General features: G+C 41.5%; 2 protein-coding genes across 5 annotated transcripts; both read left to right on the top strand.

The window, feature by feature from the left end:
- Nucleotides 1–14,076: 14,076 nt before the first annotated feature.
- Nucleotides 14,077–87,328, top strand: pcdh17 (protocadherin 17). 4 transcript variants are annotated; one of them, XM_033624915.2, is made up of 5 exons: nt 14,077–14,291; nt 15,082–17,883; nt 44,085–44,143; nt 44,613–44,785; nt 85,466–87,328. In XM_033624915.2, the coding sequence occupies exons 2-5, from the start codon at nt 15,388–15,390 to the stop codon at nt 86,161–86,163; spliced, it is 3,426 nt and encodes a 1,141-aa protein (XP_033480806.1). In that variant the 5' UTR covers nt 14,077–14,291; nt 15,082–15,387; the 3' UTR covers nt 86,164–87,328. The 4 variants fall into 4 exon arrangements, with proteins under 4 accessions (XP_033480806.1, XP_033480813.1, XP_033480822.1 ...); XM_033624922.2 differs by having other exon boundaries at nt 44,616–44,785; nt 85,466–86,398; XM_033624931.2 differs by having other exon boundaries at nt 15,082–17,673; nt 85,466–86,398.
- Nucleotides 87,329–112,795: 25,467 nt separating this feature from the next.
- Nucleotides 112,796–114,655, top strand: LOC144458918 (general transcription factor II-I repeat domain-containing protein 2-like). The gene has a single exon (XM_078162750.1). The coding sequence runs from the start codon at nt 112,796–112,798 to the stop codon at nt 114,653–114,655; it is 1,860 nt and encodes a 619-aa protein (XP_078018876.1).
- The last annotated feature ends 29,524 nt before the right edge of the window (nt 114,656–144,179 follow it).

Raw genomic sequence — 144,179 nt, forward strand, 5'->3', positions numbered from 1 at the left:
AGAGAGCAGGAGATAGCAGCCGAGGAGGGTGGGAGAGAGAGATAAAGACGAAGAGACAGGGGCGCTCAGATACAGAGGGTGAGACTGTGACCATCCCTAAAGTCAAAATCGCCTTAGACAAGACAAACTGAGCTGGCCTAGTTGAGTCCAAGTCAAACCAAACACCAAAGAGGAAATCTCAAATCCTGTTTTCAGATCGCTGATCTCTTGAAATCAAAATGACAAAGCCACTCAGAAGTACTATTGAGTGAAACTGCACAATTAAGAGTTCATTTTGGGATTGTTCTAAGATCAGCTGTGTGATGATTAAGAATAATTACACCCAATTCTCCAAAAAACAAGACCTCGAGATATGATGTTAACATATCAGACAAGTGAATGCTTCTCAGAATGCTAATTTATTTCCTAGCCTTTACAGACATGGGCAGCCAACATAGACAGGCAGCCATGTGCAGAGAGATAGAGAGACTGAAGATGATAAAGTCCAGATAAAGTGAGATGAGATGTGGAAAAAGAAGGAGAGGGAGACAAATCCGCTCCCTCCACATACAGTAAGCCCAATGCAAGACAAATATAGACGCTCTACTAGGTCACCTATATAAAATTGGTTGGTAATTTTCAACAATCCTGCAACACTTGTTCTTTCTGAATTTCCAGAAATAATGCAGTGACCCATATGATTCTATCTCCTCTGTAGAAAATCACTTTGACCTATTTTGATGTAAAGTAGTCCATGTTCTTATTTCTGCCTTTTATCATGTAAACTAATGTGTTAGATGGAGCAAAAAAATGCATTTTGACCTATGCTTGAACAGTATAGACATTATTTGGTGCGATTTAAATACAACTTCCTGTAAGAGTCTGATGAACATAATATCCTCGTGCATTATCATTTTTTAGTTAAAGACAACTTCCTTATATTTTCACACTGCCCTCTTCTTCAAAATAGCAGGTTTATCTTACTATACAATGACGAAAACTCTGTCTGTCTGCATGTGTCTCTGATCTACGTTTTTCTCCTCACTGACTTGGTCAATCCATGTGAAATTTGGCACAGTGGTAGAGGGTCATGGGAGGATGTGAATGAAGCAATATTACATCAATTGGCCAAAGGGGGGCGCTATAGCAACCAATTGAAATTGCAAACTTTGAATGGGCATATCTCATGCCCTGTATGTCATAGAGACATGAAACTTTGCACAGAGATGCCTCTCCTCATGAGGAACAAATTTGCCTCAAGAACCCATAACTTCCAGTTATATAGATTTACCACAATTTTGAATTTTTTGAAAAACAAATTGATCTCTTCCTAGGAAGTTTGACCGATCTGCATGAAACTCGGTGAACATAATCTAGGGACCAATATCTAAAGTTCCCTCTTGGCAAAAGTTGGAAAACTTACTAAAACTGAGCTTCTATAAGGCAATGAATATTGCGGAGGGCGTGGCTCATCACATAAAGGTGTATTACTGTATATATGACTGAAAGGATCTTGTCTGCACTCTTCTCTTTTAAAGTTCATTTTATAATGATTATTTATGTTTTTATTTTGTATTGTAATTTTAATGCATTTTCTTGTTCTGTAAAGCACTTTGAATTACTTGTGTACAAATTGTGCTCTACAAATAAACTTGCCTTGCCTTGCCTTGCCTATAACATCTCAAGGGTTTCATGGATCACCACGCAACTTTGTAGGCATATGACCACACATAATCTGAGGGGACCCCTCCATTATTGACCCCATCAAACAAAATGGGGGCGCTAGAGAGCTAATTTCTTATCTAGGCCTAACCGCCATATGGATTTTTACTAAACTTGGTAGATATGTAGAACAGGATGCCTCAAGGTGACTGGAGAAATTTAACTCTAATTGGCAACTGGGTGGCGCTATAACAACTGAAAAATGCTTAAAAATGGCTAAAATGCGACGATCGCTGTGGCTCCCCCTGTGGCCCAATGTTTGTTTGTTTTTTCTAATTTTTGGTATGACTAAGTCATGGTATGGTATGCTGCTGCAACAAGGGCTAGCTGCATCTTTCCCATGTGAACTACCAGTGTGCCCCACTTATAAGTCAATACAACATATAAACACTTTAACTATCTGCCTTTCAACGTTCTACCTCAACTACTAATGTACAGTTTTAGCCCACTAACTATCCCACTATTGGCAATGGTACTACTGTACTTTCAATAAAGGAATCGTACTATCAAATTCACAAAAACTCTGTCTGAATACATTGCTCTTCTTAATGGGTTCAGTTGACTATTTAATCTGCAGTTTCCTATGACCTGTATCCCAAACACACACCATGTGAAACTGTATGTGGGCAACTGTGCACTCAATGCGTATGGACTAGTTACTGTTTAATGATGCATTTCAATGTATTCTTTTGGTACAATTCATCTATTGAGTTACACAAATAACAGAGCGCAAGCATGTCACAGTTGTGTTTGTACCTGTGTCCTAACAGGGGACTCACAAGTGGTTGGAGAAAGGGTGAAATTGTTCTTCTGTAAATGTCACTTTACTAATGTAGCTCATGTGAGCAGGGGTGCATGCAGATAGCTAAATTCTGATGTTCAAAATACCAATCTTAAATGTACTATTTTCTTTTTTTATTTAGTATTCTTGGAACACATTGCATTTGTTGAGCTCCCCTCCCCCTGTGCTTACCTGAGCAGATGGTACGTTCCCAGATTGAGAAGATAATGCCAGTCATTGTCTGTAGTGAGGGATAAGGTGGCAGTTCACTGTGAGGCTGTGGGTTTCATTATTGGATTTTTATTTCAGCTCCAAGTTTTCTTTGTTGAACTTCTCATCATTTTTGTTAATAAAACAGCACCTTTTTTTTTTTTTTTTGGCTTGGACTGCTGCCCACACATGTTGCATTGCTCATCATCCCATTTAGAGGTTTTCAGTGTCAAACAATATCTTTTTCTCTCTTTTTCAGTCAGCACATCGTGAAACCTTAAATTGATATTGATATTTTTAAGCAAGATGAACTTTGGAAAGTGGGAGAACACTCAAAATAACATGAAAATCTAAAGAGAAAATGTAGGCCTGGTGTTTGATTTTTTTCGGCTGATATTTACAGAAACATAAGAGGAGTCAAGAGAGTAGAGCTTGAGCAAATTTGAAATCAGATCTTTTTTGTACTCAAAACTGATTTGGGTTTTTTGGGCATTAAAATATAGCAGCAAGGCACTATTAGCTATGTTAAGATATAGTGGAGTAATGACGTCCAAAGCAGAGAATGAAATCATGCTACTTCTGTGTGTGTGGTAATCTGAGTTGTTATGTTATAATCTCATTAGATTTTTTTTTTTTGTGGTTAGCCGGTTTGGCCATGTGTGCATGTAAATCCATCACTTTCGTTAGTACACTTCTATGTAGTATTCTATGTGCACTGTGTACTCATTGGCGTAGTGTGCAAATTTCGACAGGGTAGTGTTGTCTCAAACCAAACATGTGCATGGCCGTTGTGCAGTCACCGGAAATGAAGGTCGCAAATTAGCTAGTTAGCAAACTAGCATTAGCATTCGTGTTATCGTTCGCGGTAAATCATTACAGCCTGCTAAATTTACCCAATAAACACACTGCTGGCTTATACCCAACAACAATATAGTGATGCTTAGTGTAAAAAACACATGTATTTGTACAATGCAGCGACGTTCACGGTCGCACAGTCCTCTGCCATCATTTCCAGATTGAAAAGTGGTCCCTCCCCTTCCGCTATGTAGCCATGACGACCACTGAGGGCGAGAAGTGTCCATAGTTCCACACTCAACTTCTTGACCATTTTGAGTGGGAGCGGGTTCTCATAGTGCACTGCATTTTTCCATACTTCTCAGTGTGAACGCACTTATGTTGTCAAAATATTAAGTGTAAGTATGGAAGTACGCGATTTGAGACACAGCACGTCTTGCTAGCTCATCGCTGCATCCTCGCACTGCGCTCACATGGCAGTTTCTTCTAAAATCAGCGGGAGCGTATCTGTGTTCCCCAGGTTCTGTGTTCCCCGGGTTCTATGTTCCCCATTTAAACCTGCAAAAAAGGTTCTATGTTCCTCGCTTACACAAAAAAGATTCTGTTTCCCGGGTTCTATGTTTCCCTCTTACTAAGAAAAGGTTCTATGTTCCCCGCTTATCCAAAAAAGGCAGGAAACATAGCAGTTGCATTAATATGTTGTTTTAACATCTCTAAACACACACAACGGAACATAATGGGGAGAAATTACAATCAGAAACTTACCCTTTGGGCGATCTATGGTGGGCAATCTGGGCAATTATATCCTTTACAGAAGGTTTTTTAATCCAGCCGTTAAATGCAGTGTTTCAGTCAGTGCAGATTTCTTCGAGCAGCCAAACACCAACTGGTAAGAAAAGAATAATTATCATGGCCAAAATAAAGATAAATAAGCTGTTAAGTGCAGCGTTTTTTCGGGAACTCTGTTCAGTAAATCCACCATGATTATTTATTCGTTTTGTGATAAAAATAAATGCATCTATGTTGTTGATCACGGATGTTGATATCAACTGTTCAGTTTCATGTTTCATACATGTTTCCCTGTACCCATAAGCAAACGGGGAAATGCATTAACTGTACGTAATTATTTATCTTTATTTCGGCCATGATCAATATTCTTTTGTTTACGAACACTGGTAGATAACTATCTTGCCACAGGTGGTCTTTGGCTGCTCCTGACTCTACCATCATAAAAACAAGAGAGGAAGAAATCTGAGTATCTGATTGGTCGAAGGACCAAACTGACCAGTTGATATCAACAGCTGTGATCAACAACATAGACGCATTTATTTTTATCACAAAACTAATAAATAATCATGGTGGATTTACTGTACAGAGTTCCCGAAAAAAACGCTGCACTTAACAGTTTATTGTAATTTCTCCCCATTATGTTCCGTTGTGTGTGGTTAGAGGTGTTAAAACAACATATTAATACAACTGCTATGTTTCCTGCCTTTTTTGGATAAGCGGGGAACATAGAACCTTTTTTTAGTAAGAGGGAAACACAGAACCCGGGGAACATAGAATCTTTTTTGTGTAAGCGGGGAACATAGAACCTTTTTTGCAGGGTTAAATGGGGAACATAGAACCTGGGGAACATAGAACCTGGGGAACATAGGGATGACCCCAAATCAGCATGGCGGCATCTCCGGTTCCCCCTGGTTAACACCATTAGCTCCATCAGCACCATTGCTGTTGTTTAGCACTGTTCAGTGGAGTTAGCACTGTTAGCTGCTATCCGCCAGCTCAGCCACCTCCATGTTAAGAGCCGTGTGCAGACAGCACATGCACTAAACTGTTCATAGAGCCCCTTTAAACACAAATACAAAATAATTTATCAGGTGTTTTCTCCCTACGGACATGAGTGCAAAGACTTGAATCAAGCACATTAATATCACCATCATCCTGAGTGTCATTCTCATGTAATTGTATAAAGCAATACCTTCATTTGCATAACTCAGATTGCTAAATGAACACGGAAAAAAGGAACCTTTATTAAACTGTGTATTCTTACATTGCCAGGCCTGGGAAAAAAAGGAGTCATATCCTGCTAATAAGTGTTGATGAAAAGCTATTGTCTGCTTATTTTTTCTCAGGGGGCCTCCTCTGTCACTTTGGTAAGCCCTTTATGCTGTAAATAAACACCCCTGTTTGTTGCTTTAATTAATCTCTCTAATATTAATAAGCAAAACAAAAGCGTTGCAGGGAAAGATGGAAGCGGTCGGTGCTGATGCCAGTGACTGCCCAGCTTGATTTCTGCTACAGGTTTTGAAACTGTTGTTTGAAAAGTAAAGTTCTGTGGTGCTTTCTTCATCATCTGATCATCTGAAGTAAAAAATGATGCTGAAAAACCCACGTGGCACTTTTAAAGTGTCTGAATGTTTCTGACTGAAGAAAACAGAGTTGATGGACGTTTTTAATGCAGCTGTCAGTGATCAGAAATGTTGTGTTGCTGCATCGTTAGATGGTAGGCTAACATTTAAACACCCACCTATGCAAAAAGACACTGTTGGTGTCATCTTCTTGTCTCAGCGTGATACCTGGAGCTGCAAGTGAAAGCAGAGGTAATTATTTGCACCAACGGGTGAATAAGAGACACACTGTTGGCTTAACCATGAGCACGACTCTCATTACTGCATCTACTTCCCGTGTCCAGTCTCAGCTGGCCAAATGTGATTTGGCTCTTTAGGAGCATTAGGTGATGCTAAGAAGCTATAGAAGATGATTACAATTCATCTCTCACTCATGTTCTTTCCAAGGAGAGGAGTGTTATTCCACTAAGAGCAGGCTGAGAGCATTAATGTATGCATCTGACTCAACGTCTTCATTTAGAACCTCAGTGTGGAAGCGCAGGTTGTCCAGCAATTTGCCTGTGAGAAAAAAAGCACTCCAGATGAAAATGAATCTTGGTTTCACTGTTGCGTATAAAGCAGATCAACTTATAAGAATCTCGCTTAAGATTTCAAAAAAAAACAAAAGCCTTTTCACCTCAGCCCTTCTCCTGCAGAAGCCCATCACAGCTCACGATCTGACAGCGAGGACTGCGATGAGGCAGCATTAGTTACACAGCTATTGATCAGGAAATATGTCTTGGAACGTGCAAACTGTGAACATTTGGTTGACGAACAGAAACAGGCACGCTAACAGATGCAGGTTGTGTTTGACCATTAAACACATTCATCCTGTCCAATATGCTCTGCAAGGGAAGCATTTGTTATCGCAGCCCATGTAAAGATAAATTAGAAATCAACATATAGACACCTTTAGAGGATACAAAGTGTACAGACACACAAAAACACACAATGCACAGTACATGTGGGGTGTTTTTGTCTATCAACCCCTTTGACTAAACCGTTGTTTTTCTTGAGGCTTGATGACACAGCTAAGCCGGGTCAGGGATTTAAGCTGCTTCTGTTGCAAAGACGGCAACAGAGCTGGAAGAAAGGAGAGGAAGAGAGGCTGCATAATGAACATATAGATAAATTCCCATGGCTTAAACCATAAACCGTGACCGTACTCATTAGTACTTACCTTTATAATACCTCTTAGAGACTAACACAGAAAAGCAGCCTCGTGGTCTATCTGAACGGATCAGTGCATTTACATCTAACTTTGCTTTCCAATCATCCTCATGACCAAGACCAGAGTGTACTGAGGCCAAGACAAGACCCAAGACTTTTAGAGGTTGGGACCCAGGCGAGACCCATACTGCATGAGACACTTACGGCACTCATTAAACTGTAAAGATTCGTTCCCATAAAAACACCCACAGGAAACAAGTGAGCATTCTCATTCACCTCTTTTATTGCTGTAGTGTACATAGAGCGCGGAACCTAGAACATTTAGTCCCATAGGCACTGACTGTGATGATCACTTACTGATGAACACACTAAGGTCATTGCCAGGACTAGAGGTTGTACCCCTACTACAGACTGACTGACAGCACAAGATCTTTAAATACTTTCCCCCTCATTTTAGAATTTTTTTTGAAGGTCAATTGTATTTATTTATTTATTTGGATGCAATTTTGGCGCCCCCCTGTGGTTGACACCCCAGACGGCCATCTATGTCGCCTACGGGAAAATCCGTCACTGTAGTATGTGTGTATGCGTAAGTGTTCCATGAGAAATACCCTGATGAAATATCAGAAGTCGTTACTAAGGTGAATAATATGTTTGAGAATTTTCCTTTGTTTTCTATGATATCAAGGAGCCAAAATCAACGTAACCATCTTTTCAACCGTTTTTACACACAGGCAATTTAGTGATATTTCCCAGCGGTGGTCTTGATGTCCTTTTTGTCTGAGGCCGAGACAAGACCGAGTAAAACTGCAGCCGAGACGAGACTGAGACCTTTAAAAGTGGTCTTGAGGCCGAGACCAGTCTCGAGTGCTACGACACTTGTACAATGAAGCGCAACACCATGAATGCCTCAGAGGAGAGTATGTCTGCGGTTGAACACCGTTACCCACATGTCTCAATTCATGGTGTCCTTTTCTGTAATGGCAGATTATTTCCCCTTTTTTCAGTGTGGCCTTTTGAAACAGAAATACCACTTTTGCCTTTTGATGCATGTAGACCATACTTTATGCATACGAGCTTATTTTAGGCGTACTGAAACTTTATTTAAAAGCAGAGAAGTGTACAAACAAATGGCATTAAGATAGAAATATAACAAAGACACAAAGAGGAGACTTAGTTCTATGGTTTAGCATTAAATTGGATGAAACTACAGCTCCAACAGTGTCTTTTAGATGCTCTGGGACTATCCTATAATAATATACAGTCTGCGGGGTCAAACGCGGGTTGAACTAACTTTGAGCAAAGCGTGTCATTTGCAGGTCACCTGTAGGAATAAGTATTAATATTAATAGCTTAGTGCAGTCAGACTGCATTATACATGGGTGCTGCAACTAATGTACAGTACGGAGGGCTTGTGTCTTTGAAGAATGAAAGAGACACATCTACTTAAAAATATCATCAGTGCTGCTGTCTCAGCTTTCATACTATCATAGGCAAAGACAAAGAGTAACTCAAACGGTGAGGTAGGAACCAGCTTCTCCCTTCTGCCGAACCAGAGCAAAGTGAAGTAAACAATGAGGTGCTACTACTCCCCTCCCTCCCCTCAGTGTTAAGAAGAAGAGAGGCACAGATTCAGACGGCAACATGGAAAAATTTATGTGGGAGACAAACAACAGGCAGGTAAAAAGTAGCAGTGAAGGAGGTGACAGTTTGCTGCTGGAAAAACTCTCCATGTGAAAAAAGTCAGCTCTGATTCCCTTTTTTTTTCGTCTTCCCTGACAGAGGGAGTAGAGAAAAAAGCTCAGACTCCAACGCAGTCCGTCTTCATGGCTCAAATTTCTTCTAACAGTGTAACACATTTTTATTGCTCGAGGGAGGAAGAAGTGAAATCAGAGAGTGTAGGAAAAGGGAGAAAAAGCGAATTCAAAAATGGGTTAAAGAGGCCTTCTCTCTCTTATTACCACCTGAAGAAAGGCCATTGCCATTAGATTGAAATTTAATTTACGAAATAGTGTTTTAATGCAGCTGTTCACCAGCAGCCCATTCCAAATACGCTTTCTGTCAGTGCATTTCCTGAGGGCCATTTAATTGGGCTAATGAAGAAAGCTGCTAATGGCCGGGTTTATCTCTGGCAGCACTGGTGACATTTCATCAAGGCAGGTGGTTTTCGAGGCATTGTTTTAGCTCAGTGTGTAGCATTGCGCAGTTGGCGAGGCAAAAAGCAAACATGTTATTTGGGCAAATTATTTAAATAAAAAAACAAAACAAAACATGTGGTGGGAACAATGTTGTCTTGAGGGAAAAAAATGGATAATTCAACTTCATTCAGGGGCAGATTGAATTATTTTCTCATTATTTTCCACACATGCTGCTTATCATATATATTTTTTTAAACATCTGGCTCATTCCTACTCAGCATTTTGTCTCTTCAAGTCTGGGAACGCCCACACGACCTGAAGACTTAAGAGGAAGGTACACTTAGTGAGCAAAATATGCATCACATTTGAATAAACACACACACAGACAGCAGATACACACACACACACTGTATGCAGATAGAGACAGTGATGTGACATTTACCTTCATCACTTATCAACATCTTGACATTAGTACATCAAACCTGCTGTTTAATAATGAGCTTTGGTCGCCTCCCGTCTAACGAATGGTTCTGACACTCATGTCATTCCCTCCTGTCAGAAAGAAAGGTCAGTGGGAAAGTCATAGAGGTTGAGACCCATGTTTATACATGGATCGAATACAAGATTATACTGAACAAAGCTGACATGTTGAAATAGCAATACCAAATGAAGGGCATGGTTAAACTCTGACAAATCTGCAGCTCTATGACAACAGTGATGTCAAAATACCACTAAAAGTCCCCAGAGCTGTGATCTTCTGACATTCCATGGCTATATCACAAGTTACGATGTATTTTAAATGCTAAATAACACAAAGATGGGTGGCAGGGTGCCTCAGTGATTAGCAATATTGTTACACAGCAAGTTTTTAAGAAAGTATTGATTAACGTTTGCACCCAGACACACTGGCATCTGCAAAGTGTCACTCAAATTAACACGTACTGACTAGGAAGAGACTCAAAATCACCATAAAGAGACACAAAAAGACCGCAAAAAATGGGTAAAACAACCACACAGAGTCACAAGACAACCACAAGGAGGCACAAAATGACTACAAAGACACACAAAGGACCAAAAAAAAAAAACCCAAAATTACCAAGGAGACAAAATGACTATGGAGAGACACAAAAAGACTAGAAAAAATACTAAGGATCAGTAAAGAGACACAAAAATAACTACAGAAATGGGCAAGACAACCACAAAGAGACACAAGACAACCACAAGGAGGCACAAAATGACTACAGAGACACCCAAAAGGGCAAAAAAAAAAAAAAAACAGCAACTCAAAATTACCAAGGAGACAAAATGACTATAAAGAGACACAAAAAGACCACAAAAAATGGAAAGGAACAGCAACAAGACACAAAAATAACTACAAAAAAGAGACACAAGACAACCTCATGGAGGCACAAAATGACATCAAAGATATACAAAGGGACCAAAGAAAGACCAAAAAATTACCAAGGAGACAAAATGATCACAAAGAGACACAAAAGGACCACAAAACTGTGAAGGAACAGCAACAAGACACAAAAATGGGCAAAACAACCACAAAGGGACACAAGACAACCACAAGGAGGCACAAAATGACATTGAAGACACACAAAGGACCAAAAAAAAGACACGAAATTACCAAGAAGACACAAAACGACCATAGAGAGACACAAATAGACCACAAAAATGCAAAAGGACAGCAAAGAGAGGCATAATATGACTACAAAGATACACAAAAAATCCCCCCCCCCCCCCCCCGGACAATTACCAAGGAGACAAAATGACAATAGAGAGACACACAAAGACCACAAAAAATGCAAAGGAGCAGCCACAATACACAAAAATAACTACGGAAATGGAAAAAACTACCACAAAGAGACACAAGACAACCACAAGGAGGCACACAATAACTACAAAGACACACAAAGGACCAAAAAAAAGACACAAAATTACCAAGGAGACACAGAACGAACACAAGAAGACACAAAAAAGTTACACAATGACTTCAAAGAGACCCATAACCAACACAAAGTCTGTTTGTCTTGCTCCTATCTACGAGAGGTTGTGGGTTCTTGTGCATATCTGTGCCCAGGGGCCCATTGTCTCATAATCTGCCCATGCTTATGCAGGTAAAGATTATTTTTTACTATTGAATAATCTGCTGAACCATTCCAGTTCCCTTAAATCCAAGGTGACATCTTCTAATGCCTTGTTTTTTTGAGAAACAGTTCACAACACAAAGTAAGTCAATTTACCATCACATAAGACGATGCAAAGCTTCAAGTCCTCTACACAGACAAGCCAGACATGAGTAATGTTGGCTGTTTTGCTTAAAAAAAAAAAAAAAAACTACAATCGATTACCAAAATTGTTGGCAAGTAATTTTCTGTCAATCAACTAATAATTTCAGCTCCTCTTCCAGCACTGGGGAAGAAACTTTTTAATGGACAGTCTGTTGTTTCTTCTCTTTAGAGCGGGAACTGATCGACAGAAAGAGGCGAGATAAAGTGAAGTTCTCAAGCTGTAATTGTGAAAGTATAACACTGTAGAAGACTGCGTGATATTGTTGTCACTTCAAAAACCTGCTGAAATCATCAAATCCAAGTCTCTCATTATTTTTCATCACAATTTCCCCGGCATTTAACACTTTTAATTACCTACAAAGATGTTTAATGACTGCTGCTGATTCTCAGAGGACCTAACAGACCAGGATAGTTTCATAAGTACTGTATCCTGGTACGGGATTTATTTTTACTATAGCATTCATTTTATAGTTTAAACACAAGTCTCTTAAGTAGATGACTGAAATATGTCTAACACTCTTAATGAAGAATGACACTGGAAACAGGAGTGTGGCTCATATAACACAATCAGTCATAATTTAAAGTTAACATCCTTTAGTAAGGGTAGTATCCAGGAAGTCCCATTGAGATTGAAAATCTCTTTTACGACTCCAAAGACAGATTGCATAAGATTTTCCCTGATGGCAGACGGGCCATTAACACATTCTCTTTGGACTTGTAGGAAATTGCTCAGTTATTGGAAGAGTATATTTGAAGGTTTCTCTAATGCCTTTGAGAAGAACTGGGAACCCACTAGTTGCTGTCCTACATGTAGGTGCCACGAGTGTGTTGCCTTTGGCAGACAAGTATGAAACTTATTCTGCTTATGTGGAAGTCAGACTGTGCACCAACATGTGATATGGGGATAAGAGCGCTGACGAAAGTAAGGTATATAGAAAAGTTAAAGTTTTCTAACAAGAATAAGATTTAAATATTTGTCCAAATTTGGAGCCATGTACTTGAGTCAAGGGTAGTGAATTGTAACGGTCTAACTGAATGGCACTATAATCTCTATGGCTGCATATATGTATTTTATTTTACTAGTGATGTTTAAGTTCTATTTTTTTCTACCTGTGAAGATATTTGTGACTGAGTTGTTTAAGTGATGTACTGAGCATTTGTTTTATGTTAAAAATAAAGGGTAAAAAATAAAACAGAAAATCTATTTTACAATAGAGACCTGGCCAAAATAGGTAGCAGTCAAAAAAAAAAATAATTAAAAAATAAGTATATAAAAAATAAAATAAAAATATACAAAAATTAAATAATAATGAAATAACAAAATATGAGAAATGTCCCACAAATTGCAACAAAAAAACAATTTGAAAATATTTTTAAAAAAAAAAATTGACAAAGACAAAAGGTAGGAAAAACTACTGTATATTTTCCAGGTTATTTCCTTGTTTGTTTGTTTTTAACTTTCTGTCTTACTTTCTTTCTTTTTGTACTAATGTTCTTGTTTTAAATTTTCTCTTTTACTAGTTTCTTGCTATTTTTGGGGGTCATTTCTTCTTCCGTTGCTCATTGCCATCTTCCTGTGGTTTTAAAAGAAATCAAGCCAATGTGCTCAGGTTTCAAAGTTAGATTCATCATGATATAATATATTTAAATGCCAAAAAAATAAATAAAATAAAAAATAACCCCCCCTCCCACCCCCTTTTTTTTACGCTACACTTTACATTGTGTCTGTGGTCTGACTATATTTCAATAAACTCCAGAATAAACAGGACAAATCCATCTTCTTGTCTGTGTCTGATAAACGACCTAACTGAATTTTCCAGCCCTCTCCAGCCTGGCCCTTATAAGTCTCTCCGCAAAGCTGTCCAACGCACGGTTTCCTTTATTGTAAACAACAATGAAGTGTGATATTTGAAAAAACACAGATGCACCACCGGTGAACTACGAGCCACCAATCATTTGTAGTCTGTACCCAAAGCGGCTTTTGAATCCCTCCTTCTCTTCCCACCTCTTCAAATTCATTGGCTGCCAGAAGAGTAGCGACAATGTTTAATGCACCATGCGGTGTCCGGACTTCAGTCAGTGAGAGGAAGCCTTCTGTGTGCTTAGGGCTGTGTTACGTGCAGAAAATACCAAGTAACGCCTGTGCGTATATATTGAAGGAAATTCACCTTCTCTTTTGACAGCTACAGAGAGACTTGTAGCAGAATGCGGGGTTGTTGCTGACCACCTCCTCAGCAGCTGCCTCTCTGTCTCTGTGTGTGCATGTGTGTGTGTGTGTGTGTGTGTGTGGACTTTGATGGGGACGGCGGACAAGGACAAAATGCCACTACGGGAATCAGTCACTCGGCGCTGTTTCGAACTGGGGGAAAACAACTGATCGCCTTTTAAATATCCACTTTGGGATCTACCATACTGCACATCTGGATTTTTTTTTCTCTCTTCTCCTCTCCCCCACACCTTATAGAGTATTTCTCCCGAACAGTTTTCCTTTCATGAAGCACGGTGACTCACTGCAGGCAGAAGGCGAGTCGCTGCATCCTAATCAGACAGCGGAGAGGACTTCAGCTCATTGACATTACAGTCATACTTTTCTGGAGCACTTTTTTTTTTTTTATTTCCACTGCGCTGCACTGTAGCCTACGTGTGCAGCGGAGGCTTGTGGCTTTTCTTCCTGCACAGAGAGAGGAAAGAAAGGGGAAACGGGTGGTATAACTGGTTACAGGGAATGAAACTCTCCCTGAACCCTGCTGGAACTGACTGTTTTGCTTTTTACGCACGCATTATTTGGACTATTTCAGCAGTTTGTTTGGTAAGTTTACCTTTTGTCTTTTATCTTCTTTAGGTCTCTTCTTAAAGCCCCACGTCTGTTGCTCATTTCCAAGCTGTAGTTATTTCCCAGCCTATGTCTATGCATGCGGATGCAACAGCTTCTTCCTCTTCCTAAGGACCGTTGAATCTTGCAGAGAGAGATGGAGATGGAGAGGGAGAGGGAGAGACACACAGAGGGCATCGGTGGAGAGAATTACACGGCTGTGCTGAGATGTTGGCAGCTCATTTCCGAATTTTTATAAGGCTCATTGTAAATATCCGGATTATGCGGATTTGTTAATGCGTGTAAGAGGCTCATTTTATACACACTTATTCAAATAGCCGCCACAATAGGCCACATTCAGTTGTACGCCTGCAGTGTTACCATATTATTAAAGTTGCCCTATTGCAGTTTCAGTCAGCATAATGTGTGGATGTGCCACCATCACGCTGGGGTCAGCTCTTGCATTGCACATTAGAGATGGATTAAAAACTGCATTCTGAGTTGTATGCTTTTAATGATACATGGAGTAAATAAGCTACAAGGGGGGAATCATAATTTCCCTGTGTATCTGGGCTGCGCTGAGTGTCTTCCCAAGGTTAACTAATTGACAAGCTTCCCCCATAATTGTGGAGATGAATTACACATGAGCCCTGTTTCATTTTTGGCTCAGCGGTGGATCTGATTTCTTACTGGCAGAATGTCTTGTGTAGTCTGTTTTTATTTGGGTGTGTAATTGACACGTATACATTGTAACGTTTTTTTTGTTTGTTTCTGTTTTCCTTTTTAGGTGGTATGAGTGAACACTTACAATGACTATTCTGTTTGGAGACCGGATCGCGATTATTGCTCAGATGAGTCTGGGCGCTCAGCTGAATATAAATTAGGTGTTCAGCACCACAGATTGCTGGAAGAGGCAGAGGAAGAGAGAAACAGAGCAAAGACAATCCCCAAAGACAAATGCCAAGGCCTCACATGATGAACAGAACTCTTTATTTGATCCCGAATAATAGAAACACCAAATTTGAACAAACTATCAACAGGTCAAAGGAAGCGTAAACGCAAGACAGATTACAGCAGCTTTTACGGAGTGGGGATGTATCTTTCTATTTTCTTTTTCCTCCTCTTATGGGCTCAAGCCCTGACATTGAAAAACTTGAATTACTCTGTCCCAGAGGAGCAGGGTCCAGGGACAGTTATTGGGAACATTGCCAAAGATGCCAGACTCGGACTCGAACAGGTTGGGCAGGGAGGACAGGGTAAAAAAGCCAACTTCAGGGTGCTGGAGAACTCAGCTCCGCATCTCATCGACGTGGACCCCCAAAGCGGACTGCTGTACACAAAGCAGCGCATCGACAGGGAAACCTTGTGTAAGAGAAACCCCAAGTGCCAGCTCTCCATGGAGGTGTTTGCCAATGACAAGGAGATCTGCATGATCAAAATAGATATTCAGGATATTAACGACAACTCACCCACTTTCCCCTCGAATGAGATTGATATTGACATTTCTGAAAACGCAGTACCAGGGACACGCTTTCCCCTGACCAGCGCTCATGACCCAGATGCAGGGGAGAACGGCCTGAAAACCTATCAAATAACACGCGATGACTACAATCTCTTTTCGTTGGAAGTAAAATCCCGTGGGGACGGGACTAAATTCCCAGAATTAGTTATTCAACGACCACTGGACCGAGAAGAACGAAGCCATCACACTCTTATTTTGTCAGCCACGGATGGGGGGGAATATCCCAGGTCAGGTACCATGCAGATAAATGTTAAAGTTATTGATTCCAATGATAACAGCCCTGTGTTTGATCAGCCCTCCTATGTTGTGGAAATTCCTGAAAATTCACCTCCTGGTAAAGTGCTGATCGATTTAAACGCCACTGATCCTGATGAGGGCAACAATGGACAAGTAGTCTATTCTTTCAGTGGCTATGCCCCAGAGAGAATCCGGGAGCTCTTTTCCATAGATTCCAGAACAGGGGTCATAAAGATTCAGGGTGAAATTGACTACGAAGAGAGTCCTGTTATTGAGATTGACGTCCAGGCAAAAGATCTAGGTCCCAATCCAATCCCAGGCCATTGTAAAGTCACTGTTAAAGTGCTTGACAGGAATGATAACTGGCCGTCTATAGGCTTTGTGTCTGTGAGACAGGGAGCCATCAGCGAGGCAGCACCTCCAGGCACTGTCATTGCTCTGGTCCGTGTCACAGACAAGGACTCAGGCAGGAATGGGCAGCTTCAGTGCAGAGTGCTAGGTAATGTCCCTTTTAAACTTGAGGAGAACTATGATAACTTCTATACCGTAGTGACAGACAGGCCCTTGGACAGAGAGGTGCAGGATGAATACAATGTCACCATTGTGGCCAAAGACAATGGCATTCCGCCTCTGAACTCCACAAAGTCCTTCACCGTAAAGATTCTGGATGAGAATGACAATGTCCCTCGCTTTACCAAGTCAGTTTACCTTCTTCAAATACCAGAGAATAACATCCCTGGGGAGTACCTGGGTTCAGTTCTGGCACATGACCCAGACCTTGGCCAGAACGGCACAGTGTATTACAGCATAATCAACTCCAACGTGAGTGGGGGTGATGTCAACACCTATGTTAATGTGAATGCAGCTAATGGAGCCATCTATGCTGTGAGATCTTTTAACTATGAGCAAATAAAGTATTTTGACTTTAAGGTTCTTGCCAGAGATGCAGGATCTCCACACCTGGAGAGCAACGCTACAGTGCGCATCAGTGTTCTAGATGTCAATGACAACATCCCCGTCATAGTTCTGCCCCTACTCCTAAACGACACAGCTGAAATCCATGTGCCGCGTAATGTTGGTGTTGGCTACATTGTCACCACAGTGAGGGCAGTGGATAATGACTATGGCGAGAGTGGGAGGCTCACATATGAGATCTCAGATGGCAATGAGGAGCACCTCTTTGAGATTGATCCGGTGACTGGGGAGGTGCGAACAGCCCATCCATTCTGGGACGACGTGAACCCCATTGTGGAATTGATCATCCGAGTATCGGACCACGGCAAGCCAAGTCTTACTGCGGCTGCCAGGCTCATTATCAAGGCCTCCAACGGACGTCCTCCTGATGGACTGCCACACACGAAGGACAATCAGAACTGGGACATGTCTCTGCCTCTTATTGTGACTCTAAGCATCATATCCATCATGCTTCTGGCTGCCATGGTGACCATAGCGATCAAGTGCAAGCGGGAAAACAAGGAGATCCGTACCTATAATTGTCGCATTGCAGAATACTCGCACCCTCAGCTGGGGAAAGGCAAGAAGAAGAAGATTAACAAGAACGACATCATGCTGGTGCAGAGCGAGGTGGAGGAGCGGGATGCCATGAATGTGATGAATGTGGTAAGCAGCCCTTCCTTGGCCACCTCTCCCATGTACTTTGACTACCAGACACGCCTGCCACTCAGCTCACCAAGGTCAGAGGTCATGTACCTCAAGCCCACTGCCAATAACCTCAGCGCTCCCCAAGGCCACGTGGGATGCCACACCAGCTTCACAGGCCCAGTCACCAGCACAACAGACACACCTACTAACCGCATGTCCATCATACAGGTAAGAGAAATAGCACTCCTCTCCTTCACTGTTATGCCACCATTTTCACGTCACAACCCTCAGAAAGCTCCCATTTCCTATATCAACATTTCCCCCTTGTTTTGTAAAATGGAAAAAAAAAGAAGATAAGGACAGGCAGAGGCAGCGAGGCCCAGGAGCACAGAGAGAAAAGAGGAGAGGGAGGGGTGAGCATTAGAAGGATTAAACAGTCATTCTGGTGCTCTCATAGAACAGAGCCAGTGACATCGACACAAATCAGTTGTGCTTGAAATATGTCACGGCAGGCTTTTGAAATCAGTTTTCATGTAGAAATTTTTCATTAATCACTCAATCACTGTCGTTTCATTCCTGTGGAATAAAGACATTCATTCCTGTGGAATAAAGACTTCTAATTCTAGTTCTAATCAGGTATGTGGGTTTTTTTAGGATCACTTTAAGCAATATATCCCTACGAAATCTGCATGTCTAAATCTGATAAAAAAATATATAGAATTGCATATTAATGTACTTTTTTTTTCCAATAATGGTGAAATCTATAATGAGATATCATGAGAGTCAAGTTGCTCCGAACAGTGACGGATGTATGTCGACTGTTTCAAGCCACCGTTCAACATCATATCAGTCATCAAGTTCTATAGCGCCTTGTGGTTAACTCTAGCGCTTTTAATTCCTAGAGATTAGCAGATTGTACTTATTTTCACGGCTACTTTATACGTCTTTGTGTGGAGTACTTGGATGTATAAGCCTCTAACGTGATAACTTCTCTGTGTCTTTGGCCTTAAGCCCATTAAAAGTCTGTCGTGTCAGACGAGGATTAAGGCCTGCTTAAGACAGTGGTATGTAACACTGAGGATAATGGGCAGTTCTAACAAACCCTTTTTCTGATGTTTACCCTTTGTCGACCAATAAAAGGTGATGTTCCTAATAGAATTTGATAGAAATAATAAACAGTGCTCATTGAGTTTTATTATATTTACGTTCTCCCCGTGGCCTTACACTGTTTGGCCCAATTGGGGAATTACATTACTTCCAGTTACATCCCAAAGGACTGTAACTATTAGTCTCTCCATTAGGCTCTCTGCTGTCTTTTCTATCCCACTATTTGCGCTGGATGTGGATGTGACGATGACTGTGATCAAATGTGACGTGTTCCCACCAGGGAGGAAGGCCACTGTCTGTTGCTCCCACTCTCAGTCTCAGCCCTTCCTCTATTATGAGCCAGCTGCATAGGGCAAGGGTCAGCACAAAGACCATTAAGGCTTCCTAATCAGAGGGACAGAATAATTGCTGGTCCATTCTGCAGGCGGTTTCTCTGCTAATGTAGGGAATCGTGATGATGAATTTGACTGTGCGAGGCTGTTGCACATCCATTTTGTGCACTTACTTTTCTCTCCCCCTTCAGACTGTCAAAGGGAAAACAAGCAAGAGCTGCAACAACACATTCCTTAGTGTCTTGTTTACAGAGGGTCCCCTCGACGCATCAGGCGTGCAGGGTGCTCTATTGTATTATTCAACAGAAACCTGTGTAGAGGGAGATGGCCTGAGGCATTAAGTTTCTTCAGAATCTGTACAGAAGCGTATCACTTTTCTCCCTCCCCCCCCTGCTTCTGCCTCCTCTCTCCGTTCGTGTGGACAGTAAGTAACCTGAGTCAGAGGAGAGTGGCTATGGGAAAAATGTCAGGAAACAAAGACAGAATTCCCCTTCCATCGATCCCAAGGCCTCTCAGCCCATCTGTCACTACAGTTGCCATGGGAGGAGAGGCTAAATAGGAAAAATAAATAAAGAGATGGATAAAGCGGGAGAGCATATCGCCTGCCCAGTCAGTTTCACAAGGGCACCTTAGTGCTGCTGTCTTCATTCGCACCTAGTGGGGCTACTGTAGCTGCCTGCAACTCCCAGTCTCTCTCCACATTGCTGCTGGCCTCTAATGATGTTTTATAGTGGTGCACTGGCAGACAGGCTGGGCTTGGTCTCTAGCTGGGAGAGGGGAATAATATGAACATATCAGCAGAGCTCTGCTGGCCTTATCATTGTCACCACCGTGCCAGCACCCGGCCCAGTGGAGAGCTTCATTTCATTTCTAAAGAGAATTCCTGGGATAAGGAGATGGATGATACGTAATGATGCCTAATTCCGCTTAAGGCGTTGAAGGGAATTACTTAGTGTGGAATCAAGGTTAAAACCAATCTGCTGCAAAATTCCTCAGTGCTCAGGAAGAAGGGATTTCAGTAAATTGCTCCAAAGAGCGAGCCCGCGCCCACTCCGTCTTGAATACGTTTTAGGATTTTGTCCCACATTATGTTTGGCTCCAGCAGCTGTGCCAGACTGTGGCCCACTGACTGCCTCACAAGTTTCTCCGCTGCTTTCCTCCTACCTTTTTTTTTTTTTTTTTTCCCGAGAAGCTGCCCTCTCTGTTACCAAACATTACAAGACTCCTGTGTCATTACTTTTAAATGGCCCATAATTTATCATATTGATTTGTTTTGATAAGTTTTGAGTGTAGTAATTTGATTCACCATGAAACTCTAATTAAACCGAATCCTGTCTCGGTGGGAGACCATCCATGTTAATAAGGTGCAGGTGGTACAGAGGCAAAGGGGGAGTCTGAAAGGCTATAAAAGTCGCCTTTAGGTGGCGGCATTCTGCCTTGTGTAGGGTGGCATTGAGATGAGGGTGTCAAGGAAAAAAGGGGCTCCAGTCTCTGCTGACTTGACATTGTCACTTGTCACTCGGTGGGGAGGCTCCTGCTACGCTAATGAAAAATGTCAGACATGAATACGTTACAAACACGTGGAATATAGAATAATTTTCTGGAATCGCCTGCATGACACTGTTTTATTACAAGTGTCTGAAATGAGTCACTGATTCCACCAAGCAGACACTGAAACCATGTAAATTCGCACATAGTTTTGCTGCATGTAAATTAGAAAATGCAAGGCGCTCTTTTAACAATTGGTAATAATCCAACCTCTTTGAATGGATTCTTAAAATGACTGGCAGCCATAAACCTTTTGAGCAAATTAAAGGATGCTTTAAAAAAAGCAGTTAAGAGGTGTGACTGTGATCATTTAAGTGGCGCCTATACAATATAGGAGATAAAATGTTCACTGCTTTGATCTGTTTAGGTTGAGCTTGTGCATGCCAACAGTGTAGCTGCAGCAGATGTTGAAAATGGGTGCTTCCAGGAATGGTCTTACTCTGCATAATTTAGGGAGATTGTGTGTGTGTGAGTGGGTGTAACGTCATTGTGCATTCCAGGCATGTGATTTAAGCCTTTAGCTGGCAGGCTCCGTGACAGAGCCCCTCTCTTTTATGAGCGGGACAATCTTGCATTTGTCCGAACCTTGAAACACCCTTCCTCCTAGAAACACACACACAGACACACATGGACACACACACACGCTCGTGCACACAAACACACAGATGCACATGTAACTGGGCTTGGGCTGTTTTTAAGGATTCTACCGAAAAGTCTTATCAAAGCCTCTGCTGTATATTGTATTGAAATTGCTCCCACACTTCAGTGGCCACTGAGGCAATGAATAGAAAAGCGCTCTTTATTTCATTTTTCTCCCTCTCCCTTCATCTTTAGATAACTGCTTTCCTCTGGAGCTTTCTATGGAATGAGTTTGGTAAACCTGTATGTACTGAAGCCGCTTGCTGACAGGATTGAGCAGCTCAGCAACTAGATGCAGTTGGTCTCAACAGTCATTTAAAGGAATGAGAGACAGTTCAAGAAGCCATTTGTAATTTGTGTACTTTTGTCCCCCAGTTTAGCTCTTCTGGGCCACTAGGCCAGATTTGTTTTACTTGAGCTTGCCAGTACATAAAAAAAAAGGAAACAAAAATTATCAGCTTGCCTTGGGGTGTATCTTCGCATTTCCTCAAATAAACCTGCTGCTACTGTACATAACACTACATGCTGAAATGAATTATTAATAGGCAGTTTTATTTTTCTTCATCTCCCCCAAGCTCATATGATAAATACAACTGAGAGGAAGTGCAGTCAGACCACAGAATGTTGCCTTCGGGAACAATAGTAAATTATGTTATCTCTATATAACAAAAAAAGAAGATTTTTTTTGTAATTGAATGTTTCCTCTATTAGCTGCCATTAGTGGTATTCCGGTTCACAGAGGGCTTGTTTGAGTACAGATACATCAGTGTGTCTTGAAGCTGTAGCAGAAGTGTAACGCACAGCACAAAACAGCAGCTATATTTGCATCCTCTTTCATTAATAAATCATAACGTTTAACAAATCAAAGGGAAGTGGAAGATGTCACGATAAACATCAGAGGTCTCTGGCTACACATTTGTGAACATGGAGGGGGGTGGATGAATACAGGGTAGGTGAAACAGAAGCTACTTACTTCTGATATAATTCTGATATAAGCAGAATTTGAGCGTTCATTTACTTTTCTTGGGGTCTGTTTGCAATGTGTGGTAGCATGAGAGAAAATTGATATGACTGTAGTACTCTGCTAAGTAGACCCATGCTTCTCCTCTCTCAATACCAGTGCAGTAATGACATTTTTCAAGTTTTGGGAAGGAAAAAAACTCAGGAAATCTGCTCTGGTAGTAATAAATGCCACCAATGACTTTATCTTCACCCTCATTTTTAACATTTCTTTGGCCGCTATTTCCATGGACAACATTAATCGGACTCAGGCTGGAAATTCTTCAAAGATTTACACAATTAATAGTTCATTTGCAGAAACATATTACGAGTTCTCGGAGAATTTGTTTGAGATTGGAGGCAGCTGTGGAAGTGCATGTTTTATTTATCGCGAGTTCTCAAAATCCAAGTAACCCTGCTAAATAATTGAATATGTAGGCCCTTGACTGTGGACACCACTAAACACAAGTTCCCCCTGTAACTCACAACAAACTCCAGCAGAGTCAAACTGTAGACATAGATAGATAGATAGATAGATAGATAGATACATAGATACATAGATACATAGAGACATAGACAGACCCATAGATAGGTCGACCCATAGATAGATAGATTGACTCATAGACAGATAGATAGATAGAGACATAGAGACATAGATAGACCCATAGATAGATAGAGTGACTCATAGATAGATAGATAGATAGATAGATAGATAGATAGAAACATAGATACACAGAGACATAGATCGACCCATAGATAGATAGACTGACTCATAGATAGATAGATAGATAGATAGATAGATCGACCCATAGATAGATAGATAGATAGATAGATAGATAGATAGATAGATAGAAACATAGATAAACAGAGACATAGATAGACCCATAGATAGATCGACCCATAGATAGATAGACTGACCCATAGATAGATAGATAGATAGAAACATAGATATACAGAGACATAGATAGACCCATAGATGGATCGACCCCTAGATAGATAGATAGATCGACCCATAGATAGACAGATTGACTCGTAGCTAGATAGATAGATAGATTGACCCATAGATAGATAGAAACATAGATACATAGAAGACACTTGTATATATATACATTCTATTGGTCAGTTACTCCTTTCAGCCAGCAGCTGTGCGTTCATTTGGACACAGCACTTATCTGCGCCTCATAATTTCATTATTTTTATAACTGACCTCCTGACCCAGCTGTGCAGGGAAACAAAGAGCTTTTTGTTATTTTTTCAAGTGTAGAAAAAGAGACAGGATATGAGAACACAAGTTGACCTCCGTGATAGCCAGATTGGCCGGATACATTAAACCAATTTGCTTGGTTCAATAGGAAGCAGCCTATTGGAGATGACATTGGCACGATAATAAGACCGTGAATTGTCAGTGGATGTTCGCTCTCGAGCTATTGTGCATTTTTGTGTGTGCTTGAGTGTGTTTGTGATCGAGGGGAAGTGGATGACCACAGCTCTTCTGCCTAATTCATCGACACCGGAGCTTCAAAATATCATGTCACACTGTCACGTCATTCTGTTGAGTAGCAAGTGCCACTCATAAGCTGTGTTTCGCTCCCCGTACACAGACTGGCATTTTAAGCGGCTTCAGATCAGGTCCTGTCAGGCAGACGTTGTAATTACTTTTCTATTCTGTTCTAACAAGGCCACCAAAAGCCCTTCTTTATTTTGCTAGTCTTCTGTGTTTGTTGTGGCTGTGTTCTTGTGTGACAGTGTGTGTCTTGTTTTCCTGACCCTGCTAATACTGCGAGTTGCCCACATTTCTTTTGCATTTCAAGTGCACGCCTACATGCCTTGATGGATCTGTACGTTTTGTACCCAACAATCCTTTCACTGTAAGGTGTTTTCTTTTTAATATAAATCCTTTAATATGTACTATTTTATAGAGGAAAAGAAGATTCTGACAAAAAAAAAAAAATCTGTGCATGTCCCCAGTAGATTTTGAAGCATTTTCCTTGGTGCTGTTGGCATTCTGCTCAAACAACTCAAGCACAAGGAGCCAACCTAGCATCAACAGAGGTCACAAAAACAAGAGAACAAAACATAACCTTCACAGTGGAGGAATCTAAGATTCAGCTGCCATGTCTTTGTGCGTGTGTATGTACATGCACACGCGCGCACGCACCTGTGCTACCACCAGCTGTGCTCTGAAGCACCGGTCTTGCTGGTTCCCTCAGATTGGAATGGGTTTCCCTGTAGGGGCCGCCTGCCCCCTGAGGGCTCTTAGATCCCTCCTGGGATCTTTAGACTTAACGTTTCGGAGCAGCAGGGTGCTGGAGCTGCAGCAATACACAGGTATATATATACAGTATATAGGAGTGACCTCACGGTAATGTGCGCTGAGATGCACAGCACACAGAGGGCTACATTGGCGTACATGGCATGACGATGTATTCTTTGAACTGCCAGCAGCTGGGTCTCCTTGCTGTAAATCAAACACTTTCAAAGTCAAACAAAGTGGAGCTCGCTCTGCTGTGTCTTGGCACCAGTCCAATCTGAGAGAGCTTTTATTTCTGCCACATCTTCCTTCACTGTGCCCCCTAGGCATGTGCTGTAGAAACAACACGCGGCTCAAAGAATGAGTTATGTGAATCTGTTCTCACCTTCTATCTCATTAGTATAAGAGAAATGATTTATCCCTTTCTCCCTGAATCTATCTCTCCTTGTCCTTGCCTTCTACAGTTCAGCACTTCTTCAGCTTCATCAGTAACGTGATTAATTGACTGGAGGGATATACCATGAATACCATCTCATTTTCTCTAATTTTACCTAACTACATGTCAAAACAAGCCGCTATGAAACAGACTGCTTGTCCCCCATACAACCACCGGAGTACATTACAGCCGCCCGATCCGGAAACGACGGTTTGCTTTGCAATTTGAGGAGTATTTTTCTAAACGGTGTAATCCTGCCAGTGTATGTTTGCATGTTTGTGTGTGTCTGAGAAGGTCCGACACTCTAATGGGAGAGATCCCACTGTCTCCTCTGTTTTTGCTTATATTTGTGGCACAGTTTGAAATCTGACTCCCATGTCTAAAGCCCTGTGTGTGTCTGAAGGGAATTGACAGCCACTGTGTTTTGCAGTGGCTGTTATGTGTTTATGGCAACAGAGGGGGAATGAGTCGGCACTCTCAGATGTTATTGCCTAAACAAAAGGCCCACTAAGTGGCGGGCACACAAGATTTGTCATCAAACATTTGACAGTGTGTCCTCTCTTCAGGGTAGCAGTGGTGATGCTGAGTGCTAATGGCGTATTGAAAACGGTATATTTGGCCGGGCTCATCTTTTTCTATTGTACGACACAGATGTACTCAATTGGCCCCTCACTGGGTTCATGTCTTAGAGAGAAATCTTTTTGGGGCCTTCAGGATTCAGATCAATGGCTGGTTTGCTCTGTTTCTTATTGATTTTTCCTCTGTTTGGAACTGAAATACTGTATTTCATTATCTATCGCTCTGAGCATTGTTTAGTTAAAAAACAAACAAAAAAAACACTAGTGCTCGCGCTCTCTCTTTCTCGCCTTCCCCCGCTCTTGCTTCGACTCTCTTCCTTTTCGGATTCCCTTTCTTTCTCTCTGCTCTTGTCATCTCAGATAAGCGATGCAATTGCTCATGCTACTGACGACCCAAGCCAAATTCATAATGATGAGATTATCTTGTCAACAGTACAGAGTGTATATGTCTGCCGTATTGATCTGCGCACAGTCTTAATAAATGAAGTACCACGATGGAAGCGTTGGCTCAATGATAACTCTGAACAGATCTTGCTATTTATACACCCTCAACGCCGCTGAGATGATGAATGGAACTTGTGTATTCTGCCGCTCTCCTCTCTTTTCCCTTTTCCTCCTGTCTTTCCTTTCCTCTCTTCCCCCTCTCCTGTTTCCAGATTGATGGGGTGAAACAACCCCCTCTTCCCCCCCACACACATTGTCTGGGATGCGTCCTCTTTGAGGTCACGCTGACATGCTGAGTCGATGTACTCCCAGGTGGAGAGACATGGGTGCTTCTGTGGGTGGATCCAATCAGATAGACTACAGGGGAGGGAGAGCCGGGAGGAAGAAATTACTAGCGCTGGAGCTGGGTGCCTGTGTGTGTCTCTAAATGACTGAGGTTTGAAGGGGGGGGTTTATCTGTGCATTTGAAGAGAAGGTCAGCAGGGTTTAGAGCTCGAGATTATGTGTGATTGTTTCTTCCGTGGGCTAGCTGATTAATGCTAAAGCTGGTCTGACAGATTCTTAATGCACCATAGACGCACTTAAAAGAGACTCAGAGGAACTGGCGTCCAACACTCTGACAACAGAGCATTATCCTAAAGCCTTTTCTGTCAGTTTTTACCCAGGTGTATGGACAGTATCCTTCCTGTCTCCTGTTCCTCCGCTCCCCGGCCCCTCCTTTTACTCAGATACCTCTGACCTGATACATATACAGCAGATAGGTCACCTTGAAGCGAGGGTGCACAGAGTCCATCTGCTGCGCGTTTGTGTGTGTGCATAGACAGACAGAGAGGGAGAACCCAGGTGTGTGTATGTGCACTTGTGCATGTATTGATATTAGCCATATGTGTGCTTGCATCCTGCGTGTCTGTGTTTTGTGTGTTTATATATCTGCGTCTGGCCTCGGTTCTGGGCTTTGGGGAAATATCTCGAATCCTTTCATCCACGGAACGATTCTTCCTCCATCAATTGAGATGGAATAATTTTGTTCTTTTAATGTTTGTGTTCGCGAGCCCTCAGCTTCAGTCTTGTTAACCCGCAAACCACATTTTGTGGATGGTTTGTTTCAAAACCAAATTATAAAATGCTTGTTTCTTCAGTCAAATTGTACACAAATCCTGGAGAAGAGGGCTTAATAATATCAGTCTGAATGCGTATTAAAGGTGTGAACAGGTTGATGGCACTCCATTTTTAGATTGCAAGGCTGCAAACACTGATTTTCTAAAGAATTTAAAATCGAATGCTGGCTCACTGTAAATGATGAGCATGCTTATTTAGCTATTACTCTAAACACCGAAGGATACAGACTTTTATCCAGTTTATTATATAAAGCATTTTCGTATCGTAGTTAGTTTTATCTTATTGTTTCATTCAGTGGCAATTTCTGATTATTTGTATAAATCCAATCATCTAACAGAAAAGCATGTTTTTTTTCTGAAATAAGCTTGCTTCTTTTAGAGAGTTAGATAAGGAGATACACACCAGCCTCTACTAGAAGTGTAAATCACAGTTTAGTTACTATATTGATTCTTTGGACAACAATGTAATATTTGCTGATATCAGGGTTGGAAACCATTTTCATTTGAACCGATTCATCCACTTCCAGTACCTGGAATTTGGTACCTGTACCCAACAGTACCTTTTTTTGGTACTTTAATGTCTCTGCAATAACAAACATTTCAGTCAATCAAATTGCAATTCTTCTCCTCTGCTCTTTTCACACATCAAGCAAATCTTGTGTCTGTCTGTCTGTGAGCGCATATGTGTGTGTGTGTGTCTGCTCATCTAGCACTTACTAGGCTATTACTAACATAATGTAGGAAAAAAATACACCAAATGTCAAAACTAACGTGGCAGATTGGCGCTGTAATCATAGTGTTGGCTTACTAGGAAGCCCATGGAGCAGCTATAGAGCGGCCACGGAGCTTGGTGTCCGGCTGTGAGGCACTTCTGCGTCCTTAGTGAAGTGGAACCCACCGGCTCACGGAGCTCTGTGCCTGGCGTCACATCACTTCCGCCTCTCGTCTTAACTAAACCCGACGTTCTCATGCAGATGTGCTGTCAGGTACCAAATTTGGCACAAATAGATTTAATCTAAGTCAGTCCTTGGTAGTAACAATGTTAATTGGTCGGTAATCTTGAAAGCTGATTTCACTGCAGCGCTTTTTAAATAGGAATTGTGCAAATTTGCAGGAAAGCCCAATCAGTCTTTTTTCAGCATTGGCAGTATAAAAACAAAATCGGGGAGTGCGGCAAAATGGCGCCTACCTACTTTTGTTTATACAGAATGCGCATTTTTCGGGGCAATGGGGGGCGTGAGCAAGTAACAAAACGTGTAGCTCAGTGTGTGGCGTAAACAGTGACGTGCTCCGAGGGAAGCTGCGGCTGGTCAGTCCTTCAGCGATTCTCTCAGAAGTTGGCCCGTCCTTCTTTTCATTTGCAAGGGCAAGGAGGGTGCGCAATTCCTTGTCTCCCCAGTTGCTCATCTTTACAGTGTCTATCAGGTTTGTGTTCCCCTCTTGCTACTAGCTGCTCATTCCTGCTATCTGTATCCACCGCCAGTGGATCGCACGTGCGGCATCATCAACAGCTCCTCCCACAAGTCATCAACAGCCCCTCCCGTGGTGGAAGGGCGTCTCGGTCTGTTTAAACCAAAAAGGTTCTGCCAATATGTCTACCCTACGAGGCAGAAAATTGGGCACCTCGGATCAACTCGCCAATCCGGCTCTGTGTGTCTAAACGCTCGGAGCTTGCCGGCAAAACGGCCCAACATTTGCTGAAAATATGGCAGTGTGAAAGGGGCTAAAGTCACAATACATTTTAATTGGATTGAATTCAGGGGCCTGCGAATCATTTGAGAAAATACCAGTATCCCTATTGCCTTTCTCTTGGCTGCTCGCCATTGTCTGTCTGGAGCTAGGCTGCTAGCAGTGTTTGAATGTTTAGGAAAGCAGCGTGCTTGAACAAAAATGGTGACACAGACATGCCATTGGAATTTCAAAAGAAAGGCGAATCTTAAAGATGATGATATGTAACAATGTTTTCACTCTGCATAGATGATATTGGATTGGTTGATCATTAAATGGAAATATTGGTTCAGATTGGTGTGTTGTTATAACCCTATCTCCACCCCTCATCAATATGTGCAGCTACAGCCAGCAGCGATTAGTATAGCTTTGCAAAAAGACTGGAAATAGATAAGAAAGTTAACAAAATCCGCCAACCAGCACCTCTAAAGCTACCTAATGAATTAGCTTTATCCTGTTTGTTTATCCAATATGTGTCAAAAAGACATGTTGTTTTATATGAGGTTGGTCAGAAGCAGAGATTAAAACGTAGACATGCGCAATACAGTCTTGGAAAGAAAGCGACAATTGTATTTACCAAGCTGTCAAAAATATGCCTTTGAATGTTGTTACAGGCTTGTTGCTCAGTGAGTACTCTACATCAGTGCTCATTTGGTGATATCCATGCATGCGTGTCTTTAAATGTACAGTAGGGCAGGCCTCTTACCTCTGCAACAGCTTTGAATTTTTGGGCTGAGTTGGCTTTGGATTAATGAGGGTGAAGCAAGGTCAGTGCTGACTCAAGACTTCAGTTAATGGCAAAGCTGTTGTAACTATTGATGAGCAAGTACTGAATGATTAGTAGCTTACACACCAAGATCACATACTGCACCCTTTCCTTTCTTTTCACTGCGCTTCTCACAGTTTCAAGTGTGTTTGAATAATTAAACATTAAGTAAGGTCCTCCGTCTCTCATTCCTCTTTCACTTTTTTCCCTTAAGTGTAAATATTTTCCCTTATCAATAATCATAAGACCGGTCCCAGCTGTACGCTGCCCAGACCAGCTGGTTAAATGTGTCTACACAAAACGTCTGAAGTAGTGAGGGAAAACAACAGTGCTATTTTAGGAGCGCTGGCAAACTGCTGTGTTAGGGCTTTTTGTGTGTTGAAATAAATATCTATGCCAAAAGCTACAGTTATCATTTTCTCCTGGGGTTAAACTGCCACAGATGTGGATTGTGTTGATATGAGTACAAACGCGCTGTCTTGTGTCGCCCTTCCTTTTCAGAGCGGAAAACTTTCCTCTGAGATGGCAGCTGAGACTGAATTGGCTGCCGAGTTGTTGTCAGTGTTGTAGTTTTAAAGATAATGCTGGTAGGAGCTGCAGACAGACTGAAGTAATATTGCAGAAGATAATTGCAAATATAACGAAGCCTGTAATACTTGAGTAAGATTAGAATGAGGAGTGCTTCTTGCCCTTTTCAACTGGAGTCACAAAAACAGTGTTTTTTTCAGGGAAAATAGAGATGGGGTCATAACCTGTTCCAGTCAGACTCTTTTTGTCTAGTGGACTGTGATTTAGAGTGTTATTTTATTTCATGTCCAGGTCCGATTTAATGATTTTTTTTTTTTTCTGTTGTAGCGTTGACTGCCAACGCTTGAACAGGCTTCCTCATTATACTGCACTGCACACAGGTGTGACTGCACTTCATAATAATGGCTCGGGAATGACACATATACACACACAACTATGTTTATGTCCTTAAATACCCGTGTGTGCTGTAATCCACTGTGTTCCACAGGTGAAAATAATTCTTAGTTGCTGTTGTTTTAAGTAAACTAAAATTATCTGTGAATAGTTTTTATGCATTAATTTTTGATTAAGAAACAACTACAACCAACTACAAAGATCAAAGTAAAAATCAGACTAAAGATGTCATTTACAACCCAAAAACTCTTGAGTATGGTTGGGTATAGGGCTGCTCCGGACTAATAATTTTCCAAGTCGACCAATAGTCATCATTTAGGGCCATTAGTCGACTAATCGCCCACATGTTTACAATATTAATTTAATTATTAAAGTATGTATTTTGGGCGGGGCAACACAATGGTTTGAGTTGAAGGTGTGAGAAAGAATCGTATCAGTAACATTGTTAACACTGTGCTACATTACAGAGAAATACAAAACCATACTAATGAACCTTCATTAATATAGGCCTATATTTTATCTACAAGTGCACGTCACACACTGAGCGAGCCGCCTGTTAATGACGCTGTCGGCAAAGCAGTAATGATTGTGCTAAGTGGCTAATGGGCATGTAGCTACTTCCATGTTTCAGATGATACGTCATGTTTGTAGTCGACCAATGAAGATGAGTTTACATATCACCTTGGGTTCATCCTTCACCTTCTCAAAATGATCCCACACTTTGGATTTCCTGCCCGACATGTTATTAACTAGCCTGTGGAATAACCGCAGGTACCAGCCCTGGAAATTAACCTGACTCCTGTCTGACTGTTGGGCGTGGTCACTTCCTGTGTCTGTCCTTTCAAATTAAATTTCCACATGATCCAGTCATATAGGTTTTGATTTATTTTGATTAAGTTTCACCTTCTTTTTTTTTTTTTTTTTTACTGCGACTAAGCGACCAGCGAAATCTTGGCGACTAATGACCTTTCTGGTCGACTAACATTTGGTCGACTATCAGGGGGCAGCCCTAGCTGGGAGAAAACTAAGCTGTTTTCTACTTATTTAGATTTAGAACTGACGGAAATTGGCAAATCTCGCACTACTACTGCAAATCCAAAACTGTTGTATACAGGATAGTAAAATTTTCTTTTTCAGCTGAGACATTTTAGTCGTGTCTGGTTGCCGTGATATGGATTATCCGCGTTAGAAAAAATGCCGGCACAAGGTAGAGTACCTGCTCTGGATGTAGGGAACACTTGAGCATGTAGGAAAACAGGTCTGACCCAGCAGCCTGTGTTTTATTTTTTCTCTTCTATTGCTGTTTTTGGTCAGGAATGTGATGGTTGGTCTTTGTGGTATTGCCCCACCCATCCTCCACTGTGATTGGATGGCTGGGTAATAAGTGACAATGTCAAGCTGCTGCAGGGTTTTACCTAATGTTGAACATTTTTTAAATTCTTGGCAACAACATTCTGGCATTTGTAGCAGAGTGTAAATACACTGCACTCCTTCAAAAAACAAAAACATGGACATGGCGGTTGTGGCGGTTGCTTGCCGTCCCTGCAGTTGCAGTTGCAGATGCCTGAAAAATGCACTAAAATCTGCTTATTACTGGACAAGATTTTGGTAAAGATGAAAAACAAAACAGCCTCGTACTTTATCACAAAGGTATGTGTTTCCTCGACTGAAACACTCATTTTGAATTCAGTTTATTTGGTAGTAAACCACAGGTCCATTGTAAAATGGGTCACAGTCATATTGGTTTTATTTACTTCCATTTAGCAGGGAATAAATAAATAAATTACCAAGTGCCAGTTGCCAGTTTGCCAGTTTGCTGTAGTATAGAGCCTCAGTTGTGTGTTTCCAATGTGGCAGCTTATTGTAATCTTTACCCGAGGGGATGTTGGTCAACATCACAGCAGTTTATGGGTAATGTTGTCCTTTTTAGTTAGATAAGGATGATTCATTCAATAATGGCTTAATCATCCCATTAATAAATCAATTACATGCATAGGAGTTAAAACAGATTACGATATATTTTTTTGTAATTTGTGGTACACAGATTATTCTGTATTACTATATGCTTATTAAGACAAGCCATCTGAGCCATTTTGTTTATGCAGGATTTAGTTTAGCCCATCATTTGATTTTTCATGCATCATAAAATAGGCTAGACTGTAAGATCTCCAGCACCTGTAATGGGGTGTGTGTGTGTGTGTGTGTGGACTGTGTAAGTAAGTGAGAAAAACATGTTCAAGGATATGCACGCTCTCAGGAGGTTTGTATTTTATTATTTTCTACGTGAGTCGATTCTCAACCTGATAATAAAAGGCTCGAGAATAGAGTTTAACAATGCTTTGTTGACCATCTCGCAGACACAGGGGGGTCTGTTTATCCCTTGGAGTTTTCTTTTGATGCTCTTTTAAAGTAATTTAGTCTCCAAAATTAAATGACAGACATTATTACAAAAGATGAATGTACTATACAAAAGCAGCTCTTAGCAAACCAGAAAAAGCGCACTGATGGATTCTTTTATAGCTGTTCCTCTTAAAGGCAAATGCAGCTATCCGGCATGTACATAAGGTAACTGCTTTAGAAATCTGACCAAAGTAGTCATTTGTAGACAGAAAAGAAAATTATATCCAAGCTCACTTGGGCTCGTCCTCAAAAGGAATAATAAAGTAGCAGTAACCACACAGGTTGAAGAAAATTGGCTTTTAAGTGTTGTTTTGTCTCATCTGTCTTGATGAAAAGAGGCAAGAACGACCAGCTCAGCCCTCCCTCTGTCCCTGTGCACCCTTTCTTTCCCGTCTTTCCTTTTCTCCCTCTTCACCTATCGATGACTTCAGTCCCCTGCTCAGTATGTGGTTAGAATAACAAGTCAGCTCTTTCATTTGGGTGCCATTCTCTCACTTTATGAAGTGCCTTTGTTGAGACTGATGATGATTTAAAAAAAAAAAAAAAAAAAAAAAGTTGTGCCACTAAGACGACTTGATGCTTTCCACTGGGCTCCTAATAGCCATCTCTAATGACACTGTATGGTCAACCAAAATAATAGGCAATCAATGTGAGTGGTTGCATATTAATTATGAATATTGTGTCTTTGCTGATGAGCAGTGAATATGCAAGGAGGAGGTCATGCTGTTTATACAACTGTATATAAAAGCCTCCAAAGTGCTACTTAGCCCTATTTATTGACGGAAAAAATAACCCTATTCCCCACCAAATGAACACCAACGCACACACTAACACTAAGAATGCAGTCATGTTATGAATTATGAATTACGGCAAACTGTCATTAACAAGATGAGACTGTTGAGTTGGATTAGAGCTGCCTGAGTCACCAGCTTCATAATAAACCAGCAGTTCTTACAAAAGTCCCATAGTAGTTGTACTGTACAAGAAACTCTGTCACAATTCTACAAGGCAACGGCGACTCTAACACTTTCAGATGTGGGCAGTTTAATTCAGCTTGAGTTGTATTAGACTGGTGTTACTGAAGTCAAGTCCAGCACAATTAGAGACGGGGAAGAGAGGAGAGACTTGTCAGTAGGAGAGATGCTTTAAATGACTGATCACTGGGGGTGGGACAAATAATCAATAAATTCCGATCCAGTCTGGTGATATGTTATCGTTACACTGGCACTAATTCCACTGCATGTTCTCTCCTGTTGCTGTGGTATGTCATTCCCGTAGACACAGAATGAATAGAAAAGACATTGAACTGTTTGCCATGGTCTTTTGTGACACACTCACGAGTCTGAGAGCTCTGTTATGGCCTATTCTTAAAACTATTTTTCTTATTGAATGGGGAAAAAAAACAAGTGTAGACTAATCCAAGTTTGTCTGTTTCATCATGCTAAGACTAATGTTAGCTTAATTGCCTTGGTGAGTCATCAGAAAACACACTTCATTTAAACTCAACAGAAACAAAATGAAATTCACCAAAATGGTCTAAGGGTGCTGTCACACCTGCCCTGTTTGGTTCGGTTCAGTCAAACTCAAGTTCGTTAGCCCCCTTAAGTAGGGATGTCCTGCTCACATTTTTTTGCATCCGATCTGATACCAAGTCCTTTATTTTGAAGCCGAGTCCGATACTGAGTCCGATTCGATAGTTTGCAAAGCATTAAGAAAGAAAAAAAAAAGAATGCATCCAAGTTGTCCCATAAGGTTTGTTTTTTTATTTAAATAGTATCCAAAAAGCTTATCGGTGGTTCAGCAGCACAAAATGTAAACAAATTCAGTATCTTCTTCTTGTCTTCAACAAACACAATAGGCCTATATCTTTATACATTGGAAAGCAGAGGCAACAATGAACATAGGTGATAAACCTGGACATTTTTGATTCCTTGGTTCTTTTATTACCGTTTCCGATTTTGTAAAAATAACGTGATCGGAGCCAATACCAGGATCAGGACATCCCTACCCCTAAGTGTGGTTGTGCGCCTCATTTTCAAACTAAAAATTGACTAAATTGACTAAAATGAACAATGACAGCAATATAGTCCACGATGACCAGCGCTAAAATCAACCTGCGTAGTTGTCCCTCCATTGTGACATTAGAAAGTGTCACATTTATCTTGCAAGTGTACCTTTTCTTCAACATTTACTTCCTTGATTTTTCCTGCATGGTAATTCTGGCCAATCAAAAGTGCCTTTCTCATGCAAGGCATTTGATCTGGTTCCCTTGTAAATGCTGCTGTGAGAACACAAATCAACTCTAGGGAATTATGCAACTTTGTAACACAATTAGTCCCTGATGCGGACCAAAGCAAGATAACTCTAGGTCTGAAAACACCTGTAGCTAGTCTTGTTAGTAGTCTAGTTAGTAAAGTGGTCGACAGTGGTCGAAACAAATCCTTAATTTGCTGAGTTAGATGTAAAACTGTGCTAAAGTACACCCTGTTTATGCCTGCTGTCTCTCTCATCCTCTCAGCAGTGGATCTCACTCGCAGCTACAGTACATAGTGTTTCAACAAACATGTAATTAATGGTAACAAAAGAAACAGGGAAATAATAATCACGACAATATTTTAAAAGTAATGGATTGCTCATTTGAAAACTCACTAATCCACTGCTTGTTTGGTCGTTACTGCAAAACCTCACCTAGTTGGTTTGTCTATGGAAGTTAGTCATCTACAATGGTCACAATGGCAGCAGTACACAAAAAAATGGCCATCGCTCTGACTATCCTGCTACACTGATTTGAATGGGGATGTCCGTTCTACTCTCATTCTACTTCTATGGTCCTTCCTTTCCTGCAGACATTTCTGAAATATTCCATGGTACACAGTGTTCAATGTCAGCTATCCATTAAATGAAACCTTTTCACAATGCCAGAAATTGTACATGCATCAAGTCCATTTGGAGTTTATGCTACCTCATATGAAACAAACTCAGAGCTTTCAACATCAGTCACATGGAGTGTCAGCTCACTCATTCATGTGACAGTTATGGTTACCTGCCATCCTGTGACAAACATCGTGGTATAGAGGAAAATCAACATAGCTTATGCAGGTGACTCACTGTAGCAAATCATTCTGCAGAAAAACCCTGCGGCAAGGGCTTTTTTCATCTTCTGCAGTGGTGTGACCAGCGAACAACATTCTGAAGTCAGTCAGGACCACAGCTAGACTTTATACCTCACAGATACAGAGCAACAGGAGACGATGCATCCTGCATCTCAACATATTCGGATAATGAGTGCTGTAACTCTACACAAAATTCACAGTTGAACACGCAGCATGGTTTGGGGGTCAGGGTTCAGTATGTTTTTCGGTACAGCTGGGAAAACAAAACACAGAGTTTCTTTGAATTTATTTTGAAAAACAGTGAAACTCAACATTGGCTCATGGGCCCTAAGTCCTGCTGTTAAAATACAAAATAAATGAAAAGATCTCCGGCTAAAACTAGTAGAACTTAAGGAGTACAGTAAAAGCTGTGGTTCAGATTCATCACCTAACAGACGAGGTGTGAATGTTTATTTACTGGCGATTCTCTGCACGGCAAAAAGAAACATTTTTTAAGTCTTTTTTTAAACTTTAACTGGAGCATATGTGCCTGATTTCAGCTGTGCCTCATGTCATTTATACAGCTGCACTTGTTCACACTTGGGAGTTGCCAGTTTAACTACTATTTCATACATTTCTCCACAACACAGCTCACTGGGGCATTTTAGAATTATACAAGACGTTGTGTTTGAGTGTTGCTGACATCTGGTAGAATTGCAACCAGCAGTAGAATATTACAAAGCTCATTTTTCATTTTAGTTTGTTGTTCTTACAGTAGGTAGACATACTTCAGAATCATTTGTTGGAAAAATTGGTGCACAAGTGGCAGAGTTTTTACCTGTTTTGCAACATAGTCCTTGCAGGATAATTTGCAGATAGTGTGCAAATGATGTGGTACAAATTATCACACAGAATAACACTTATACTTATAACACTTACTTTCCCCTTTAAATAAATCAGACTAGTTGAGATCAATGGCATGCTCTTTTTATTATTTTTAGTGGAAGACAAAAAAAAAGTCCAAGATAAGTCCATGTGCGGTACACCATTAAAAAGACAAAAGAGGATTTTGTTTTTCCACAGAGAAAGCACTTCCTCTGAAAATGAATATGGAGGCATTCTTAAACACTATGACGAACAATGTCCAAACAAATCTATGACACCTTGAAATCCAAACTTGTATTTAAAGGTCTAGTGCGTAGCATGAAGTGGCATCTACTGGCAAGGTTACAGAACTGAGATTTCTTTCTTAAAGGGCAAGAAAGTCCACATAGAACAGGCTGGAGTGGAGGTGGATGGGTCAAACAAACTCCAGACTTTCACCTTGGACACACTGTTTGTGTCCAGTGTAAAACCAAAACTCACACAAGTTGTTTTTGTAATAACTTAATGTGTCAGTATGTTTTGCATACTATGCCAGTGACGCTTGTCACACGAGAACCCTGTCTCACTACAAAGTCACTGAAAAACCAATGCTTGGTTAGTGACTGCTGGTGTTAAACACAGACAAAAAAAAAATCCTTTCACGTCAGCATGATTCGTGCCAGTTGCCATTATTGTTTAATGGTGCCCAGCAGCGTCAGGGGAAATCATGGGGGGCCAACAACGAAAGCTAAGGTGGCTAAAGTCCAAGTAGAGCGGATGGGAGGGGGGTGGATGGGTCCAACAACCACCAACCTTCACCTGGAGAGGCCGGTGTTCACTTCCCATGTGATTGTAAAGCCAAACCCTGTTCTTTTTTCCTAAACCCAACCCTGTGAGTATGTAAGCAAAACATAACAAAGTGCGTTTGTTGAAGACAAAAACCCTCAATTTGCAGAGTTGAACCGATGTAGTGCGTTTATTTTGAAAGAGACTGTATGCACACTGTACATTTCCTGTAAAAATGGAAGGCTGAAATTCACAAAGTGTCCCAGAACATCAATAACCAACGCAGCCAGGGTATCTTGCATGTCATATTTTGACATGGAAAGTCCATGACCAAATGCTGGTATGTGACAAGGTCAGAGTAGTAATGTGTTGCATGTCACGTATGTCATATTTCTTTTGTAATAAGTGTACTTACTTTTAGCCAAACTCATGTTTTTTTTAAACCTTCCACATGCTTTTGTTTTCTAAACTTCAGGAAGTAAACCTAAAAACGAAGACTGTATGCATATAACGAGCAGAAACTTTGCAATCCTGTGAACACAAAAGTTTACTTTGAAAAGCGACAATGCACGTAATGAGCCTAAATTGACATGCCGTTCTTCAACCTCCAAAACTAACACAGGAGGGGTACCTAGAACTTCATATTTTGACATGACTGGCCATTGACTAAGCTTCGGTTTTTGACGAGTTTGGAGTGAGAATATGTTGGTGTGCAAAGAACCACGATGGGAGATGAAAAAACAAGGAAATGCGAATGGCCCTATCCAAAGCCAGTGCTTGATTTGTCCATTTTGGGCTACTGTAGAGCAATTGTTGCAACCTCTGTGGGAGAGAAACTGCTCCACATGTAGATATTAACAGCTCATTTTAAGGTATCCGAAACACAATTCTTATTTTCAGGTGACTATAAATTAATGAAAACATATTATAAATATATAAAGAATATTATATACAATTTCTGCCAGTAGATCAATAGATGCCCCTAAACCCGACACACTGGACCTTTAAATGTGTAAGATATCTTCTTTAAAAATCTCATTTATGATTAAGCACTGTCCAGAACCATTAGCAAGGTGTCCATCTGGACTGATAAAACCTCACTGTGGTTGAAATCTGTCTTGTCTCCATTTACCGGCACCAGCGGCACTTCCTTCCTTCTCAGAAATTCATTTGGGCCTGACCTCTTATAAGTTATTTGGAAGATAGTGGAAGATGTTTAGCAGGCAGTAGACTGTGATGGCTTTAAGTTCACTTAAGCCCATTGATTGATTGGTCTGTTATCTCCAGGAAGATGTATAGGACCAGCTAATTAGATTTGATCACTTACAATTGCTCCTCAGCCACTAGGTAATCAATGCAGTCTAATTATTGTCTAGTTTCTCCGCCCCCTTTCCCCTTACTTCCTTTATCATCCTCTCACTTTGCTGTTTTGCTCACCTTTTTCTGTTTTCCTCTTTTGTTTCCTGCTTTTGCTGCAACCCTCCCTCACCAGTGTCTTTCCTCTAAACTCAATTTCTCTCTGTTTTATCCTTTATCCAACCTTCCTTCTCATTTGGCTGTTGCTGAGCTAGTTTGACAGATATCCAAGAGGAATAAACTGGAGTTCCTGTGGTGGTAACGTGACAAACACATCCGCAACAAAACATTTTTTTAATGAAAATTAAAAACTGCAGTCCAGATCTTTTTGCTTAAAGGTATACTATGCAGGAATTGTTGGCTACTACTTGTAGATAGTATCGCCAGCAATAGTTGAAGCCAACCACAGCTTTGTCCGCTTGGTATTTTGCCTCACTATATTTGCATTTTTTTGGCACAGTGTCCCTAATTTTTGCAGCTCCCTCTTGGATACGTGCTGCCTACGGTCTGGCACCTGGTCGCTACCTTTTTTTAAGTCCACTGTGAAAATCCCAAACATAGCAAAATAAGAGGAAAATACAGGCAGAGGGCAGAGTCTCTGCAGAAAAATACACAGCCACAGACTTCTAGTGAGTCATGAATAATGATTGAGAGGGATTACGTCTCTGTAAGTATATACATTGCTTTTTAGGAACACGCTGCCTAGTATATCTTTAAGGTTGTGGTGGATTTGGAGCCACTCATACCCCCTGACATGGAGAAACACATGCACTCAAACACACAGAGTGGGTGCAATGTGTGTTTTGGAAGACAGCAAAGGACAAATGCATGTATCATACCTAGCAGGGAAGGTAGAGGGAGGCGGGGAACTCGGTCCTGTGAATAAAAGAGAGCTGTCCAATGATGTGTGAAAGAGAAGCTGCAATTTGTCCTCTTTCACCACCCCTCCCTAAGATATCAAGCACACATGTACACACACACACACGCACAGGTAGATGCACACACACATAGCCCCGGAGAAACGTACAGTGCCCCAAAATGCACCAACAAGGCCTGAGAGTAGAATAGCACTCCAATATGCTCGTCCCATTTGTCTCAATCGGCCGGCTGTCCGCTCAGTCAGTCTTAGGGTCTCAATGGGAATACAGAATAGAGTGCAGCTTTTTACACTTACTCAGCCTCACTGTACTCAGTATCTCTCTGACCTTTGTGGCCTTGCTGCATGGGCTTGATACAACATATCATTTAGTGAAATTCAACAACAGGCCGTCGCGAGTCTCATTCACACTAAACCTCTGTTGATATCTACACAAAGTATAATGACCCAAGGCCGCTGGATTCATCTTGTGTTCAAAAGGGTGGGTTCTTTTACGAACCTCTAAGGTCAGAGTCTCATATTTTATGTCTTTAAGCAAGTGAGATTTTACCTTAAAGGCCAGCGGAACAGATGCTGCAGTCTGAATCCATTCAATTTAGTTCAGCTCAATTCAATTCATTTTAGTTCAATTCAGTTCACTTCATTTTAAGAAGTCCCACAAGGGGAAATTAGAAGGCCAGAAGTGCAAGCATGCAACATGAAATACTCAATGGTACTTGCGATGCTAAATGAATTTATGTACTGTATAATTCAGTGTTTAATAATGATAATAAAACTGCTGGACATCTCGCCAGTTTGTATCATTCCCTTCCTGAAATTATCCTGTATTCATTGTGGGCTCTGACTGGCTAAGTACAAAGAGCCCATACTGGTCATTATTGATCCATTAATTGGAAAGTGGCCCATTGTAGTGAAAGGGCTGGGCAGTTATAGACAGACAGGAAGAGATGGAGGCTTAAGATCAGCCTGGACTCAAATTGGCAGGAAAGAGGTTTCTATGAAGTGGCGTAATGTGCTTTTTATTGGCTTGAAGGGGGTGGGTGGGTGGTAGATGGATGTAGAGCACATGCTACTTTAAGTCAGGGCTGCGGTGATATGGAGAAAACCAAATATCATGACTTTTTTACCTTGATATCGACATTACAACAATGTTGCAGGGTTGACTGTTGATGCTTTCGCAAAATACTTATGCTATGAGAGTTTTAATAAGTGATCATCAGTGATGCGGATGTAATTAGTTTTTCCAAGGCAACCACCAAAAACCCTTACCTTAGCTGAACTGCTTTTTTTGCTGTGAGTGAACTCATAGATCTGAACCTTAAAATCTGCATAGAACTGGAAGATACAGGGTACTTGCGGACTGGACACAAGGGACCCGAGATCCGTGTGGGTACATTAAACAGGAGAAATCACAGGGATTACCACCAGCTGGTCCAGGAGCTTCACCTGGATGATGGTCTGTTTAAGGCTTATTTTAGGATGAGTCAGGGACCGTTTGATTATCTACTGTCAACCTAATTACGGTTGAAAAAATGTACGGAAGTAGTTGAGGCTACAATTTTGTCAGAAATGTCTCGCAGCTTGCCTAGAGAGTGAGCTAACGTTAGCGTAACACAAGCCGTCTATGCTAGCCACCACTGAAGGCCTGCCTGTCAGTGGGAAAAAACGGCGATGAAATTGGGTGCTTTTCCACTCTGAGTTGAAGTTTTTCCAACATGAGGCATTGAGAACACTACTGCAAAAAGGCGGCGCACGTAGAGTGGAAAAACAAAACACTTTACTCCCATTGAAAACCGTTACAAAAAGCCACCCCAGGCTGCTAAAACACACTTTGTCTGATTGGGGTGCAAGTGGATAAAGGCAAGAGCAGCGAAAACAAGTCTGGTAAGTTCAGAAAATTACCTCACTTAACTGTAATGTAGCCGTAAAACCAGGAAAGGACAACAGGTACGATATCCAAAATCTAATATCCACGCTCATATTGATATATTATTGACATATTGCCCAGCCCTACTCTAAGTGTGATGCATGTGGTAATGAAATACTGCAGTCACAAATACCGTACTATGGGATTCAGTGGCGTATTTCCATTTAACACACTATCAAAGTACTCTAAACCAGTGGTTCCCAACTGGTCTTGCCACGGGGTCCAGATTTCTCCTTAGTCATTAGCTCAAGGTCTACACACACATATTCAGCATCATACTTGCCTTTGGCCATGTTGTCAAGCTAGTTTGCTGTCTCTGTTAAGTCACTCACTCTACCTCTACACACTCTCGTGTCACCTGGGGTCCATTCAGAATGGACCCGCAACCCACTTTTGGACCACGACCCACCAGTTGGTAACCATTGCTCTAGACCATTGTCATTTCAAGTTTATTTCATTACATTATTTCATAGTACAGCTGGTGATGAGAAGGGTAAATTATTTAAATCTATTGTGATGAACACAAAATATTCTCCGCACAAGGATAACATTCCGATATTTGCTTTATGTGCACAGGTGTGGAAAGTAAATGAAATCCTATAACAATCAAACAAAACCTTTTTCCGTTAATGTCTTTTCATCCTGATCAGATTCAGCGCCAACAGAGCCGAGTTGATTGAAAAGTATGTCCAAGGACGAGTCCCTGGTCATAAAAGTACAAGGGGCACATCAGTATAAAGACTTCCATCTTCCCTTTTTGAGAAACTCGGTCTGTTATCATTTCAATGCCGAACGATTTCAAGCATTCATTCTCTTCTCACTCCGTGGTCAGATTCCAGCCTTTGATATATTCTGTGGTTGTTTTCTTTTAATCTTGGCGAAGGCTGAGGTGGAATAAAGTGTTTAGGTAGAGATAAAGGTGTTGGCAAAAGCATGGAAGGTCAAAGTACTGGGTGGCCTGTCTGACCTTCACACACCCTTTTTTCATACAGAGCCACCGCAGAGCACGGATGACATTGAAATACTCTATCGACTGTGAGTCAAGCTGTGCATGTGAAAAAGCCTGGCACAAGGAGACATTACTCACTAAACATGACATTTTACTGCTATCAATTCAGGACAGCGAGTTGTGTACTACATAGGGTAATTATTTGTGTTGCTGTGATGTATACCACTACAACAGCATGAAAGCTATTTTTTCTCCAAGCCATTTGTTTCCACCCTTCCTGCCTCTACCCAACAGGGACTTTGACATATTCCTGTAATAATTTTAACAAAATATGAATGCATTAGTCTCTTTCTACCTATGTGTTCTCTGTGGCTTGTACACCTGATTGCTTTTACATTAGGTGTTTTCATTATTAGTAAGGCTGACAGGCACTTCTGTAAATGCCAGAAAGAAACTAGGATCTTTGTGACCTTTTAGATCAATTGACATGATTAAAAAGCCTCATATACCGTACTTTGATATAATTAACGACAGCGAGAGACAGTGCTTTCCAGTGCCAATGTGATTGATCCAGTCTGTAATGCACTGCTGCATACAGTGCAGAGGATTGAAGACTGTTTGTGCAGTTTATGCACTGCTTTGTACCAGTATTCCATTATACTGATGTATTTGTTATACGTGCCATACTGTTTCCTTTATATATACGACTTTAGTGTGTCTGTGTGTTCAAGCGTGTGCAGCATGTGTGCTTTTCCTATTGATCCACAGACTGTAGCATGAAGTCCCCCTGTGTATGATCAGGTAGCCCCATATCGAATAAACACCACACGGTTCAACACATACAAGCCCCAGTTCCTCACAAACAATTTCTCAGATTCCGGAGAGAAAAACAAAAGTGTCGAAGCTCTGGAGAGTTTCTCACGGAAATGCTGTGAAAAGAAATTGAATTTTAATTTCTGTACAAATAGTGCTGTAATTTGGTTACGACATGTTTTGCTGACAAGTTTTCTATGCTCATCAAGACTATTGTCCTAGCAGTTATTGATCACGTCTGCCAGATTTGATGTTCGGCTCTGTGGTTTATTCCTGAAAGGCTAATTAGCTTGCTTTATGTGGTTAATGAAATGCTCAAACCTTAACGATATAGAGCTCGCATCCCCGGTATTTTATTTGCCCCGAGTCTGTCCTCTACCTCATTTTTTCTGCATAATTAATCATATGTCACTGGGAGATCTTGTTTCTCAGCAGGACCCATTCCTGTAGAGCCCACTACATACTTTTTTTTCCTCTCTCTCTTTCTCTTCTCCACAGACGGACAATTTCCCCACTGAGCCTAATTATATGGGCAGCAGACAACAGTTTGTTCAAAGGTAAGAGTTGGGATCTATAACCGTCGCTACATCTCAGACCTTTGTTTTCTTTCCGCCGATAGTCCCAACACAGTAGCACAGCAGTAGCCGCAGCTAAACTGACAATTCATTGCACTTTGTCATAGCAGGAAGAAGAAGGTCATGTTCATTTAATTAGGTTTAAAAGTGGTCACTAACAGTGTTCTCTATAATACATAAAACATAATCGCACACAAGATGCTTCCTTTTTGTTTCATCTTAAGGAGACAGCGGAGTATTTTTAGAAGCATTTTATCACATCCTAAATCCTATTATTATATTTTCCTCTTGTTTTTACTTAAGCATTCAGGGATGCTCATCAATGTTTCATTCTGTTTGTAAACTTCCTCTGATGGTTTAAAAAAAAAAAAAAAAAGGCCTTGGAAAAAAAAATCCACATCCAAACACTGCGTTCTAATACGTCTTTCTTTGTTCCTGTTCATGTGTCTAGTAGTTCAACATTCAAAGACCCAGAGCGAGCGAGCCTCAGAGACAGTGGTCATGGGGACAGTGACCAGGCTGACAGCGACCAGGACACCAACAAAGGCTCCTGCTGTGATATGTCTGCGAAAGAAGCCCTCAAGTTGAAGGCTACAGGCGTCAAACCACCACCTTTGGAGCAAGGTGAGGCCTTCAATGGCTAATACGAGCGCATGAGAAATGAAAGACGCGAGGCAGATGAATCAAATGACTATCAATGTGTTTTGTGTTTCTGCTGCGGTTATTTGTATTAACGATTGAGCCACTGATTTGCCTCAACACTCACAATCTGAACTTATACTTGGCTACTTTATTCTCCCTTACTTTGTTCTCTGCACTTTTCTCATTTAATGTGTGTGTGTGTGTGTGTGTGTGTATTTGAGGGTGTGAGCGAGTGTGCATTCTATACACGTCCTCAGTTTATCAAAGCAGACAAGCCCATTATGTTTTTATAAGCCCAACTACTTCAGCCTCTCCATTTAGTCCCCCTTCCCTGAGCACCCGTCTCTGAAACTTTGATAATGGAACATGGAAAATGACTTAGTGAGCGGCAGGAGATGTAGCTTCGTAGTGTGGTGATTAAATATGAATAATTATTCTAAGCGCTGTGGGTCGGGCAGATTACACATGACATGTGTAGAACAATAACTCCCCAGATATGAGTTGTTGCAGTCCTCCCCACCCCAGCCACCTCACATGATTAGTGCAGGGTCAGGGGAGGCAAGGAAGCCGAGATTATATAGAAAGAAGTAATGGGACAGGAGGTGGTATGGTAAATGTCTCACTGCAGCTTCATCCAGTCATGTATCTCCGTGTGGGCCATTACCTGCTTGGCAAAACAGATATTCCCGCAGAAATAAAAATTCACTAAAGTCTCAACACCAAGAAGTATGTGTCTCACTGACTGGATCCAGAAGTACAGTGCAGTATACTGAACATGGATTCTGTGTAATGGTGCTATTAATCCAAGGAACAGACGGGCTGTTTTACTCTTTGCGGAAGGACAGCGACAATTTGTGCAACACTCTGTGCTGCAATATGCATGTCTGACTAGATCGCATTTTTTTCTTTTCCATTGGTTTTTAGAGTAAAAAAAAAAAAAAAAAAGCCACACACGTTGGCATGAGAAATTGGCCAATTAAAAAGCTCCATATGTTTCTCATTTTGAAAATGTTCCTATTTAATTGTCCATGAGGGACTGAAAGAATCACATTTATACACATGGAACACATGACAAGCTGAGCCAAGAGTGTGTTGGGCAGCAGTCAGTTAAAACCGTCCCAATACAACATAGTTTGTGGACGTGTACTGCTACTCCCTGATAGTGCCAACCACAGCCAGTCCGTCCACCTTTCTGTTTGCTGTGTGTTGTCTTCGATCAGTATCCTTTTGACGAAATTGTCACAACCGTACACAAACACACACAGACAGAAACCCGGCGCTGGAAACTCTGGCTGCAACCTGTTCCTCACTCACCGCCGCTTTCCCATTTATTGTCACACTCCGCTGTGCTTTCACCCCCGCTCCGCGACTTTCGTTCCACTTCTCCACCTCTCCTTGTTTGGGGGGAATCGATTGATGCGAGATTAGACAGTTAACTGGCTGCAGCTGGCTGTGTTTAGCCAATAACATGCAGGCTTAGCTAAGATGTGGGGGAGGGTAGGGGCAGGAGGCCGAGGCATGGTGCAAGAGCAGTGATGAGGAGTGAGAGGTGGTGAATAGCGCTCTGGCAGTTTTCCAGTGCATCTTTATTAAGTTGCAAACACACCAGTTGAATACTCCACAGCAACAAATTATACCTCACTCTGAGTTAATATTTACACCAGAAAACAATATCACGGCGTGATCTCCTGCACCTCAGATTACAATGTCATCTGCTTAAAAAGGTCTGTTTTCGTGTTTTATGTCCTCCTGCTGTTTAAGATGAACCACAAGACGGTCACCTTGCGCCTGGTAAGCTCAAGAGAAGTCCCATCTGCTGCTTTGTCTTAAACAGTACACCTCATGTACAGGTAATTTATCGTAGTAATTTTATGGCTAATTAATGAGGCTCAGCAGAAAGAGAAAGCGAACGGAGGAAACCTGAGCTGTTGAAGGACTTATGATGTAATGTGCCGCTCTGCTTTCATGCATCTGCGGTTTAGAAAAAGCTTCCCACGTGCATGCACTTGAACTGTACACATGGAGGCTCACAGGTATGTCTATTATCAGATGGGATGAAAAAAAAAAAAAAGGAAACGGGAGCTTGTCATTGGTCACTCTCCCTGGGGTCGATTTCCTGCAGGCTTATTTTCTTCACATCTCAGCACTTAGCATCTACTTCATAGGTCTCCCTCTATCACCCCTCCTTCCCTCCTTCATCCCATCTTAAGTCCTCCGTTTCTCTCCAAGCATAGCCCTCCCAATTACTCTCTGTAGCTCTCTCTGCTCGCCTGCCAGGACTCTGCGGCCTCATTCACTGGCTCAGTATAAATAGAACTACAAGTGCACAAAGCATGTAGTTCAAGTCCCAATCAATCCCCAACCCTGTTTCAGTTCTTAGCCTTTATAGTCACTAGGTTGTAGCCTACAGTGTACAAACAATTGTGTCTTCCTCTTTTTGATTTTGCCATCCTTCTCTTTTCCCTCTCACTTCTACCTCTTTCCCCGCAGTTTCTATCCTCATGCTCTCCTGTGGTAAAAGGCATTTTTATTAACCTTTATTTATACAGGTAAAATCTCATTGAGACCCAGGGTCTCATTTACAAGAGAGACCTGTTCCAGGTAGGCAGCAGCAGAACACAAAGTTACAGACTAACTGAACATACAGGAGACACACAAACATTAAAGTAGTATAGTGCAAACTACAAAGTGCAAAGAAGAATAGGACTGGTTAAGCATATGTGCAGACCCCCGCAGACTGTCTCATCAGCCTTCCTACAAGCAATTTGATGTCCCCTAAAGGCATTGGTAGAACAAACACACAATCTCATCTTCATCTTCTTCTCTGATGTTTGGTACGGTTTCCTCCCCAACAACATAATCTGGACATCTTCGCACTGGGGACCGGTCTCAAATTGATTAATTAGCCCTGCAAAATTGGTAGCAAAGTATTAATTAGGCTTAAGTATATCAAATGCATTTTTTTTTTGCCAGTTTTAAACGGCGATTAATTGATGCTCCAGCGCGCCTGCAGCAGACGTTGATATGGGCTTGTCTGGCTCCGGCGGAGTGGCTGGCAGCACATCGCTCGCCTCTGTGGAGATGACTGCCATAGTCGCTATCATGAACAGACAGGCGGTGGTGGTGTAGGGAGATGTTACCCACTGATAGGGCTGTCCGAGGAAATGGAGAGAGAGGGATGATGGAGGGGGGGAGGAGGAGCATGGAGGGACACTGTTTGACAGGGATACTGTTTGACTGTACCAGCTGACCTGTCCTAATTAGCTGCGATTGGAGCGTGATAATCAAGCTGCCTGCCTTGTTTTTAAAAGTGAGGCATGAGTGGGACGGAGGAGGAGAAGGAGGTGGTGGTGGTGGGAGGAGGATGTGATACCACAAGGACAGCATGGTGGATCCAGTCAGGAGCGACAGCATGAGATGTGTTTCTATGACAGCGCAGTAGAAGGCGATGATATTGACTTTTCCCCGTTATTTGTGGCAGGGTGATAGAAATCTCCACCCCCACACCGTCCCTCAGCTCGTAAATAGCTTAAATAAGGGAAGTGTCATGATTTGTGAATTGCTCTCGCACACGCAAACCTTTGGCACATACACACCCAAACGAAGATGCAGATGCGCACACAGGCATGTATACTGTACACAAATAAATGATGATGCTGCATAATTAATTGTTACTCATCAAACCCTGTGTTTATGTGATGCCTGGCTTCTCTGTAGATGTTAAATAAGTTATGGCGGTGAGGATGTCAATGAGTTTGCTGAACTTATAATTATGTACAGAATATGTGGCAAATGTATGATGTTCTTAAAACATATTATCTCTCTGTTTGGTCGCAGGAAATCTTAAAAAAAAGATTTTGGTGACGTTTGGCCAATGACAGACATACTGTTTCAGTGACATTTTGTTACAGTGTGGACCTTTATGTCGTTCATGCAGCACTTGCGGACTTATAACTCGTTTTACAAAATCTCAAAGGCTTAAAAACCTTGATTGATGAAACCTTAGTTGTGTTTGACTCTTTTCGCAAGGTAAAAAAAGAAGTATTCATAACGCTTTACTTGAAGGTATCTACATAAGGGTGACATGACACTGTCATAACTATGACATGACACGGTCATGAACCTGTCATGAACATTATGTACATGTCATAAACGTTTATGACTGCTGTCATTAAGTGTCATTAACACAGTTTTTGTAATGACAAGTTGACATTGTATGGGTTGTCTTGATTATGACAACTTGACATTAATCAAAGTGACATTACCAGAAGTTGTCTTTGTCATGACAAGTTGACATTAAATTTGTTTGGGATGTCCTTATTATGACAAGTTGACATTAACCAGGATGACATTACCAGCAGATGTCTTTGTTGTAACACCTTGACATTAACAAGAAATGCACCTCTGTTTGTGTTTATGACAAGTTGACATTAAATTTGTATGGGATGTCCTTATAATGACATCTTGACATTAATGTAAAGACATCTTCTGGTAATGTCATCCTGGTTAATGTCAACTTGTCATTATAAGGACACCCCAAACAAATTTAATGTCAACTTGTCATAACAAAGACAACTTCTGGTAATGTCACTTTGATGTCTTAATCAAGACAACCCAAACAATGTTAACTTGTCATTACAAAAACCAAATGACACTTAATGACAGCAGTCATAAAGGTTTATGACATGTACATAATGTTCATGACAGGTTCATGTCCATGTCATGTCATAGTTATGACAGTGTCATGTCACTCTTATGTAGATGCCTTCAAGTAAAGTGTTATGGAAGTATTTTCGATTTCAAAAACTTGTACGTGGGATTTTGCAGCCAGAGCTTTTGAGTGTTGGTCAAATATGGACGTTGTGCTGACATAACAACATCGCAGGACAACTTACTGTAAGTATATTATATGAGCACACTGCTGGGAACGATGAGAGCTCATTTATTCTTTTAGATATAAGGCTGAAGAATTTCGCCTCTGTTATTATTCTTACCATTAGCATTTTCAATTAAATACAAAAAGCACAATGTATCTTTTAAAAAGCAATCTCTGTAATGGATTTTTGAGTCCGTATTGTGGCACTTCTAAGCAAGATGAGGTCACGACTTTACATTTGCCCATCTGTAATATTATGAAAAAGTGTAGTCTCTGTGTATGTTGTTATATTGAATAATAAGTCTTCTCTAACAGTCCACACTGAGACCAAGTAAACTAAATATTCAGACTTTAATCCATCTTAAATATTCACCCATCTTCCCTCGTGGCAATCTTAATCTTAAGACTCTAGCACTTTTACTACTTTTTCAAAGTGTTTCAAGTCGCCGCAATCTCAGCCTTTCATTTTTTTTTTTCCCCTTTTTATTCGCCGCAATTAATTTCGAGTCGCGAGCGAACCTTTGATAAAGAAAAAAAAAAAATGCAATTCCGAGATTAATTGACTGGTCAGAAGTCAGATCAGATGCCCTTTTCACACTTGCAGCCATGGCAACCTCTATCCTGCTCACTTTGGCCTTCAATAAACCTTTATCTGGCTGTTGGAAAAGGGCATTCCATTCAACATCATTCATATTTCATGGACAGACAAATGCAGACATGTTTTTTCATGGGGTGGGCAGATGCGTATTACATGTATGATTTGAATAAGTCTGAACTGGTATACAAACAGTGACACGATCAGCATGTTATGAGTTCAGTGTTTACATGCGTGTCATTTTCATTACAAATGTGCATGTAGACCAGTACAGGAAATGTATATTGCAGTTCTGGTTGCGTTTGATGATGCATGTGTGTCATTTGGTGCTGTGAATCAAACAGTTGTATTTACAGCTGACCAAATATACCTTGTATAGGCAAACTGTGCGCCCCGTTGACCAAAACAGTTAGGTTTATTGTTAATGAACAGTGGTAATTTCTCCTGTAGGCAACATTTGCGGCTGCCTAGGGTGCCACCCAGGTATTGTTTGTTTTTATGATTGTTGTATGTTAGCTAAATTGTTTAATTGTGTTGATTCCTCGTCAGCTCTTCTTCTTGTTCATACAATAAATAGTAACTCTGATAGTTTAAAGGACTAGTGTGTAACATTTAGGGAGAGTTAGTGTCAGATTGCAGCCAGCTGAAACTCCTCCTGATTAGTATTCCTTCAGTGTTCATTGTTCTGGAGGTTTTTACCAGGAGCTAAATTATCCACAGAGGTCTCTATCCTCTCCAAAACAAATGGACCTTGTGATCTAAACTGGTAAAAAGGCTGAATAAAGCAGCTTCGCGTTAAAAAACATCTGCATTTTTATGATGCTGCTCTTTGCAAATGAATAAAGAACGCAAATAAAGGATGTCTACAGGTCCTTAAAAAAATGTCTTATATTCAATGCTACAACAAAAAGGCCTTTAAAGTCATTAAATAGTCCTGAATTTGAATTTTTGAGGTTTTAACTGCTACAAACATTTTATCTAATTTATTTACTAATATTTTAATTTATTTTTATTAAAATGAGTGAAGCTTTTTTGAAGTAAAAGTCCACATTTCTAATGTTACGAACCTTTAAAACATTATAATACTGTCATCTTACTTCATACTTGTGCTTACCTGTTTGCAAAATGTACGTAGATCAAGTTCACTCACTCTAATAACAATATTCCTACATAAAACCTACCTCTGCACAAGACCAGATGACTGTTACTTACCTGCAATGCTTTCCTCAATAAGTAAAACATGATTTGTCAAAAAAAAAAAGGTCATACATTTGGTTAAAAGGTGTCTTTAAAAAGCATTTAATGTAACTGTAGACACCCTGAAGAATACAAGAATGGCCTTATCTAGAGCCAGTGTTTTGTCAGTTCTGGGCTACTGTAGAAATGGCGGGGCAACATGGCGATCTCCCTAGACGAGGACCCGCTCACTATGTAGATATAAACAACTCACTCTAAGGTAATAAAAACACAGCTGTTCTTATTTTCAGTCTACTATACACTAAAGAAAATTCTTCTTATACTGTGTTTCATTTCTGCCAATATATCCAGCTGAATCCTACACGCTGGACCTTTGAGTTGTTTCAGAGCTTTCTAAAAATGTTTGAGTCATCTGCCAAAACAGTGATGGGGTTTGCAACTGTGTCAGTGCTGGTTTATCACAGTCTGATGGGTGGATTTGTGTCTGATTCAGAATAGTATTCTTTGTGGGTTTCCAGTGAGGGGTAAATTATTGTCGAGAATGTAAAGTTTTCAGTCGAAGCAAGAGAAAGACAGAGACTGGCAGAGGGAAGGAGAAGGTTTAGACAGTTTAGACGCAGCACAATTGAATCTCAAATGAACAAAGCAACACGAAATCTGGCTGCTGAAAGACAGGCTGCTTGTCGACGCGCTTTCTTCTGTAACATTTCCAGTGGGCATTGGATCCAAAACGGGCATGTGACGGAGCCACGACACAGCCAGAACGTGACTCAGTCGTATCGTTTGGACAAACCGACTTTTATTCGTCAGATGGAAAGTTAAAAAACAACAGTTTCAACTTTCTGAACAGTGCTGGAACAATGAGATTAGACAAAGACAAAGACTCGCATCTTTCTTTTCTATTAATAGATTATTCCTGGCTGTGATATTTGCATACAGTGTATGTGTGATATTGTGATGTATGATAGTCACATCTTTCATTCCCTGTGATTGAGAGGCTTAATGAAACCCTTGGTAGGTTTATATAAATGGCGAAAAACAGCAAATATAACACAATTATTTCCCATTGATTTTCACAAAGAACTGAAAAATGCACTTTTGTTCTCCTGTAAATAAGCACAGTAAGAACTTTGTTTTCCAAAATGAAAGCCGAGGCTTTTATTCATGTTATATAATGTCTGTTATCAGGCTAGCACAATCAACTAAAGTCTCCATCAGGGTGTACTCTCCAGTGCAGAGAGGGCATCATTAAAGTGCGATTCTACACACGATGTTAAAGTAATTGTTCTGCAGGTTAATGGACAAACATCTGCTGAGAGAGAGGCTTCATTTGAGAGCACTGTAATTAGTTAGTTTACAAACATTATTCCAAACAGGTAGCATATGGAGGAGTCATGGTTTCATGTGAAGCTATCACATCTGTCTGTTTAAACATGATTAATTAAGGCCATCAGAGTGTGTTTACAACCGTTGTTCCAGTGGAGACATGTACGTGCATCATTCCCGTGAACTCTCTCATTGCCGCGTGAGCAGGACTTGATGTGTTAGAGAGCTGCCTACCTCCTCGCTGACTGCACGCTGGCTCTTTGTCATCATTATTAAAAACAAAGCGGATATTTTTGGCTTCTCTTCATGAAGTTTCTGTTGTGCTTTAATATCTAACCATAAAAGAAATGATCTAAAAGTCTGTAGCATGACCTTGGGGAGTAGATTAGAAAAACAAGCAACATCTGAAAACAGCAGCCAGATGCTCATGTTTCTTGTTACGGTTTGCGCGAGCCATTGGACAGAGAGGATTTGTCTCTGAGCCTTTCATCTTTTCCCTGCTCCTCATCTTCTCAGCCCTCCATGGCCTGTCCCTGGCTGGGCTGATAGCCTGATTCATGGCAACATCTCCAGCTACTTTCCTAGTGTGGACAATGAGAACCATCAGCAATCTGGACCTCTCCAGGATGCATCACACAGAGTCAAATAAGATTTGTGAGTGTGTGTGTGTTTGTGTGGCCACACACGTGTGCCAGATCGTGTGTTCACCCCATTCTTAGCGGATATGGTGGTATCACACAGCAGTGAGGCGATTTGCAGCTAAGCTAGTGGAATCCTGTGGAAAGCCTAAAATCTTGTGGGGTGAAGGGAGGGGAAATATCACAGTCTTAGGATTTCTTCTCTCTCATTATGGAAGATTTATAGGGATTAGTCTATTTTCTTTAATACACCAAGTTTTATTAAATTCCATTGTTATGATTGTGGTTCATGAAGGGTAATGTCCATTCTTGTGTCCTTCCTCTTGTGCTTAGCGTGTGTGATATTGGACCGGGCCAGCTGTGGGGTGTGATTTCCACCTCTAAACCTCAGCCCGCCTGCATGGCGGCTCACCCCCGATCCTCATTCAGCCGGCGAAGCCTATCTCGAGCACTGTGGCACCACAGCGTTTGGGAGGATTGATGAATATCTCGGACTCTTAACCACTTGGGCTATAAATCTCTGGCATTATCCCTTCACCCTGGTAGCCGCAGTGAATAATTATGGCATGTTTATGGAAGCAATGAGTAAAAATATGTCTTATTTCATTCTGAGCACCCTTACAGCCTCTCATCATAGCATGATTGGACTTCTCATCTTAAAAAAAGATCCCATTCAGAGTGCTTTTCTGCAGCACCCTCAGAACAGGGCTGCTGTCCCTGAATGCTCACAGCTGCCCAGCCCTCTCTCCTCACACCGCTCTGTAATGAGAACATTACAGGGCATTAATCCAAGTGTGTGTTCGCTCATATTAGACATTGAAAAAAACACACAAAGCCATTAAATGCTGTGGAAACGTTATTCAAGGCCCCATTTGAAAATGTAGGCGCGCTGAGTATGAGGATTAGAGTCCAGAGTCATGGAGATTAAAAGTTAATCACTCCTCAACCATATTGTTAAAGTTTCATCCACTGTTGGGTCCAGTAAACCCTCAGTGATATTATCATTATTTATTTTTTTCTTGTATTTGTCCCTGGAAAACAGATTTTCCACGCACGGTATTAAACACACTTTGACCTGCTGACCTGTGGATCCAGCTGGAGATTCTCTTTGTCATTGTCCCTTGCCATAAGCTTCACCTGAAGATGGATTTGAATGTGTGTGCGTCAGTGCCTCATTTGTGTATAATGGAACTCTAGAAGTGAGGCGACTGTAGGCGGTTTGATTACTTTGCATATTTCATGTTTACAGTTCATACATGCACACAGCCTTGCTTGCTGTAAACAAGGCTCGTAACCTGCGTTCTCCTCCAGACTGCATGTTTTCACACAGGTGAGACTTAACGGCCAAAAACACCCACCTGTGCCAAACTTGTTCTACCACATGTGTGAGATATATCCCCCTCCCCCCCGCACCAACAGCAAACGAGGAAATCCAGTGTATATCAGCTCCATCATTGTGACAGACGTGTTTCTGCTCCCAGTTGTTCTCTTTGTAATCACATGAACAACAATAATAGATTTGGAGTCTGCACTATAAATGAAATTAATTAACATTAACAGCCCCATGGCACTGCAGCCTACGTTTTTCTTTTTTTTTTTCTGATGTTGTTTCCAGGCATGAACCCTTCACTGAAAAGCTTAGTTAAATTTGTTATTACAGCGCACGCAATTAGGATGTTATCCTAACTTTTGATGCTGAGATAATTTAAGATAGAAGCTCTGGCACTGCATTCAGAGAGGGAAGATGCTGCTGCAGTTTTTCAGCTCATGGGTGCTACCAAGTGGGCTTTTACTGAGAACAGGCTGAGAATCAGTGACGTGCAGCATCGCGCTTGTGTGTCTGTGTGTCGCTCACATAACCCCTGTGAGCAATTCAAGACTGATTTGTGAAAGGCTGAGTGCATACGTTTTTGAACAGGCTGCTGCTGCTGTACATTTGCACTGTTCTTGTGTACGTTCCTCTGCTGCATCGAGAGAATCGTGGCAACCGCGGCCTGTGAAATGACTAACTTTCTAAGGGGTTAAATGAAGGAGCACTCAAGTTCGTTTGTTGTCACAGCACCTCTCTAAGAGTATGTGTGATGGAGCAGCAGAGGAGCTGTTCCAGTATCTGCTCTCAGCGGGTGAAACATGTTGTCCAGCACAGCAGTAGGGAGGATACTATGGAGCAGATTATAATGATACAGAACGTCGTCACTTCCTGGATCAGAGCCACTCCGCGGCCATCTGTCCTCTGTCCATGGACAGCCGGGCATTCGTGCATGTGTGTGTTTGTGTCAGTGTGTGTGTGAGTGTGTGTGTGTTGGATGTAATTCTAGACAGAAACCACACTCTTGCACATATGCTTTGATAGCCTAGTTTACTTCCTACCTATCATTTTTCAGTCACATACACCAGCATCTCTTCCAGCACTAATGTAAGTGCCTTGAAAACATCATTAGCACTGAACCTGATGATTGTTCAAGCAGTTTATCAAGTAAAAAAAAAAAGCATTACAGCTTATGAGTTGCAGCAAATAGCTGCTTGTTATATATTGAATTGAAATGACAATTATTTGGTTAGTTAATTGGTATTTGTCCTTATTCGCAAAAGACAAGTTAATTAATGACAGAAAAAATGAACAGATAAACAGTTTGTAGTTGCAGCTTTACTCTCCTGACAGACTTCAGTCGGTATTGTAACAGTCAAAGAAGCACTGCTGCCATCTGTAGTTTCTGTCTCTTGAGTTGGATCTCTTTCAGACCACAAGAAACAAATCTGCCAATCCATCCTTGTCATAAATTAAAAGAAACATTACCAAGATGACAGATGATGAGATAAAATGTTACATTATAGGGTTAAGTTAAATGTTCAGGGTTTGATATGACGGCTAAAGTAGCGCACGGCTGGAGAGATGTCAGTGGTTCTCAAATGGTGTGCCGTGATGCCAATCCAGGTGTGCTGTGGGATTTTGTGATAACCACGCATTATTACTGCAATATTTAACTGGGCCTATACAAAAAGTTATTAATGAATTTTTAATTGACTGTATCAGTATGTTGTGTGCAACCATTTTCTAATTAAGAAGCAAACTCTAGCTAAAATTTGATTTAGAAAACCTTCATGGGGAGCCTATTTGTCACCGTCCGCATGTGAGAATTATAAGTTTATGACACATCAAAAGCCCTGATTGGCAGCAAGTGTGAGGGATGATACCATTTAACAAGAGAATGCAGTGAGTGGGACAATGGATCACTTTATTGTACGGAGCAAATTACAACAAAGCAGCAACAAAGACGACCTACCACCTAAAGATATGTGGAAAAAAAATCAGTAGACAGTATCCAGATGCCCCGCCCCTAGCAAATTCGAATTTGCTCTGCACAGGGATCTGGCCCCAACGAGCAGAGCCCGGTGAATCGGCATCGGATCAATCAGATCAGTCTATCTGACAGAGGCGGGCTCTGGGCTGGCGTAACATGATGAGGACAGCGCTGCACCGTAGGAGTCGAAAAGTAAACAGCCAAGATGGCAGCTGCCGAAGGACCGCGTCCATTCACGTTAGCTTTGGAAGAAACGCTAAGCCAACTACACTTATCTTTTTCCTTGAGGGAGGAACAGAAGACTTCGTTTCCAGGAAGGAAGTTTTTGCTGTTTTACCGACGGGATACGGCAAAAGCATAATATATCAGTTAGCCCCACTGTTTGGCAAACAAATGGGGCTTAGTGCAATGAATATGTGACCTTGTTTTTTGCTCTGGTTGGCTATTGTGCTATCCAATTGCATGCGGCTGCATTTAATATGCTTCATTTAGTAGTAGTTGGGTAGGAAGGGTGTATCGGTGAGGGCCAGACTCAAAATCTTTCTAGATTTGAGTCTGGATTTCCAGGCTATATCACAAAAGCTTATTTTTTTCTTATTCTATTGTCGTATGTCATGATAACAGTCATAACACATGTTATAGAAGCTATTGTGCACCAATATAAATGCAAACCACTGGTCTGTGTTGTAGAAAGACGCAAATACTTTTGAAACAGGTGCTATATGACCAAAAGATTTCGAATTACAGTTACATACTGAGCTAAAATATGTTTTGAAGTGAGGGATGGCAACACAGTAACAGAATCTTGGTTTATATTTGATCAGCGCTGCTTAGTTTTATCTGAGTTTGGTTCTAGTTTGAGAAAGGCAGAGAAAGAGGGGAGGCTCTCTCTCTCTCAATCTGCTTCTATTCTCTTTGTGTCGGTGGCGGCGGGCATATGAAAATGCAGAAGCGCAATCTGTAGTTCGAGCAGCAGCCCAAAAGCCAGCAAAATGCGTCATCTGGCGGATTTGAGCTGAGAGATGAGCAGGAAGATCTGGGCTCAAGTAAGATGGAGGGATTTTTACCATAGTTCATTCACACATGCTACCCACAGTTATGATACGATGCTGGTTGGAAATGAGCAAAGTGTCTCTTTAAGGGAATTGTATTTTTACAGTAAAATGCTGTAAATTGGAGCTGATGTTTTTTGTGGAGTGTCACAGCCCATACCTTCACTGCCACAGTTTGTATTTCTAACGGGCTGAGGGTTGTTTCATGCTTTACTTTATATCTAAACTATGATATCAAATCAAGCACCCTCAACATTAGACTTCGTTATAGACAGACAGATGGGGAGACAAGACTTTCACTTTTGAACACTGATGTATTGCTCATGACAAATTCACACCTGTAGCTTGTTCTCACAATTAGAGGAGCTGATTCTCTCATCAGCTGGTAACAATATTGTGGGAGGTGAAATCACAGTTGGCACAGATCTTTTATTCACACGACTTTGTCTGATCTCCCCGAACGTATTTCACTTTCAATCCCACCGCTTGCTAAATGAATTATGGTGTGTGTGTGTGTGTGTGTGTGTGTGTGTGTGTGTGTGTGTGTGTGTGTTATGTCTACATTTTACTGACGTTTTTCAATACCAGGACAGTTATTTGAATTAACAAACTGGTTGGTACAGTTTTTTATATTTTGTGTAACTCAATAGCTGTGAAACAGTCTCCATCCTCCACGCTCGGTACAAGTGGCATCTCTGCTACTGACAATTTATAAACCAAGATTGAGCGGAAAAGTGGCATCTGTAAGTGCGCAGTTACATTAATATGTTTTTGTACGGATTTGATGGGACAGCCACAATTCGCTGATTCCTTCTGATTATTTTTCCCGAGGCTTGGATCGCACAATGCTGTGGTTTGACAAATATTGTGCCCAGTAATGCTATATTGGACGCAGCAACATTATTAATTACAAAAACTCCGAGTGGCAGATTGTTTGATCAATTCCATGCAGGCAGTTACAAACGGGGGGAAATTGTTCAGTTTTGATTATGTGAAAATGAAATGCCTGGTGAAAAGTTTCCCTAGACAGTGAATTCAGCGCTGAATCTGGAAGATACGAGCGAAGGGCCCGCTTTGTCCAGGCTGTTTCCTTTGCTGATGTGAATGAATATTTGTGGTGCCCTGGGGCATTGTTTCCCCATGTTACACTGCATCAGGAACCAGAGAGATAAATGGGCCCGGCCTGTCCAAGGCATCAGGACTTCTTCTCTGCTCAACCATAACTAGTAATGTCCTTTCATCCACTGCCTGCAGTGCTATAGATAATGGAGTGTTTCAAGAAGAGGAAATACTAAAACAAAGAGAGTGGATATGGTTAACACAATTACACTGGGTTGGGATGATCAGAAATGTCCTTAAAGAAGATATAGTGGATATATGAACGGCTATATAAGGTAATAGTCGTCAGGCTTGCGTGTATTAAATGAATACAAACTCAAGTCAGTTGATAGAGAGAATAAAAATCTAAGCAACAAAGTGACAGCGAATGAAGCAGGAAACGTGGCAACCAGTTGATGAGTGGTTGGATGATGAGAAGGAAGAGTTCATGGATGGATGGGTGGGTGGGTGGATGGATAAAAAGGGGCGGGACAGCAGGCAGGCTCTGTGGGAGATTGGCTTAAGTAGCGTGGTGCCTTGGCTTCCTGCCGTCACCGATCCATCAGTTCATATTCAAAAGAGAGACCTGTCAACGTAAACACAAACCCAGTCACACTACACACACTCTTCGCAGCGTGCGCAAGTATGTCCCTGTCATTAGGTCGACCCCTGTAGCTGTAATAAATATGTGTTAAAGCATTTGCACCATAAATAGCAACTCTGTGGTATTTCTGTGTACGGCAGTACAAGCTAGCTGTGTGAATTCATCAAATATCTGCGGTACACGTGTGGCACTGTACCATAGCGTTCTCACAGTGACGGAGATTGAGAGAGAGAACGTGTGCATGTGTGTGTCTTGGTGAGTATGTGAGGATGGCGACTGGGAGTGTTTTTCTCAGATAACCTCAGTTTGTTACTTTTTGATCCTGCTAAATTAAGATAAGGGGCTTGGTTAATTAAACTGTCACATGGCAGTACCTTGAGGAATTGCGAGGCCAACACAGCTTTAATTGGGTGGCTGCTATTGTCCCTGCGCTACCTCCCTTCCCCGGGAAGCAGCCCCACAGAGGGGAAAAACACCCTGGTGGCTACTGGCAAAGGATGGAGGAGTTGAAGGAGTGACGAGCTTTATCATTTAAATGAAGAGGGGTGGAGCAAAGACGGGGTGATCTGATGTTATTTGTGTCAAAAAAATATTTGCCCCACTCAACCTTTGTTGTTATTAAAGTTAAACTATGCAGAAATTGTTGACTACGGTTTGTACGCAGTGTCACCAGCAAGAGTGAAAGTGAAAGCCAACCCCGGCTTTGTCTGCTTGGCGTTTCGGCTTGCAATATTTGCTTTTTTTTTCAGCATTGTGTCCGTGATTTTTGTAACTTTCTATAGACCATTTCAAACTGGACAACATAAACATTCTAAATGGGTCCCTTTGTATTTCCTGTTTGAATGTATGTTAATGCAGAAGCTGACAGGAAGTAAACAGGGACCAAAGTTGTTGCCCTAGCAACAGAATAGCAATGAAACGGTCCATTGGCTCTGTCCTGCTTACAGCCTGGCACCGCGATGCTGCCTTTTTTTATAAAGTGCTGACTAGGGATATTAGATATTTATCTTGCTTTCCGTAGCCAGACACCTATTAATTCGCTAAATGGTTCATTTTTAAGGAAAAAAAATAATGATTTTAAATACAGGAGGTCTCGCTGCATTGACTCACTGAGCTTAAGCACTGCGTTTCAGAGCACTATCATTTCGAAGTGTTTGAATTCAGACAGACAGCTGGCTGTCTGCATTAACATATGGTAACACAGTGCCCTCCGATCTCCACTGGTTAGCTAACGTTAACCTTGGCTGCTCTGCACTGCGATTGACCTCGGTCAGGTGTGAGCCAGCTCCCGGAGCTGCTCATGCGCGATTACGAGTTGCTGTTACCTGGAAATCCAGATGCCCCGCCCCTAGCCAATTTGAATTTGCTCTGCACGGGGATCTGGCCCCGACGAGCAGAGCCCGTTGAATTGCCATTGGACCAATCAGATCAGTCTATCTGACAGAGGTGGGCTCTGGGCGGGCGTAACATGATGTGGACAGCACTGCGCCGTAGGAGTCCAAAAGTAAACAGCCAAGATGGCAGCTGCCGAAGGACCGCGTCCATTCAATTTAGCAAAGAAGAATGTTTTTGCCATTTTGCCGACGGGATACGGCAAAAGCATAATATATCAGTTAGCCCCACTGTTCAGCAAACAAATGGGGCTTAGTGCAATGAATATGTGACCTTGTTTTTTGCTCTGATTGGCCATCGTGCTATCCAATTGCGTGCAGCGGCATTTAATATGCCTCAGTTAGTGCTGCCCCTTGGGTAGGAAGTGTGTATCTTTCTAGATGTGACTCAAAATCTTTCTAGATTTGGGGCGTCGGTGGCTTAGTGGTAGAGCAGGCGCCCGGGTTCGAGTCCAGCCTGTGGCCCTTTGCTGCATGTCATCCCCTCTCTCTCCCCCTTTCACACTTAACTGTCCTGTCCATTAAAGGCAAAAAATGAAACTTTCTAGATTTGAGTCTGGATTTCCAGGCTACAGTTGCTGCAAAAACACTGCGTCCACCCTCCAGTCCCCTCCCAGGTAGCCCTGGTGAGTAAGTGGTTTCATTTTGAGCCACAAAACCCCTTTAGCATTGTAAATGAACATATGTTAGCACCACTAGCAGTGCTGACACCGCTAATGGTGCTAACAGAGATACCATAGGCTTAGTTAACAATGCTAAAGGGGGTTTGCAGTTAAAAATTGAGCCCCTTGATGCAGTTACCAAGACAACCTGGGGGGAGACCGGAGGGTGGGCACGTTAACGCTGTTGGGTCAGGATGTTACCAACTGTCATTGCCATAAGAACGGCGCCGCTAGCTGACATTAGCTCCCACCAGACCTGTGTGGAAAATGCAGTGAACTGAAGAGCAGCAAAATTAACCTATAGACCCACATGTGTATTTGTTAAAAAAGATTCTCTGTGGTTAGCCGATATATAGTAAACACTGACATAGTCCTGACCTCACCTGCGTGCTGCAGCAAATAAGAAGAAAATAAGAACATACAGGCAGAGTCTCTGCAGATAAATTCACCACCACACACTTCTATTGGATCATAAGTGATGACTGAGAGGCATTGCATTTGTATGAGTCTAGGAAATTGTGCATAGTATACATTTAAGCCACCAAACACATCATATACCAAACATGTGATGCCCACAGTGGCTCCATGACAGCATACAAACCAGGTTAGACTTAAAATGGTGAGTTTTAATTGCCTCTTCAGTATGCATGAACCAGAGTTGTGTAATTTTCTGTACATTGCAGTAATCTCTGCGGTGCATTAGTTGCAAGGCAGGTCTCCAAAGCCCCACGGACAATGTCAGCAAGCTTAAGATGCATCTGTAATTACCAGCAGCCAATTAACAGCTGACCTCGCTATCCCACCTCAAAACCACAACAAAGATCTATTATGGAGATTTAGAAGGCTTGCAGTGTAAACATGAACAACTAAGTGTGATGGATCTTCATACAGAGCTTATGGGTGTTTGCACCTCCCCCCCTTGGTGTACTCACACACGCACACACATATTGAAATTCAGACCATGCTGAGGTAGACGGTTGGATGTGATGCAGATGTGTAGGATTTTTTCTGTAACAGGTTTTTAAAGGAAACACCACTGTGTACACCACTCAACCTATATATGTTGCTCCCACTGGTTAGCAGCAGATTTACTTGTGTTTTTTATTGTCGGAATTAGTTGTAGCAAGTTGCAAATATTTATTAAAGCGCTCTTGAGTGTAGCAATACACTATTTTAGCTGAATTTTATTACACTTTAGGTGAATTGCAGCACATACATTTTTCCCAGGCGCCACACAATGCATCAAATTAATTGAAATGTCTGCAGCTGTATCTGATGTAGTTTTAGAAAATAAGCACTACTGAGATTATAATGGGAGCTTCGAAACGTCGTGAGGTTGTTTTTGCTGCTGGGGGAAGTATCCTCGATAGCGTAACCCCCCATTCTGGGGTGATGTTTTGAAAACAGTTGTCCATCTGTCCCTAAAGGTGATCAAAATCTGCCTTGATTAACAAGTGGGGGAATCTAGTGGATGGTCCCCCGTGCTGCCTCTCATCCCCTCCCAAGTGGGGATCAAAGGGGATGAAGTTTTGAGCCTAGGGATAATCTAGTTCCCTAGATTGTGATAATGCTGCTCAGGATGATCATGTGGATGAGAGCTGGTTCGGTTGTGCACAAGGCTGTGGGTTCGTACTTGCATATACTTGTGTGTCTGCGTGCTGGTGCTCAAAAGAGAAGAGGCAGACAATGGCAGAGCGAGCCACTGAATTAGTACACGTAGACTGATGGAAAATACACACTCTTGCTGTTGCTGTATCCAGGCAACCACATCAGAATTCAAGAAATATCGAACAACAGGTGATTGCCACCATCTTCCCTTTCAGCTTTGAGGTGCTAAATTAGGACCAGTTCGACTCAAATGTGAATTAGAATACAACAACTTCAAGTGACAGTGAAATTAGACAAATCCTACTGTAAACAGGGGCTTATTTAATTCTGTACACCTTGTTTACCAGAAAACACATTTGCAGTTTGAAAAGTAGTCAAAACATTTAAATGTCGCAAATTTCTCACAAATAACTGTGACTTGGTCCGTTTGTGCTCTTTGTGAGTTTTCGCTTTCCTTTGCCGCTCACAAACAGTTTGTGAAGTGACAGTGAGCTTAAGCTCTGCTAAATCTCATTTTAGTTTTAAGTTCCCTGTTGTTCCGCATGGTCTCTTCCCACCCTGATCCGTGTCTGGTGTTGGTGTCCAGCTGTTCCATCAGCACGACAAGTGGTTCAGGAAACTCCCTCATTGTTCACTGACCAATCGCAAACACACCAGAATGCTGTCAACGAGCATTTTCCACCCAGTGGTTTGCATTTGCCTGCACCTGTGGTTTTAGCCCAGAGGGCAGGGGATGCAGGAGGGAGGTGGCAGAACGGGGGAGAGGCTGGGCATTGGGGTGGAAAGGCAGTCAGGGTTGGGATTAGGCTGTCTCTCTGTCTGTCGAGATTAAACGAAATAGATTCATTGCGAGTTTCCCTCCCATTTTGTCGTGTTTTCCTCAAAATGCATCAGAGGACAGCTGAGCCCTACCACCAGAATTTGCATTTTTGTAATTTGCATGAGCTCATTGGAGCTTGGAGGCAACTTACGGTTGTGTGTGCATGTGTGCATGTATGCATGCATGCGTGTGTGTTTGTTGGTGTGTGTGTGTGTCTGGGCATGTGGTTCATAATTTGACAAGCAAAATAAAGAACTTGTCCAAACAATTTAATAGACATGACTGGAAAGAGACTGCGCTGCATTCATGGAAATCTTGCACTCGCAGCAACGAGACAGTTGAAGCATTTGTTGTTCGACATTTACTGGAATGTTAAGAAGTTACACTAACTGCCCTCGCTGACTTACAAGGTGTTGTAACACAGTATCGTGCTGCAGTAGAGAGACTACTGAGGAGAGTTACTAGAACAGATCTACTCTGCACTGCAGTACTTTGCTAGCCTGGCTTGTGAATCTTATCAGGCGGAGTTGTGGTAGTGGATTTTGTGTGTGTGTTTGTGAGTGTGTGTGCCTGCATGTGTGTGTCCAGGCCCCTCTGGAGTCCATTAATCCCAAATCTAACAGACTTACTGCAGAGGCATCCTGTGATGTGTGCTGAATCCCTCTCTGGAATATTTGACGCTGCTTCCATAATATTCACTTCCCTGTCTCTCATCAGGAATACATTGTCTTGTTTTTCCCCCCGCGATGTCAGGACTGTCCGCCAGGACAGGTGGCTGCCGTGTTATGAGTTTGTTTACGATTCAGGTGTGTTTTCACCAGTTCTCTGATCTGTAATTTTACATCTCTGAGCTCTTTTAATCCTATTCTTATCTTGTGTAAGCCTTCTAATCTTTGACCCTAATCTTAAACCACCACATAGAATGGGGCAGCGTGGATTGAGGAGAGTTGTTTTTCTCACCTTCAAATTCAATGCATACATTTGTCAGAGAGAGCTTGGGTCCTCTTGCCTTTGGGTTTTCTTTCTCACGAGCCAAGTCTGAGAGGTATTCATTGCTATATATTTCTATTTATTTGTGTTTTATTGCAGTGGCCTGGACTTGAACCCAGCCTATTTTAAAGCCTTGTGCTCATAACCCAACAGTCTCCAGAGTGAAACAGATGGAGAGGCAAAGAAAGTATAAATTAGATAGTGAGATGGAAAACACATTTCTATTTGAAATGATTATCCCCCCTGACGGGTAGACTAATAGACCGTTATTGCATTTCCGTCAGTTTCTTTTAATCTAATCATACTTATAAACAGACGAGTGAGAGTGATAGTGTGTGTGTGTGCATGTTTATCCTTACAGAGACACAAGCAACCAGTGTCTAGACGGCAAACACCAATTTGGCTGGGGCACGGGGGAACATCAATGCTAAAGCAATGTTGCTGAAACACTAGGCATGTTCCTCACTCTTGCATGGAGGGGAGATTGCAGTGACAGACAGACGGCGATAGGAGGAGGAGGAGGAGGTGCAGCAGAAATAGAGGAGAGGTTGGCAGAGCTCACTGTGGCTAATACATCCAAAGTGTGTCAGTTAGCTCTCTAAATGTGTTAGGCCCCGGGGCTGAGAAAGCCAACACCATCGACTCAACCTACCTCTCTCCACCTTTCCACTTAGCCTCTGTTCAACACCCGCCAATATCCTTAGGGGAGCTACACTGCTGTTCATTGGCACAATTGATCAAATGCCTACATGCTAAAGTGTACAGTTTTCTTATTGCACGTATTAGTCTCATGAGTACATGTGCTGGAGGATTAATTTAGAGTGGTGTGCTGCTATGCAGTGTGGCAGGTAGTTTTACAGGTGGTGTGTCTTCACACCTCTTTCCCTTGCTGGCTGGCTGTAGCACACAGGCAGTCAGGCTGAGGGCGACCCTGTTTTAGTACAGGAGGTGATGACACTGTTTAATACTCTGATACTGCACACAGTATCGGTGTCTTGTATGGTTGTGCAAAAACTGCAGTCTTTACTTTATACATTTTTTTACATTATTAAATGGTAGCTTCGGTTTACTTAATCTGGATCCTCTTTACTTTATTTTTCTGTTCAAATGGTAAATACATGGTCCAGTATTGAGGGACTGAGCTGCAGCCGCTGTGGCGAAGCAGGCTGCAGTCTAACCACCCTGGGCAATTGTGCACCATCAATTCATGTCCACTTGAGCTGCTGGTTTTTGCCACTGACAGGCTCGGATTATTGTTATAAGTCTCTGAGAACTAAACTTGCACAGATTAATCGGCAGTGCCGGTTTTCACGTGATCAGCCATGAGCTGCGACTGGCCAGTCAGTCTAAAATACGCTGATTGAAAACGCTGGTCAAATTCCCAGTGTGGCGCATGATTGACATTGTGTAACATCAGCAGCGCGCACACACACGCACTTGTGCAACTCACGGCTTGGGCGTTGTGAGGAAGGGGACCTCAGGGACACACTGGTTTGGGTAGGACAACTATGGAGTAAATGATTCTGGCCAGAGAATCAGATCCGAGAGGATGATTTAATTTTCAATGCAGGAGGTTTACAACAAGTGTAGCACGTGTGTGTGTGTGTGTGTGTGTGTGTGGTTCTGAAATAAACAAAAGAAAAAATAGCTTTACACTCAATTCTTACAAATATGGCTTCTCACCTTAATCATCCAAGCACACACATCAAAAGAGAGAAGGAGAAAGTTATTAATTGTCCGTGTTAAACTTGACTGCGGAGCTCTCACTGCTGCACTGTGCCTCTTGAAACTGACGAGGCGTGTGTCCGCATGCCGAGCATGTGCGTGTCCGCTCACTTACTGGCGGGTGCATCCTCAGCGCTGAGGGCTTTTGTACAGGTGACCTACACCATGTCGGCCTTATGGAATTTTTTTAAAGTGTCTGAGGAGGATAACAAGTTTGCAGTATGCAACACCTGCGAGGCTAAAATAGGGCATTCCAATAAAGGAAAGATTATTAGGTTTGAAAAAAGTCGGTATCGGCCGTCCGAACACTCTGCAAATCGAAACTCGGGATCGCCCCAAAACATTTTAATCTACTGAGAGCATCATGGGAAGTATTTCTACAGACACAGATATTTTTGTTAAAGAGTACGATCCTTTTTATTCAATCAAAAACAGCCCCAAAATCTTTATCGCTAAACCCTCCAGACTCCATTCAAATTATTAGTAATTTTATCTTGTATAGGCCCAGCATATTTTCACCTCTAACTGAGAGAATTAAGGGTTTATTTCAACCAAACCGAAGCTGGCGATTGTTGAAACAGTGGGAAAATGAACCAAGCTTGCTTTTATGAGTTTTATGTTGTTACCGTCAACTTTGAATGAAGCATGTTTTACAATGATTACATTGCTGTTTATTTCAATAGAGTCTGGTGAGTTTAGCAGTAGCAATTTTGGGGCTGTTTGTGGTTAAACAAAAAGGATCTTATACTTGAACAAAAGGTCCGTCTCTGTAGGGGTCCTTGAAATAACAATCTGAGCCTGTCATTGGCAAAAACAAGCTCTTTTAGTGGATGTAAAATGGTGGTGCAGAATTGCCCTCCGTGATCACATTGCAGCCTGTTTTGTCGCAGTGGCTGCAGCCCTGTCACTCAGTACTGGGCCACTTTTAAAAATTGTTGCTCCCAGTAGTCACTTAGACAAATAAAAACATGGGAAGATAGGGTACAGGTTGAAAAATATTAGAGTTACCCTTTAATTTGGACAAACATTTGTTCCAGCATTGACATTCCCTTTTATTTGTCAAATTACATGCAAATAGTGCACATTTCCATCTGATTTACACACAAATAACACACACAGTGGAAAATGCTGTACTCTTTGTGCTCCAGTGAGTGGAAGAAAAATATTTGCACACACTAGTAAGCAGGCTCGGCCTGTCAGATTAGGCTGTTTGAAAACATCTGACTGGTGTCACATCAGGTATGTGTGTAAGCTCGCTGTGTTTTTAGACATGCTATATCTGTTAGCTGAATTAATGTACGAGAAGTACACAACAGATCTTCACAAGTGTCACAGCTGTTCTCCTGAGAAATACTGGAGGTTCTGGTGGTGGTACAGTATGTATCACAATCTGCATAATTGAATCTGAAAGATAACATTGCAAATCATCTGTGCATCTAGCTGTTCATTCAACCATAGTCAGGCTAGGTTAATAACTGTAGCACGTAGCTCCCAAACCTGGGTTAAGGATTTTGGATTAATTTGTTTGTGTTGAAAACATGATTCCTGATATTTTTCTGTCACTTCGTTGATGTCTGAAACATTTTACATAACCCCAAGACACCCAAGCAAGCCATGACTAATTCATTCTTCTCGGTTTTGGCCTCATCTTAGATTGCATTACTCTTGAGTGTCAAGCCTCTTGACATGTTTCACCTACCTACCCTGTCTCAATTGAGTTTGACCTGTTTCAGCCTCTAAAAGGACGGTATTGTTAGCGGCAGCATGAGGCTTACAGAATTCTTCTACATACGGGAACACAATGCTAAAAATGGTCAAGGTCATTTGATACCACAGTATCTTAATGCAACAGTAAAGACAATGCTATGCTAGTGTATACTGTATGTGCTGTTGTATCACAGTGATGGTTCTGTTGAGACAGAGAGTCAGAAGCACTTTCCCTAATCCTGCTAAAGCAGTACACATGGGAATGATTACTTGCACAAAGCCATGACACCCTGAGTTGTTCAAATCCCTTTTGTTCAAAAGAGAGCGACAAACAGAGAGGCAGACAAAGAGAGAGAGAGAGACAATAAAAGAATGTGATTTAATTCAGGAAATGTGACAGGATTGTAGGATGTCTAGGCCGGTCTTGTTATTGTATGGATGGTTTGAATGAAGCCTGCACAGTGCTGGATGTGTTTATTTCCTTGTTGTTTTGGGCCAATTATCAGGACGGTAATCTCTGTACAGTAAAATCTGCATCTGAGTGCAGAGTCTGGAGGCAGTGGGACACGGTTTTGGTGTGGGAAGCGTTCTGTTTTCTTCCCATTTGTAATTCGAGTAGCACTGACCAATCCCATTTGGTTCCATGCAGGTAAAGGGTTTGAGTGGAGAGCAAAAGAGATGGGATGAATTGGCAGAAATGTAATGTTAGGGTGCTTTCACACCGAGAGTTCGCTTGCTCTGGTCTGAATCAGGGACTAATTTTGTTAGAAAGTTGCACAAGAGGAAAGTTGGACCAGATTAAAGGCCTTGTGCGAGAAAGCTGCTCTTGACTGGTCAGAATTTCCATGCAGGAAAAATCCAGGAAGTAAACAAAACGTTGAAGAAGAGTACACTTGCAAGATAAATGCAACACTTTCTAATGTCACAATGGAGGGACAACTACGCAGGTTGAATTTAGCCTGGTCATCGTGGACTATATTGCTTGCATTGCTCATTTTAGTCAAACCATACAGTTTTGGATGTGCTGAATGTGCATATTAAGGCAGTACAGGAGGAGGTGCACATTAATAATCCTCCGGGACTGTAACATGCTCATGTTTAACCCAAACAATGCTCTCACCACCAACGAACTGCACCAGAGTGCGTTCGTAACAGAGATACCACCTCTTCAAGAAGGTCTCGGTCCGGTTGTTTTGGTGCGCACCCGAGTGAGATTGCTGTGTTCGTACTTGCCAAAAAAAAAACACACTTAAGGGGCAAATGAACTTGAGTTTGATTGATCCAAACCAAACAGGGCAGGTGTGAAAGCACCCTTAGAATCCACTGGCTATTGTCTGATGACTGTTTAGCTTTTTATCTGTAATCATATGCAGATATATAGATTACGTGGAGGCAAAATCACCCTCAGACCGATGGCCTATGAGTCTGTGATTGTGTATGCAATGACCGGCGCACGGAAGAGGAAGTCATGACCCGGATATCTGTTATCTGGATATCTGCAGGCTACACCAGAACCCCTAAAATATTGGCCGTTGCCCCAGGGGGCTAAATCATTGTCAGACCGATAGCCGATGGGTTCCGAGATTGTCAGGACAGGGCCACAGCGCCTCATCTTCAGCTGAAGAAGGGATACCTCAAATCCAGAGTGTTGGAAATAGCATCACTGAAGAAGTATGGTTAGAATGTAAAAATGTGTTGGAGTGAAGCACTTCAAAAGACGACCCTCTGTGAATTAGCAACAAAAGGTTTCCCTTCATTCTTTCCTTAATAGGGTGTTTTAAACCTGTTTTCTCCTTGGATAGAAACAGGATTTCTGTAATGAGCTGGTGAGTCATAGATTCTCTCTTTTCTTAATTCCCTGCCCCCTCCCTTTTCTCTCTCCATTTCTTTCTCTTCCTCTCTCTCTCTCTCTCTCTCTTTCTCACTTTATTTCATGCGCTCACTATCTCTCTAAATGGGCCAAGGCAACTTTCCTTGCCGTCTACTGGGGGAAGGAAGTAGATTAAGGCTATTAACACGCACAAGGATGCTGATCAGCCTTTCTGGTCTCTGGTATCATGTCTGGTCCATACTGAGGTCTCTCTCCTAAGGCTCTTTGGTTATAGGCACCTTTCAAACATGATGTGTTTATATTTTTAGAGTGTGCAAATGTACGTGGAGGAGGAGGTGTTGTCAGACTGAAGCAGCCCATTTTATTCCCACAAATACGCCCAAATACAGTCTAAGGGTGTCACACAGCGACCAAAGCAGCAGCAGCAAAAAAAAAGGGCGCACTCTCATTCACATCTGCAAACAGTAAGTAGTAGTGAGTAGAAATAAAACATGGCGCAGGCATGCTGTGTCTGTTTATGTTGCTTATGAGTGAACATGCTGCGATGCACACACAATAAAGACAAGGCACACACAAGCGAGCTATATTTAGATGACAAACTGCCATAAACTCAGGCTAAAGAGGAAAGAAATAAACAAAAGAGAGGGAAAAAAAGCGAGGCGGTCCAGAAGCATCCCCTGTCACGGTGCAATCCCCCATGTCCTAATTACACGGGCTTAGAGGAAACGGAGGATTAGCCACTGATTCACCACGCTGCTCGCCTCATCTTCTAATAAGTCTCCTTCTTGTCTCCTTGCCACCCTCTGTGCCACCCTTCATGTCTCTCTCCAGGTAAAGGTAGCAAGATACTTTTGACCTGTGGCTTTTTGTGTCTCTTTGTTCCTTCCTGCTAACATGTCTGCCTCAGACAGCACCACCTAATCCCATTTAGAAAGTAGGCTGTGCAGCTGGCTTGTTCCTGTTTGCTGCTCTCACCATTTTATGTTCAATATCTGAGGATTGTTTACATCAGAAATATAAAGGATCACATTCTCATGTGTACATGCTTTGTTTTGTGTGTATTGCACTCATTGGCACTGCGTACAGTGTGCCTGTTTATTATCGGATAAATATATATTTTTTTATTTTTTTTACTCTCTTTCTTTATTTTATCGGTCAGCTTTAGCTAAATGCACCACCTGGAGTCTGTCTGTTCATTGGTGAATACACTGAGCATGTTTTGCTCACAGCACAGTAGCTTTATTTATACATCATGTAGAGACAAGCTGAGAAAAACAGCTCATACAGTTTCTCTCTAGGTCTATTGACCATATATTATCTCAACTCAATATGTAAAGATTTGTAAGTTCTAGGGCTGCCCTCTAATAGTTGACCAGTCAACCAGAAAGGTCAGTAGTTGTCAAGATTTTCATTGGTCGCTTAGTCGCAGGGAAAAAAAAAAATCGAAATCAAAATGTTTATGACTGGACCATGTGGGAATTTAATTTGAAAGGACAGACACAGGAAGTGGCCACGCTCAGCAGTCAGAAAGGAGTCATGTTAATTTACAGGGCTGGTACCTGCGGTTATTACAGTCGACTACAAACATGACGTATCATCTAAAGCATGTAAGTAGCTACATGCCCGTTAGCCACTTAGCGGCGGCTCGCTCAGTGTGTGACGCGCACTTGTAGATAAAATATAGGCCTATATTAATGAAGGTTCATTAGTACAGTTTTGTATTTCTCTGTAATGTAGCACAGCGTTAACAATATTACTGATACTATTCTTTCTCACACCTTCAACTCAAACTATTGTGTTGCCCCGCCCAAAATATATCATTTAACAATTGAATTCGTATCGTAAACATACAGGCGACTAGTCGACTAATGGCCTTAAATGACAACTATTGGTCCACTAGGAAAATTCTTAGTCGGGGGAAGAAATTTTACACAGAAGCCTGTATTATTTTTCTTGCATTTTTTTGTTCCTATACATTGAAATTATTTAAAATGAACACGGATTTAATTGTCAGGTTTAGTTTAGCTTTCGCATATTAATGGGAAAAAAACAGTTGGTGATATATAAATATGATAAGAGCATATTGCAGCTGACAGTTACAGCTGTCAGTCATATGCAAGCAGCAACCTCCGGGGCTGAAAAATGACGCCAACGTGGAAGTCCCAAAAAATGCAGTTCCTCTAATGGCCACTAGAGGCTGGCTCCAAAAACAAGTTGATCCCCATAGAACCCCATGTTAAAATGCTGAACTTTTTACATGTTTACAGCCTGGCACAAAAAACAGTTTGGGTTTCTATAGTTAATTTCAACATTAAATTTTTATATCGTCCATGAGTCAGATCGCTTCTCAACAGCTCCGCCCTCTTGTCAAAACATGGTCACTTCTGGCTCCAAAAAACTAAAATATCAATGACCAAAATTTTTTAGGCTCCAGAATGGGAGGTGAAGACCCAGTGGCTATATCCATTATTCATATACAGTCTGTGGTCATACAGTATACTGTGTGCATATATTACAGTATATCACAGCACTGCTAAACTATCAATATTTATTTTCTTCCAGGTTATAGCTTTTCCATGTTAAGTGTTTGATAGATATAAATAGCTTGATTTTAGTAGGACTGATGTGAGGGTTGTTCCTCTCAGACATCTATATCTAATAGCTTGCCTGTGGCTGCTCTGCTGCAATTGCTCCGCCATTAGAACACTTAAGGAGTGAGAGAAAGAGGGGTTGAAGAGTGAGCTGTAGCCAGAGGAAATGTGAATTATACAAGGTCTTAAGTCGCAAGTTGGAAAAGAGGCCCAGGTCTTTTGATTGGCTGAAGCAAGGATCTTCCTCGACTGACCTTGAAATATTTATTGAGTGCCTCTGACCGCTGTGAACGGTGAATGCTCTGAGTTGTTGTATGCATGCACAATGAAAAAAAAAATTCTCAGTGTTTGTTCTGTTTTGCTGTCTCCAGCAGTGAAAGCACCTCAATGAAGAAGACTTAAAACTCGGTTGAATAGGATGCTCAAACACAGCAGTGGGAAATTTCTGAAGAGTGTTTTCACGCGCCACAGATGTGGTTACAGATAAACATCAGTTTGCCTGTTCTCAGCACTTTTTGGCCTTGGATTGGTTCCCATGGCCGCTTAGTACAGTCAAACCTGTTGGTTGAGGTTTTTTTTTGTCAACAGATAACAGAGAAACTCTGAGCACCCCAATCCCCCACCCCCATTGCATTCACACACACACATACATACACAAACACTGCATTCACACAGGCCGACCTTCACTAACTATGAAAGCTAACAGGAGAAACCTTTGATAATTGAGATTGTAGCAGACAGCATGATTCAGCTGTGAATGGTAAGTCCGTAGCATGTACTGAAAACATATGTAATGTGAGGGAAAGCTATTCACAGTGTCTTTAAATGAACTTCATTAAAAAGCAATCAATATAGACACACTGACACAGGCAGAGTATAAGTGCACATTACATTCTGCCCTATTCTGACACCAACAGGCAAACACAGACACGAACACACACGTGTACACACATGTGGCAGCCTTTATGTAACCTGATAGGTCACTTGCAAACTAATTTGTATTTATAAGGACCACATGGTGCATTTTAGGGCCCTCATTGCTGCTTTGTGTTAAAGGGAAAGTGCTGTTTGAGAACATCAACACCCCTGTCCGGATGCCCCTTCATCTCTCCAACCCACAGACCTTTTGCGTCACCCACAGCACACAGCCCTGCTTGCTCATCATTGATTAGGCTTTGTGTGTTTGTTTTTGTTTGAATATGAGCTTATGCTCCTCTTCCTCCTCCTCTCGGGTTTTTATCCCTCTCTCTCCTATGCATAAATACTCTCTCCTCGGGGTGTTCTTTGAACAACTTAGCCTGGCATTAGCTGACGGAGGGGCCTGCAGTTTGTGAGGGAATGCCTGAAGAGAGGACGTGTTTGATCCTGAGATACATGTCCTTGATTCAGTCTCGGCATTGCCAGCCACCGGGCACCCCCACCGCCGCTGCCAAGCTTTTCCTGCTATGCATCGGTATTCTCTTCCCTCCCACTGTGATAAAAGCTATTACACTGGAGAGAAGTATCCTTCTCATTGTGCTAAGCCACCCACTGCACTAAACAATCCAGACCTATTCCCTCAACATACAGCCACACACAGTAGAGCTTTGAATCAATAATTGTGCGCTCGCCAACAATTTATCACATAATGTCATGAGATTGTTTTAATTTATACACAGCTACATTATTTCAATACATTGTCTCATGGCTCTGACGCCATGAACGGAGAGCCACACGAGAAAAAAAACCTATAAATGTATTTAAAACTGCGCTTCACTCCAAATTACCATTTTAAATCACATTGTGGGCGCCATTTACTGTTGTTTATAGATTTCAGCGGGCCAGCATAAACTGCAGGTCCCACAGCAAACTTCACTGAACACACCAAAACAGCATTTTCATGGAAATACTAGGTATTTTATTGCAACCTCTTGAAACAGTGTTGACACAACAGACTTGCCAACTGTAGAGGACAACCTGCTTTCCCAGCACCGCGCTGCTCTAGACTCATAACAATATCACATTCAGTAATACACTTGAGTAATGTTCTCATTTTCACCACAGCAATGCTGCGTAAGGAGAAAGGAATATGAAATAACTTGCTCTATATCCGAAGTGATGAGAGATATAACATTCTGATTTCTCCAGGTCTGTGTCATGGTGATACCAGATTCACAGCAGAAGCAGAGTTTCATAATAAAAAAGTAATTTGGACAAACGCAGAAAGTGGAGACTGTAAGATGTACCTCAACAGTGAATGCCATATCCATTGACAATTTCTTTTTATGCCTCGGCGCCGGCAACAGCGGTGGCCAGAGGCATTATGTTTTCAGGTGCTCTGACTGTGCCATTCTTGTGAATGCGATATCTTAAGAACGCCTTGAGGGAATTTCTTCGAATTTGGCACAAACATCCACTTGGACTAATGGATGGATTGATTCAATGTTGTTGGTAAAGGGCAAAAAGTCAAGGTTACTGTGACCAAGTCAGGCTGCTAGAAAATACAGGCAGGGGGACCACATTTTCAAAAGTAGGCCCCTCATCCACACCCGAAGGGGGTTTACATTACCATGTAAATACATATAACATGTATTGTCAGTGATATAAGTCCGAAGTAAATTGTACCGTCACACTGTAAGTTACACACTTTGCTTTTCACACAGCGTCTACGTTTGAGCCACATACACATGCCACACATCATTGGAAAGCTACGATTCTTGTGATTTGATTGATTTAGATCATTTTAAGATACAACCACAGCAGCGGGTTCAATAAACGCTTCTGTCACACAGAAAAACAACCAAATGTTTTGATATAAAGTTTATTACTCACCTAAAATGCGTTTTGATTATCCACCCAGCAATTACATTCCAACAAAAACGGTGTTGATACGCTCCCAGAGGTGCCGACGATCAAAGCCTGTAAAATATAGTCATTTTCTGTAGTACTGTTATGAAATTTGAGCTTGGGCTAGATAAGCTCTCATATTTTGGTTCCATAGTGATTACCAGCTAATACCTCCCAGTTACAGTCATCTGCAGCATCTTTTTCAAGAAAAAATTCAGGCGAGATATACAACTTTTTTTATTCCAGTGTGTTGACACTGGCAGAGGCGCTTACAGTGATTCTGACTGTCAGGGAAAACCCTCAGAGTGTTACCTTTCAAATGAGACCATGCATGTACAGATACTAAATACAGAACAAGAGCAGCTTTCAATTTACTTTGAGTATACTTTGGATAGGCATTTTTGGTGAATTATACAGGATTCATAACAGTTTGAAGGTCAACCATAGACCCACCCTTGACCTTGGGCTGAGGTCATTTGTACCCTTTGACTCCCCCCACAGACGGCGGGCTTACTGTGTGCATCCATTGCATTCTTGTGAACGCGATATCTCAAGGACACCTTCGGAGAATTTTTCAAATTGGGCACAAACGTCCACTGGACTCAAAGATGAACTGGTAAGGTTTTGGCGGTCAAATGTTAAGGTCACTGTGACCTTGCAAAAGGTGTTTTTGGCCATAAATCAATCATTTATGAGCTAATTATAAAAAGATTTCACACAAATGTCTAATAGAAATATAGTTATGAGGAAAATGGACGCAAACTGTAGCTGCATCTTTGGTTCATGGTGGCGTACAATCATAAGAAAGTAGTTCTAATCTGTATTGTATGTTTTATTTTATTTCATATATTTTTAGAGTCATTTTTTGGCCTTTTGCCTTTTGCCTTTTGATAGTAGACAAAGAGTGACATGAAAGGGGGGAGAAGAGAGAGGGGACGACACGCAGCAACGGGCCCTGCTTGGAATCAAACCTGGGCTGCTGCGGTAAGAACTCAGCCGTGGTATATGGACTCCTTTGAAAACCAAATCTGAGATTTCCTCTGTTCACACTATGTGTGTGGGGTAGACTGGCGACCTGAGAAGTCATAAGATATTTACTAAACATTAGGCTCAGTCAGAGTGGAGACTCTCTCATCTGTGCAGTTCAAATATTTAGTCATCCTGATTGGCTGAGAATGCGGGGAGGGGGGTTTGCATGGATCAGCTGGGCGGGATAGCAGTAAGCGAGGAGATTAAAAACACAATAACACACACACACATAAACACACACTGCGAGCTCCCTCAGGTGAACAGGTGCAGTCATGGTCTGTCACAGATGCTCTGCGCAATTCGTCAGCTGCCTTTCCTCCTGTCCACCTTGGGTGGGTTGGGGTATATTCAGCACAACACAACCACAAATACACACCCACATTATCTTGGATCATTCTCCACTCTTGTAGGCTACTTTCGCAGCTCATAGGGCTGTCTAATGACTAGCCAGGTGTGCATGATGGTGAAATGATTCACCGCCACTGTGATGGATGCTAAATTGTTGTGTTTGTAGCTTTTTGAACTTACTAAACACTCTACCACACTGTGAGTTTGTGTGTTCAGCTTGCTGCTGTTGCTTTGCTAGCAGTAGCCTGTGTGTGTACAGCTCTCTCTTGTTTCCTCTCTCCCTCCCACCACAGGAACCACAGTGTGTGACAGAGGGACATTAATCACAGGGCTGGGTAATAAAGCGAGGAGGGATGGGCATGTAGGGCCAGGGGGGCAGGCGTCTGGAGGGAGAAAAGGGTGTTTAGGGAAATCACACCATGCTTTATGACACACACTGATACACAGGCACACTTTTACACTCGCAGGTTTAGGTGCACATCCTTCATGAGCCATACTGGAAGCTTCCACCCTGAAAGTTTGAAAAATGTAATCGAGGAGAGCAGAAAAACAACAATTGTGTATTCCAGAAATGGTGACCAGTTACTTTCTATTAATCTGTGTCGAGGGAGAGCCTCACGCCTTCTTGCCCACCTGTGTGTGATTTTACGTGGCCCTCGTTAGTTAAGTGTTAATTTAGTGAAAAGATTTTTTCTGGAAGGAAAATAGAGGGGCGGCTTTTTTTTTTTTTCCCCCCCATAATTTGGAAAAACATGAGAGGCATTTTATGGCTCAGTAGAAGAAGCACCTTCACTGTTGCTGTGATGCTGAGATGGCTGCGGGAGCTTTTCATAATACTGTTAACTCATGATATAAGATGGTGATAAAAAAATGTGGCCATTTGTATATGATTACTGGCTAAATGACAAGGGGACACACAATTTAGTAGTCCACTGGTTTTAACTGTATTACTTCTTTGTTTTTTTCTTCATCATTTATACCTGACCCCTTTGGGTTATTGGAGTTTTTTAATATCAACCTCATTCCATCTTGACATTTTACAGTGGACACTGGGTTGTGAATCATTTCAAGTGGAGTTGTGATAGTGGATATTGTGTGTGTGTGTGTGTGTGTGTGAGAGAGAGAGAGACAGAGAGAGAGAAGGGGGTGTAAATGTCTGTATGGCTATGTATCACCATCCTCTATTGTTTGTTTGCTTATTTTCTGTTGCATCTGCACTTGTATGGTGCTCCTTAAGGAGTATTAGTAAAAGGGTAGGGTAAAAAATGAGATACCAATAATAGTTTCCTGTTCTTGTAAATTCAACAACTACACAACAAGGCTCAGCGCTCTAGATGCTAAAGAGCAGGGCATTCAACTAACAGAGAGCCAAGTGAAAATCACTGTAAATCAGACTAAAAAATACAGGGCAAAAATTGACCTCGTACATGCACATTCATGGTCAGGCTTACAGACACAGAGATGTACAGGAGATACACATGCAGTGTCAATTAGAGTTGGGCTGATGTGAAAATTCTCAAACCGGTTTGATATGAAGCCAAACACCGGATCGAATTGGTATACCAAATCTTATCAGGTGTCCTAATCGATTCAGCAGCCACTTCTGATTACAACATATTGACACCATGTCCCAGTAAAAACTAGCATCTGACTATCATGTGGCATTGGGTATCAGCGGAGCTCTCTGTCCACACTGAATCCATTAAATATGCACTTCTGTTATGTCATGTAAGCACACCACGTAGCTATCAGCTCGAGATCAGAGTGGAGATGTAATCACTTAAAAGATTGGTGAGTAGCCCACTTGCTATCCTCCTGCGTTTTCAAGATTACTTTTAAAACATTAATTCATTCATTTTCCAAAACCACTTATCCTGTTGAGGGTCGCAGGAAGGCTGGAGCCTATCCCAGATGACACTGGGCGAGAGGCAGGGGACACCCTGGACAGGTCGCCAGACTATCACAGGGCTGACACATAGAGACAGACAACCATTCACGCTCACATTCACACCTACGGGCAATCTAGGGTCATCAATTAACCTGCTGTGGGAGGAAGCTGAAGTACCCAGAGCAAACCTACACTGACATGGGGAGAACATGCTGACCCAACACAGAAGCTCCACCACCCCAGGTTCAAACCAGGAACCCTCTCTCTGTGAGATGACAAGGCTAACCACTGCACCACCGTGTTTTAAAAGCAGAAAACATGTTTTATATAGTGATATTTACTGGAAATGGTTGACAGTACAGCTAACAGCAAGTAGCCAGCTTGTTATTAGCGATGTTCATTTACCAATCTGCCATCTGCAATCTCCTTTTTGGTTTTTATAGTGAAATATGGAGGTACTGTATAGATAATTTCTCATTTCAACTTCATGAATCAGCTGTTCCTCATCCATTGTGGTGCTTTCAAAGTAAACAACAGGAACAAAAGAAACAATGGAGTCCGTGGAAGTTCAGCTCGGAACGGCGCTTGCAGCCAGTTTAGACACCTCTATCATCGGCTTTAAATCCAAAATCTTGTCATATTGGCAGAGTTTTAGTTTTCTTGAGAGACTAACTCTGCCATGTCTCGTCTTGTCACCCAAAAAACACATTAACTTTTTAGTAAACAGACAGCATTCACCGCTCGTCTCCTTCCACCTGTATCTCCTTCATGTTGCTGACACTGGCCTGTCCAACACCAGTGGCTCCATAGTCCATTTTATAAACAAAACAGGCCTGTTATATTAATCAAGTTGTCATATTGCTTATTACTAATGCAGTATGAGGTGGATTTAGTGCCATGACGTTGTTAGCACAGACTACTTTTTCATTTGCCAAAAGGTGTTGTATGACAAATGGCAGTTTAGCCAGTTTGCATTAAATCGAATCGGACCAACTCTAATGTCGATGCTCAATAGATGCTTCTCTGTTGTCTTGCCCTTGTTTTCTTCTGTTTTGAATACACCGAGCAGTCATTACACACAATGTTTGGATGCTCTACTCTGCTTTTAAATTGAATTCTTTATTGAAATTACACATTCAAATTATTGCTAATTTATGCTCCAAGAATTCCCTCTAAAAACATCCCAGTCACTTTAAAGAGATACATGTAGGGACTTAGTTTTGCATTTTAGATAAGGCACCTTTGGTTCGCAAAGTAATTAACAAATCCTTCATTCATCTATCTTTTGCTTTCAGTGGCCTATCTCAGCCCGAGTGTTGTTACGAGGCACGGCGGTATCTGATGTTGACAAATGACACATTGAACCCAGACCATTTCCTCCTCTTTTTTTTACATTTTATTTTCTTTTCTTAATTGCAATTTATAGTATCCTTCTTGCTAAATTGAAGGGCTTTCTGAATTAGTAAAGGTTTCTTTGACTATGTGTGTCCTTTTTCTGTTGCTCCCAGATTTCTGAGGGCAGCTTAGCCACTTTTTATATCTGTTTCATGTGCTCTTAGCAGTAAAGATAACTGGCAGCTACATAGCTGTCCTATCTAACTCATTGGTACCCAGTCTTGCTATCCTGCCCTAAAGCAAGGCAATTAACCCTGCCAGAGGTAGTAAGATAGCTCCATCTGCTCGCTGTTAAAAAAGCATCCACAAGTACAAAAGAGAGTGTGGAGTTAATTAAACTTTTTTTTTTGTTGGCAATAGAGGTGTAATAAATATCTGATTTCAATCAGGGATTCAGGTCAAGTGTCTACAATAGGGCTGCAAAGATACAAACATCAACTGCGTCTGCCTTCTGACCGGGCAACTCGATCAGAGTTTCTGTGACACTTTCCCTGTAAATGAAGCTGGATCTTCCCTCCTCTCATCTCTTCTCTTCTGACGTCTAAGATGTTTTGGTCACGCTTTTATACTGACTAATCTAAAATCCTTGCTGCATATCATTACACCGTCCCCTGTCGTTTTCATTTGTTCCCATTTGGTTCAGGGCCAACGTGGTTACAAGATGTACTGTCCTCTTCAAGGCTCGTTTGTAAGATGAGATTTAAGGACAAATTTTTCTGTAGCCATACGGTATCTCTGGCCAAGATTGAAAACTTGATAAAACAGTGAACACTGAGAGATAAAAAAAAATACTGTGTTCCTGTTGTAAGCACAGATTGATATCTTGAGGTTCAAGCTATCTTGAGGTTTTGATTTTACAACAAATACTTACAAATAATTTCATATGAAAAATAGAAGCAATGATGTTGCCAAAAAGATCAAATGATAAAAATGAGGCCATCTACTAACTTAAAATATAAAGTGAGTGGGCAGTATAGCCAGGTGTTAAGTGATGAGATATAGTAAAGCTAATTTGTTGATGTGATTCTTTTTCCTAATGATTTACTGCATATTCAGAAATAATGAATAAAGCAGATTATTGGCGTGCTCCATCATTGTACCGTATCAGATCATTGACCGAGAGGTGAATCAAATTGTGTCAAATGATTGCATGTTTGAGTGTATCCATCGGTATAATTTATCTTGGACCACAGAGCCGAGAGGGAAAGTGGAGAGGCAGCGACTGAGCACGCCCCTGGTAGCCAAATTATCACAGGCAAATGTGTCCTTGGTGGAGGCTTCTATTGCCCATCCCAGAGAGCTGGTACAGCCATAGCGAGGAGGCAGAGCGAAAGTGGGGGGGAGGGGAGGGAGATGAATGTCACCCTTGCTCTCATATGTCATATTGTTAACCATAGATATGAGGAGAACGCCTCAAGGTTGAACGTGCAGCCGAGACATGAATAATCTATCAGAGGTTTCCTCCAACTAAATAGAGGGAAATGTGTCTGCATGGATTATTTATGCTTTAATATGCACACGGTGAATGGACAATCACCTCTGAGAGCATGAAGACATCGTAGGAGCCAAGTTAATTGTGTGTGTCTGGAATGCATGCAGGCTGGCTGCGTGAAAGGCAGTGGTTGTCTTTCTGTTAAGCTTGGTTACACGTAGGGTCTATATTTTGTGGCTTGGTGATGGATTACAGTCATGGCGTGCTCTGGTTGGAAAGTGAATTCAGGTTTGTATTATTTATGTACAAGCTTTCGCCCAAATCATCGATCTTTGTGCTTTGACATGTTGTTTGTATTTCCTGAGTCAAATCTCGAAGCAGTCGTGTGCAAACACAGGCACACGCACGCAAGTGCTTCTCAGTGTGTGCAGATGAATTCTTTCACCCCCACACCATTTAAATGCAGTCCATCTCCAAGTGGTCTGGCCTCCACTTTCCAGCTCACCTTATTTCCTCTTCAGATGACTGCCTCGACATGGGAAATGTCAGGCTCTCTTTGCCAGCACTGTTTGGCTTCTTCAAACATTTGTGAAGTGTTAAGCTCATCTCTACAGCTTAGGAGGGCAGTCTCTCAGGAATCTAGGCTGCTGACCCGCAACACAGCAAAGACAGCCTAGCCAAGTGCACTCAAGCACATCCACTCTGCCCGCTCATTTGCATCAACGAAAGATTGTATTAGTCCCAAGTTCGTGGTCTTTACAGCAGCACTCTCGCCGCGCTGTAAAGGTCCATGCATCGCATAATGGAAATGATGGGGTGGCTTACAGCTCCTAACAGTCAGGTTGTCTTCTCACATTCAGTGGAGAATACCAGTGAAAATGCTGCACAGGTCTGCTTCATTCTCACTCCTTTAAATGTTATACAAAGCCCAAGGATACATTTTCAATCCTCACATTAACATAACGTTCAAAAGTTCACCTACTGACTATGGTTTCAGACTTCAAACGGCAACAAGCTTGTTACAGAAAGATAAATAACACAGATTTATAATGTGGTTTTGGTCCCACATTCAATACGTGAGGAAAAAGATTCATCATGAGGAATCAAGGTTTAAACCATTAACATTCAGAAGGCAAAGTGAAAGGTGACAACAAGCTGTTTTCTGTTAATTAGAAAAAGCGTGGCAATGCTGAATCTATGACTGTGTTTCAGTTCAAATATTGCTGTCTGCCACTTGTGCCAGTGACACTTTCAGTGGGCTACACAATCATCAACAATGCCGAAATTAAGCTCCTATGAATAGACTTGCCTAATTCCTCTTAACAAAGAAAGCTGCCTCAGTTTCTGTTGCAGGTTTTTGTTCCAGAAAAGTGTATTTTAGCAAGTGTTGCATTGCTGTAAGAAATGGGGAAGTGTGGTGGTGTTTGTCTGCAGCGTTTGGCTCCACAAACAGGCAGAGATGCATTGCATATCTCAAAACCAATATGCAAATTGGCCTGAGCTGCTGCATTTGTTTAGAAGCCTGTGCAAGCAGCCTTTGGATTTCACTGGAGAACTGTGTTAAATGCTGGTGTTTTATTGCACTCTTTGGTTTGTCTAACTCGCAGCGTTGTAAAAAATTATTGATTTATCAATACATATCTAATCTGGATATTGAAAACGATTTAAATACTCATTCTCTGCAGTGTCAATACACTGGTATCAGCTGCACTTTCTGGTTTCCTCCTATTGTTAATGTCTACAACAGTCATTCTACTGTTCTCTGCCACTACCTAGAGCATAAGTCATCTTGTTATAGCCTTGTTATACTTATCTTTTAAAGTTTATGTCCTCAGTGTCAACTTTTGGTATTGAAAATGGTAGTGGTTGTGAATATTTGGTAATTCTTTACTTGAAGGTAGCTATATAAGGGTGACATTACACTGCCATGAACCTGTCATGAACATTATGTGCATGTCATAAACGTTTATGACTGCTGTCATTAAGTGTCACTCAGTTTTTGTAATGACACGTTGACATTGTTTGGATTGTCTTGATTATGACAACTTGACATTAATCAAAGTGACATTACCAGAAGTTGTCTTTGTCATGACAACTTGACATTAACAAGAAATGCAACTCTGTTTGTGTTTATGACAAGTTGACATAGTGATTGTTACAAAGACATCTTCTGGTAATGTCATCCTGGTTAATGTCAAGTTGTCATAACAAAGACAACTTCTGGTAATGTCACTTTAATTAATGTCAACTTGTCATAATCAAGACAACCCAAACAATGTCATCTTGTCATTACAAAAACCGAATGACACTTAATGGCAGCAGTCATAAACGTTTACGACATGCACATAATCTTCATGACAGGTTCATGACAGTGTCATGTCATCCTTATGTAGATACCTCCAAGTAAAGAATTACCAAATATTGACAACCACTACCATTTTCAATACCAGAAGAAACAATGTCAACTTGTCATTACAAAAACCGAATGACACTTAATAACAGCAGTCATAAACGTTTATGACATATACATAATGTTTATGACAAGTTCATGGCCATGTCATGTCATAGTTATGACAGTGTCATGTCACCCTTATGTAGATACCTTCAAGTAAAGTGTTGCCCAATATTTTTCAAGGTATTGTATTACGGTTAGAAATCCCAGTATTGTAACAACACTACTATCCTGTACCTTTTTGAGTTTACACTTTATGTAATGGCAAGATTGACAGAGGTTTGCACACACCAAAGCACTGGCAAACATTATACACAACCAGTGTTTCAATATATTTTCAGCTAGTTTTAACTGACCACTTACTATATATTACGTTGTGTGATGTGTGGATGAGGATGAGAAACGAGGAACTAGTTGTACCAATTTTATTTGTATAGTCCCAACTATTAGGAACCCGTCTTTTTTTGTTCTCTCGGTTGTCTCCTCTTGGTTTCATCCCACCCGGCCAATGGAAAAATTCCATTTATGGGACAACAGATGCTCCATTTTTTTTTCTCCCCTCTATTTTTTTCACTTCACGCCCAAGAGGAGAAAAAAATGGGCTCCTCTTTTTATTTTATTATTATTTTTTTAACCAAGTTCTGGATCTGTTTGACACATGAACACTCCAATAATCAGCCAGAGTGTGCATCCCTCTGAATAGAGATGAAAGAGGGGAACACACACACTCACACTCACACACACATGCACGCACACACAACAACAAGGAGCACACAAATAAACAGGCACAAACACACAGGGAGGAAGCACAAGCCATTTGGCACAGCCTCTCCGTCTAGGGAGGGCTTCAAAGCCCACTGACATGAATTTATGATAACGGCACTATGCCTTTGCCAAACCTCAACTGTTGTTGTTTTTCTCCCGCTCCCTCCCCAACCCTTCTGTATGCTCTGCCATCCCCTTGATCAGAGCTTTGGAAAATGCTAGCAGGTGTCCCCCAGTCCCTTGGAAAGGTGTGTGTCTGTGTGCATGTACATGTGCACGCATTCACATGTGTGTTTGGAATGGGACATCCTTACCTGGCTCTTCCATTTTTTCTATGCCATTTCATTATGCTTGTCTAACTTTGGGCTCCAACTCTTTGTACAGTTCAGTACCATAAATGGTTCTATGATTCTATTACCCTCTCGCTGTGTGGTTTTACTCTCCTCTATGAACACTACTGACATAAATATCGCTTTCTTCTCCATCCATCCCCTCCCTTTCTTTCTATCTGCAGATGAGGATTGTGTAAATTGTACAGAGGAGTGCCGAGTACTGGGTCATTCTGACCGCTGCTGGATGCCCCAGTTCCCCGCTGGAGGAAACCAGGCAGAGGGTGTCGACTACCGCAACAATATGTTCGTGCCAGCGGGGATGGAGACTGTTCCCGAGACAGAGACCTACGAGACTGTCAACCCCAATGGCAAGAAGACGTTCTGTACGTTTGGAAAAGAGAGGCGTGATCACACCATCCTGGTCGCCAATGTCAAGCCCTACTTGAAGGCAAAACGTGCCCTCAGTCCACTGCTCCAAGAGGTACCTTCAGCCTCTGGCAGTCCCACTAAGGGCTGCTCCACCATGTCTCCCTGCTCTTCAGTCAAAAGCCCAGCTGACGGAGCTGAAGGCAAACCTCCCCCTGCCACCTGCTCTGGCCACTACGGGCCTCCTGATGGTCAGTACCTGTCACCAACCAAACAAACCAGAGACCAGGGGGTCTACCCACCCTTGCCTCCCTCAGACCCAGTGGCCAAGGTGCTTGCAGAGGCCCGCTCCAGGATCAGCCAAGAGGCAGCAGGTGAAATGGAGTGTGTTCTGGAGCAGGTGGAGCCCGACGCGAACCGTGACAGAATGGACGCTGACCAGGTGGTGAGAGACATCGACAAACTATTGCAGGACTGCAGAGGAAGTGAGGCCACTGGCACACTCAGGAAGTGACACAGAGGACTGCAGCAAAAAGAAGTATGGATGTAGAGAGAGGAATAAAATGCCGTTCCAAAAACTCTCATGCCAAAACTGACACCAAAACGAATCAAAAAGGTTAAATAGCTCTTACGATAAGAGCTCTTTTCACTGTATTTGTTGTTGAAAAGTACCGACACTGGACGGATGATGGGAACATTTATTATGTCAGTCATTTGGCACCAGTTTTGGTGCTAAGATCCCTCCCAACAAAAAGGAACTGGGTAACAAACATCTGAATTCTGCTGAATTTATAAACTATTTTGTTTTGGATTCTTAAGCAAATTGCAGAGGCTTATGCCTCTGGCTCCTCGCAAGCTATTATCTAAGTGCCCACCAGCTCATAAGTGTGTTGTTCATGGTCTCTTGTGAAATCCTACATAACTAAGTGTGTGTAGGTGGATTTCTGTTATGTGTGATGGCCATAGAAACTGAATGAAAAAGGACTATTTATGGTCAGACATGACAATCGATGTGGAAACAGTGAAACAAATTCTAATCTATTCGGGACAGTGAAAGACGGAAGTACACAAAAACGACCTTATCTTTTCTGACTTTAATATAGGTGTTTAACGTGTGATGGATCCTGTATCTGAAGAGATTGGTTAATCAGTGTGTTCGTAGGGGTTGGTCACGGACTTGGGGATGGAGGGGCTTAAATGCTACGCTGAAGGAGAATTATTAACAGTGTAACCATGTTTCACCTGTCATTTGTAGCCACATGTGTAAGCTGTGTCTGTCTCACGCCTCTATTTAAACATTCATGTTGCTGACTGGTGTAGTTGCATGCACCAATTTTACACACATTTTACACATGTGCACTACACTCTGCGCGTACACATGCACTGATGCCCCCACACACACATGCAAACACACACACACTAATGCTTACACACATCTGGCCATCTGTGTAATTGTCTTATACACGAACATCATCAGCTTTCAGTCCCTTGTGTACAGTGAATTATCATGTGTGTGACTATGCCTTAAGGCAATCACGAGTTGTATAAAAAGGGACATTTTTTCCTCAACTGTGAAAAGATGATATCTATATGGTTATATAGATGACTATATGTATGAATCCATGTATAGTGTCCAAATATTAACAAAATATTTATACATTTTGTAAGAAAAAAAGAAATGAGGAATCTCAGCAAAAAAGTGTCCTCGAGTTAAGGTCAAGTTGCGGGGTATTAACTCAAAGAACTGCAAAGGACACTGCCATTGTTTCGAAGACAAATATCCAAAAATATGAATAAACAAGAAAATGTCCCTTCACATTATCACTATACATAATATCATTATATGTGTAAATGTATCCGATTTAGATGTGTTTACATCAAAAAAACTGACATATTTTTATTGATTTTACTGCAATTTCTGTGCATTTGAGCCAAATTGTTATGTGTACAAAAGCTATATTGTGTATTTTATTAAATTAATATATAGTTGTGTTGCAATATACATGGGCTTATATTGTATTTGGCAAAAGTTGCCTTAGTAGCTGTCGAACTCTGTGAGTTTGCTTTAGTTTGGGTTTTTGTTGGTGTTTTTTTTTTTTTTTTCCTCCTCTCTATTCTGCGTCTTTGCAGGCTGGCTTCAGTGCTTTTGAGATGTCGCCTCTTTTTACCCGAAAGGTCCAGCTGGATCAAATACAATAACTGTTGAAAGCTTAATGAGCCAGCTGATCTAGAATACAATTCAAACCAACAAACAAAAAGCAACAAACCACAAGATAACAGTTTGAATATTTTTACTGAGCAGATTTTTACAGGGCAGCTATTTTCTTTAACAATAACGTATGCGTGTCTTGTGTTCATTATGTTTTTACTTTCTTTCCAAAAAAGAAACCTGCCATATGGAAAGTGGAGTGGTTTCCTTGGTGATCATAAAACTGCCTTACTGTCTCTGCGGAGAGCTTGTTGTATCTGTGGAGCTTGTGACTGCTTATAAAGCCCTGGTCCACCAGAATGTGCATTTTCTATTAAGGACCAAAAGAGGTTCTTTTTCAGCAGTCTGTGTTGTTTATGTATGTACTCCTTCTCGATACATGTTAGAATTCTCATACTTTGCAGAGAAACTTGACATCTGAAATTCTATCTGAAGTTACTTTGGATTTGATGTCTTAGCTGTTTAGGTACACGGTTTATATAACCAAGTGTCTTCACATTCAGGCTTTCTTAAAAAAAATAATACAGACATTTATTTTTGAAAATTTTGGCACATTTCGGCCACTCTCTGAAATAAGAGAAGTGCTTTTTCTAATATACTCTGACAGTAAAATAAGCAGAACAGTAGGCTATTAGACTAGATGTGTTTTGGAAAAATATGACCACAATCACCAAATCTATGTAAGATGCAGCCATGAGAGGGAACAGTGACTTGCATTCATCTATATGGCTCCTGGTGTGTTTACTGTGAAGTGAATCAGAGCTGAGTTGGAGTCTTGACAGCAGATATAACACATTCTATCCCGCAGACATGTCACATCTGAGTATTTTGGTATTTCAGTTCTCCTTTTTTTTCTTAATCGAGGTACATGTTTGGACATTTTCCTGTCATCCTGCCATTCTTTTGCCTTCTTGCCATCTTTTTTTATTTTACTATTCATCTGCTTACTTTCCTGCTCTTCAGCTGTTTGCTTTCTCGCCTCCGAGGAGCAAAGTAACTGTTAGCTTTTCTCCTCTCTTTCGTCTGTAAAGTATTTGGTTTCGGTTTACCCTTGCTCTTATCCTGGGAGATGGCAGAGCCTTTTTTTAGAGAGGGCTTGGAAGATTTGACGGAGGAGGAGAAATATTTATGGTTATTTTTAAATGAGATTTTTTTTTTTCTTTTTTTGTTATCTCTCTCAAATATCTGGATAAATCAAGCAGCAAGCCTGACATTCACATCATACAAACAGTTAAAATGTGCTGTTCAAAGTGCACGCTGCAACTGTGATCCTGACAAAAATGCGCATGTGCGCACACACACACACACACACACACACACACACACACAAAAACACCTGGGTACTTCAGCAGCACACTGCCTTTTATTTAAAATGCATCGTCCCATGAAGGTAAAGCGAAGGCTCAAAGAGAGGGTGAAACACGACCCAGACAAATGTGACACTTCCACACTTGTCTTCATGCTTTATTTTCTTTTTATCTCATTGTGCTCAGTCTTCATGCTGGATCAAGCCTTTTCTACTCTGTGCATGTGCTTGATTCGCTTTCATGCCCCTCATTGTTTGACAAAACAATTCCTTTCTTCTTATTTAATTTCTGTTACCTGCATACTGTAGATTCAACTCACGAATCCTCTACTGCTGTGGTCTCTCTTTTATTTGGGCATTAATTTAAACAAAGTGCAGAGGTCACCCCACAGTTCTGTCTCTTTTTTGCTCAGTCTGGCTGTCACAAAACAGTCACTGTCACACTTCATGCACATTTAAAGTGCTGTCCCCTCTAATGGTGTTCCCCTGGCCCGGCCACTGTCTGTACACTCACAAACTGTGCGCAGGAAATGAGCTGGGTCCAGTGGATGGAAGGTATTCTTTAAAGCCATGGCCCCTCTCTCAGGCTATTTGCTGTCTAATAGAGCAGAGGCTGCTGCTGCTGCTGCTGCTGCTGCTGAGGTCAACACATAGTTGGAGATTGAGCATAATGCAAGGCCTCTCATTATTGTCTAATTACACACTGTTGGCATCATACACTGTTGGCAGTGCATTACTCAAATCTAGAGTGGGTTATTTTTGCCCACTTGAGACTGTTGGTTTTACCAAGTGATTAGGACAGGGCCTTGTTGAATGTGGCTAACCGCCTCTGGTCTCTGACTCACACTGATGCAGGTGCACACAGACTCAGACGGCCACTGCTTCACACACAGAGACAACATGTCATTTTGGTTAGTTAAAACAAGCACCCGATGTTTGTCAGTGTCGTCCCCTCACCCCCCAAGCCCACACTGATAGCATAGGGCTCCACGCTACAATGGGCAACTGGTGAAAAGACCAGAGACATTCATTTGTATGGATTATTTCAACTGCTATTGTCTAAAGGCTGTGTTCATTGTGATCTATCTGAAAAAAAAGATGAAAAGATCAAATAAAAAAGCAATTACTAATAACGCTTGCTCTTGTCCTTGTATGAGTTGGTTGAGGAATGGCTAGTCATGGCTTTGATTTAATTTCTCTCCTCCCAAGAGATAACCTCCAGCACCCGATATTTTTGTTCTCTCAAGCATCTACGCGGCCAATTTTGCCTTGTCAAATAGGATTGCACTGTTTACTTCCACAGTGCCAGCTTACTTTGGATAAGATAAAAATTGGCTTTTTCAATTGCGTTCTTTGGTTTTCAACGCACATATGCATGCACCTTGTACCCAAGTATACACACACACACACACACTTCAAATGTTGCTTTGGGCAAATGACTCTTCATTCATTACATTAGTTCACATTTCCGCCACACAAAAGATTACTGCTCATGCTGTGTGCGCGTGTGTGTGCGTTTTCTTTTTCTAATTGCTCAGAGGCAAATAAATTGATGCTTGAAATTATGTGTACTAATGCTTCTCAGATAAGATGTTGCACTCCACCCTTCAGCTAGATTCGCATTCAGAGGCCAATTTGAAGTCTCTTCAACACTGGCCTGTGGTTAGAGAGATATACTGTATGCTTCCTCATTTGCTCAGTGAAATCTGGTTTGCTTAATTCGTAATTAATGGCTATTAGGTGTAAGTTGCTCAGAGTGGAACATACGCTGGCAGTGGCAGATGTGACCTCCCTCGTGGTGTTTAGTTCCCCAAGAAGAAGAGCGAGCAAACTTTTTTTGGAGCTGACTGGTGCTTAAAGTATTAGTGCTTTGGAATGGGTTTTTAATGTCCTCCTTTCAGTGTTTTCCAATACAAAATGACAGACCATAGAAGCTAATGATACACCATTACATTTATCTCAGGGAACTATTCCATCATCACTGTTTAGCTGCAGATGTACATATGGTTGTATGCTCTTGTGACTCCATGGATTAATTACCATACTGCTGTCTAAGGATTAAAGTTAGTATTTCCCAGACTGCAGTCTTTCTAAATGCTCGGTCAGGACTATCATATCCTAATTACACAAAGACTTCCCATAACCTGCCAGCAGTGGTGCAGTGGCAGGTATGCGCAGGTATACCATTGATAGACGAAGTTAACACTGATCATCTCATTACAATGCAATGTTCCGCTGGAAAACCTTGGGTCCTACATTCATGTGGATGCCACCTGACACACTCTACCTACCCAAACTCCATCGCAGACAAATGCCCACTCATGACAATGGCACTTCCCAATGGGGGTGGCCCCTCCAACAGGACAATGCATCATGCCACACAGCAAAAACTGTTCAGGAATGGCCTGAGGAACGTGACAAAGAGCTCAAGGCAATCAACCTGGGCTTTAATTCCCCAAATCCAAACCTGATCGAGCATCTGTGGAACATGTTGGTCATCCACCTCACAACCTACAAGACTCAAAGGATCCGTCTCCAATGCCCAGTTGCCAGACACCACAGGACACCTCCTAGAGATCCTGTGTCCATGTCTCGACAGGTGAGAAGGGGTCCCCAGCTGAGATTGGGGATACCTCTGGGGTATCGGCACATCCCACAAATGTTCAATCACATTTGGATCTGGGGACTTTGGAGGCCAGGTGGATGCCTTGAGCTTGGTCTTACATTTCCCGGGCCATTCCTGAACAGTTTTCATGGACTGCCATCGAAGAGTGTTGTTGCCATGAGTGGGTGTACTTGGTCTGCATTAGTGTTAGAGTGGGTGAGGGTGTCCACATTAATGCCAGGACCAAAGGTTTCCCAGCAGAACAGCATTGCAACGAGATCATCAACGGTATCCACTTCATCTGTCCATCAATGTTTTGGCTGATCAGTGTAGAGGAGAGTACACCTGCCCATCTTCCTAGTAGTTCATCCACCTCAACAACCACCGCCTGCAAATATTCTTCCTGCTGATAACATGACATATCAGGAAATGTTTTTAGAAATATTCAAACTAAAATAACCTTCATTGATAAGTCATGTCTTGTGTTTGTAGTTGTCTCAGAATCCATCTTAACAGAGTTTTTTCAAAAATAACTGCGATGGTGCTTTGTGTGTGAAAATCCAGTGCCAAAAAGAACTCATTCAAAAACATCAATATAAATTATTTGTGGAATTATTTATTATTTGAAGAGGTCTCGATCAAATTCATTTTAATTTTGAACACAGAGGGAATGTTTTACCCCATACTGGAATTGCAGGCCATTGGTATGCACCAAGGCTTTTTCTGTTTGTATCTAACTATCCGCCTCGAGGCAGATATTAATTAAAAAGATAGCAGAGGTACTCACTTAAAAACACCACTTCTAGGACTGCAGGTGCCTCATGCTGTGCGGTCTTATTTGCCCTAATGGTAGGAGTTCCCATTAAACCTACAGCTTACCTTCGAAAAATAACAACCTTGTCCTCATGCGAGTGTCAGTCAACTTCGGCGATAGTCTCTCTGAACTTTACAGATCACACAACTTGGAAACTGTGACAGTGTAGGAAATATTAATGGTGAACTGTGTGGTTGGTTAAGAGCAGCAACAAGTGCATAATGGGACCAAACCTGAGCTAACGCACAACTCACAGCAGATGCAAGCAAGACCATAGGTTTTGTTTCAACACTTGAGGGGGAGGACACATATGAAACAGGGGTTTGGCAGTCCTTCCTGGAACATTTTGAGCATTGAATATTTAATTCCTAAATTCTTGTTAATTTTTATGCATCACTTTGTGTCTTTACTGCATAGATAAAGGTCCTCTGACACATACTTTTATTGAGGGGGGCAAATGCACATGTTCTAAATAATAGCCCCTTTCACACTGCCAGATTTTCCACAGATGTTGGGCCGTTTTGCCGGCAAGCTGCGAGCGTTTAGACACACAGAGCCGGATTGGCGAGTTGATCCGAGGTGCCCAATTTTCCGCCTCGTAGGGTAGACATATTGGCGGAACCCTTTTAGTTTAAAAAGAACGAGGCGGCCTTCCGCCATAGGTGGGGCTTTTGAAGACTTGTGGGAGGAGCTGTTGATGACACCGCATGTGTGACCCACTGGCGGTGGATAAACAGGAAACAGCTGATAGCAGGAATTACCGAGCAGCTAGTAGCAAGAGGGAAACGCAAACCTGACAGACACTGTAAAGATGAGCAACTGGGGAAACAAGAAATTGCGCGCTCTCCTTGCCCTCGCAAACAAAGAGGCCATTAACCGTCAGATGACAGGAACGGCGAAGACCGGAGCCGACTTACAAGACAATCGCCAAAGGACTGATCAGCCGCAGCTTCCCTCCCACGTCACTGTTTACGTCACACGCTGAGCTACACGTTTTGTTACTTGCTCACGCCCCTCTTTCCCCTGAAAAAGGCACATTCTGTATAAACAAAAGTAGGTAAGCGGCATTTTGCTGCACTCCCCGATTTTGTTTTTATACTACCAATGCTGAAAGAAGACTGATTGGGCTTTCCTGCAAATTTGCACAATTCCTATTTAAACAGGGCTAATGAGTGGGACATGTCCCCTGCACCCCCCCAAAATTAACACCTATGGATGCATGCAATAGCAGCAAATGTGATGACTATCACGACAAGATCATACAGGGTTATTAGTTTGATACCTAAGGGAAGAAAACTCAGCTTTTCCTTTAGTCCACTATTCATTTAGTTATTTAGTCTCAGACAAATTGAGTTAGAGATTTCAGAGTAACACTACATAGAAAAATCATATTTCTGCATTTTAATCAAGGTCCTTGATCCAAATAACTGTGCTAATGGGATTTAATCAACCGCTGTTCCGTATTGAGCTGGCTAAAAGGGCAAATGGAGAGAAGATCTTTTCAACACAAAGAAGAGAAGGTATTCATCATATTCTAGTTAAAGGACAAGGGTTCTCCTTTCATTTGTGGTAGTGTTGGAGAAGGTGGGCAAATTGAAAAATGTGCGTGTGTGACTGTGTCAAAGGGAGAGCTTGTGTGTGTGTGTGTGTGTGTGTGCGTGTGCATGTGTGTGTGTGTGTGTGTATGGTTGCATAAAAGAGACGTGACAGACACTGAGGTTGGAAATATGAATGTATGTCTCACAAGAGGAACAGTCAAGCGTGACTACTTTGATTTGATGCCAAAAAAAAAAAGAAACAGACTAGGTATCTATGGCCACAGTGTTTGAGTGGGTGTTTAAGAGAAACACTTTTCATCAAACAGAAGAAGAAACGATGGCAGACGCAATCATGGCAAACAACGTCACATGCCTAAATAACAATGCATGGCTCTATGAATGTTCCACGGTGATAAGAGCTTTTGTGACGCTCTATGTAAATGCGCATCCAGACTCTGCAGAAAAAGAGCTATCCTCTCGCCTGAACTGGAACGTGTTGTTGATTTTATGCTTTTTATGATACATGACAACTTTTGTTACAAAAATAGATCGAGTTTGAGTTACAAAATGAAGACACGAAACGCAGCAATTAACATTACGCTCAACAGTTCGAGGAGCGTGTGACTGCACCCAGCGTCTCAGACTGCCGGTTCTCTTTCACAGCCGAGCCCTTCTGCAGTCACCTCAACGAGAAGCAGTGTGTTAAGTGTTCAAGTGTTTCCCACCGGAAGCGAAATAGAAAGCAGCGAAATAATGGCTCGAGACAGCTTCTGTGAAGGAGCCAGCTCACGTCAGTGAGGGGAAAACGCTAGATGAAAAGGTCAATAAGCAACACGGGAAACTTAATATGAAGTAGACATGTGAATTCCATCACATGGATTAGTGCCCCTGGCAAAGTGCAGGACTGACTGACACTGCTGAATCAATTCATAAATATCAAATGTCTGGCGTGTAAGACACTCAAGAACTAAGAGGACCTTTCACTAAATGCCACCTAGACTTTAAAACGAATTCGTCTCACCTATTTGGTTCCCTGTTGCTGGTAAATTTTTGTAAATGTGATGTTTCTAGTAAAATTGGATACAGTCTCTGAGTTTCTCACCGTTGCAGCGCTCCACTGGGGTGACTTCCTTAGATGTTCCAGGGTATTAGTCATATTCTTTATCTTAATTATACAGGCATTAGCTGGTTCATTAGTAAATGCGACGGTTCCTTAATTATAAATGCATACTTTTTATATTTGTTCACATAAACAGGCACATAAGCGCTAATGATAATTAAATGTTAAAAGCACCAAAAACCATGCTGAACACCTCTGTCGTTATAATTTGTAAATATGAGGCCCTGGTGAGGACTTTCATTTGCTTCCCAAGTATAATATAACTATCAGTTATTTTAATACCTAAGTGATTTTATTGTTAGACTTTGATAACTTGCCACAGAACCCATCACGGAGAGGATGTATTGGATGAAAGACAAGACAGATACCTAAATGGCTGTACGATAACAACAGGATGTGATTTGGACAGAATGTCAGGAGGGAACAGGAAGGTCAATATTACAGTAACAGAATATGACCTTGGGGACAAACATCTTACTATTGAAGCTGTTCTCCTTTGGCAGAGCTGCACCATTGATCCCTTGCTCTAATATCAATTAGTGATGCCATCATTAAGTGCAGTTTTGCCACAATGTCATTTTGACAGTGTTCTTTGCAATATATCCTCAGCTACCTGTTTTATCGACTCTATATTTAAACATCACCTGAAAGTGAAAGCTTGGGGAAGTGTGATATTTGTCAGGTAATGTTGAGGTGAGGGCTAAATGTAGAAAACTTTGCATGACATTATCTTCTCTGAGTCATTACTCAGTCTGAGCTCAACGCAGCTCAATAAACAGAATACGTATAGTGCTGATTTAAATTTCTCTTTTATGGCAGACACACAGACATGCAACCCCACACTCGCCAATTACTTTTGCTGCATGATAAATTTCATGATAGGAAAAATAAATTAGAGGGGCAGATAATTGAATTGACCTTAATAGCTTGTGCTCTTTATCTGCCATATTGACTCTCTTTGTTAAAATAAGAACATAAATGGCATTTCCAAGCAATTATGTGATTTGGTGCCAGGAGGTCTGCCTGTTCGGTATTTCTCATCATCAGCGATGCTGTCATCAGGCAGGTTTGCGTCCAGTTAGGTAGAAAAATACACATCTGTATCACAACATTAGACAGATATGCATATATTCTATCATAAATCTAAAATGTGGGTTATTTCATTTCTGTTATTCTACAATATTTTTTTAACAAAGCCACCATGTGTGACACTGAAAAAACACAACAAATATAGTTTCTCAGTAAACTCTAATATTGTTATGAAAAGAGTTTTTTTTAGATCCAAAGCATTAAGTCTTCCTTTAATGCTCCTACTTCTTAAAGGGACAGTGCACCCCAAAATCCAAAAAACATATTTTTCGTCTTACCTGTGGTGTTATTTATCAGTCTGGATTGTTTTGGTGTGAGTTGCCGGGTGTTGGAAAGTGGCCATAGAGATGTCTGCCTTCTCTTAAAGAAAATGTAAACTAGATGGCGCTCAGCTTGTGGTGCTCAAAATGCTAAATGAAACTACATTCGAAAAACTCAACAGCAATGTCTCTTTCCAGAAATCCTGACCCAGTTACTCAAGATTAACCACAGACCTTGTTGTGAGCAGTTTCATGTAGGAACTATTTTCTACCTATCGAACTACAGCTGCCAACCATATCACTGCACCAAAGGCAGCGTTAGCTACTGCTAGCTTGCCTAACGCCACCAAGCTAGCTAACACTACAGCTCAGCTGTGAAAAAACTTGCACTGCCGTTAACGCAAGTAACTAAAAAATTGTTTGATTAGTAAGATAGGGGAAGTTGCCCCCCGTAAGAACAAAGTCAATTTACTGTAAAATTAAAAAAATATTTGGACATGATTTCAGAATTTGCATTGTTGGGGGAAAAGAAATTAGAGTAGCCAATTTTGTTGTTATAGCACAAATTAAAATCTTGACCCACTATCAGGGTAAGACGCCCCAAGCTACAAAACAACCTACCTAACTAAATAAAACTTACTGAAATCCCACTTGTGACCCATTAATGGATTATTAGAAGTCTTTCTTTTAGGTCAGTTGTTTTTATTTCAGGATGTCTTCCTACAGCAAGCTTGCTAAAATGTCTAATTCTAGCTTGCTAGCAATGTTAATGATTGCTAGCAAGCTAGCTAATTACGCCAGCAAGCTGGTGTGGTGGTTAGCACTGTCGCCTCACAGCAAGAGGGTTCCTGGTTCGATCCCAGGAGGGGGCCCTTCTGTGTGGAGTTTGCATGTTCCCCCCTGGGTACTCCAGCTTCCTCCCACAGTCAAAGACATGCAGGTTAATTGGTGACTCTAAATTGCCCGTAGGTGTGAATGTGAGCGTGAATTGTCTGTCTCTATGTTTCAGCCCTGTGATAGTCTGGTGACCTGTCCAGGGTGTACCCTGCCTCTTGCATCTCTACAGCTGATATCTCGGCAAGTCACCAACACTTGGCACCTCACACCAAAGCAATCTAGATTGATAAATAGCACTGCAGGTGAGAGGAGAAATGTGTATTTTTTGAGCGTGAATTGTCTGTCTCTATGTTTCAGCCCTGTGATAGTCTGGTGACCTGTCCAGGGTGTACCCTGCCTCTTGCCCAATGTCAGCTGGGATAGGCTCCAGCGCCCCCTGCGACCCCCAAGAGCATAAGTGGTTACAAAAATGGATGGATGGATAGATGGATATTAACGATAAAAAGTCACATATGACTATACAAGATAATCTAAACTAAATAAGATTTGGAGGCAGGATATCCCTGAGGATTTCCATCCACCTTTCCAAGAGGGGCTTCTTGCCCCAAGGCTCTGACTTTACATTTTTACATAAAAGGAGATCAGATGATATATCACAATTAACTATAGTATCGCCATTCAATATTTAAAGCAGATTTAGTGCCATATATTGGTTAGTAAAGGAATTCATGTTGTGGGAGCATCTTTCCCCATCTTACCCTAACTCTAGTGTGATTACTGAATTAAGAAGTAATGCGTTACACTACTGAGTTACAGACAAATGTAATGTGACACCAATAACGCATTACTTTGTACTCTGTCACGCATTACATCCAGTATTGATGGTTAGCAGTGTAGTTTTGTAATAGTTCCTTCATGAAACTGCTCACAACAACATCTGTGCATTGTCTTGAATAACGGGTTGTGATTTCTGGAAAGAGACATTGCTGTTGAGATTTTCAGATTTATTTTTTGGCACTTTGAGCACCACTAGCCGAGTGCCATCTAGTTCCATTATATATCCAGCTGAAGGCAGACATCTCTACAGCTGATATCTCGGCAAGTCACCAACACTTGGCACCTCACACCAAAGCAATCTAGATTGATAAATAGCACTGCAGGTGAGAGGAGAAATGTGTATTTTTTAATTTGGGTGTGAACTGTCTCTTTAAGCTGAGAAAATCATTTATTTGAATTAGCTGAGAAATGCATTGTCATGCAGCTAGCTTATGAAAGGTTTTCACTTTTGAGATGGTTTTGAGCACAACATTGTGTTTAAGGTGAAAGTTTAGACATTTTCTGATGCTGTCAGCTGAAGTGAAGTTATGACGGCTCACTGAGAATCTACTTGAATGAATGCCTCTACTCGAACAATACTTCACTTTGATGGCTGAAGACTTTGGCCTTTAGAGTCAATTGACCACAATGACAATCTCTGAGACATTTGTCTGCTGGCACCTTTTCAAAGACTGACTGGTCTGACCAAACTTTTGTATGGTATAGAATGTACAGCAACAGCAACTGGCAGCTTTTAGTCAGATCAAAGCCTCGGGTCTGTGCCTTCCTCCCTTTGTTTTCAAAGTTTATGTATCTCCAGTATGAACACAGCAGTGGGTATCACGCAGGGACGCCGGCCCCTCTCTGAACTCAGAGACACGGCTGACAAAGGCGATTAAAGCCTCTGACAGCATGCCTGCATGTGATTAGACCGTCCTATAGAGCTTTGAACCCCCACCCCCACCCCCCAACTATTCCCCAAACTTGCCCACTGAAACACTAGCGAAAAAGTAATACGCAGTCGGCATCAATGAGGAGTGAGGGATAGAACGATCAAATGGGAATCAGCAAGGGAAAAACAAACAAAGACTTGCTAAATAAGCTGGGCGGCATACAGAGGCCTTTTCCTCGGCTAATGGCTAGTGCAAATAGAATGGGCCTTGAGGGATTTAAAGGGCTGCGGCTGACAGTTAAAGCAGTCTAAAGCTGATCTACAACAAAGGGAGAATGTGATGCATCCGCACAGCACCAACCTAGACAGGATGAGAGGGTGTAAATAACAGGCACTCCCCAGAGATGTGTGCCACATAACACAAAGACTCCCAGGTTTGGGTGTTTGATTTGTTTGAATGCTATCTGACATTTACTTAACCAGCTGCACTGAAATTAGCTTTAAGGATTCTCAATGTGGCTCAACACTTGTGCTACCTTCTGTCCGTCTTTCACTGTTTGAGGTGCCACTGCAAAGATCTGAACTAAACTAGAATATCTTGCACATTATAATCTGCTCGTGTTCTGTGTGGAGCCGTAATGCAACTTTATATAGAGAGCTAACCCGAACACTGAAGCACTGCTACAAGATGAGCGTTTGGAGTCACCGTGAAATCATGCCAGCCTTAGGTTATCCTGGGGAAAAAAAAACGCGTTCCACTTCCATTTATGTCTCTCTCTGTTCTTATCTGGTCCAACATTCCTGCCATCACATCTCTGTTACCTTAATGGAAAACATAAGAGATGCCCTTCTAATGTTTCCCCCCTTCAGATATACTGCTCTTTCTCTGCCTCTCTCTGTCTGTCTCTTCCCCCGGACCACCCAGAGTATCACAGCAAGTGACGTGAGTGTGTGTGAGCGAGTGTGTAACTGTGCGTGTGTGTTGTGCATCTGGGCTAGTGTTACAACTCAGATCACAGCCCAGTGCACATCTGAACACCCTGTTTTCAAGTGTCAGTTGAGTGGCAGAAGGACAGTGACAGAGCTGTCTCAGATCTGCTGTCTGTGTGACACAGTGTGCCTGACACCAGTTTACAATAAGGTGTCACGTTGTGTGTCAAAGGACAGGAAATGACCGCGGGCAAATTAATCAGGTCACGTGACTTATTTTGTTCCTGAAAATCATGTCTTATTTGATTGATTTATCAATTTATTGATCAACATACTGCTTAACAGATTAAGCTATTGATAAAATTATTGATTCACCTTCACTAGCTTCATGCACCTAGGGTGTCCGGCCTACATGGGTTAATAAGATACGTCCATATTTCATTGCTCATAACAACATATTCTCAAAGACCTGGGATGCACGTTCATATTCTGCCACAAAACATCTAGGTCTGATTCCAAGTTAAACAAGGCCCAGTATCGATGCAGATACTTTTCATTATCAAAAGCAGCTTGTGTTCTTTAATGTACTTCCCAGTGTATAATGATTTATGAGGTGAATAATCTCCTACAGTAACAGCTAAGAATGAACAAGTACAGTTTAAAAATGTAACATTAACCAACCCTTACGATCTGATTTAACTAATTTTTTTTAACTCATTTGACTACAACATACCTCGATATTTCGTGCCTGAGCTGCCCTGAAAAGATTCTGCCAGTGAATTCTGTCTCTGTGTCGAGGGTCTGGATGCTGAGGTATTTCCCTCCTCCTTCTCCTTTTTTCTCACAACTTCAAGTTCTCTTTCTAATGTTCTTTTCCATTGTTGCAATTATGTGTGGGACTCAGGGTGTGCGGTACGCTGTACATACACGATGTGTATGTCGTTTGAGTGCACATAACAAGAAAAGCAGTGGAGGAGCAAAGAATGCATGCACTAGACGTGTTCAGGACAACAGAACATTGTTCGCACAGACTGTTTTACTCTTGAAATACAGATGGGCACAATGTAAAAAGAGAAACTGATCCCTTTTTGTAGTTTAGATCTTAATGTAACTAGAATCCATCTTCAAAATGAAAAGGTAGTATCAATATTTTGGTATCCATCTACCAACCTCTAGTACGCATATTGTCTCCTACTGACAGTTGGTGTTACTTTCTCTTAGCTATGAAAGCGATCTGTCCTGCAGATACATGATCTTACATCAACCAAGTAGTTAAACATCCAGCCCCTTTGCCAACATAAAATTTTTGCTTCCATCCATCCATTCATTTTTATCTGCTTATCCAGGGCAGGGTCATGGGGGCAGCAGGCAAAGCAAAGCAATGTTTTGCATTTCTGAAAACTTTAGACATTTTAACATTCCTATGTTTCATATGTATCACAACATTTCTAAAGTAGTAAGGTAGTATACAAGCAGAATTTCTCATTAGGAGGTGGAGGGGATGGTGGTAGTCGTGACACCAAGGTAATATGGTTGCCAAGCAGGAAACAGCTATTCTAGACCAAAAAACATTGAAAGTGGTTATATTTTAATGTCACATCAGGACAATTCTGCTGTGTTTGTAGCAACCAAACCGGGTGTTTAAATCCAAAACATGATTTTTTCCTGATCCGAACCAAGTGGCTTTTGTGCCTAAACCTAACCACACCTCAACCACAGTGTTGTCACAACATGAAATTGATATTTGAAATAAAGTTTCAACATATCCTCTACGTATGAAGTGTACAAATTCAACATATAGTGGTTTGCAAAAATGTAAAATCAATCAATACTAGTCCGTACCCATTGGTAGCTTTGTCACCTTCTACCTATGCCAATCCTCAATGCCTATGTGCAGTTTCACATAGATTGACCACGTCAGTGAGTAGAAAAATGTGGGACAGACAGAATGACTGACTGACAGAAAGACACACTGACAGTTTCTGTGATTATGTACAGCATACCATACCATGACTTAGTCATACCAAAAATTAGAGAAAAAAAAACCCAACATTGGGCCACAGGGGGAGCCACAGCGATTGGTCACATTTTAGCCATTTTTAAGCATTTTTCTGTTGTTATAGTGCCACCTAGTTGCCAATTCGAGTTAAATTTCTCCAGTCACCTTGAGGTGTCCTGTTCTACATATCTACCAAGTTTAGTAAAAATCGATATGGCGGTTAGGCCTAGATAAGAAATTAGCTCTCTAGCGCCCCCATTTTGTTTGATGGGGTCAATAATGGAGGGCTCCCCTCAGATTATGTGTGGTCATATGCCTACAAAATTGCGTGGTGATCGGTGAAACCCTTGAAATGTTATACACTTTTATGTGATGAGCCACGCCCTCCGCAATATTCATTGCCTTATAGAAACTCAGTTTTAGTAAGTTTTCAAACTTTTGCCAAGAGAGAACTTTAGATATTGGTCCCTAGATTATATTCACCCAGTTTCATGCAGATTGGTCAAACTTCCTAGGAAAAGATCGATTTGAAGTGTTTTTCAGAAAATTCAAAATGGTGGTAAATCTATATAACCTGAAGTTATGGGTTCTCGAGGCAAATTTGTTCCTCATGAGGAGAGGCAGCTCTGTGCAAAGTTTCATGTCTCTAAGACATACGGGGCATGAGATATGCCCATTCAAAGTTTGTAATTTCAATCAGTTGCTATAGCGCCCCCCCTTTGGCCAATTGATGTAATATTGCTTCATTCGCATCCTCCCATGACCCTCTACCACTGTGCCAAATTTCACATGGATTGACCAAGTCAGTGAGGAGAAAAACGTGGAACAGACACACAGACAGAGTTTTCGTCATTATATAGTAAGATCATGTTTAGGAACATTAAAGAAACATGTTATGCGAAAATGAATTATCAGGATAAAGTAGTGAAACAACAGAGAGCCTCGATTGGTTCCCTAAAAGAAGACACCTTCAGTGACCAAAAGTCACTTCTATTGAAATGGGAACACCAGCCTATGGAAAATGATGGACAACCAACGGAAATACAAGACATACACATCAAAATCAACAATGTGACTCACCACTAAATGTGCATAAACAATTTTATGGTGCAACAAACTACCGATCAGTTGTCCTGAAATAAAAGCGAACCATAAAAAAAAAATCACATTTTGCACTTATCATGTTGTCCATTTCATCTCCTCCAAAGTCATTTTTACATGCAAAAACTCTTTAGAGGGCCAGATGGTTCAGCCCTGACGTACATGAACCGTTAAATTTCAAAAGGTTGAGATGGTGCCACGGGTGGCAAAGCTGCATCTGGCATGGTATTGAGAGGCCTGTGTGGTACCTAGACCACATCCACTCCTGATGGCATCATTCAGGACCACTGGGGCACAAACTGATGCCCGCTGATGACTGGCAGGGTCATAAAAAGAACCGCCCAATGCCCATGAAATGTCAGATAGAGGAGATAGAGATCATTTATTTCTAAATTCAAAATATCATAAAATAATCAACCGAATTGGCTGAAAAATCTGTGTTTATGTTGTATGTTTTTTAAAGCCCGTTAGATTGACTTCACTGTGATGAAATCCTGCTGTATATTATTATAAAAGTGTTTACAAGACACCATCTCACAAATATTGATATGTTAGCCCCGGGTTGTTTGTTTTGCATGGAGTAACCTAGACCTCAGTTTGGCGTGTTTGCTCACTGATTGCTGTCAGCTCATGTGCAGGTCAATTGCACACAATTCCACGGCAGGATAACTCAGTAAATACAAAAAGATTTTAAAAGATCTTCAGAAAATATATGAAAAAGATGTGGTCCTTTTTAAAGATGGAAAAAAAAGATCAACATATTTGGTCTCCCCAGTATTTTACTTATCCAAATGTGTTGACCTAAATTCAGTCTGAAGTGTGCGTTGGATCAAGAGACGAGTGATGTCATTACTCCTTCTGTTATAGCCCAGTGGACCACACTCATATGTTCCATGGCAGTTGGTCATGGGGTGAACAGATTCCTTTTTTAGGTCTGAAATATTATAATCAAAGAAATGCCAAAATGCAGCCTTTTCTAATAGACTGTGAACATTATACGCCTGTTGGCAAAACTCTGCGTTAGTATCATCCTTGAAAATATGACAAAGCATTAAAAAATGTATTGGAAATTTCTGAGTAAAAATAAAAATCAGACACAATCCCTGTGATTTAGAATAATGCACAGACTGAAGAAGCATGCACTTGATTCATTTTTCAAAATGCTCAACACTGTGAGCACAACAGAATTCCATTCACCCTCTTTGTATCAGGGTGGCAGCGTAATTCTCACTGGCAGAGATCTCCAAAACTTGGCAAATACGACCACAACGATCTGCATGCCTTGGAAAAAGCTGGGGAAATATGTTCGCTTGTGATTTGGGCGAATCAACACGAGCTGCGGCTTTAGCTGTGCACCTGTATTCCAATGAATCAATTGTTTGGCACATTAAAACCAAGTACAAGGTGCTGTGAGGAAAAACAAGACTTCCCCTTGGAGAGCAGACAGCACTCTACAGACGCCTGCTTGTTGTTGCACATAGGTTATGTAGGTCAGGATATGTAGACTGGCGAGTACAAAGCAGAGCACTCAGAACCACCCCTCTAAAAATTGTTCATGAATACTGCAGGGTGACGCTTTGTCTTTCTGCTGCACTGAGCGTACCCTCGCTTACAAGACAGCTGTGCTTCGGAAATGTGTTTCCAAGCCGTACGGTGCGCAACCTGACAGGCCTTATATATCCTGATGTATTGTTGTTAATGTTTAAATGCCTTTACTAGCATGCCAGAACACAGTAATGTACTTCCCAACAAGCTGGGGAGAAATGGAAAAATAGTGTGTATGAGGCTTATTTGGAGATATAAGTTGGAATATGATTGACCAGGCTGCACAGACCCACAAATCTGACGTCTTTACTTGTGGAATTGAAGCATTTACCAACATTATTTATCTAGTTTGCACAGCTGACAGCGTAAAGCTTTGCATATACAGTACGGCTCGACAGTGGAAGTGATGATGTTGTGCTAAGCTCTTTAAGGTCACAGGAGTTTCAAATAGCAGAGCAGGTGAATCACTCACCAGACACACCTGATTAAAATTAAACCTCTCTGCGGGAGATGTTGCTCCGCTAGAAAAGATGTAATTTCGAGGGGTATAAAAAAAAAAATAAAAAAAAAAGAAAGTCTGCTTTTGACAGGTGAGTGTTGGGGAGGTTTGCGTTTCAGCATGAAGCCTGACACTTGTTTACACAGTGAGTTCAAAGCTGCCCAGCTTACAACCTGGTATAGCTGCTTATTTGGATGAAAAGTAAGACCCTGTAAAAAAACCTTTATTTGCATAAAACCTTTGATTTAACACAGATGAATGCACAGGAGAAAGCAACAGCCGCTTTGTTGAGATTAGAAGAGTTTATTTGTCACATTAGTCAGAATTACCTGTGTTGGTGTCAGCTGTGTGGAATGGGAGCAGAGAGGGGGACTCGGGGAGAGGAAAGGTGAAAGAAGCACATTAAGGGAGAAACACAGGAGGGTATAGGTACAAGGCAGAGGAAGAGAGACGGAAAGGAAGACAGAGATGCATTCATTCGGCACCTTGTTGCCTCATAAGGTGCTCCCTGACCTCCTCCTACTGATAATAACCGGCTTTGCATGCTGAGCCACAGGAGAAAAAGAAAACCTCCCTTTGCTCCCACTTCCTGCTTCCTAGGAGGGCTCGAGTGTCGGAGAGGAACCCGAGCAGCTCTGTTGGACTGAACCTCTTCTCCCCTCAGTGTGGTGGCTGGAAGGATGTCTACTGTGACAGCTGGAGGTCTGTTGTGATGAAGGAGGGCTGTGGAGTTAGATAAACTGCCAACTGATGTCTGCTTTAGAGGGGATCTGGGATCTGTGATACAGGCACTCATGCAAAAAGACCATTGGCGGATTATGAGACAATGGGCCTCTGGGCATAGGCATACACAAGGCCCCACCACCTCTACTCCATAGGAGCAAGATTTTATAATTATTTGGCCTCATTTTGTTGGTGTTTTTCATCTTGTTGTAGATTTTAGGCATCTCTCTGTGTCTCTTGTGTCTGTTTGTAATATTTTGCCCCCTTCTGTAGTCATTTTGTGTCTCTTAGTGGTTGCTTTTCATCTCTTTTCGATCATTTCTCTCATCTCTTTGTAGTCATTTTGTGTCTCTGTGGTTGTTTTGCTCTTTTTTGTAGCTGTAAGTCTCTTTGTGGCTGCTTTGTGTGTCTTGTAGTCATTTTGTGTCACTTTTTGGTACATTGTGTTTATAGTCATTATACATCTCTGTGGTTTTGTGTTAAGAGGTAATTTTGAGTCTTTAAGATGTTTGGTTTGTGTGTCTTTGTAGGTGCTTTGCATCTTTTTGCAGTCGTTCTTTGTAGTTCCTTTTGGTGTCTTTGTGGTCATTTTCTATTTCTTTGTGGTTGTTTTGCCCCCTTTTCATAGCTGTTATGAGCCTCTTTGTGTCCCCTTGCAGCTGTTTTGCATCTCATTGTAATCGTTTTGTGTCTCTTTTTGTGTTTCTTTGTAGACATTTTATGCAGGGCTGTACAGTTTATCAAATTATTATCAAAATCCCAAAATGATCTCCTTTTTTGCCCCCTTTTGTGGTCGTTTTGCATCTCTTTGTTGTAATTTTGAGTCTCTCAGTTGCTGCTTTTCAGCTCTTTCTGGTCATTTTGTGTATCTTTTTGGTGACCCTGTGGGTAACGCTTTACTTGAAGGTATCTACATAAGGGTGACATGACACTGTCATAACTATGGCATTACACTGTCATAATGGTGTCATGACAGCCAGTTTTGTGTCGTATCCTGCCTAGTCTGAGTGGGCGGAAGTTCACTGCATAGATCAGCCTCTCATTGGGCGGAACGAGCCACCCGCTGAAGTCCCGCCCTACCACCTCCGGCTTTGTAGCAGTTTTCAACCGTTTTCAACGCGTCCTTTACTAACTTTTGCTGTGTTTGATCTTGCGGGGATGTAGCCATTTTTCTGCCATGGTTCGCGTCCTGTAGGCGATATTTTTGTGGGTGTGTTACACCAAAACCTGTTTCCCCCCGGCAATATTTTTGCAAGCACACCGTTGCTGTGGCACCGCCAAGAACGATTGTGATTGGCTGAAAGAAATACAAGCAGCCGGTGGCATTTTTTTTCTCCAATCTTAAAGTGAGAGTCGGCCCAGCCAGACCTTTCTTTTCTTGAGAAAGGTCTGGTGAGCGAGATTATATCCTGCCAGACATCTATCTGACCGAGTGTTAGAATCGGTCTGTAACCTTGCACATCTAATTATATAAATCATTACGTCAACTTGTCATAAACACAACAAGAGGTGCATTTCTTGTTAATGTCAACTTGTCATGACAAAGACAACTTCTGGTAATGTCATCCTGGTTAATGTCAAGTTGTCATAATCAAGACAACCCAAACAATGTCAACTTGTCATTACAAAAACCGAACCGACACTTAATGACAGCAGTCATAAACGTTTGACATGTACATAATGTTTATGACACGTGCACAACCGTGTCATGTCATAGTTATGACAGTGTCATGTCACTCTTATGTAGATACCTTCAAGTAAAGTGTTACCATTTGGGTTTATAGTCATTACACATCTCTCTGCGGTTTTGTGGTTTGTGTGTCTGCACTTGTTCTCTTAACAGTGATTCTGAGTGTCTTTGTAGTTCCTCTGTGGTTATTTTGTGTCTCTTCATAGCTGTTTTGTGTCTTTGTAATCATTCTGTGTCTCTTTGTGGTTCTTTTGCCCTTTTTCATAGTTGTTGTGAGTCTCTTACTGTCTCTTTGCAGCTGTTTTGCATCTCTTTGTAATCGCTCCATGTCTCTTTTTGTTTTTCTTTGTAGACATTTTATGTCCGGCTGTACAATTTATTGAATTATTATCAAAATAGCAAAATGACCAAGTCCAATATCCAAATTGCATGAGCTGCAATTTTTTGAATAAAGGTAAAATGTGTCACAGCATGCCATTATGAATGAGGCACTGTGGTGCTACAGAGATGCCTCGACCAACAAATCATATTTCAGAAGGAAGGGACTGTGCTTGTTTTGTCATCGTAACTTTTACATTTTTTTACAGTAAAAATGAAATGACTCAACTTAGATTATATGCTGATTGCAATATCTGTCAAAATAATTGTAATTTAATTTCTTATTATTTATTTTTGCATATTTTGCAGCCCCGGTTTTACATGTCTTTGTGGTCATCTTGAGTCTCTTGCTGGTCGATGTGTGTTAATTTGAGTGACATTTTGCAGCTGAAAGCCAGGAGCCCCAGACATTTCTGGCCCCTGGGCCTGTGTCCAGTAAGCCTGTTCTGTAATCTAAGCATTAAGGACTGGACTAGACTGAGATAGAGGCAAAGGAAGAGATAAAAGGGAAGACATTTATGGCAGGATCATATTGACCACATGTCTTCTTACACCGTCTGGCGTGACCTCTGTCTGTCCCTCCTGATTACCATAGAGGTCACATCATCATGAATCCAGCATGCAAACAAAATGGAGGGGGAGGGGGAGAGAGGGCACATCATCAACCAGTCTTCCTCACAAGTCCTAGTGCTTGTTTCTCTCTTTGGCGTTTTGTTCATGAACAGATGTTACGACAGATGAACAACATGATATTGACAAGGTCGAGCTATGTTGGCACCTCTGTAAAAAAAACTGGGATAACTTTTGACCAACATGGCTACCTACCAATGTAGTGATTATGATGTTATCTGTAGACTGAATTATTATTTTGCTTGGAGGAAGAGGGAAAAACAGGTAAAAAATACTCTTGGTGTGTACCAAATCAAGCTCCCTTTTGTGCCACTAAAGTCCAATTTTCCTTACCTGGTGCTCACCACTGAGCCAGTCATCACTTACCAATTCAGACAAAACCTTTCCCTGCACCTGGTTTTGTTTACCCCTTTCTTTTCTTCAGGGTCAATTGGGTAGCCAAGCTCTGCTGGCATAGAACAAGAGTTTCATGAGCGTTCTCTGCTCCTGCTTTTGCTGGACATGTTTTTGCTTGCCTCAGTCTAGACCTCTGCCTGCTGTTGTGTAAAATTAGTCTGGTCCGACACTAGTAAGCTAATAAAGTTATGCACCGCCCTGTTGACGCTACAGACTCATGCTATACTCCTTCCTATCTATTTTGGCACCCCTTTTCATTAGTTTTTTGTCTCGGCTCCTCTTGACTTCACACTCTTTTGCTAACTTTTCACACGTCTCACATTTCCCTCCCCTCCCTCTCCCTTTATATCTCCTCTCTTCAACACAACACTCTAACCATGTCTTGCCATGCTTCGCGGATTGCACTGTTTTCCTGAAATTAGAGTCACATGCTGCCTCTTATCCAAATATAAGTATGTGGCAAGCCTCCGCATTTAGTTGTCAGTCAAAACTACAAGCCTCCACTCATCACAGTGTCATAGGTGTTGATGAGAAAAAGACTGTAACCTCTATTCTCATACGAGCATTCGGGAACAGCTCAGCGGCCCCATCAATCCCGCCTCCACCAGCCTGACAGAGCCGTAATAACACAAATCGCTGTGACTTTCAAATGCAGAATGAAGGTAAATCAGTACTCAGCTCACATCCCCTGCCATGCTCACAATGATACAAAAAAAAATGAAGCGAGGTGATGTAATGAATAATAAAATTTACTTTCATGGTTACAGTATATTTTCCAAGACAGATTTCCAAGGAGAGCTCAGTGTTTTGTTTTTTTTTTTTAATACAATACAACTGATTTTATAATGTTGACTTAAGAAGATGAGTTGATGTAGAAGATATTTTTACTTACACACACAGCTACAGCAGGCAGTTGAAAGCTGGAGAGTCTGACACCCACTCAGGGTTTCACGTTTTTTTTCTCTCTCTCTGTTGGCAACCGTGCAGCTCCCCCTGGAACAATTGATGGTTCAGTGCCTTGCTCAACTGCACTTTGATGGTGGCTGTTGAGGGTAAGAGTAGTGTTCACTTAGTTTTTGTACTCAGTCCAGAACTGGCAAATTTTCAGTCAGAATGCTGTTTCTCTAACCTCCAGGCTACTACCGGAGTCAAGTGTGCATGATCCTAGAAAACTATCAAAGCTTGTTTTGAAAATGTTTCACTTTGTTTAGAGGCAGGATGCAGAGTGATGCCAGATTAGGTTACCCACTAGCCGAGTGCCGAGTACCCTTGACAATACAGACCTGTTAGTTTGCATTGTGTTGTTGTTTTATTGGATCTAGTGAGATTTTTTTTTCTTGTACGCTTCTATTCCTGTCTCCCTTTTTTCCGCTACAACATCCTTTCAGACTTTCTTGTTTGTGATGTAGGGCTATTTAAATCACTGAACTTGAACAAGTTTCACCCATCGGCAGTCTTCTAATGGTTTCCCCATCATTCTAGAAACAGGCTATGAGCATATGCTAGACAGATCCTGCCCAGGGCCTGCCTTAGGGTTATTTTATCAGCAGTGTCTATCATAAGCCCACTGTCACTGCACTATAAGCAACAACAGACCCATTGTGGTTTCTAATGTTCAGCAGTTCACCATCACCGCTGCTGCTATAGTGTCTCTAAACATTTGTGACCTTGTTAATACTGACAACTAGTCCACACCCACTGAGTACAGCATACCATACCATGACTTAGTCATACCAGAAATTAGAAAAAAACAAAAACATTGGGCCACAGGGGGAGCCACAGTGATCGGTCACATTTTAGCCATTTTGAAGCATTTTTCTGTTGTTATAGCGCCACCCAGTTGCCAATTAGAGTTAAATTTCTCCAGTCACCTTGAGGCATCCTGTTCTACATATCTACCAAGTTTAGTAAAAATCGATATGGCTGTTAGGCCTAGATAAGAAATTAGCTCTCTAGCGCCCCCATTTTGTTTGATGGGGTCAATAATGGAGGGGTCCCCTCAGATTATGTGTGGTCATATGCCTACAAAGTTGCGTGGTGATGGGTGAAACTCTTGAGATGTTATACACCTTTATGTGATGAGCCACGCCCTCCGCAATATTCATTGCCTTATAGAAGCTGAGTTTTAGTAAGTTTTCAAACTTTTGCCAAGAGGGAACTTTAGATATTGGTCCCTAGATTATGTTCACCGAGTTTCATGCAGATTGGTCAAACTTCCTAGGAAGAGATCGATTTGAAGTGTTTTTCAAAAAATTCAAAATGGCGGAAAATCTATATAACCGGGAGTTATGGGTTCTTGAGGCAAATTTGTTCCTCATGAGGAGAGGCATCTCTGTGCAAAGTTTCATGTCTCTACGACATACAGGGCATGAGATATGCCCATTCAAAGTTTGCAATTTCAATCAGTTGCTATAGCGCCCCCCTTTGGCCAATTGATATAATATTGCTTCATTCGCATCCTCCCATGACCCTCTACCACTGTGCCAAATTTCACATGGTTTGACCAAGTCAGTGAGGAGAAAAACGTGGAACAGACACACACACACAGACAGAGTTTTCGTCATTTTATTGTAAGATATAGTAAGATAGTAAGATACATTATGTGAAATAGAAGTAGTAAATGCTGTAAGCACTAACAATCATCAGACGGAGGGATGTCTGAAGAAATCAGGAAGTATCCTGTTTTTACTATATGTTATTTTGAACTTTTGCCAGTTTGCAGATATTTTATTACTTGTTTTTTCAAAAAGTTACCCCGTTTCCTGCTGCAAGAGGACAATGACCACAGCAGCTTACAGGAAATGAGGTCCTCATAAGGCAAGGACAGCTTACTACATACTTCCTGTAGTAGACAATGAAAAGATAACTAAGGAAAAATGTAAAAGTCCTGCTGCTTGTATTTTAGGTCTGTGATAAATCCCTGACTTTCATAGAAATAACAAACAAAAGCGAGCTCTGCTTACTCTATCCGCAATCTGCACTTTGCTCTGCTGTAAGTTGCTAATAAGCGATAATGATGTAACTGACTGACTTTCTGTGACTGTGTTTGTTCATTTGCATTTGTGGAGGAAAAGGCACGGGGGTCCTAAAATTAGCCCATTGTTTCCAAGCTAACAACAGACCATGACTCACCAAAGTGACTGCATGGGTATGCAGTTTCTGCAATCACTGCCAGGCTGGTGCATTCCTTAACTGCAGTAATGAATCCATCTCTCATTTTTATAGGATGATAATGTCACATACCGCAAGGCTACGGCTGGTCAGGAATGATCCCACAAACATGACAAACTCAACATCCCGCTGCCTTCCCTGTCAGTAGATCCCATTAAATAAGCAGCAGGCTGGTATAAGCAGGGACAGCATGCTTCAGCTGGAAGGTCTAGTTTCAGGACTCTGTGACTGCAAGCATCCAACTTGTTTAAATGTCTTTGAGCAAGATAGTATCCTGATACTGACTCAAGAGCAGACTGACCTCCCTGAGCAGGCAGAAAAAAAAGACTCCCCTCTTTTGAAGTTTAGTAAAATATGGAAAGATGGGATTAGATCAGGGGTGCCCATTACGTCGATCGCGATCGACTGGTCGATCGCAAAGGCATTGTGGGTAGATCGCATGGCATTGAAAAAAAAAGTTGGCGCCAGCCTATCATCCGTCCTCACAATGACATCTGACCTGACCTTTCTCTGACACACGCGTCACTGCGCATGCGCATACAACTGCGCTAAGTGCTGCAAAACTCTAGCAAGCTAGCGAGTAAGAAAGGGGATAAAAATGAGTGGAAAAGCTGGACCAAGTAAAAAGCCGAAGACCTACCACTACCATACGGAGTGGGAGGAGGACTTCTTTTTCACAATGTCATTTTCGAAGTGCGTTTGCCTCATCTGTCAGTCTACAATTGCTTTACCGAAGAAGGGAAATGTGGAGCGCCATTTTCGGACTGTTCATAAAAACTACGACACCGAGTTCCCTCCGAAAAGCGAGCTGAGAAGGAGAAAGGTGAAGGAACTAAAATCCCAGCTGTCCGGACAGCAGTCATTTTTCTCACAGCTAACTTCAAAGGCAAGGGCAGCCACTGAAGCATCGTTCCGGGTGAGTCACTTCATCGTTAAAAACAAGAAATCCTTCCAAGATGGAGAGATGGTAAAAGAAGCATTTGTTGAAGCAGCCGACTCGTTGTTCCGAGACTTTAAAAACAAACCAGAAATACTAGCTTCGATCAAAGCTCTCCAGCTATCAAGAAGTACAGTAACACGGCGCAGTGAAGCCATGGCTGAGGATTTGACCCAGCAACTTTGGAAGGACATCGCAGATTGTGAGTGTTTCTCACTGCAGTTGGACGAGTCTACAGACGTGAGTGACACAGCACAATTGTGCATTTTTATTCGGATGGTGTTTACTGACATGACTGCAAAAGAGGAGCTGTTAACAGTACTGCCCATGAAAGAACACACGCGAGGAGAGGACATATTTCAGTCTTTCAAAAACTTTATCGAGAAAACCCAGCTCCCAGTCTGCAAATTGGTGTCCATCACCACGGATGGCGCACCCGCCATGGTTGGCCGCTCGAATGGATTTATCGCCAAGTGCAGGGAGGACGATGATTTTCCGGACTTCCTCAATTACCACTGTATTATACACCAACAAGCATTATGTGCAAAAATGCTCAACATGAAAGAGATAATGGATGTGGCAACAAAGATCGCCTGTTCTATTCGGGCCAGATCTCTTCAAAGACGGCTGTTCCGTGCACACCTGGAGAAGGCTGAGTGCGACCACTCTGAGTTGTTGTTGCACACCGACGTGAGATGGCTAAGTCGAGGGAAATTCCTGCAAAGATTTCGAGAGCTCTTGCCGGAGATTAAGGAGTTTTTCCGTGAAGGTAAACATGCAGATTATAACCAACTAAATGACCATCAGTGGCTGCTGGACTTGGCATTTTTAACTGATCTGACCAACATGTTGAATGACCTTAATCTAGAGCTGCAAGGAAAAGACAAAACTGTGATCAATATGATCAGCTCAGTTAATGCTTTCAAACGAAAAATGCAACATCTCTCCTCAAAGATCCACCGCCATGATTTGGCAAACTTCCAGAACCTCGCGGCAGAGCTGGAGACACAAGAGCAGTCATGTGCGCAGCTTGACAGTGCACGCTACATAAAGCAAATTGACAATTGTCTGTCAGAGTTCGACAGACGCTTTCAAGACTTTGCTTTACTCGAGCCAGTCGCTACATTCATGTGCTACCCTTTCCAGGAAGATGCTGAGGTTGTTTCACTGGCATCAAAAGTTGCAACACTGTTTCACCTGAACTCTTCTGGAGTGGAGGATGAGATTCTGACACTTCAAGCCGACATTCAGCTGAAGGCCAGAGCTCATGGACAATTCTGGAACTTACTCACAGAGGACAAGTACCCCAACATCAGGAAATGTGCTACCTTCTTGACTGCATTATTTGGCTCCACTTATTTATGTGAGTCAGCCTTTTCCCACATGAAGATCATTAAGTCCAAGTACCGTTCCACCATGACTGATGAGCATCTGGAAGTCTGCTTGAGGCTGGCTATCAGCAGCTACTGTCCGGACTATGCATCCCTGGCTGATTCCATTCAGTGCAAGTCATCAGAGTAAGGTAATGACAAAAAAAATGTACAGAGTTGTATTGTGCAATATAGGTTGATGCAGTAATGCAAGGTACACCAGCATATACTGTACATATAAAAATAATTCTCAATATATTTATAAATAATGTGTTTTGCATTTTTAGTAGGTGGTAGATCATTTTGACTCGGTCATGTCATAAGTAGCTCTCAGGCTGAAAAAGTGTGTGCACCCCTGGATTAGATGAAAGCTGAATAAACATTTCACCACTGAGATCAAATTTAGGCAGCCTAACAAGACTGTAAGTTTTAGGTTCAAGATGAATCAGCAGGCCTGTTCAAAATCTTCGTCACCTCTTACCATCTGTGCAGCTGTTAACCGAGCCTGTTTCGGGGACGAAACAAGGTGCAAGTCAGTGTAAAAAAGATGAACCCCTATTTTTGTATCTTTTGAATATATTACACATGTTGAATCATAAAACATCTGCCAGTAATACTAAGATAATCACTGATGCTAAATATAGCGAGACCTGTGCTGCCAGTATCTACCGGCAGAGAGCTATTAGGGGAGAGAGGTGTTCAAGGGAAGCTTGCCAAATGCGATTTCAGACAGAAATTCCCCAGGCCAACTGTTTGGGTGTGCACAAAAGGTTGCTGCAGATGAATGAAGTTGCAACAGCTTAATGGAAACACTGGACTGACCTCCATTTTGCAATATTTTCCTTCATTTGACATCTTGAGTTTTTAAATCTATTATTTATATACTGTACTGTACTTCCTGTGTGCCTGTTTGGATGGCAGGCACCACAATAACAGGATTGTCTCCCTTTCTCCATGCATGAAATAAGGAAAGCAAAACAAAGCGGCCGTATCAGCCAGGACAGTTGTAGAGAAAAATGACTGAGGAGGATACATAAGCTTCAGCATTGCAATGTAAAACTCAGTTTAGAGAGTCTGAACCTTTCAAACTATTGCAGCAATCTTGGTTTCTTTTCCTATTACGGTGAATTGAAATTGTTTTTCGTGTAACCAACCCATCTCCCCCCCCCTTTGTTGTTGAGGCTCATATTCCCAGTGTCCCTATGTTCTACTTTTAGTATGAATGCACAAAGTCATAGTACAGTACAATACTAACAGTCTGTTTTTAAATAGCGGAAGGACAATGTTGCAAGTCGCTATGGGAAAACGCTGCAAGTGACATAGTTGTGTTAAGTAAAGCCAGACTGTGCTGAAATGCAGTTTGCGACAACCTTGTTAGGGTGATGGGAAACAACTTGTTTTCCTCCTTCCATACTGTCTTTTCTTAAAATGTTCTGACAGGTAGCTGAACGTATACATCTTCCCTGTTTATCCAATCTAAATACAGCACATACATGGAGTGATTAGGGCTCCAGGGGCCAGATGCACAAAGGATGTGTACGCTGTGACTCAGCGGTTCAATCCCTGACTCCTTCAATCTGCACGCCGAAGCAACCTTGGGCAAGATACTGAACCCTAAATTGCTCCTAATGGCTGTTCCATCAGTGTGTGAGATTTATGGTTACTGAATAGCAAATGGCCCCATGTATGACAGCCTCAGCCACCAGTGTGTGTGAATGGGTGAATGTGACATGTAGTGTAAAAGCGCTTTGAGTGGTTGGAAGACTAGAAAGGCGCTATACAAGTGCAGACCATTTACCATTTATAAAGGAAAGGTATGGGGTGTGCGCACCTCACACGTTCTTCAGACCAGGCACACACATGGTTTTAGCTGAGGTAGCTGTGAGTGATAATGATAAGAAGGATATTAAATATAAGTTTAGAGACCAGTAACATTGTATGTTGATGCCAGTTTCACTAATTGTGTTATTATTGTTGCAGCTAACACAGCACTCTGTAAAATGTCAATCAAAATCACATTTATAAAGTTGATTTTAAATTGTTTATTGGTGACAAATTTCATCATTATTTTAATTTCCATTCTTCTCCCTGTTAGTAATTGTTAAACGTTATTCCATGAAGCACTTTATACAGTCAGTTTAAGCATGAGTGCTATGAATGAATCACTGATCATCCGTCTGACATTTAATAATAATGATAATTGAGATTTTTCTGCGATAATGGCCTCCAGAAATGTGACGAATTAGTGGTGTGAACGCTACAAATACCCACAACCGTACATAATGGCATCCGCTCTTGCACTGTTGGAGAACCTCCCCCATTCAATACAGTCATTGAAACTGCTCTTTCTTTACTGTCTCTCTCGTTGGCAGGTCTACTGAATGGTACGGTGGCAGAGAGAGGTCACAACACACACAAACTCCACAACACCCACAAATCCACACAGCACACACTCATTAGGAAAACACCCCCAAATTCAGAACACACATTCATTGATTTCGCAACACATATGCTGCAAATCCTCACAACACAAGCAAATGAAATCTCTCTCTCCCTCTCTCCCTCCCTCTCCCTCTCTCTCCCTCTCTCCCTCCCTCTCTCTGTCTCTCTCTCTACATATATAAACACGTACCTGTTGGAGTACACCAACGTGTCGTCGATTCTGGTCCGAGCATCTAAGTTGTTTTGGTGGCCAAAAGCAGGTCCATGAGTGATTACGGTCCCCCTGGAAACATTTCCGTTGTCATCTTCAATTTGGCGTGTGTTTTTATTTTTGCGGAGCGTTCAGCTTCTTGCTTGTGTTGTGAAGATTTGCAGTGTATGTGTCGCAAAATCAATAAATGTGTTTTCTGAATTTGGGGGTGTTTTCTTAATTTGCGTGTGTTGTGTGGATTTGCAGGTGTTGTGACCTCTCTGGGCCACTGTAGAATGGTGGCGGCACAAGTATTGATGTACAGTTTTAAAGGGTGTTTTCATGTCAATTCAAGGCAAAATGTGGGTGTGAAAATGAGGCCTGTGTCCAGCACCACAATGATTGGGATTTCTAACATTGAATCAGGCGTAGGTACACTTTATTAATCTTACATAAACGATGCATAAACATGTTTCTGCCTTTGTGCATGCACACAGCTTTAGTCGTGAGTCTACACACAGTTTTAGGCATCTGGCTCTAGGAGTTTGAAACAGACTCACAGATGATTGTGATCATTTCACTTAATACATATTACATAGTGGTAACATGGATACATTTGCTGCTTGGATTTAACTTCCAGATGTGCCAAAAACATATTGCCTGTATTGCCCTGATGAATCAGAATCAGAGCAAGATTTATTGCCAAGTAGGTTTTTTGTCTTGCTGTTTGAGGCATACAAAAAAAGAAATAGATAAAAAAGAAAGCACTGTATTGCAAAAGTCGAACCCACGAATATAGAATAACAAAAAACACAATAAAGATATGAAAAAGGATACCATAAAAATGATGTGCCAGTGAAGCTGTTTAGAACGAGAGCTGCACAGTTTTGAGAAGCATGTGCAAAACACTGAGTAACAAATGTAATTCTGTTCGGTCAGATAATTTTGCACATCACCATATGAAGACTGCAATTCTTTCAGATAAAGAAATCTTCCTTTATTCTGTCAGCCAAAGCAGATAAGCAGATTGCCAAAATTTGGGCAGTCTTTCTTTGGCTTCACTTTCCCGCCTCTGGCTTTAGACGGTGTGTTGATGTTCACGGGGTGCATTTGCCAAACTCCTGAGCAAGAACAGCTGTAAGCAGTTTCAAAGTAATAGGTTTTTGGCTTAAGATGGGTAAAGGGGCATGTGGTGCTGGTGATGCACATTTTCAAATGAATTCCTCTCATATTTACCGACAAATGCGACAACACGACAATGCCAAATTATGGGTGTCAAAATCCCACAACAGATTTCAACTTTAATTTATGGAGAACGGATAACAAACTGCACAGTGCGAGTGAATATTCATCTCATGAACATAATTAACTGTTAATTTTCATGCTCTAGAGTAATACCAAGGCTTTGGATATTTGAAATACATAAACAACAACAAACTCAGTAGTGTGTTTTGTTTCCTATTATAATGCACTTCATTTGAGGTGCGCTAGCTGAAGCAGAGGTAACTGTTAATCAGGAAAATAATCATATTCATGTATATTAAATAACTTGTTTTTACTGCACAGAAAATTAAACTGTAGCAGCTGGAATTCTACAATAAAGAGGCATGAGACAAAGTTAATAGGCAGTGTACCACTCGTGGCTCTTGTTTTTGAATCATCACACACCACGCCAGCGTAAACGCCAACACCTTCCTCAACTGAGCATCCAGCAGCTGTTCATAGATCCCTGATGCACATAATTGGCTGGAAAATACCAACCCCAGGCTTAACATAAAGGAAAGAATAATAGAATACAGTGTTTACATGAATTCAACGCAGGGAATAAATGTAATACAAGACTGTATTTACATGAATACAAAACCCTGTAGATAACATCCCACCTCCCATTAGTGCAGAGATGATCTGCAAGCATTCAGCTGGACATGCAGTCCTTCTTCCATACAATGCAATCAATACTGAGTGCGGAGGATCGCGCAGTGTATGGATCAGAGGCAGGTTAAGGAGCCTTTGGTCTCTGTTGCACTATAAACATTCAATTCGGCAATAGCTGAATGCACAGTAAAAACGTGAGCAGTTTGAAAACCAAAAGGAGACAACAGGCATTCAGAGACACATGACAGTGAATCCTCACTATCTGAAAAAGGCAGCATATGTCAGGTTTAACCTCATCCCTCACCAGCCTAACTGCAGCCAAACAGGTCATACTCTGCTTCATCAATCCAAACCATCTTATCCTGGTCCAGCTCAGTAATCTAATATATCAGTGCGTTACTGTCTGGCCTTACCGAGCAGCAGGACAATTCCCATGGTCACCTGAGCAGATCATTACCTTGGTATAAATTATAAGTGTGAACTGTTCAGTAATAATTCTTGCATCTGTTTTCCAAAAAAACAATTTAGGCATCGCAGCTCTCGACAGCCCCCCCCCCCCCGCACATTAACCATCCTCTATATGCCAACAGGCTGCATTCACTGTACAGTAGAGGGCTTGAAATCAACAGGCCATCTGTGAATAGATGGAAGGGGGGGCCGGGATGGGGCGGCAATAATTCTCCATTCCAGATGTGACCCGACGCCAAGCTTGGCAGGACAAGGGCAGTGATCCAGGGGGGGAGGGATGCGGGGAAGGTTACAGGGTAGGAGGGCGACTGGGCTCGCATTGAGAGGAGAAGGACAAATTTGTTATGTGCACATGACAATGAAGAAGAGGGTATGGGATGATAGAGCGGCTGGCTTTGGGGGCGATGTGGCAACACAATAAGGACTGAGAGGCAGCCAATCACTGGTTGGAAAAACAAACTTTGGGGACTGAGGTGGGAAGGCAGATGGGGCAGGAGCCAGGGCCAGGCGAGGACAGCCATATGTGAGAGGCAGCTGATGTGTGAAGTATTATGCCCAGCAGTCACCCTCTCTACACACTGCTGTGTGTGAGGGCACCTTGGCCCCCTCAGAGCCACATAGATAAACACTATCCAAACCTCCTCATTTATAGCTTCTCATTAGTTAGAGTGGGGCGGAGGAGGGGAAGGAGCGCAGGGCTGCCCGTAACCCTGGCACTCCTGCTGGAATGAATTAGAATGTTTTATATTGTGTTGTGTTTTAAGGTAATATTTTATTCCAGAGCTTCCTTGACCTCTAGATTTTTATGGACAGATGCAGAGGGTTTTCAGAGTGACTTTTTAACTTACATCAATGAGCCTTATTGTAATGCATACCAAACATTATTGAGAAACACGCAATACTTTTTTGCTTTGTAAATTGTCCTTGTGTCTCCTCTCTTCTCAGAACTGCTTCTTTGAGGCCAGCTGGGCAAACTTTCTTTTTGTCGCACTCCATTTAAGTTCTATATATTTAACAGCCTTTAAAAAAGCACTTTAAAAAAACTGTATATCTCTACTTAGTGGGACCATATGTTAGCAGCGGGCACCATTTTGGGAAAGCCTTCTCGTGCCAAAGATTCTCTTGATTTGTTAAAGATGTGTGGCAAAAAAAACAAAACATGAGATTTTATACAATACGAACCATTCAGGAGGAACATGGTGCCAAAGAGATCTTAAGAACACTTGTGTTGGAACAGATTTTATGGTCTCATGCCTTTGATTTACACACTCTCACTCTTTGTCAGAAGCTTGCCGTCGAGGAAATGTATAGCCGGCAATAGCAATAAAATTTGCAAGCTATTGTGGTTTTGTAACAGGAAGTTTTACATTTAATTATACAGAACGACTGTGTTTGAGAGGAATATCCAAGATTGAATTTAGTCAGTGATCAGCAATTATGTTTACTAATTCCCCAGGTGATGTAAGACAGCGAGGCAGCTAATGTGTCGCAACCCAAAAAACAAGGTATGGATAGTTACTGGTTCTGTTTTCCAAGGTAATCCCTCCCCATTATGAGAGGTGTATTCAAATGCTCCATGATTTATGAACCCAACACTGGTGTACTTGTTGTTTTTAAGATTCACATTCAGCATAAACATCTCATTTTGATTCTGCACTTACCCTCTTTATGGTTTTGCCTTCAGAATACTGATGAACACTTGAGTGTGGAATGTTTCTTTATTCAATTTCACTCTTGTTGCAGGATAACCAAAGTCCTGTAAGTGAACAGAGAAATCATGAGGAGTTTTTGGCATCAAGGACATTGTTGATACGCCTATAAAGAGACTAAACAAAAATAACACTAATATCTACAGCAACTCTCCTGATTTTGAAGTAGTGGTGTGTGGGGATTGTATTTTCTATCCCCCCCAGGCGCTGGCCCACAGGGGACCATGTGTTTGGTCCTGTGTGTGTGTGTGAGTGAGTGGTTCCGTCTGTCCGTGGCTAATCTTGCAAACTGCCGCACTAATCAGCCTCATATTTTGGATGCACAATAATAACTCTATGCCCAAGGATATCTCTTGGTTGTAGTGAATCATAATTGTTGAAAATCCATTTTTCTAAATGGAGGGAGAATACTTATACACACATCACGTAGGTGCAAAGCTATAGGTTTGAGGAAAAAGGTAACGCATCTTCATCTTGGAAGATGTGGCCGCAAGTGGCCTTAAAGGGATAGTGCACCCAAAAATGAAAATTCAGCCATTATCTACTCACCCTCATGCTGAGGAACGCTCTGGTGAAGTTTTAGAGTCCTCACATCCCTTGCGGAGATCGACGGGGGGAGCGGCTAGCACACCTAATGGCAGACGGCGCCCCAGACTAACGTCCAAGAACACAAAATTGAATCCACAAAGTATCTCCATACTGCTCATCCGTAGTGATCCAAGTGTGCTGCAGCCCCGACATAAAAAGTTGTTTCGAAAAACGTCATATGAACTCTGTTTTTAGCCTCACTGTAGCCTGTAGCTCTGACTGCTTCTCTGTGCTCCATGTTCACGTGTGCGTGCTTGTGCGAGACCAGTGAAAGCATGAGCTTTGCTTACCTGTGTTTATATCACGTGACACGTGCACCGCAGGGAGAGACAACGGTAACCACAGTAGCTAAAAGATAATTTGCACTACGGTCTTTTAGCAAAGGACAGCCCAACATGTCTGAAGACTTTGAAACTGAGGAGGAACAGCATTTCTTTGTTGAGCTGTATTTGTTTGAGCCCGAGTATACGGATGCAGAACTCAGGCTACTGGACGAAGCAGCCGCCGCAGCTCATGAGCCTCAGCCAGCCACAGAATACCGGAGTCGAGCACTGGAAACCTGGTGGTGTAGTTGTTTCAAATGCAAAGCGATGCCAACGGATGAGGAAAGTCTTTGCTGCTCAGACTGGGAATTGGCAATGCCTGCACTTGAGAATCTGGACATCAGTACTGACGAGACTGCTGCTCTTCAGAGACCGTGCATCACCGATCACTCTGAGCGCGCACACGTGAGCGCGGAGCACAGAGAAGCAGTCAGAGCTACAGGCTACAGTGAGGCTAAAAACTTTTTTTGTGTTCTTGGATGTTAGTCAGAACATCCTGCACTTCAGAGTTCGTCTTTCATTTATAAAGAAACCTCAGGTTGCTCTGGTTTGTTAGTTATTTTCTGTTTGAGAGATTTATACAGAGGGCACAAAATGTACTGTAACCTCACCAACTAAATTATGTTGTGTTCCTGGGATCAGTGTCTCTCAACATAATGTCACAGACGAATACTGACAGCTTAATATTCAAGGTTTAACATTAAAGGTTTTTGGTAAAGTCTCGTTTTGTTGTCTGAAGTGTGAAGACTTGGCACTAGACACATTGGCCTATTGCACATGGACCATCTTTGACTGACAAAGCGTCTACACAATCAAATTTGTGCAACACTCTTTTAAATTAGCAAGTTGTTGGTCAGATATTTTTGCACAGATTTGAGTGTGAACTGATAACAGGTGAGCAGCATTTTTTCCCCTATTCATGGACCATCTTTAAAATATTGTTCTCTGAGCATTTGGCAATTTGGTGCCTTTGATACCTCGCCATGAGTTTGACTTCGGTTTGGTGTAATGTAGAGCCAAAGTGCATTTCGCACTTACTAGCAACACAAGCTCAAAGTAGACAGAAATTAGGTTTGATGCACTTTACAGCAGAAAACTGTTTCCTAAATTGGAAGAGGGTTCACCTTGGACCATATAAACAAAAGGAAACCAAATGTATTATCCACCACCAAGCTCATTAATTAAGATACAGTGTATTCACTCAGGACACGTCTGTATATTTAGACAAAAAACCCATCTGTAATGGAGCTGCTCTGCTAAGTTCACTGCTTTTATTGAGAATGAAAACAGGTGAATTAATAGGTCAAGGCTGATCTCAATCCCTACCACGCCCATTGATTATGTTTTCCTCCTAATCCCACCCAGTGTCAAACTCTATCTCTGGTTATGGAGGGAGCACAAACATAGCCTGTGTGCACCTGCCTGCTCGATTTATTCAGAGCAACAGAGCCCTGAGATGTTGGATCCTCTGGACAGGTGCACAGTCAAACTCAGCCCATCCCTCATTTCACAAGGTCACTTTTTGACCCTGTCTGAGTACAGTTCTGAAATATCTCAGGTCCTTTGAAGGATGTACAGTTTCAAAGCACATGCAACCTGCACTGAAACTAATGAGACTACGTATTACCTCATTATAGGTTTTAGCTAAATCCGTGGGTGTGTAGCTGCCTCTTTGTTCTGGGAGTTCAGCCTTTCAGGCCTGAATCTATTTTAAAATTACAAGGGCCCTCTCTCTGCAAGTAAAAGCTCACTTGGCAAAGGCAAGAGATTTTTGGTGATTTCACGACCAGACCTGCAGGCAGCGTAGAGGTGTAATGGCACAGCTGTAAAAGTGGTTGGATTTGGAGACATAAATTACCTTTGGGTGTAGTAGGGGCTGTCGTCAATCATGGCCAGTTAAATTAGAAGCTTGCTTTCCCTTGAAGAGCAGTATACTCACCACTGCGCTGCAGCAACAGTTTTGTAATGGAGGGCGCAGTTCAGAAAGGCATCTCCTTGAAAGTAATGTTTAGAACTGGAAAATACAAAAGTGTGGCACCTGAAATTCAAGACTGCATGCCAAAATACATGGGACACGGTCGCAGCCAGCAGCGGGCCCACAGCAGAGTGCGTCCATGATAATCAACTGAAGCTGCTACACTAATCACAGAAGCTGCGCTCGCCCCATTTATTTCACTATTTCATTTGTAATTCTCCAAAAAAGCCCAAATGCATGTATGCAGTTTAAGCCTGGCTCCCAGGCCATATGAGATATACTCCCTCCAGCATGTTCTAGGTTCACCCTGGGTCCACCTACCAGTTGGACATGCCCACAAAACCTGAAGCCACCCAAGAGGCATCCCAATCAGATGCTTGGACCACCTCAACTGGCCTTTCAACATGAAGGAGCAGCAGCCTCATTGTGGCCTCCAGTATCCAAGATCTCATTCTTTCAGTCACTACCCAAAGCTCATAACCATAGGATGGTTAGAATGTACAGTAGATGGACCAGTAAGTCTAGAGCTTTGCCCACCAGCTTGGCTCCTTCTTCACCACTACAGATGGGCACAGCACTCACCACCACACCAATGCTTCATTTTACTATTCCTCATGAGCTTAGATACTTGAAGTTCTTCGCTTGGATCAATAACTCACTCTCAAAACGGACGGAGCAATCCACCGTTTTCTGGCAGAGAACCATGGCCTCAGACTTCAAGACACTGACACTTATCCTGACCACTTCACACTCAGCTCAGGGTCGTCAGTGATGACCGAGAGGCCATGACCACCAGGTATATACTATAACATTTTTGTTGATGTTTGACTATTTTTCAGACAAACTATACGATGGTGCTTTTTCGTGATTTTTGACAACATACTATACAATGACTTTTATTTCTGAGTTTTGACAACAGACTGTACTGTGACGTTTCTCATGACTTTTGACAATGAACTATACTATAACTTTCAGGATTTTTGACGATATGCTATACTATGACTTTTTTTCATGATTTTTGGCAACGTGCTATACTATACCGTTTTTTTATGAATTTTGATAACATACTATACTGTGACTTTTTTTCATGATTTTTGACGACATACTATACTATGACATTTTTTTCATGATCTTTGACAACATACTATACTATGACTTTTTTTCATGGTTTTTGACGACATATACTATGACGTTTCTTAATGATTTTTGATGACATACTATACTATGACGTTTTATCATCATTTTTGATGACATACTATACTATGACGTTTCTTCATGATTTTTGATGACATACTATACTATGACTTTTTTCATGATTTTTGACAACATACTATACTATGACGTTTCTTCATGATTTTTGATTACATACCATACTATGACTTTTTTCATGATTTTTGACAACATACTATAGTATGACGTTTCTTCATGATTTCTGAAGACATACTATACTACAACTTTATTTCATCATTTTTGACGACATACTATGATACTTTTTTCATAATTTTTGGCAACATACTATACTATGACATTTTTTCATGATAATGGACGACATACTTTTATGTTTTTTAATGATTTTTGACGACATACTATGACTTATATTTTTTCTTTGTTTTTTTAAGATTACTAGTTGGGCTTTGTGTGCCTTAAATGATAAGATAGCAAGGTGTGAAGGGCAATTGAAGGAGAGGGAGGGTTGACATGCAGCAATGCCACAAGCTGGATTTGAACCAGCCACTGCTGTAGCAAAGACTAAGAATTTGTAAGGGCACCTGCTCTATCCATTAAGCCACCACACCTGATGTCTCTTTCAGACGACATACTATATCATGACGTTTTTTCACTATTTTTGATGACATACTATACTATGACGTTTCTTCATGATTTTTGACGACATACTATACTATGACTTTTTTTATGACTTTTGATGACATACTATACTATGACGTTTTTTCATGATTTTTGATGATATACTATACTATGAAGTTTTTTCATGACTTTTGACGACATACTATACTAGGACGATTTTTCATTATTTTTGATAACATACTATACTATGACATTTTTTAATTATTTTTGATGACATACTATGCTATGATGTTTTTTCATTATTTTTGATGACATACTATACTATGACGTTATTTCATTATTTTTGATGACATACTATACTATGACGTTTTTTCATAATTTTTGACGACATACTATACTATGACGTTATTTCATTATTTTTGATGACATACTATACTATGACGTTTTTTCATAATTTTTGACGACATACTGTACTATGAAGTTATTTCATTATTTTTGATGACATACTATACTATGACGTCTTTTCATAATTTTTGATGACATACTATGCTATGACGTTATTTCATTATTTTTGATCACATACTATACTATGACGTTTTTTCATGACTTTTGATGACATACTATACTATGACATTTTTTCATGATTTTTGATGATATACTATACTATGAAGTTTTTTCATGACTTTTGACGACATACTATACTTTGACGATTTTTCATTATTTTTGATAACATACTATTCTGACATTTTTTAATTATTTTTGATGACATACTATGCTATGATGTTTTTTCATTATTTTTGATGACATACTATACTATGACATTTTTTCATGATTTTTGATGACATACTATACTATGACTTTTTCATTATTTTTGACGACATACTATACTATGACGTTTTTTCATGATTTTTGACGACATACTATACTATGACGTTATTTCATTATTTTTGATGACATACTATACTATGACGTTTTTTCATAATTTTTGACGACATACTATGTTATGACGTTATTTGATTATTTTTGATGACATACTATACTATGACGTTTTTTCATAATTTTTGACGACATACTATGCTATGACGTTATTTCATTATTTTTGATCACATACTATACTATGACGTTTTTTCATAATTTTTGACGACATACTATATATATATGCGTTATTCCATTATTTTTGAACACATACTATACTATGACGTTTTTTCATGATTTTTGATGACATACTATACTATGACGTCTTTTCATAATTTTTGACGACATACTATGCTATGACGTTATTTCATTATTTTTGATCACATACTATACTATGACGTTTTTTCATGACTTTTGATGACATACTATACTATGACATTTTTTCATGATTTTTGATGATATACTATACTATGAAGTTTTTTCATGACTTTTGACGACATACTATACTTTGACGATTTTTCATTATTTTTGACCACATACCATACGATGACGTTTGTTCAAGATTTTTGACGACATACTATACTATGACATTTTTTCATTGTTTTTTTGGGGACTTACCATACTATGACTCTTTTTGGCATTTTTAGCGACACACCCAATGATGATGTATTTCATGATGTTGGACCTCATACTATACTAGTCATAATATATAGCTTGCGGTCATGGTCCCTTGGTGCCAGCAGAACCACATCATGTGCAAAGAGCAGAGATGCCATGATAATGCCCCCAAACTCGACCCTTTCCTCCCCCTTGCTGCACCTTGACATCCTGTCAATGAGTATCACAAACAGTATTGGTGACAAGGGACAACACCGGTGAAGGCTAGCACCTACTGAAAATGTCTTTGACTTTGTGTCAGCTATATGGAGCCAGATTTCACTTTGGTTATACAAGAACTGCATGGCTCAAAACAACAGCCCCAGTACCCTATACTCCCACAGTTCCCCCACAGGACTTCCCAGAGGAGTTTAGTTTACTAGATGGGCAATCTCATCAAGCAGAAAAACAGTAACAAAAATCTCCTCCATGACTCCTCCAGCAGCTCTGCTAGGGTAAAGAGCTTATGAAATCAGTTATGTTACTTGTTGGCTGCCTGAAATGTATGATTTAGAGACTGCATTTAAGTTTCATGTGCACAGAATGGCACTGTTAAACAACAGTCAGATTATTTATCTATTAAAGTATTTTTTAAACTGTGAACACTATCAGCAGAATTTCAGGCTTTCTAAATGCTCCATCTTGAAAAGTCTGGAGACAGAAATATGAAATAGTGTGTGCAAAGGGGAAATATATGAATTTAAAACATTTGGTGAACATGACGTTTAACTTATACTAATTATGATTAAGATTTGTAAGTGTTTTCACTTGCATATATTTTTGCCAAACGGCAGCACTTTATAGTCACTGCTTTGACTCAAGGGAAAGGTGATGTTATTTTAAATTGAAATGATGATAAACAAGTAGTCAACTGATTCAGTGTTGCCATTGAGAATTAAAAAATAGGCCTATAGCATCTGTGATATGTGAAATGGATTCATTTATCACGCTTGCAACACTGTCTGATATGTCCCACTTATATCCACTAAATCGTCTCTCATCATCCCCTCCACTTAAAAATTATAAAATATCTAGTTACCACTGCCGCCTGTGCAGCAATACACTGGATAAGACCTTCATGTTGTTCCCTGCTCCCTCATGTTGTTTCCTATCCATCTTTTTTTATTTTAACCATGCTGTTCAGTCATGCAGCTCATGTACGGATTGTGGGTGACTCTGAATGAAACATTTGATTGGCTCAACTTTAAAATTCCACTTATATCAATCAATTATGTGTCAGACGCGCAAGACATAAACAGCTCTGTGGGAGGTCACTTTATTGATCAGCTCAAGACTCATGCTGTGCACTTCTACCACAATGACAGGTTACCGGCAGAAAAATCATGCCTTTCTATTGGTGATTAAATACGTGCCTTATGACAATGGACCTCATTAAATTAGAAGAATTTAAAAGCTGCACAATAAAACAGCATCTGGGATACTTGTGGCAAATCATGTTGTTCCCACGAGTCTTGCCTAAATACTCACCCCTTGACACTTATGGACAGTATATCCACAAATGATGAAAAATATCGGCATTACATGAAAGGCCAGATGTTGCTTTTATATCACCGCAGGGTTTTGAAAAGTATCCTGGGAAATACATATGCATGTACGTGTCGAAATGATGGTTGTATATTGTATGCAGCTGTGTGTGTGTCTACATGTGGGTAGGTGAGTTAGAGTTTATATGCATGTGTACCTCCAGCTTTCTTCTTTCTCATGCTCTTTACACACACACAAATTCTAGTTCAGGTTCTTTATTATTATCATGTCCACAACAATTCCAGAGAAGCAGTTGTTGGCAATGAAAATTTGGGATCTCAGGCTGCCTCTAACAATGCTCATTAAATATGTATTAAAAAAGGAAAGTAAAAGTAAATGAGAATCTAAGGCATTAAATGGTGCAACTTAAAATACAGGGCTACACTATAAACATGAATAAAATATAAAATAAAGTATCAACATATTTGTTTAGACAGCATTTGCAAATGAATAAACTGAATGTTAATGTATATGCATCATGAGAAGTAATAAATACAGGCTATATACACAGAAATTTCAAACAGTAAAACAGTTTAAAAAATAAGTACGTATATGAAGGTAAATTGACAGTAATAATGGTGAAGTGACAGTTTAATGTAAAGTGACAGTGTAATGATAGAGTGTCAAGTGATAAACTCAGGAGTTCAACAGTCTAATAGCTGGCGGGATGAAGCTGTCCATGAGCTTGGTGGTGCGGGACCGGATGCTGTGGTACTGTCTGCCAGATGGCAGCAGGCAGAACAGTTTGTGGCCGAGGTCCCTGATTATCCTGTTGGCCTTCTTCTTACACCGCTGGGTGTAGAGGCCCTCCATGGATGGCAGCTCCATCCTGGTGATGTGCTGAGTACTTTTCACAACCCTCTGTGGAGCTTTACGGTTGAGGAGGGTGCTGTTGCCATGCCAGTTGGTGATGCAGCTGGACAGGATACTCTTGATGGTACAGATGTTGGGCTGGTGAAGACTAATGCCTGTTATACAGTGGAAGACTTTGAAAAGACTTTGAAAAGACTAAAGTCTGCCACCCTCTCACATCTTAAAACAATGTGTTGTTAGTCATTGACTAAAGACAATAAGATTTTGCAAAGACTGGGGGTCTTGCAGGGTCACTGTTTGCAAGAACATTATTTTTGAGACTTGCTCCCATCTTACTCCTGTTGGAAAATATTGTGCCAAACTCCCCTTTAAAAATTAACAATTCCTTACAAGTCTGCATACATAACTCTAGAAACACAAGATAAAAGGAATCATCTGTCAACAGTATTATTGTCAATTCAGCATCAATGTAATCTGTAAAGATAAACTGTATTTGAGGACAAACTTTACATTTTGGATTATGTCCTCTCAATGCACTACCAGCCTTTGTTGATTAGCCCTGCTGTATTAGTAGGAGAAGACCATGGGAAAAAGAGGCGAACCGTTTAACAAGTTTAGATATCTCACTTAAATAGGTGCTGGTTGGTGGATCAGCAACACGCTGAATTAAAAACCAACCCTTGTTCCTCCCTAAAGATCCCTCCTTGTTCTGTCTATCTGGTTTGCTGCTTCTTGTTTGGTTCTGAAGAGAAAGCAGCTATTGTTTAGTGACAATGTTCACTTAGTTGTTCTTCATTATTTGCATGAATCAAGACTAAAAACTTCCACTCATCCATTCATCCATCCATCCATTTTCAACCACTCATCCGAAGTCAGGTCGTGTGGGCAGCAGGCTGAGCAAAGCACCCCAGATGTCCCTCTCCCCAGCAAGGCTCTCCAGCTCCTCCTGGGGGACCCCAAGGTGTTCCCAGGCCAGACGAGATATGCAATCCTTCAAGCGTGTTCTGAGTCTGCCTCAGGGCCTCCTGCCAGTGGGACATGCTTGGAACGACCCTAACGAGAGGCACGCAGGAGGGAATTTTGATCAGATGCCCGTACCACCTCAACTGACCCTTTTTCATGTGAAGGAGCAGCGGCTCTACTCCGAGCTCTTTCGGATGTCCCAGGTCCTTACCCTATCTCTAAGGCTGAGCCCAGCCACCCTTCTGAGGAAACTAATTTCGGCCGCTTGTATCTGCGACCATATTCTTTCAATCACTACCCAGAGCTCAAGACCATAGGTGAGGGTTGAGACGTAGATGGACCAGTAAATTGAAAGCTTTGCCTTCTGGTTTAGCTCCCTTTTCACTACGACAGTCCACCACAGCACCTGCATTACTGCAGACACTGCCCCAAACTGTTGATCCATCTCACGCTCCACTCTACCCTCACTCATGAACAAGACCCTGAGAAACTTGAACTCCCACGTGGGGCAGTGACTGGAGCCTGGAGGGGGCAATCCACCGTTTTTCGGCCCAGAAAAAAAACCCTACAGTAATTATAATTTTTTTGGAACATCAAGATGAGAAAAAGTTTGCTGACCACCTTATACCGAATGTTCGAGATCACAGGAGCGTGCCAAACTGTCATGATTTAATTCTGACACTGGAAATCTGTGCGTAAAAAATTCATGTGGTGTTAGGCCAGCATAAAAGATTGGTCTGAGACTGCCTGAAATGTGGGTGTGGTCCCTGGTTTCAAATGGACTATATTTACCCCAAATGGCTCCATGTAGCACTGATGATGCAGGCAGACAGTTAGAAAAACTTTCAGATGAATGAGCTATCTGTCGGTCCATATGACGCAATGTTTATGAGTGAGTCCCCATTTCGTTTATCTCGGGCACACACACACACACACACCTCATATACAGTTATACCACTGTATACTGGTGTGTGTGTGTGTATATGTTTAAATTTACATACAGGATTCAATCTCAGAGACTTTCCATCTGGAACAGTACCCTCACATTCTCCTTTATTCCCATTCTTCCTGTATTCCCAGAACGATGCTGCTGATTGCGCCACAGCAACAGCTGGGCCTAGATGTACGTGCAGATGCATTTTAAACAGAGTCAATAAATCTATATCAGCTGCTTTCTGGGGCTCTCAAGTGTGTCTTAAAAACATATACTGTATGTATGTCCCTTTGTTCCTTGGGTAATCCGCTTTGGTTCAGTCAAGCGACTGAGCCCAACGTGTCTGTCATGTCACACAGAGAGTGCAGTGTTTGGCTATTTTTCCTGTGAAATCACCTGAGGTGTTTTTTCTTTCCTTTTGAGAAACAAAATATGCAGATGCCTCTGTTTGTTCAATTAAGCTAATTCTGCCAACGTCCTTGAAGTCATGTCTTTAGCTCAGCTTGCAGTGATTTTGTATTCATGTTAGGTATCTAGATTCTCTGAATGTTTTGCAGGCAGCTGATCTGTTAAATATAAAATGGTGCAGATGTAACGTGGTTTTTGGTTCATATACTGGCTAGAGGGCTGAGGGGCTTTTAAGAATACTGTTGAAAATTAGACACTGGATTGTGCATCTCAAGTAGGTCATTGATTTGCAACTGCAGGGGAACAAAAGTAAAACAATGCTGTGTGCCTTGTACCTCAGACACAATTTAATCACTTTTTGTTCTTAATTTGTTAATCCCAATTTTTTCCCCAGACATAAAACTATCCATATCATTTGTCACTGATAACCCCTTGAAGTAATCATTTTTTGAAATGGTCAATCACAATTGTGACCGGTAGGATAATGTGTTATATTTACTATTTACTGACCATGTTAAGATAATCTCCTATGCAGTCATCAAAATACTCATATATCCTACATCAGTTATTAACACATTTAAAACTCTGTCACTGGCCGTCCCCAGCACTGCCACTAGAACATTCTATCACATTCTGGAGTGACTACTTTACATATCAAAAACCCTTACATACATATATCATCACTTTGTCAGTGGCCTTTGACATTCACATATGACATGCTAGGTGTCCTTCTGCATCTGCTGTTGACATCCCAGGAAGTGCTACCAATACTGGGATATAATCAAAAGCACATTTATGGGTTTAGGTTGGGTTTTGGTTAGGTTTAGAAAACATATTGGCTTAGTATGCGGGAAGCAAACACTCAGCTCCCCGGGTGAAAGTCCTGGGTTTTGTGGACCCATCCACCATACCTCCTACCCACCCTTTTACAGACTTTCCCGCCTTTTATATTAAGTTGTGACCATCAGCATTTCAACTTGACTGCGTCCCGCAGTGTATCATACTGTCCTGATAGGTGGTGTCCGGCCGACTAGCAGCAAACTGTAACAACACCAAAGGTTACGTCTGGCCACATTACATACTGCCACGAAAGGTGGCTATTGGCTATTAGCGTCTGATGCTGAAATTACTGACAAAACAGTGGTATTCAATGACTTTGAAATGGCTGGGGAGGAGGTCATAATCGCTGATTAACTTGTTCCTGTCATGATCTGTTTGCATGAATTCATTCATTCATGAAACTCTGTCTGTGGGTGTGCTGGTGTGTCTGTCTGTGTTTGTTCCACGTTTTTCTCCTCACTGACTTGGTCAAACCATGTGAAATTTGGCACAGTGGTAGAGGGTCATGGGAGGATGTGAATGAAGCAATATTACATCAGTTGGCCAAAGGGGGGCGCTATAGCAACTGATTGAAATTGCAAACTTTGAATGGGCATATCTCATGCCCCGTATGTTCTAGAGACATGAAACTTTGCACAGAGATGCCTCTCCTCATGAGGAACAAATTTGCCTCAAGAACCCATAACTTCCGGTTATATAGATTTTCTGCCATTTTGAATTTTTTGAAAAACACTTCAAAATCGATCTCTTCCTAGGAAGTTTGACCGATCTGCATGAAACTCGGTGAACATAATCTAGGGACCAATATCTAAAGTTCCCTCTTGGCAAAAGTTGGAAAACTTACTAAAACTGAGCTTCTATAAGGCAATGAATATTGCAGAGGGCATGGCTCATCACATAAAGGTGTATAACATCTCAAGGGTTTCACCCATCACCACGCAACTTTGTAGGCATATGACCACACATAATCTGAGGGGAGCCCTCCATTATTGACCCCATCAAACAAAATGGGGGCGCTAGAGAGCTAATTTCTTATCTAGGCCTAACCGCCAATCGATTTTTACTAAACTTGGTAGATATGTAGAACAGGACACCTCAAGGTGACTGGAGAAATTTAACTCTAATTGGCAACTGGGTGGCGCTATAACAACAGAAAAATGCCGAAAAATGGCTAAAACGTGACCGATCGCTGTGGCACCCCCAGTGGCCAAATGTTGTTGTTTTTCTTCTAATTTTTGGTATGACTAAGTCATGGTATGGTATGCTGTGCATAATCACAGAAACTGTCAGTGTGTCATTCTGTCAGTCAGTCATTCTGTCTGTCCCACGTTTTTCTACTCACTGACGTGGTCAATCTATGTGAAACTGCACATAGGCATTGAGGATTGGCATAGGTAGAAGGTGACAAAGCTACCAATGGGTATAGACTAGTAGTCTGTATCTGACCCATCCGTATCACAATCACTGAAAACAGCATCTTTTTGATTTTGAGGGACAACTGTAAGGTTGTATGCATTGTCTGGGCTGTTACCTAGATCCCACATATCCACAACTTCACACAAAGTGAACCTAAAAAAAAGAAGAGTAGAAGGTTAGGTAGAACAAGAACTATATATGTGTAGAAGTACATGTATTTAGATGCACTGTGTTACCCCGCCAGTCACTACTGTTGCCATCAACATATTCATTAATTCTGTAACCACGCTGAACAAGTTAGGTTTAAGTTTATATACTTTATTAATCCCCCTGAGGGGAAATTCAATGTTTTCACTCTTGCTTGTCAATTACACACAGGTTTGAAAGACACACACATGCACAAACAGGACCTATACATGCACAAGTGGAGAGATGTCAGAGTGAGGGGGCTGCCCTTTGGTCAGGCACCCCGAGCGGTTGGGGGGTTCGGTGCCTTGCCCAAGGGCACCTCGGCAGTGCCCAGGAGGTGAACTGGCACCTCTCCAGCCACCAGTCCACGCTCCATATTTTGGTCTCGACGGGGACTCGAACAGGCGACCCTCTGGTTCCCAACCCAAGTCCCTATGGACTGAGCTACTGCCGTAAGGCTGAGTAATATGTGCAAATGCACATATCAGTACTAGGTACTTTAGAGATAATGTGTACCGAAAACCTCTGTCCTATTTTTACGTTAACATACTATACTGACCTTTTGTTTGGGAGCTTTGATGCAGCCATCCTAGTGTCATGGTGCAACCAGGAAGTAAACAGCTCTGGTCATGTGACACTTTACTTAAACGTGAAACTGCATATATTTCCTTGAGACCCTTTTTTATTTCAATATTTGCTGTAAATGCACTGATACATCATTCTGTAACATTTTTAGAGCCCATTTTTTGCTGTCACTGTTGTGACTGGTGGGATTAAATGGGTAAATAAATACTATCAAATACTATCTAGAAATCGCTTGTTATTTGCAGTTTCCAACACATTGTCAGCACTATCATTAAGTAATGATGGCCAATCTAGTATTTTGGTTTAGTATGACAGGTCCAGAACCCCTACGTAGTTGCACAGCACATATCTTCAGCATTTGTCCTGTCACACGCTGTGGAGACTGGACAGCTGCATTATTTCCCCCTACTTCATCTTGTTGTTCCACCTCAGTAAAGGTTTTGCAGAGCACATGAACGCTTCCACCAGTTTGATCATAGCCATTTCTCACCTCCTGTCATTTAAGCCTCGCTCCTAAATGATTAATCTCAGATCATTCACACCTGCAAATAATCACGGCCAACATCATTAACCTGGCTGACCCCCTGTTCCCCGTCCAGCTCATTTTTCCCTACTGCTGAGCCTGTTCTTCTGCCATTCATCACTCCATCCTGAAATAATCTCCAAACACCATGAGAGGGGAACAACATGTCTTATTGATCTCCCGTCAATGCCTGGAATTGACCAAGGGGAAAGTGATCTAATGCTCTCAATTTGGTATTTTAAGTGTAAAAGAGGAAAAAAGGAGGCAGTACTCTTTCGCCGAAAGTGTGTTTATGCCTGGAGAAAATAACATTTTTTTCTACAATCATCAAGTTCATGTGTTGTTAGTAATATGACTATAGGGGCATAGTCAACACATGAAAACAAAGGCATCCTCATTTCCTTTGACCATTCTCAGCACATTCTGCACAACCTAATGAAGTATGATTTAATGCAACATTTTAATTACAAAAACTAACATAGAGGCAGCAGGAAAAACTACATATACAGTATATAACTCTACTTGTTGCCAAAGTGCACAGCCATCACTGCCATCTAAAACTTAAACACAGAAATCGTGGTAACAGGGATTTAGTGTCCTAAGATAAATTTAGCCTGAAAGGGGAAATCATCTGTCCCTGGCAGCATTTTGGAGACCAGACTCTTCTTCCTGCCCATTAGAAAATTGTCCACTGCTTTTAAAATGAATTAAATGAGCTGATGTGATGGGCCATTACTGAACTTCTTCAGCTCCTTGATAATGTATTCTCACCATAACGCTGTATTTACTGTGCAACACTGAGCCACAGTTGCACCAAAACTGCAAAACCTGGTCGCACTCGTATATCAGCTTAGATTGTGTTGAAACAGGTGTAAGTTGTCACGTTAAATACATCTTCATATTTCTTAACTGATGCTCTAACTTCACATGACTAGTGTGTGATTTTTATATCATACTGGCTAAATATTTAAAGGATAATACGAAGGAGTTGTTCATGCCATGATTGAAATGGCAGGTGCAAAGGCAAAAAACTACGGATACAAAGCATGGTGTCCAAATATCAGCAATATAATTTGGCAATCCTTCATTTGGTGAGCAGTTTTTGGCCACATTTCCATTTTCGGTGCAGCTGTCCCTCAAACATGCATCACCATTACTAGCATCATTTCAACAGTCTGCTCGTTGTAATTGATTTGGATGCTCCGATTGTAAAAAATATCAGACAATTTGAAACTACTAATTAAAACTTGTGGGTAGCCCCGGTGGCTTTGAGTTTAAGACCCCAATGATGAACCACCCGTTAAATATCAGGCTGGAGCTGCAAATGATTATCGTAGCTTTGCATAAAAACTGGTAACAGGGGTAAACAGTGGTTTCTGAAGCCTCTGCTGGTAACCTGGCAACCACAAAATTCCAGACTCCAGATAGTCACTGCTCACAGAGAAACAGCTTCAGCACATAACTTTCCATAACATCACATTTTTACAAGTTTCATCTGGAGTTCATCAGAGGTGAGAGCAACTAATGTGGTATTAAGAAAGTTCATGGGGGGAGGACGGGATGGTGGACAGGTCAAAGACTTTCACCCAGGAGACCACTGTTGATGTCCTGTGTGAAACTACAAGTCAGCTGTTTCAATGCTACTTATGTATGGTAGTCATGCACTGACATATTTACGTCACTTTATGTTGTTGTTATGTAACATACGCCCTAACATTTAATCCAAAACACAATATTTTTTCTAAACCTTTCCAAGTATTTTGTTGCCTAAACCTTGCAAATGTTTTCTTTTTTTCCCTTTCCTCAATAAATTAGCATTCATGTCCTTGATTATAGTGTAGCACCAAGGATGTATGAATGAATGAACTTTATTTATATAGCACCTTTCATGCACAATGCAGCACAAAGTGCTTTACAATTCAGCGGCAGAGACAAACAGCAAAGAAATAAAACCATACAATGATACAACACACATTCAAGGAGAAATGAGAAGAATGAATAAATTAATCAACTGATAATTAATCAAATAATAAAAGATACATATTAAGAATATTAAAACAGATAGCTGCTAGTTATAAGCTAAATTATAAAGATATGTTTTGAGTCGTGATTTAAAACTGTCCACTGAGCCAACAGGTCTAATGTGTTCCAAATTTTTAAGGCGTAGTAGCTAAAAGAAGCATCAGAGGTTTTTGTAGTGACATTAGGAGCTGTTAAAAGAGCAGCTGTGGAGGATCTCAGGGTCCGTGCAGGGACATAAGGTGATAGAGAATCTGTGATATAAGAGGGGGCGATGCCACTAAGAGCCTTAAAAGCCAACAGAAGGATTTTAAAATCAATTCTAAAAGATACTAAGAGCCAGTGTAGGTTGCATAAAACAGGAGTTATATGGTCTTTTTTTTTAGTTATTGTTAAAACCCTGGCAGCAGCATTCTGGCATATGGCAGTTTCAGGTAGGCCAGTGTACAGAGCATTACAATAGTCAAGATGACTGGAAACAAAAGCATAAACAAGCTTCTCAGCATCCCGCTGGCTCAATAGAGGATGTATCTTAGCTATACTGTGTAGATGATACAATGCAGTTTTTGTAAATGAATTAAAATGAGCTTTAAAATTGAGATCAAAATCTAATCTTTAAATAGCTTCCTGGGAGACCTGATTCACACATGCTGCTAACGAATCATGTAAACAGAACCTGTACTTCTTCTGTGTGTGTGAATAAATTCAATTCAATTCAAAATTACACAAAGGTTTCTTACTTGAGGTCGTGTCTGTGTGGCCAGATGACCCAGTTTTGTGAGAACCAGATCCCTTTTATTTTTTGGGTCAACTGTATGTTGTAATATGAGAATATGCAACATACAGTCGTATATAATTATTGTAAGGGAGGGGTTTACCCAAGTCTGTATGATAATGACCCAGGAGACCAATAGCGACAGGTCTACCAACAAATCACGAGTGATTTTTCTTTTAAAAGTGGTGGTTTTAAAGGGCCAGTGTGTAATATTTGGCATGGTTTATTGTCAATCTGAATCTGAATCTGAATATTCTACCCATTAATATGTTTATATAAGTGTATGATCGCTATAAAATAAAATTTGTTTGGTTTTCGTAGTCTTATAATTATGATTTTATATATATATATATAGCAAGGGCCTTGCTTTAGAGAGGTCGCCATCTTGCGCCGCCATGTATGTACGGCAGACCGAGCGGACAATCCAGCCAGCCAGAGAACGCGTTTCGCATGTATAAATGAACCAATGAAGACAGCGGAAGGAAGGAAGAAGGAGGAGGAAACAACAGAGAGTGTTAGTAGTTCGTCGATAGAGAGTAGTGAAAAGTTTTTTTAGTTATAAAGTTTGCGAATGGACCACACTTACCACGCAACAGGAGAGAATGAACCCGAACCGTCATCTGCGAGGAAAAGAAGACGCAACTTCACTCCTTGTGGTGCACTCTCTGCAGCGCTTTTCCTCCTGATGATATATCTCCCCAACGATGGCAGCAGTAGCACCGAATCCCATTCTGTGCATTCAGCCTCTCTTCTCACCCGCTCAGCATCCAACACATGGAGTTCCTCATCTGTATGCTCCGGCTCAAACAGGTATGGCTCTGGGTCTGTGTCCGCTACAAGAAACTCTTCAAAATCACGTTCAAATTCGTCCATTGCAGCTACTATAGTCCGGAGATATCGCTAGGCTAAATAAACAGCTGAGCTCTGTTTACCGGCTACGCTGTCAGTCAGTGTGCGGGCTGGGGATTGGTGGAGCAGAGAGTGGAGGGCTGCCCCACTGGGTACTGTAAGTGAGTATGTGTGTATGAAGTGTGTCTGTTACGCTAGAAGAGTCAGAGTTTGGGACGGAGTCTTTTACCCCCTGGAGTGTTACCAGAGTTTTTGGAGTGCTCAAATAAACGGGCCTTTTACCTGAACACTCCTCTGGTCTCCTGCTCGTCAGGGATCCATTACAATATCATAACATGGCTTAGATTTCTAAATAAATATTCACCGTGTCGCAAAATAGACGTACTCCTGAAAAACTTGTGCGCAAGGCTTTTTGTCCCTATGAAGCCACCGTCATTTACCCGACGGGAGGGGTGAGCGAGTGAGCCCTGCAATCTAGAATTTGACCACTGATGTCACTGTTTTCAACCCATTTTACACACTGGCCCTTTAACCAATTCCAGGTGGTTTCACTGCTATTCAGATCTCTGAAAACACCGAAACATCACAAACAGTATGATAGTAACACCTAAAACACAAGACACAGACTATGCTACTGATACAGACATTAAGGCATCAAAACAAAACCGCAGTTTTTAGTCGTCCTCACACTCATCTGAGGGAAAAGCCGTGCTTCTACAGTAAACATCTGGCAACACAGGGAGGATAACAGCTCACACTTGGGCTTTACACACATAAACGCAACCCTAAGCATATCTTAACACTTCAACTCTATTTTCCTCTGCTTTACACGAGTAACTACAGCAATGGGCTGTGAGCACTGCCAAAACGCGGGTGACCTGCATTCAATATTGTGCCTGAACGCATCCTGTGTAGAGACAGATGGAGTACTAAAGCTGCTGCTGTGCCTCCTGTGTAGACGAAGTGTTAGAGTGGTACGGCTCTTCTTAACTAACTCTTGGCAAGACAATGGACAAGTGTGAATGCCTAAATGTCAAACTTTTACTTTAAATTCCATCATCCACACAAGGAAATGCAACATGGTTGAAAATGAACCCAGAAAACAGAAGAAATTTGAGTTTTCTCTGGCTTTAGACACTGTCGTCATGTCTAGCAGAATATTGTTGACCACAAACTAATAATAACAATTTAATACAGTCTGATTTGAATATATTAAAATACTGTTGTTACCCCATAAGACCAGCGAGGGCCATAGTTCTAGCTCTTAACCAAAGCGTAAAGCGTGCACTTCGCCCAGCGGTTGTTGTTTTTTCATTATTTCACATCTGAAACACTGGTATGAAGCTTAAACGTATCACTGTCTAAATATTTATTGAGCTCATTGTATAATACACAATTGTTTTCTTCCCTGAAACAGAAACTTCAAACACCACTTCCCACTCATCCTCATGCTCTGAGGCAACATTTTAATTCCTATTACTGCACCACAACCAAACATTTCCGCACAAAATACCACACAGCGATATTTGTAGTTGAGGAACACAGAAAATGAGAAAGATAAAATATTCTTCCAAGGTTTCGTCTTGAAACCCATTTTTTCAAACTGTTGTCATGATAGAGCAACAAAAGAGAGACCAGATCCCTTTGCAGCAGCGCTTCAAGAGGTACAGTACATCTTTCAAAAACTTTACAAAAGGGAACCACTCGTCACAAACGTCATTTCTCCACAGTCGGTTTCTTTTGTGAACAGGAAAGTACTGTGCAAATCCAGGTGTTGATTGTGATGACAAATATATATCTCAGCCTCTCAGCACAGGTTGGAAAACAGCAATGTGCTTTTGTTTCGCTGTCGCATGTCCCTCTGTCACAACATTTTCAATTTCTTTTTTCCTCGTGAGACCCTGTCTCAGGTGTCCAGACAGAACCTGCGTGGGAGTGACTGTTTCATACTGGGGACTGAAGATCCTGTCATCAAGACATCAGAGCGGGTAGTGAGCACTGCCACAGCCAGACATCAGTATCCTGGGCTTAATCAAAATGGGCTGGGTGGCAGGACTATTGAGTGATACGGTTATGTCAATCGGCACTTTCTCATTCAGCCATGCATTGATGGCTTCCTTATGTAATACTCTTCTGAGTGCTGTATGCAGTGCTTAATTTGTAAAATTAGAAGTAGGGGAACACTTTGGGCCTCTGAGAGAGCAGTGTTCCCCCACTTCCAAAAGTGGGGGAACACTTTTTTAAGCACCCAAGCGGCCTCACTGCGCAACTCTGAATAGAATGGTTGTGACATCTAGTGTTGTCACGGTACCAAAATTAGGACCCATGGTATAATACCAATGAAAATATCATGGCTCTGAGTAGTATCACGATACCACAGCAAAAATGAGGCAGATGTGCCTTTTGTCATTTATAAAAAGATAAATCACTTTTCTATAATACATCAATGATGTTTCAATGGAATAAATTACTTACTGACTTAAAAACAGCATCAATACGTGATTAACATAGGGGGGATCAAAATAAAATAAATAAAATAAAAAAAAATCAACCAGCCACCCTCCTCTCCTGACAAGTAAAGAACAGTCCTTTCATAAGTAAAGAACAGTCCCTAAAGTGCGGTGAGGTTTGTGGACCATTACCTGCAACAGAGAGAAATGTGAACGGCTCGTTTCTCCTCTGACACATCACATACTTGTGTGCCGCCACGCCAGGTACTACTGGGCAGTCATGACGCCAGTGAAAGAGGAAATTAGGCTACTGGACCTGGAGTCGGACTTCTCTGTCACCGGTAAGCCGTTATCTTGCACCGCAAAGCTGCCGTAGGCTATTTGACCGCTGTATTCCTGTCTGTGACCCCCGTTCAACCCACAACTGGCAGGATTCGCCTTTCGTTTCTGCTGCTGGTTGAAATCTGGACTTGCACTGCGTGCTGAATGATTTATTTTGCCCGCACAAAACTATTTTTAGTCGCAAATGCGAGTAAAATGCTCGCACGTAGAGCTCTGTGGAAAACAAATCACTGCCAACAAGTAAAAATAAATAAATAATAACTTTCACTGCTCAAAGATTCTCACATGTCTGGAAAACAAACCACTACAGCAGCATATTGAGTCCCAGGTGGCAAGGGCGCGCTGTTATTGGACGACGCATGGACACTCACCCTCTTGCGATTGGACTTTGAACTTATCCCACAGTAGTGGTACGTGAGGTACCGTAGTACTTCGGTACTCCACCCTGCAACACTAGTGACATCAGCGAATACTGTATGTAGTTTTTTGATGTGAAAAGTTCTAGACCCATGCAAATTATTTCCGGAACGCACCAGGGCCTTTTCTGAAAATATCCTGGTATGCGTTGCAGTACGTTCCAGCTCAAATTAAGCACTGGCTGTATGTCAATATGTGCTCTATACCACAGCAGGATTTCTTCTTTAGCTACAGGCACTTCATATTCTCTGTGATCTGGGAAGGACATCCATCATGTACATCTGGTTTACATTTCTTTGAGTGATGCATCATACAAAAACGCAGGATCACAAACCCTGTCATGATATGAGGAGGATTACATGCATTTACAGGAATACATGAGCATGTCTGTCACTCTGATCGTTTTTTCTTTCATTGCCCTCAGGGTTTGTCAGAGTTTCTTAGAGATTACCTTTTGTCTGAAGTGATGGATGCATGCAGCACTTGCTGTACCTACCGGTCTCTTTCTGTGTCTCGGTCTCTTTGCATTTTGGCTTTCTTTGAGCTGACCACCTTCTGTGTCTTTCAAGTGCCAGATGTCTGCCAGATGAGTGTGCTGGTATCCGCACACAGACTCACACGATTTTACTATGTAAATAAGCGTATCCACATCATGACCCCGAGCACTGAGTGTTACGTGAATGCGCATGAGTCTCTGCTTAATAAGAAATAAGGAAAACATGCACATATAGGAGCATACGCAGGTGAAGACCAGTTCAAATGTCCTTTCAGTACAGGATTGTTGTGTGCGTGTGAGTCGAAAACAGAGAGTACTTCTACATACCGTAGGAGATGGGGAATGTTGTCCCACAAATGAGAAAAAAAAAAAGAGATTCGCACACACTCACGGCCAATTTATCAGCATGTAGGTCAGACTGCGTTCATCATGTGTGTTGGCCCAGCCCAGGTGCGAGCTAATTTTACTGATGGAGTCTTGTTGCCCTACATGATCAATCAGATTATCTGTAATTACCATCCAGAGCTTTTTTTTCTTGTTGTTGTTGAATTAATTCTAACTTAATGACTCTCATAGCATATGATACTGAAGTAGTGGTTTAAAATGGAATCAAAAGAGGCATTCATTGTATTAAAGAACAGCCTGTTTTCATTGCCAAGATGTTGAATATGGCAGCCTGGTCAGTGGCCCCTGGTTTCTGTTGCCAACACAATAAAAATCATTCCAGTTTCGTTAGATCTTTACCCACACTGGTTGTCTTTCCAATAAAGACTACACAGTCCTTCAGAAGTCGATGTGAAATAGGTTTACTGTGAGTCTTTAAAGATAACACAAAAACAGCTGGTCCCAGGAGCAGACTAAACTGTGTCAATATTGCATTCACCTTTTATGCCGTTCACACTCCCCTCCTGTTGTGGGCCTGGTTGGAAATGCCCTCCTAGCGTTACGCCCCCTGATTTCTAATCCCTACTGTTGCCACCATTGTCTCTTGAACTGAAAACACATTCTGTGCACCAACCTGTGCCAGATACCATTGTTTCTCATCCTCTGAGCATCATGACATCACCTGAGTGCAGATGGTAAATACATACGGCATTATCTTTTAGCTCACATATAAGGTAACAAAGAAAAGATTAATGATGAAGATGATAAATATTTTGCAC

This window comes from Epinephelus lanceolatus, chromosome 2, assembly GCF_041903045.1.
Source record: "Epinephelus lanceolatus isolate andai-2023 chromosome 2, ASM4190304v1, whole genome shotgun sequence".
Lineage (NCBI taxonomy): Eukaryota > Metazoa > Chordata > Actinopteri > Perciformes > Serranidae > Epinephelus > Epinephelus lanceolatus.

Bases quoted from the DNA above. Each gene is read 5' to 3' on its own strand.
- pcdh17 (XM_033624915.2), top strand. From the start codon at position 15,388: ATGTATCTTTCTATTTTCTTTTTCCTCCTCTTATGGGCTCAAGCCCTG. The intron at 17,884-44,084 runs GTAAGAGAAATA...TCTTCTCCACAG, and splicing joins ACCGCATGTCCATCATACAG to ACGGACAATTTCCCCACTGA. The intron at 44,144-44,612 runs GTAAGAGTTGGG...TCATGTGTCTAG, and splicing joins AGACAACAGTTTGTTCAAAG to TAGTTCAACATTCAAAGACC.
- LOC144458918 (XM_078162750.1), top strand. From the start codon at position 112,796: ATGAGTGGAAAAGCTGGACCAAGTAAAAAGCCGAAGACCTACCACTAC.